The 144,179-nt window shown below is 40.7% G+C and overlaps 2 protein-coding genes across 5 annotated transcripts; one reads left to right on the top strand and one right to left on the bottom strand.

The window, feature by feature from the left end:
- Positions 1 to 36,230: 36,230 nt before the first annotated feature.
- cabp2a (calcium binding protein 2a) lies at positions 36,231 to 99,681 on the top strand. Its single transcript, XM_049572904.1, has 8 exons — positions 36,231 to 36,765; positions 37,095 to 37,277; positions 79,156 to 79,374; positions 91,769 to 91,799; positions 94,934 to 95,068; positions 98,309 to 98,418; positions 99,012 to 99,159; positions 99,420 to 99,681. Exons 1-8 carry the CDS (start codon positions 36,706 to 36,708, stop codon positions 99,443 to 99,445), a joined length of 912 nt encoding a protein of 303 aa, XP_049428861.1. The 5' UTR covers positions 36,231 to 36,705; the 3' UTR covers positions 99,446 to 99,681.
- Positions 99,682 to 100,689: 1,008 nt separating this feature from the next.
- LOC125886534 (up-regulator of cell proliferation-like) lies at positions 100,690 to 127,922 on the bottom strand. Of its 4 annotated transcripts, XM_049572803.1 has the most exons (11): positions 127,847 to 127,922; positions 122,235 to 122,355; positions 121,909 to 122,001; positions 114,343 to 114,426; positions 113,873 to 113,920; positions 109,143 to 109,220; positions 108,929 to 109,019; positions 108,774 to 108,819; positions 106,796 to 107,062; positions 106,445 to 106,711; positions 100,690 to 104,187 (listed from the first exon to the last, which is right to left on the bottom strand). In XM_049572803.1, exons 2-11 carry the CDS (start codon positions 122,261 to 122,263, stop codon positions 101,717 to 101,719), a joined length of 3,474 nt encoding a protein of 1,157 aa, XP_049428760.1. In that variant the 5' UTR covers positions 122,264 to 122,355; positions 127,847 to 127,922; the 3' UTR covers positions 100,690 to 101,716. The 4 variants fall into 4 exon arrangements, with proteins under 4 accessions (XP_049428760.1, XP_049428758.1, XP_049428759.1 ...); XM_049572801.1 differs by having other exon boundaries at positions 108,929 to 109,220; XM_049572802.1 differs by lacking the exon at positions 127,847 to 127,922 and having other exon boundaries at positions 108,929 to 109,220; positions 122,235 to 122,431.
- Between the last annotated feature and the right edge of the window lie 16,257 nt (positions 127,923 to 144,179).

Below are 144,179 nucleotides of genomic sequence, written 5' to 3'. Positions count from 1 at the left end.
GATTAGGCTAGGACACTGTACATATTGTACACACCATACAGATAATGCTAGCCATCAACAGCCTGTTAGTTTTAAATTGTCTTCTCCTAAACCATTTTATCGACCATTGGGAAGTTAGAGTGCCTCCAGTCCTGATTTTTTGCAAGCCAGTCTGAGTTAGATATTAGCTCAGTTAAATATGACATTGCTGCATGATTGTTGAGTGGAGGAGGTGAAATGAAACAAAAACGGAACTTACGGTCTGTTTTTTAGGCTTTGTGATTCTGTTGAGTATACCTGTCTATAATATGTTACAGCTCAGCTGATATTACATTGATAGCGAAGTGAGAGGGAAGTTTGAGGACCTGAATGAGATTTAAAACACAAGACAAGTTATTTTGATAAATGAAACATACCAAGCTAAATGGGGAATTATTATAAATACCAAATGTATGTATATGATCATGCTAAATATATATTCTATCACAGTATTAGATATGTAATCTTGTATATTTGTAACCTGCTGTAGGAGCACTGGGTGGTGGAGGAGCAGTGATGCTGCAGGACTACTGAGTGACAGAGGATGCTACAGATTAGTGTTGAGTGGACCTTGCTGAGACTTAAAACTTAACAAGGTGTGTTTCAAGTAGTTACAGAGATAAGGAATCATACTTAATATGTATTATACTGCATTTTATATTAATTATATAAGTAATTATAATATATGATATACAGTGTTGGGCAAGTTACTTTGAAAATGTAATACATTGCATATTACCAGTTACCATCATTATAATATTATAATATTAACAGGCATTATAAAATAGAAGAGGGTCACGTTGTTTCATAGCGGCTAATTAAAGCACAGAGAGTTTTAATTGCAGTTCTTTAACTTAAAAATCCAGTAGTGACCGATCTTGCACAGTCTAATGAAGGCTCTCCTCTGGAGTGCAGATCTGGCCGATTCACGCATTCATATACAGTGGTTACAACTTTGTATTAAAATCCCCTGCTTATATAAATAACAGTGTGATGATATTAAACAATTAAATAGCCTAGACCTTTTCAAATGAACAGATAACTATGGACACAGGGACAACCAGACACAGGATCAAAGTCTGATAACTTATGAGATAGGGATGAATATTTGAGGGCCTGTCAGATGAAATGAAACACAGTAGGCAAATGCTGAGGTTAGCACAACAAAAGCACATTGGCTTGCCAGTCAGTCACTATGACAAGTGCAAATTAATACACCAGAGCTGATAGAGCCACCTGCTGGTTTCCAGTGTGCTGATCAGTTACAACAGCACCCAGCACTGAAATATAAGTAAACATTTTAAGGAATTATACTGCAGTGATGCTGCGTGCCTCGTGTCAGGAGTGCTGCAGGATGAGGACCATTAATGTTACAGTTCAGGAGTGGCAATAACAATGATGTTACAGGTCCAGGGGTGCATTGTGGTGCAGGGGCGCTCACAGCATGATGCACAAAGATGGTGGGAATTAAATCTGCTCTAAGCTTTGTCTTGCCCTTTTTGGTCTGCATCAAAATGTGCCTGCAGTGACTTCCCACACAAAACTCACTGTTGTCTACCCACAGGCATATCCTATAGTGGTTAAATGCATACAGTATTCGGGAACACTTTATACTTACTGAACATGTATACACTCATTACATATCCATGAGACGACTTCACACAAATGCAATTAAAACTGATACCACTTGTCATACTTGTGCCTTATCTCACAAGGCAATGTCAGACCCAGGCATATATACGTGTGCCTAACCATTTCTCCTCTTTCTTTCTTTTTTTTTTTTTTTCTTTCAGCACAAGAACAACAGGGGGTTGCAATGGAGCCTGAACTCACCCCGCAATGAAACAACCCCCTTACCCTGAGTCTCAACTCTGTGGGTTTTGCAAGCCTTTCCCTGTTCCTTATTTTTAATAAACCAAACACTGAGCTTCCCAATAGTGTGGTCTTTGTTTGTGGAAATGTGCTAATGCAGTATTTGAGAATGATAACTTTACATATTTTTGTTGTTGTGGTCTGTAGTGAGTCTCAGGTTACTCCTGCTGACTTAAGCCAAAAAAAAATTCTCATCTCTGTGTCAATGAAGAAATTGTGCATGTATACCTCTCTCTAAACGACTGGAACATCCCCACACAGCACCATGGTGGAGACTGTACGAGAGGACAACACGGAAGGAAAGGCACAGACAAACTGCTTGACATCCAAGTCACGCTTCTGAGTTTATTAAAAATTAATTTGTTATAGTAAATAAGTACATAGTAAAAAGACAAAGATACATAAAATATATATGTCTATAAACTGCTGCTGCTGCTGCTGCTAGTCTAGTGACCCATTGTGCTGTCACTTGACAGTCACTGGTAGTCACCCGTCGGTCTCCTTCTGTCCCACTGGAAGTAATTAAGATAACATTAGTTATAAATCATTACAATCATTACATTATCAATAAATGTTAGGATGTGATTGCTCTTGGCTACCATACAAGACTAAGGACAGAATTGAAAACATCATTTAAAGCAATAAAAGCAACATGCTGTTTCACCAAGGTAAGGAAAGATGAACATATTTAAACAAGGCAGACAATAATATATGTTATGTACACATTACACATAGTTATACTGTGTAATAATACATTTCTATCATAATTATGCTATGTCATTAATATACTTATACTGGCCCATATATAAATACATATCCTTATCCACATCCTTTATATTTAAACTGTGCACTGTGTACATACTGTGTGATATTCCTGTGTGCAATATTTTGCCACTTCCTGGGGGATATCTATACATTCCTATATTTTTACAGTAAAAATACTGCACATCATGTGTATTAAGCTGCTGTAACGTGAATTTCCAAGGTTGGGATCAATAGAGTCTTACCTAACCGTAGTAAACTAACACTAATCCTCAAATATTAACACATTTTACTTTAAAAAAACAACATAAAGATGTAACTGTTTATGGCGTGCTACACATATATTGTAAATTGCAGTTATTGACAGCTACTTACCAAAAATCGGAGTTCTGTCTCTCAGTATTATGTATTTAAACAGCCCGCCAGTAACTTCTGGGAACTATCGGAGGTCTACATGAGTCATGTGACGCACAAGCATTTTGGACTTCCGTTGTCGCGATATTCTACGGCACTGCATCAGACCAGTCTACCTCGCCTACTGTTTCCCACAATGCAATGCGCCCTTGACTGGGACCAGTCAATTGTTGTAATGGCGGACAAGAGTGATCAAGCCAGGAATACCGCAGAGATGTTATTATTTTATTAAGCGTCATGCCAAATCTTTGATACCTACCTGACTTAACGTACGTAGAGATGCACTAAATCATGTTGTCTGTAATGTAGCTATAATTAAAAACCCAAGCTTGTGTAGCTTAATAAGATAGAACGAAATTCAATATAGACTGATCTGTTCATTTTAATACATTTATATTTACTGAAATTGTGATGTCTGACAGAACACGAGGTGTCTGTCCTCTTTTACTCGATTACACGCCACTCAGCAACAGTTACTATACTAGATTTTTATCAGATAGTGCTGTCGCAAAATTTAAGGAAAAGATTACTCCGTCATTAAATTCAATACCAAGTCCCTCAGTAACAGAAGTTTCCTGTACCAACTTTGATCATTTTGTCGATAGCGCTGTAGGCTCGCTGCGAACAACACTTGACTCTGTAGTTCCTCTTAAAAAGAAGTTAAAAAAGCAAAGAAAGTTTGCTCCTTGGTATAACTCCCAAACCCGTAAGTTAAAACAAATATCACGAAAATTTGAAAGGAATTGGCGATTAACCAAACTGGAAGAATCTCGTTTAATCTGGACAGACAGTCTCAAAACTTATAAGAGGGGCCTCCGCAATGCCAGAGCAAACTATTACTCAGCTTTAATAGAAGACAATAAGAACAACCCCAGGTTTCTTTTCAGCACTGTAGCCAGGCTGACTGAGAGTCAAAACTCTATTGAGCCTTGTATTCCTTTAGCCATTAGCAGTAATGATTTTATGAGCTTTTTTAATGACAAAATTCTAACTATTAGAGGCAAAATTCATGAGGATCAGGATCAGTCAGGATTTAGAGTGCATCATAGCACTGAGACAGCACTAGTTAAAATTACAAATGACCTTCTGATTGCTTCAGACAAAGGACTAGTCTCTGTACTTGTTTTATTAGATCTTAGTGCGGCGTTTGACACAATTGACCATCAAATTCTACTGCAGAGACTGGATCACTTAATTGGCCTAAAAGGTTCTGTACTGAGCTGGTTTAAATCTTATTTATCTGATCATTTTCAGTTTGTTCACGTTCATAATGAATCGTCCTTACGTACCAAAGTTTGTTTTGGAGTTCCGCAAGGTTCTGTGCTCGGACCAATCCTATTTACTCTATATATGCTTCCTTTAGGTAACATCATTAGAAATCACTCTATAAATTTCCATTGTTATGCGGATGATACTCAGTTGTATTTATCGATGAAGCCAGAAGAAAGTAATCAATTAACTAAACTCCATAACTGCCTTAAAGACATAAAAACCTGGATGAGCACCAATTTCCTGATGTTAAATTCAGACAAAACTGAAGTTATTGTTCTTGGCCCCAAACAACTCAGAGACTCTTTATCTGATGACATAGTTTCTCTAGATGGCATTGCTCTGGCCTCTAGCACTACCGTAAGAAACCTCGAAGTAATATTTCATCAAGATTTGTCTTTTAATTCTCATTTAAAACAAACCTCACGGACTGCATTTTTTCATCTGCTTAATATTGCGAAAATTAGGCCTATCCTGACCCGAAAAGATGCAGAAAAATTGGTCCATGCTTTTGTTACCTCTAGGCTGGATTACTGTAACTCTCTATTATCAGGTAGCTCTAGTAAGTCCTTAAAAACTCTCCAGCTAATTCAGAATGCAGCAGCACGTGTACTAACAGGAACTAAGAAATAAGATCATGTTTCTCCTGTTTTAGCTTCTCTGCACTGGCTCCCTGTAAAATCCAGAATTGAATTTAAAATCCTACTGTTAACTTATAAAGCTCTAAATGGTCAAGCTCTGTCATATCTTAGAGAGCTCATAGTGCCTTATTATCCCACCAGAACACTGCGCTCTGAGAACGCAGGGTTACTCGTGGTCCCTAAAGTCTCCAAAAGTAGATCAGGAGCCAGAGCCTTCAGCTATCAGGCTCCTCTCCTGTGGAATCATCTTCCTGTTACGGTCCAGGAGGCAGACACCGTCTCCACATTTAAGACTAGACTTAAGACTTTCCTCTTTGATAAAGCTTATAGTTCGGGCTGGCTCAGGCTTGTCCTGTACCAGCCCCTAGTTAGGCTGACTTAGGCCTAGTCTGCCGGAGGACCCCTCTATAATACACCGGGCCCCTTCTCTCCTTCTCTCTCTCTCTCTCTGTCTCTCTCTCTCTCTGTCTCTCTCTCTCTCTCTCTCTTGTATCCTATTACTGCATCTTGCTAACTCGGCCATTCTGGATGTCACTAACTCGGCTTCTTCTCCGGAGCCTTTGTGCTCCACTGTCTCTCAGATTAACTCATATCGCAGCGGTGCCTGGACAGTGTGACGTGTGTGGTTGTGCTGCTGCCGTGGTCCCGCCAGATGCCTCCTGCTGCTGCTGCCATCATTAGTCATTAGTCATACTTCTTCTGTTATTATACACATATGACTATTGTCACACATGTATACTGCCAGATATTAATACATACTTTCAACATATTGTACCGCAGTAGCCAGAACTATAACTATAATATTATTACTTTCAATAATGTTGTTGTAAGCTACTGTCATTACCTGCATCTCTCTCTCTCTCTCTCTCTCTCTCTCTCTCTCTGTCTCATTGTGTCATGTGGATTACTGTTAATTTGTTATGCTGATCTGTTCTGTACGACATCTATTGCACGTCTGTCCGTCCTGGAAGAGGGATCCCTCCTCAGTTGCTCTTCCTGAGGTTTCTACCGTTTTTTTTCCCCGTTAAAGGGTTTTTTGTTTTGGGGAGTTTTTCCTTATCCGCTGCGAGGGTCATAAGGACAGAGGGATGTCGTATGCTGTAAAGCCCTGTGAGGCAAATTGTGATTTGTGATATTGGGCTTTATAAATAAAATTGAATTGAATTGAATTTAACAGTGTGTTCACACTGGGCGCGAGGCGAATTTTTCGCGCGATAAGATTACATACAAAGTCAATGTAAAGACGCGAATAGATGTGAATTTGTGCCGGCAGCACAAATGACGCGAATGGCGCGATGTGAATGGAGCAAACACACGAAATCGTCTCTTCGTGCAAGTTCAAAATATTGAACTCAAGCGAAATATTTGTTTGATGCTGTGTTGGGGCAGCTTATCAGTGTTGAGATTTTCCTGTCGTCACCGACGTCATGACGTGCTGCTGCTGTTGTAGTAAACAACATTCATTCAGGCGACATGTGACTTGCCGGATGCAGTGAACATTTATTGATTTTCACACGCCAAAAACTGCCACTGTCTCGTTGTAGTAAACAATATCCATTCAGGCGACATGTGACTTGCCGGATACAGTGAATATTTATTGATTTTCACACGCAAAAAACTCAACGGAGACAGATGGATATTTATTTTGGTGCTAATATTCAATGCAGGCTCCACTTCACCAACGGCGACTGGGATGCTCGCCCTCACTGCAGGTGTCTGGGTTATGGAGAACGCAGGTAGCCTTCACACACTTCACTGCCACATCTGGATGGACCTCAATGGTCAACAACTGCCCCGCGTTGTTCTGAAAATGGAGGACAAGCTAATAATAGCTGTTTGTGGCCACCCTGAGCTTTATGACGTTACGTCCCCAAATTACAAGCTTCGGACCAAGAAAGACCTGGCGTGGAGGAAAGTGAGTGAGGAAATTGAAATTGATTCCAACTATCGGCTGTACGTTTCTATCAACAAAGTTAGCACTAGCATTAGCCCCAATTAGCACAACCGATGTAGCTTGCTTTCCAGCCGGCATACTTGTCTGATTTACTAGCGGTGTCAACACACTGTTACTCGCGCGAATGACTCCCATGAATGTCGTGAGTAAAAACAAATATTCCAGCGGTCAAACTCGGGAGAGTAGAGCGAGGCGAATATTTTACTCGCGCCCGGTGTGAACACACTATAAAGGTCTGTCTTATGTTCCCTGAAAAAAAAAGCTGATTGATTTAAAACTAGGACTGAAGTGTTCAAATTTTTAAGGTCTATTAAGTTGAGAGCTTTCTTTGATAAGGGAACTAACCTGCCGTCTCTTTCACAACAGACTTTTGATGTGGAGCCTGAACTTACTGAGGCCACAGGGCCTTACAGACTGAGAGCAAGGAGCATGTTTGTTCCACCTGCCCTTAACCCTTCAGTTGCCACATTTTGCAGGCTTGTGGAACAGGAGGTGTCCTCGCAATTTCAAGAAAAAGACAAAGTAAGATTGTAGCCTACTCTAACATTAGTCTCCAAGAAAAACAAGCTCTTACTGAGTTATCCAAAGGCACTTCTATTGTTATTCGCAAAGCTGACAAAGGAGGAGCTATTGTCCTACAAAGTAAAGAGGCATATAGAGAAGAAATTTTGAGACAACTTGACAATAGACAATTTTATACTCCTCTTACCTATGATCTGACTGCAAAAATTCTTGGAGAAGTGGACTCTTTCTTAAGTAATGCTTTAAATGACTCTCTTATCTCTCAAGATGAATTCAATTTTCTGTTTCAAAGACATCCAGTACACCCTATTTTTTGTACACTCCCTAAGATTCACAAGAGTTGTGTGGAACCTGTGCCTGAACGTCCTATAGTAGCTGGTACACAATCTTTTTTTTTTTTTTTTTTTCCCTATAAGATATTTTTTTTGGCCATTTTGCCTTTAATGGACAGGACAGGTAAGCGTGAAAGGGGGGGAGAGAGGGTGGATGACATGCAGCAAAGGGCCACAGGCTGGATTTGAACCCGGGCTGCTGCGGCAACAGCCTACACAATCTTTGACTGAACCTATATATCAATATATTGAGATTGAAAATTGAAAATATATTGATTGAAAAAGCCTTGCGGCTTATGCTATGTCGGTAAGACTAAGGGAGAGCTTAAGACCCGTATCTCTGAACACAAAAGCAGCATTAGAACCAAAGATGAAAAATCATCTGTAGCAAGACATTTTACTGCAGCAGGTCACGACGTTTGTTCTTTAAGATTTCAGGGAATAGAAGAAGTCAAACCACTAAAAAGAGGGGGAGACAGAGAGAGAGCTCTTTTACAGAGAGAGGCTTTTTGGATCCGTAGATTACAAACAGAATTCCTAAAGGTATGAATGAAGAGTTACTGTTGAGTTGTTTTCTGTGACTATTACAGACTGACTTATGGTATCTTCTATTATATTTGCCTTTGGCGGAGTGGCCACGTCGTATAGGTGTTATTCCGTATTTTCTTATTGTTTGCATTGCATGTCTTGTGGGCACACTACATACTGTGCTCTGCACCCGTTGATTTTTTTGTAACTGACGATGCATACATGGATGACTTGTTAGTGGAAACTATATTAACACAGTGACTTTTTGCACTTTATGTTTTCACTGTGCTCTTATGATCTGATAGTTAACTGAGGAGTGACTACTTCTGTGAAGTCTTTTTTTCTGTATTTCTTTCCCAACTCTTATTTATTGTATAAAGACGCATATCTGTTGTACTTTATTTATTTTACTGTACACTCATGATCTGATTAGTAAGGGACAGTGACCGAATGTCTTTGTACACTCTGTTTGTTTCTATTGTATATTTACAGTTGTCTCTTAAATGAGCGACAGTTACTCTATGTTACTCTCTATGTACTTTATTTACTCTACTTGGCACTCATGATCTGATTGTTAATTGAGGGACAGTTACTCAGTGACTTTATGCAAGTCTTTTCTTGTGCATTTATGATCTGATTGTTAATTGAGAATTTGGTAGTTACTCTGCCCCCTTATGCATATACCTTTGCTGTTTGCTGTGCCTTTCTGTATGCGCACTTGTGATCTGATTGGTAATTGAGATTTTGGGACTTAGTCTGCCCCCTCATGCACACAGTTTTTACTGTTGTTCATGGTACCTTTTTGTATGAGTATATTATGCATATGTATATCTGTTTTCAGTGCATCTACTGCTATTAGCTCTGACATACTTTCGTCAGATTGTTTTTTGTTTATTCTCTGCCTGTGAGTTGGTACTACATTTCATGGTGGAAGTGTTAAGAATTTTTTTTCCACACACCTGCTCTGATTGCTTCGAGGGTACTTAAACGCCACTTCCGCAACCATAGTTACACACTCAAGAAGACTTTCTGTCGAAGTGTCTGTTGTGTACTGGTACTGCCATCCAAGCTGGTTGATTAAACTTAATGAAAGGACATTTGAGAGTGCTGGCGTATGACTAAGATTACAAAGCTTAAACAGGTTTTAACCAGGCTTAAACAACTTGACTCATCTGTTGCTTTTGTCCAAGAGACCCATTTTATTGAAAGAGGATATCGTAAAGGTTCAGAGGAGGTGGCCAGGCCAAGTGCTACATTCATGTTTCTCTTCCCATTCAAGAGGTGTTTTGGTGTTGATCCACAAATCAGTGCCATTCCAAGTGACTAAAACAATTTCAGATGAAGCTGGCAGGTATCTGGTGATACAGGGCGCTCTCTTAAGTGAAAAGATTATTCTGGTAAGTATGTATGTATATATACATATACATATACATATATATATATCTATCTATATATATATATATATATATATATATCTATATATATATATATATATATATATACACACACACACACACACACACACACACACACATCTATCTATCTATCTATCTATCTATCTATCTATCTATCTATCTATATCTATATATCTATATCTATCTATCTATCTATCTATATATATATATATATATATATATATATATATATATATATATATATAATAAAAATGTATTATTTATTTATTTCTCACACTCAAAGTAGGAAGAGAATACAACAATTCATGAAAGATCTGAATCTATGTGATCCCTGGAGGACGCAAAATCCTACTAAAAAGGAATTTTCTTGTTATTCTTCAACATACAAAACCTATTCCGGTTTAGATTATTTTTTGACCTCATTTTCTCTTCTATCCAAGGTAGAGAAATGTGTCTATGACAGTAGTTCTCTCAGATCACTCACCCACATCTTTATTTTACAGAGACACTCAACTACTTAAAATGTCCTCTAGATGGCGCCTTCAGCCTAAATGGCTTCAAGATGATGATTTTTACAGGGGACCACATAGACTCTTATTTTGCAACAAATACAGACCAAACCGACAATCATCAGATGGGAAACCTTTAAAGCATACATGAGAGGGCAAATGATTGGTTATACAAGTTCTAAATTTAACAAATTTAAAAAGAAAATGAATGAATTGGACTCACAAATTAAATAATTTGAAAGAATAGCTAATGTTGATAACTCGCTTCAAACAAAATGAAAATTATTTGCCCTCAAAGCACAATATGAAGAGCTTGCCACCACAAAGGCTGAAAACAGCTTATTGAGGCTTGAACAAAACTTTCACAATCAAGGAGAGAAGCCTACTTGCCTGGCAAATAAAAAAAATAGACTCAGAGAGAGCTATAAATTCAATGAAATATGGAAAGGGACATTTAACTACAGATCCAAGAGAAATTAACTATGCCTTTGTTTCCTTTTATAAATCTCTCTACTGGGCCGAACATCTAGGGAGTGTGATGGACCGGAGTATATTCTTAGATGGGTTAGATATTCCACATATCTCCGAAAACACCAAACGGGAACTTGAACGGAAACTAAGACTAGAAGATATTTCTAGCGCTATTCTTAATATGAAGTGTGGTAAAGCAGCGGGTCCCGACTCTTAACCAATTGACATGTATAAAATATTTAAAGAAAAATTAATAAATCCATTGTTAGATATGTATGTAGAATCTTTTGAAGAGGGGTGCTTGCCCCCGTCATTACGAAGTGCCCTGATCACACTTAAACAAAAGCCTGGTACACCCTCAACTGAATGTGGTTCCTACAGACCCATCTCACTATTAAATTCAGATGCAAAGATTATTGCCAAAGCCTTAGCCATGAGACTAGAGACAGTACTTCCTCATATTATTCATCCAGATCAAAATGGCTTCGTAACCAATAGACAGGGATTCCATAATGTGAGAAGAGTGCTCAATATAATACATGAATGTGAAGGGTCCCCGGACACTGCCATATTATCATTAGATGCGGAGAAAGCCTTCGACAGAGTCGAATGGCCCTATTTAATGGAATTGTTAAAACGTTGTGGATTTGGTGAATATTGTAGATGGATTGAAATTTTATCTGAGGATTCCTCTGCTAGTATGTACTAATGACCTGGTCTCACAACCCTTTGAGTTACCACGAGGCGTTCGCTAAGGCTCGTCAATTTCTCCTTTGCTCTGTGTAATTTCTATGGAACCATTAGCACGGGCTATTAGATCACACCCATTTATCCGGGGTATTATGACAGGGAACCTGGAACATCACTTGGCCATGTTCGCGGGTGATTGCTTATTATTTTTCTCACAACTGGGCTAATCAATACCATCACTCTTAAAATTAATAAGTCAATTTGGTGTTTTTTTCTGGGTTTAAAGTGAGTAAGGATAAATCTTCAATTATGTTCCTAAATGAATAGGACAAAGGAAATCCAACAACACCGCACCCATTTATTAATGCCACAGAGGGAAATGGATATTTGGGCATTAAAATTACACCATCATTGAAAACCCTCATCTCAGCAAATTATGAGCCCGTACTAACTAAAGTGACGGAGGATATCACTAGATGGACATTACTGCCTCTCTCTATAATAGGAAGAATAAATATAATACGAATATAATACGAACATTTTTGTACGTTTTCAATCAATTCCAATGGCTCCTCCACCCAAATTTTTCTCCCAAATTAATAAAGTCCTTTCAAACTTTATCTGGAGCAACAGAAAGCCTAGACTTAGAATCTCCCCTTTATATTTGCCAGAGGAGGATTACAGGTACCAAATTTCCAGTTGTACTACTGGGCAGCCCAACTATGAGCAGCAATGTTCTGGTTTTCCAAAAAGGAGGGACCAGCCTCGCTGCAAATTGAATCGCTTTCCTCTGGGGGTATTTCAATGGATTTCTCTCCTCGGCTCCTATTAAAATATTGAAGAAAAATATAACCAATCCCTTCGTAATTAACATGATGCACATAACTACTTAAGCGACACTCCGGTATTGTCTGGCTTTTCACCAATTTGGGCCAAAGTGCATTTCAAATCAGCCACAAAAGACTTGGGATTTAAGAAGTGGTTTGAAAGAGGTATAACTAAATTAAGTGACTTATTTGTGGATGGCGATCTGTTGTCTTTTGAGGAATTGGGGATGAAATATAACTTATCTCAGACCCACTATTTCAAATATCTGCAACTTAAGAGCTTTATTAGATCAAGTTTAAATAATTCAGTACAACTACCCCCCTTATCCACGTTGGAGAGGTTCTCCATTCAAAACTGTTTAGCCAAAGGCTTGGTTACAAACCTTTTATAACATAATGATAAAACAGCACAAAGACAATTCTGAAAGTAAACGACAGAGATGGATGCAGGATCTTAAAGAAGACATCTCAGAGGAAGAGTGGGGTTTGATATGCTCTAAAGCCCAACACAAACTATTAACAGTAGATTAAAACTAATACAATATACATAACTGGGTAATGGGAACCTATATAACCCCTAGATTAAATAAGTTTGACCCTAATATTTCAGATCTATGTTACAAATGCAACACACACAAAGGGACCTTATACCACTGTCTGTAGGACTGCAAAGAGATTAAAATCTTCTGGAGCTTTGTGGTGCGTTATATATCCCAAATTACCTCATCCTCTATTCCTCTCTGTCCTAAATTATGTATTCTTAGCATATATCCTGAGAACTGTACTTTGTCAAATAAAGAAAAGAAAATGGTGGATCTATGCCTATTTCAAGCCAGATGTTCATTAGCTCTGTGTTGGAAAAATGTTAACTGCCCTTCGATTGGACTTTGGCTAAAAAACCTGGTGTCAAGTTTGGCGCTTGAGAGACTAACATATGTTCTGAAAAAGAAGATCCATGAGTTCTATAATAGTTGGGAGATCTTTTTGGACTTTATTAAAAGAGCTAATATAGAAGAGGCTCTACAAATCTAATTGTGTGATGTAAATGTATTGTATTATGAAGTATTGTTAAGAATGAGATTGAGAGAGAATGAAAATTACTTTACTGATATGTATCATGAATTCTATTTTATTGTGGCTCTAGACACTGCCATGGGTAATTCATTTTTCTTATTTTCTATTTTTTATTTTTATCATTATTTTTTTATTTTTATTTTTTACATTTTTTATGTTCTTGTCTTGTTCTTTTATGTGTGTTTTGGAACAACTGTCTTTTTTTCTTTTTCTTTTTTTCCCCCTCCACTCTTCAATGAGGCTGGGAAGATGTAATTTAAAATCTGAGTCTTGACTGTTAAACATTGTGATGGGCCAGCCTCAATGATTTATTTTTTTCCTTGAATAGCATACATACTGGATGTCAGAGGTAAAATCTGACAGATCTGACAAAAAGTACAAAGAGTGACAAAATATATTTATTAATTTAAAGGCTGTGGAGTTGACTTGTTATGGTTGAGACAAGCTTGAAAGCAATATCATTTAATGAATTTATCAAAAAATAGAAAGGTTACCTGTAGTTAAGCAGCATTCACACCTTTCTGGAAACCAGGAAGTGAGACAGGATTTCTTGTGATATAGCTAACCCCTTTTATACCTGATTAAATGATGTTTTCGAAGAAGTCTAACAGAGCTGACAAAAATATGGGACATATCTTTAAAGGGCGAACATTTTCATAAAAAAACAGTTTTTAGAAAAAGATCATTACAGCAGTACATTTTGTACATTGATATTATCAGCACGTATTGCTAGTTTTAGATTTTGAAGGCTTTTAACATTTTTCTACATATATAAATCCTTTAAAAATAATGTTTTTGGTAGGACATAATTTGTCCCAGTTCTCAAGAATGGGTGGTTTATTATTCCAGATTTTGTTCAAATGAAACATTAGAGAGAATAAGTTTAAGCAAAGGGCAAAAGCTTTTACTGTAAGAGCTCATATGCCTATAACTTTTGCTGCTGTAGACTGTGTGGACTGGGGCTTCATGCTATACACATTTCAGCCAGTAGAGAGCAGTATTGCACCAATGACATAAACAGCCCTGAAATGATGAAGTGGGATTATGCTTTTCAGGTCGTGTTATCCAGGTGCACTTTAAATCTGAACTCCTGAACGTCTAAGCACCTTTCAGAGTGATTGTATTTGATCATATCTGATATCCATTTTGATTGACTGTCTCATCACTGCCATTGCAACTGTTTGGTTCCATCACACTCAATGGGACACACCCACGCGCACACAAACTGAGGTATAATGTGGGCCACAGCAGTGTGGGATTACCACGGAGGTACTTGTAATTTGGAGAGAATATTAGAGAGTGAAGAACCAGAATATAAAGACAGAGCAGGATTAAATCTAACGGAGCAGGCTGACATACAAAGCTCCACTTTCCTCTCAGTCATTCAGTTCTAGCAGATTATCTCTCCCTCTCTTCGGGAATCCCCCCCCTTCTGTTTCATCTGTTCCATATAGCTGTGCAGCGATGTCTCCTCTCTTTGACGTAATGGAGCAAATGAAGACATTAACGGTGAACTCAAAGTGACGAAGAAACAGAAATGGAAAAAAAAAAGAGGAAGCAGGGAAGAAGTGAGGACAGAAAAGTTTCACCACATACAACCTACAGCCTACATACATTTCACTAAATTGTTTTTTCCACTCAGCAAAAAAAAAAAAAAAAAAGAAAGAAAATGCTTTGAGGGGATCTTTCAAGGGACTGCATAAAAGTCATTATTGTGTGTGTAAATCACTAGTTTCATCATGATATCATACAGTGGTGGAAAAAAGTTTTCGGACACCCTTAAAATTTTACACAATCTCAAATATTATCATGAAATATTTGTGGAAAAATCTTTTTTGTGTTTCAAAAGGTGTGGCTGCATTAGACAGATACAAACAAATACAAATTATATTATATTTTTTTTGTTTATTGTTTACAAGAAAAACTAACAAAACTAAATTCTTGACAGTTTCAATATGTCAGTTCTCAACATTGTCGGTATCAAAGTCAACAAATAACAGAGAATGTATTCAAAACTGAACAAAAAATAAATAAACCATCACATCATCAAATTAATATTTAGTAGTCCTGCCACTGGCACGTAGTAGAGCTCTAATCCTGGCTGGCATGTTCCCCACGAGCCTTTCACGCTGTTGAGGGGTAATCTTGTCCCATTCTTCTTGAATTACTGCTTTTAATTCTTCTAAATTCTTTGGTTTATGCTTTGAAACAGACCTTTTGATAATCCACCACAGATTTTCAATGGGGCTCATGTCCGGGGATTGAGCTGGCCACTCTAAGACCTGGATACTGTGCTCCTGCAGCCAAGTTCTACTGGCCTTGGATGTGTGGCAAGGGGCAATGTCTTGTTGAAACATCCAGTTTTTACCTCGACGGAACAGTGCACACGCAGAAGGGAGCATGTGGGTTTTGAGAATGGTACAATACTTGGTAGAGTTCAATGTGCCATCACAGACAGTGAGATGACCAACACCAGCAGCACTCATGCATCCCCAAACCATGATACTGCCTCCACCATGCTTGACAGTAGGTACTGTACATGCTGGAGATAATGCTTCGCCTGGCCTTCTGCGTACCCTCACATTAGTAGGAGGAAGACAAAGCTGGAAACTGGACTCATCTGACCACAAAATCTTCTTCCAATTCCTGGCTGTCCAGTTCTTGTGTGTCTGGGCCCAACGACGCCGGGCTAACCTCTGTCTCTCATTGAACAGGGGCTTCTTGATAGCCTTGTAGGACCTTAAGCCATGATCTAAAAGTTGGCCACGTACAGTGCGGGTGGAACACTGGACACCAGTTTGGTTTGACCACTGCTGCTGAAGTTCCTGTGATGTCATTTGACGGTTTTGCCTGCACATGCGGATCAGGATGCGATCATTTCCTGCTGAAGAAACCCTTGGACGCCCAGATCTTGGTTTGTCTTCCAAGCTGTTGGTTCGTCTGTATTTCTGCAGAGTGTATCCAACTGCTGAAGGACTGCATCTGCACTTCCTGGCTATCTGGCAGCAGCTGTACCCTTCCTGGCTGAGAATCTTTATCTTCAGGCGTGTTTCCTGCGTTAGGTTCCTTGTTTTAGCCATTTTTGTGTCTGAAGAACTTTCAAATGTGCTGGCTTTATGTAGACATGAAGCTTGGCAACAAAAATTGTGTCTTTTAATAAAAAGAACGACCTTCATCACTGGTACCAAAATGACCCAATACTCAAAATTTCTTATGTATTTTTATGGAACCAATCAATTTTAAGTTTTTAATGGCTTTTTTAGGATTTATTTAGTATTTTGGCTGTGACTGTACTAAAAGAAATTGCACTTGAAGACCTAAGAGTGATTCTTAATGCAATATTTCACAAATGCATGGGGCGTCCGAAAACTTTTTTCCACCACTGTATATCCATTCTTTAGACAACGACACGATGCTTGCCGATAATACAAAGTCTGCTACAATATCATCTGTATTCAGTGCAGTTCAGGGGCCTGCAATCGATATGAAACAATATCATCTGTGCATTCAACACAGTTGGTTTAAGAAGAAGCTGCCACCTTTTTTTTTTTGCTTTTGGCCATGAAAGAAAATACCACATAAAACACTGTAACTGGTTAAGTTTAAACTGACTCTACTAACACACATATAACAGCCCATGGGATAAGTTTTCCTTGCCTGGGCCTATGGACCACCTTCAATTGCAATAAGCAGTGTCTTGCGCAAAGTGAGGATTTATGTATTGTTGAAAGAATATCCGACTTCTCAACACCTTGGAATTATTTCACCCATTTTTATTGTGCACTTTATGCTGCTAATCCCTCTACAGGTGCCTTAGTATTATTTTAGTATTTTAGTATTTATTCCCTTTTATGATCTGGATTTTATCTTATTTTTATGTATATATTTTATTGTATAACATATTGAGTGAGTGTTTCTTTGTCAGTACGTGAAGCTCCACTGAAACAAATTCCTATCGACATGTCGACGTGGCAATAAAGTATTGAATCTTGAATCTTGAATAGAGACCCATTGGTCCTAAGATGTAGGCCCCAGATCTTGCTCCAGGGCCACCTTAATCCTGTCAAGAGGTGACCATGTCAGCATTGAGATGTTTCTGTATAATTTAGAAAGTGCACCTCAAGACGCTGAATGGACATATTGTCTGTACTTTGAGGATAGTTTTGGGATTTAGTTTTAGGATTTTTAGTGAGTACATATTATTGATCAATTTCTCAAATTTCAGATAGGCCTAATAAGTTCAATTGGTCCTTCTGACAGTAAAAGCTATAATTTGCCCTCTTACTTAAGTAGGTCTTCAGTGCATCCCAGACCACAAGGACAGAGATTCATTCATTCATTCATCTTCTAACCGCTTCATCCTCTTGAGGGTTGCGGGGGGGCTGGAGCCTATCCCAGCTGACATCGGGCAAGAGGCAGGGTACACCCTGGACAGGTCACACATAGAGACAAACAACCATTCACACCTACGGACAATTTAGAGTTATCAATTAACCTAGTCCCCAATCTGCATGTCTTTGGACTGTGGGAGGAAGCCGGAGAGAACCCACGCTGACACGGGGAGAACATGTAAACTCCGCACAGAAGGGCTCCCACTCCCGGGATCGAACCGGGAACCCTCTTGCTGTGAGGCGAGAGTGCTAACCACCACACCACCGTGCCGCCCAGGACAGAGATATCTGGAGTATTATTAGTTTAAAGAAAAAAGGTAATTTGTTGTTCCTTGTATTTCACAAATTTGTCATCCAGAAGAAGGGATGAACTGAGACGCCAGTGTCTATTGGATTGCAGAGCATTGGGAAGTAGCACTGATATCAGAACAGGAGCATGGATATAATGATGCTGTGATGTGACCGTAAATACATAAGAAAAAAACAAAAACAGTCCCAGAAAGCAACTGAAATGAACATTTGCAAAATGTCCCTAACTTTTACTAATCCATATATTTACTCCCTGTCTAATTAGCCTCAATCTCATACTGGTACCACAAATAGGTGCCACAAATAAAATAAAATAAAACAACTGTCTTTAACTGTGATTTTTGTACTAATATTTGGGTAAATTAAAAAAAAATAGGTCAAGTGGTTAAGGAAAAATAATGAAATAAATAATTAAATAAACAAATTAGTAAATAAGTGAAAAGGCTTAACAGTGAAGAAAACTAGTAATAATACTAACAAAATAAATAAGGTCAAATAAATTAAGAGGGAAAAGAGAAAAAAAGAAGACAAGAAAAAAGAAAAGAGAAAAAACAATTGGCATCAATAAGGAGAAGAAGCATGAGAGAACAGATTATATAATAGTCCCGTTATGTATGCAATATGCATCAGTCATTATAGCTAAAAGTTTTAAGAGCCTCTGTTCAGTTCTGTGCAAGGTAGTTTGACAAACCCCCCCCCCCTCCCCTCACCATGCTGGCTGTGTTTACAACGTAGGACTGTTGGGGCGGGTGTAAATCGAAACAAACCAATCACATCTTGTCTTTTGACAACTGACAAGTGGCTCAACCTCACACACCCCATCCCTCTCCTCGCATCACTGCGCCACTAACAGCGGCTAACAGCTAACAGCAGCGCTAACAGCACTGTTAGCAGTTAGCCAATGTTAGCTGTGATTGCATTACCTTTCTCCTTCAGCAGCTCTTTCCTCCTGGGAAAAGCTACCCTGATGTTGACCGTCGTTTTTTGAATTCGCCGGTCACGTTGCCTTTTTGATACCTTTTGTACTTTCTTAAGTACTGATGCTGCATATGCATGATCCTGCATTATGCTCAAAGAGTGGATGCGCCTCTGCTCCTCTCCTTCGGCTTCTCAGTCACACAGCGCTGGCCTGGCTCTCAACGAAAACGCCAAAGGCAGGGCTATTCCCTGGTAGTGCTATATGTCCCTTGCTGGTGGATCTATTTTCAAGATGGCGAAACATTATGGAACCCCCCAAACGACTCCGTTGAATTTCAGCCAGCATGAATGTTTTTTCAGCTGAATATTGTTGAATCAGGGCAGCTAATGTTGTAGTGAGAAGTTAGTGGAGTGAGATGCCCCGCTGGAAGGGTTTTATCTCCCAACATCATAAGCAGAGGTGAGCAGGCACATTAATAAAAACATAAATCATAGAGTAACATTTGTATTTCAGAAAAACAGCAAACTTAACAAAAATTTTTAAAAACCTCTCTTCTACACCACGCATCATGGGGATTCTGGAGTGCAGACATCACGAGGCAACAATGTAAATGTAAGTAAGCCTCAGTCTGATCTGCTCCAGTTTGCTGTTTAAGTTATTATCAATTAATTTTAAATAAAGGCATAACCTGAAAATGATGATATGGACAGATGTTTTCATTTTGCATCAATGATATTTTATAATTGATCACTGAATCATTATATCAACCCAGATTAATGGATCATTACAGCTCTAGTTTTTATGTTGGTTTTCTTTATGCTGGAGGGTTAGGGTGGTCTGAATAATTCTAGGAGAACAGGGGCCTTTTCTTTTGTTTCCTCACCTCGTATTTACATTCTATTTCAGCCTTCCCTTGCAAGACTGATTGCAAAAAGGGGAACAAATAGAAATGATCATAATAATCAACTGGTAGTTCATAATGGGCCAATATGTCAGTTTTGATAAACACACTGCATCTTTATGGATATATGTGATTGCACATGATCTCTCTGAACAGTCATCCCCCTCTTAAAAACAAAGGACACAAAGTTAAATGTGTCATATAATGTCAGCTCATAATATAATCAAAGTTCAGTATGACAGCTTTGTCCAATTCACTCATTCAGTGGTAGTATAACTGACAATTTAGCTGCTCTTTTTCAAATAATAATAATAATGATAATTTAAAAAAATTATTGTTCCATTTAAACAGTATGGTTTACATATGACTAAATAGTCATAAATTGCTTTTGCTTTGCCTCTTTAAGTTACTAACGATGAAAGGAGTTTAACCACTGTATTTTCACAAGTTGGGGCATGGTGTTGCAGTTGTTTATTTCCTATGTCAAAGAGAAGTTCTCATGAAAATATGAACAACTGTGGGGAGACTCTTGCTTTTTTACAAGACTGAAGTTCCACCTGCCTTCCTACTCCAATCTTTTTTGAACAGTCCCTAGGTCAGTGGTTCCTAACCATTTTCTTTGAGGGATGCATTTTCTATCATTGAGCCCTGACTAAGTGACATATTTTATGGTTATTTCATATTATATTCAATGCATAACAATAACAGTACAGAACAACTGATAAACTGTACAATTACCCCAAATATTGAAGGCAATAACTACAGGAAGTTTGTTTAAAAGGTGCAATTTGCATAAACTGGAGGGGGCAAGGATAAGGCCAACAAATTCATACAAATGACTGAATAGCCTTAATAGTGTCATTTAAAGAATCTCTCTGAAGAGACATGAATGGATGATATAGATTCTGTAATGATAAGAGGTTTAGTGACGCTCAGTTACAAAAGAGGCAGAATAACGTACACAAACAGCAGGAGGATAGTGCCAGAGAGGTTATATAAAGTGCTGTAAAAAACAGTTGGTACAGATGAGAGATAAGGAAAGAATGAGAGTATTAAAGTATTGCTTTAAAAGGCTTTATTGCACTGCTACAGCACTTAGCTGACAGATGCTGACCAGAGAATTAAAGCAAACGCACGACACTAATTTTCTTTTCAACATCAGCCTCTACAGTACACACCCAGATATATATATACATAGGATAGGATAGACTTTATTTGTCCCAGTGGGAAATTTGTCTTGGACTTTACAGAGTCTGCATTGTGAACAGTATAAAAAAGCAACAACACATACATCCAGACATACGAAAATACAGCAGTAGGACAACTGCCTCCATTCAATTGCACATGTCCATTTACATCATCATAAAAAACAAAACAGAACAGAGACACACATATTACAGTAGTACAGTGATGAGCGACACTAAACAATAGAAAGAATACAAGTACTGTACAGCAATAGCGTCTCCCCAGTCCAGCCTAAGTGGACTGGGGAGCGGGGAACATAGAACCCTTTTTGCAGGGTTAAGTGGGGAACATAGAACCCGGGAAACCCTAGATACGCTTCCATCTACCCCATCGGTGAATGTAATCTAAAATGCTGCTACATTCTGCTGAGAAATTTTGTGTGTCAAGCCATAGTTTCCAAGTGTTCATATTTTGTAGATTGTCCTCAGTTGTCATCCTGTGTTGTTGCTTTGCCTCCTTCAGTCTCTGATTTAGCTCTGATTGTGCAGCTCTTAATTGCAGTTGGTCATTGTCCTTAAATGCTATTTTCTTTCTGTTAATACACTCTTTGATCTCTTTCGTGATGGAAGGCTTGCTATTGGGGAATACCTTTATTGTCTTTTTTGGGATCGCAGAGTCAATGAAGAAATGAATGTAGTCAGTAGTCACCTCTGTGGCATATTCCAGATCTTCCTCCTCAGACAATGTGCCCCACTCCATACTGTACGTAAAACATCCTCTGAGTGTTTCAATGCTGTCATCTGGCCAAACATTGACAGATTTAACCAGAGACTTGCTGCTCTTAAGAGCTGTTCTATATGTAGTAGGTATCAGATGTATGATGCTATGATCTGAGTTGGCCAGTGGTGGTTTTGCAATAGCAGTGATTCAGATTCAGATTCAGATTCAGACAACTGGTCCCCCAAAGGCAATTCATTTGCAGCACATCTGAGTCTACATTCATAACCAGCCAACATTCAGCCATTACATGTCGCACTGATAATTAACAAACGAGTGGAGGCTAGTGGTAACAAACAGAGGGTCTCATTCATGAAAAGTGAGTACATTTGTGTGTAGATTTGCACATAAAAGCCTACGCTACTAAAAACCTCTTCCGGATTCAGGAACGCCGCGGGAAACTCAGATTTGATCGTAAACACGTGTATGATCATGAATGCCAATCCATCGTAAAGTGACAGCGCACTCCCGGTAATCAGCAATTAGCATAAATCCCCGCCCATGAATAGGCCGAAGAGGCTGTGATCCGGCTGTCCTTACGGATATTTTTATTATCATCATTCAACATGTAGAAAGAACGTGTAATTTATTAAGTCGATTTACATAGATAATTCACAATCATGAATCTAATCTGGATCTTAAACCTGCTAATTGCCAACTAATTTAACTAAATGTGTTATATTTTTAATATTTTTGTCATGTTTAGATTACGTGTTTCAAAGGCATCTGTGTATTGTGTACATAACAGAGCGCAATACGAATTAAAATTGTAATTTCCAACAGTGACAAGCAATATTTATGTGCTTTACTACATTTACACAAGCACTACGAGTGGTCAGGAGCAGGAGTAGATTTTGTTAGTAGCTACGAAAAGATCGGAGCTACTAAAATATTGATGAATGCGGACATGCACGTAAATTTCCGTCTGCGAACAGTTTATGCAGAAATTTCTTCTGCTCACGTTTCGTGAATGAGACCCAGAGAGTGTAACAATAAATGAGTAAATAAATAAGCAATACATTTCCATAGCACTTATCTAAAGTTCTGCTCTGTTCTTCCTAGTGTGTATGTGTGTGTGTATGTATATATATATATATATATATATATATATATATATATATATATATATATATATTGTGGCATCACAAGGGGAGGGACATGTAGTGTCGGAAGTAATGATGGATGTAAACAGACCGTAACAGATGAGTGGGAAAATTCAGAAGAGAGAAGCGATTTTGATTGAAATTAGCATTTTTTTGTAACATTTAACACCGTTTTGACCTTATAAATGGCTACTACAAGTCAAAAAGATGTTGTGCAGTTGTCGGTTGACGTGGGTCACCTTGTAGGTACTCACAAAGTGCGGTATTTGGAGAAACTAGCCTTAGCAGAGTTACATACCGACCCGTACCTTCTTCCTCCCCATGTATTCATGGATCTAACCAAGTCGTCGAGTCTGCCCAACTTCAATCCACACGATCTGTACCACTATGTGGTAAACGGAGTATCCCCATACACAGGTGCAGATCTAAAAGCGTACAAAAGTCTGGTGCTTACCAGTTTTTTGTTGCTGGTTGGGTTACCGGTACGCGGTGCTACGCTCATGGCAGGGGGAAGTACCTCATAATGGCAAAGGTAAGCTTTCATCAGTCATCATGTTATCTACATTTCATAACAGGTATGTTTGTCCTAGCCTAACATGTATGTTTGTCCTAGCATTGGACCTAACCTTGGACCAAGACGTTCATTGCATGAACATACAACGTACATGGACCAGGCTAGGACACATGTACGTGTTCATAGGCCTTTAAAAACAAACATGTTATGAAATGTAGATAACATGATGACCGGGGGGCGGCACGGTGGTGTGGTGGTTAGCACTCTCGCCTCACAGCAAGAGGGTTGCCGGTTCGATCCCAGGCGTGGGAGCCCTTCTGTGCGGAGTTTGCATGTTCTCCCCGTGTCAGCGTGGGTTCTCTCCGGGCACTCTGGCTTCCTCCCACAGTCCAAAGACATGCAGATTGGGGACTAGGTTAATTGATAACTCTAAATTGTCCATAGGTGTGAATGTGAGTGTGAATGGTTGTTTGTCTCTATGTGTCAGCCCTGCGATAGTCTGGCGACCTGTCCAGGGTGTACCCTGCCTCTCGCCCAATGTAGCTGGGATAGGCTCCAGCCCCCCCGCAACCCTCAAGAGGATGAAGCGGTTAGAAGATGAATGAACGAATGAATGAATGATGACCGGGGGTTCATTGCATCAATGTCTTGAAAACGAACCCCCTTTTTCCGGTTGGGCCTACGGGTCTAAAGAGATTTACGTCTCCATAAACGCTCAAATCAAACATGAAATGTACTCACCTCATAGCCACAGATGTTAGGAAACTTTCCCGGTGTTTGTATATTTGTTATTGTTCAATAAACATGCATTTTATCCCAGATGTCAGAACTGTTCTCCTCAATTCCTATGGGTTTCTACTGCGCTACTAGCGGTTGGGAGGTGTATTGCGCACTGAAACCCATATGAATTGAGGAGAAAATTTCTGACATCTGGGATAAAATGACTGCATTCACATCATCGAGGAGACTTTTAGAGGGTACTTTTCCACTTAGCCTTGGTAATCAGCTTCTGGGGTGTGGGGATTCCAGCTTATATATTATTCTCAGTCTCGGTCTCAGGACTTGGTACCCATGTATATATATGGAATGCATGTATTATGTCATTACAAATTTAACCAAAGAGATGTAAATGGACTCTGCTTGTATAGCACTTTTCTAGTCTTACATCCGCTAAAAGTGCTTTTACACTACAGGTCACAGGATTTCCTCTACATGTAATTGATCGTGGCGCACTGCCATGGCAATTAACTTTATTTTGAAAAACGAACACTGGAGTCATCACCTGCCTGTCTGGCTGTACTGCGGCACGCTCAAGAGTGGAGGGGAGGCAAAGAGACGAAGTAGAGAGAGAGAAAAGGGTGAGAGAAAGGTAACTAAGCAAGGTTAAGTTTGATGCATGTTTTGTTCAAGCCTGTGAAAACAACCCTAATGTTAACGTTAACGTTTCCGCTGTCTCTTCCTCTCACTTTCATCACGCTGTCATCATCTGAGCAAACGGCATTGAACTTTTCTGTGCTCTCATAGCTCGTTAGCTTTGTTTTAACTCGGTGAATCTTAACTTCTCATCACTTTGTGTAATATGGATGGAAAATGGCTTAAATGAGTCCAGCAGGCCCTGCAGGATCATTGCACTTAACAAGCCATCACTTAAAGTTTCTCCTGCATTCCACAGTGCTGTGATAGCAGTCTCTGCATGAATAACACAGTCTGTGACGCTCTCATTAACAGCTTTCTGAAGGGACGTCAGCTCCGTGTATAAACTGTTGAGCTTAGATCAGGCCCAAAAAATCCAGCCTGACCCCACCCAAGCCCGGGCATGACATACGAATGTGGACATTGAAGGCTGACTCTCATCTTTCTTTCCTTGGCAAGCCTTTGTCATGTGCCTCTTAAAGGGATAGTGTACCCAAAAATGAAAATTAAGCCATTATCTACTCACCCATATGCCAATGGAGGCTCAGGTGAAGTTTTAGAGTCCTCACAACACTTCTGGAGATCCAAGGGGAGAGGGGGTAACAACACAACTCCACCTAATGGAGGCTCACAGCGCCGCAGATTCAAACGTCCAAAAACACATAATTGAAACCACAAATGTGACTATTTTTTGCTCAAGGAGTTTTTTTGTTAAAGGTTGCTGATATTTTTTTGAACTGCACTGAAAGTAACTTCGTTGGTGAACTGACCTTTGTTGATGAACTGAACTTTGATGAACTGAATTTGATTTTTTGATTTTGATTCTTTGAACATTTGAAAGAGACTGAGTAAAAGGAAAAACCCGAAGTGGAATTTTGTGTTGGCTTGTTCTTTGTGTGGTGAACTTTGAGAATTGTTTATTTTTGCCGGTGTTTGAAATATACACTGATATTAGGTTTGAAAATTATTTGTGTTGTGGTTTTCACATTCATTCAATGTAAGGGTGTTCATTTTCAGTGTTCATCCTTGTGTATTTTCGTTTTCAAACAAAAAGACAAACTGACTGACTAATCTTAAATGCCAGGAGAGAAACCTGGCTGGCACCCCGAAACAGATTTCAAAAGAAAGGAAATGAAGTCAAACCGTCACAAGACACAACCAACACGCACCTTGTGGAATTTGGGGGTAAAATTTCACCTGAGCCTCCCTTGGCATATGGGTGAGTAGATAATGGCTGAATTTTCATTTTTGGGTGCACTATCCCTTTAAGTGTCGAGGACCCCATCTTCTTGCTGTCATATACCAGCATCGTGCTGCACTTGCTACACTCGACAAAGCCGACACACACGTTGTCACCGTCAACAACTCACATGTGCGCAGCCAGTGGCGCCGTCAAGGGGTGGCCGCGTGACAGAGCCTTAAGCCTGAGTTATACCTTTGCCTGGCTCTGTTCGCAGATTGCGCACGCACCTCAACAGAGCTCAAAGGCACTTATACTTGGCGCATTCTCCGTTGCAGTATTCGCCGCAAAGACAGGGGGGTGGTAGAGAAAAAATACTATAGGAAGTAGTAAACTGCAAACTCTGCCATTAGATTAGGCAATAGTTGTGCATATAGTTGTGCTACAGTTGTGTAGTGAACAAATAGTGTATTTATAAAAACATTCAGTTTTAAGTTGTCATAATTTCGGGGCGGCAGTAGCTCAGTCCATAGGGACTTGTGTTGGGAACTGGAGGGTCGCCTGTTCAAGTCCCTGTCCAGACCAAAATATGGAGCGTGGACGGGTAGCTGGAGAGGTGCCAGTTCACCTCCTGGGCACTGCCGAGGTGCCCCTGAGCAAGGCACCGAACCCCCCAACCGCTCTGAGCGCCTGTCATGGGCAGCCCACTCTGACATCTCTCCACTTAGTGCATGTATAGGTCCTGTTTGTGCATGTGTGTGTTTGGACCTGTGTGTAATTGACAAACAGAGTGAAAAAATGATTTTCCCCTCAAGGGATTAATAAAGTATATAAAATTTAAAAAAATTAAATTAATTTCACATGTCAAATTTCATGTCTCACAGGAGACAGAAGGAGATTAGGCTCCAGTTGTGTATGTAGTTGTACTGCAGTTGTGTAGTGAATAAATATTGTATTTATAAAAACATTCAGTTTGAATTGAAGTAGTCATAATTTCACATTTCAATGGATACTTAGACATGCAGACTGGAGGAGCTGGGGACTGAACTGTCAATCTCCTGATTAGTGGACATCCTGCTCTACCTTTGAGCCACAGCCTGTAATATGTGTGCACACAGCTGTGTATCTACATTACAATGTCCATTTTCAGTTTAAGTTTAGCTCATATGTAGTGTTTGTTCTCTGATATGTTTATTTGGTTTATATCTGTTACTTATAACTTAATAGATTCCAGAATGTGAAACTTTAACAAGCAGGTTAATATTGTACTCTTTTTCTGTAGAAAGTTAAAGTTGAGATAGACACGGCACTACTGACACTATATGAATAATGAGTTTCATTCATCATCTTTGACTCTGTTTAAAGGAGGTAAACACATTAGCAGAAAATAACCCTCTATGTTGTAAACACACTGATACAAGGTCACTGAAGGAAAGCAATAAATCAAATTCTTATTGTAAATGTTAGTATTAGGATATCAGGGTAAGTTAAATAAAGGTAAGACCAGGATTTGTCTTGCCTTCAACTCCATAAAAAATGTTGATACACAGGGTGTTCCTTACTGTCAGATTATAAACATGAATCAGCATGTGAATGTGTTTGCTGCAGCGATTTGTCTATATCATTTCAAAAGAAGTGGGATGTACTCCTATTACACAAACTGATGTAACAGATAGTGGCAAACCTTTTAGCTCTTGTGAATTTCCACACTGATTGATTCAGGAGTCTCCCAGTATTGTTTAAGAGCTAGTCTTATGAAGGGCAAGTGCAGACACAGAGGCAGAGGCTTTGAAAGGGATTAAAGGGTAATATATTTACAGATTGTTAAATAATACAATTTGGGTGGCAAGAGTCTGTGGCATGGAATGGAGCAGGGGAGCTTAGCTGGTCAGGGCTGGGGGAACTGGCAGAAGGAAGCCAGGCAGAGAGGTTCAGCAAAGATGGGGCTGATCCAGAGCAGGGGTGGACTCAGAGGCAGGAGTTGAAGTGGGGCAATGCTGCAGGAAAAGGGATAACAGATATTAGTAAAAGCTTAGCAAGAGAAGAGTTTCAACAAAGAGGCTTGAACAAGACTGATTACAGAGCTGAGTCTACGATCTGGTTGTGTGCTGGAGTTGAAGCCAGTAATTTAAGCAGAGAGGATTGAAGATGGATTGCAGCCCCATTTACACAGAGATTCACCATAAGGCCACTACACAGTCTCTTCTTTATGCCTCCTACGCACTTTTACGTAGAATCAAATGATGGCAGCATCACTCCGCTACAGTGTGTGATTTTAGACATCACAAAATCAAAAGAGGCATGTAACACAACAGTGTTGGCCTCTAGCGTGACATATAACATACACGTTGGCAGTGCTCTATAAACAATAACAATGGTATTTACACTTTCCCCACCAGAGTATTATTTTTAAATTGCTAGCCACTGCAAGCATTTTTGATCATTTTCACTCATCTTTGAAGACCCACAGAATAATTTGTTCTATGAAATGTAATGTGTGTATACATGAAACTAATGAAGAGACCTTCTGTTTTTAAACACACACACACAAAAAAATTATTCTATCATATTCCATTTTGGTCTTATCAGCAATTAAATTTGTGCGTTTTCATACATTTCGGACAAAAAGCTGAGGAAAATGCATTTTTCTAAAAGACTGTCATTTTCAAGTTTAAAATCAATTTCACATTTACATTTTTTGTTTTTTCTAATTTCCTTACATCTTACTTTTACATCCTCATAAAAAAAACCAAAAAAAAACATTTTGGACTAAAAGCTGAGAAAAATGCATTTTTCTAAAAGAATGTCATTTTCAAGTTTAAAATAAATTTCACATTTACATTTTTTGTTTTTTCTAATTTCCTTACATCTTACTTTTACATCCTCATAAAAAAACAAAAACATTTTGGACTAAAAGCTGAGAAAAATACATTTTTGTAAAAGAATGTCATTTTCAAGTATAAAATATTTCAATATATTTTCATTATTTCAATTTACATTTTTTTTCTCATTTCCTTATGTCAGTTTGAATTGTACAAATGAAAATAATAATAATAATAATAATAATAATAATAATAATAATAACAATAATATTCTCTTTGAGGTATAGCGAGTTCAGTGATCTTTCAATGTTCTGTTGTCTCCCTCTCCTCTGTGGTCGTCTTGTCCGTGCGTCACTTTCACCGTCATGGATATCCCATTTCATCCCACCAAACTCGTTTGCTTTTTCGTTCAAATCGCCCCCTATCTTATTACAGTGAAAACACAGATTGCTAGAATATTTAGTTGATGCCGGGGAAGGGTTGTGTCATAAATGACAGAAAACGTCAACGGTGGGGATAGAGTTACACTGAGAAGGATTGCATTTTATAGCTTGGGAAATTCTCCTTTGAATTAAAGGAATCATTTGTTATTCCATCTCACAGAAGTTCTCTCTCTTTAAATCCTGGTTCAGACCAATGATTCCTGACAAGACAAAACTGTTTTAAAACATTGCAGAGAAAAGTTGCAGTGGTGTGAACTGGCCTAGCCAGTATCTCTCTATCTGTAAGGGTTTTGGCTCTGCTTCTCCCTTGTGTTTCCTGTTTCCCTTACCCTAGTGTGTCATGTTTGTTTTCAGAGTGTCTCTGTGTTTGCTAGGTGTGATCTCCTGGGCCCTGTTTCAGAAAGCAGGCTCAACAAACTCTGAGGCCCCGTTTATACGACAACGATTTCAGCTGAAAACGGTAAATTTGATTTGAAAACGGGTTCCAGAGTGCAACTTTTGGAAACGGCAGCATCTCTGTTGCCATGTAAACTTGCAATATGAAGTTCCTCTGAAAACGGAGACTTTTCACACATGTGCATTACGGTTACAGTCACTAGGCATGCCGACCGTCACAACAACAATGCCGAGCTCTGTTTGTGCTGCTCATCCTGTTGATTTGAAGTGAGGTGTAGATCTGTTACTGTAGCAACTCCACCTCGTCGTCCATCCAGACAAAGTTATCTGTGCATGCTTTCGCCATTGTGTCTTCTTTGTTTTGGTTTGTGTGACGACCCTCTCTGCCTTGCCTGCCTTGTTGTGTTCTCCCTTGCAGGTAGCAGTGGGCGTGGCTGCGGGTAATCAGGGAAGTGGCAGCACCTGAGCTCAGTGAGCTTTTAAAAGCTCTGGCTGCTCACTGCTCTTTCTGTTCTCCTTCCTGATGCAGCGTTTGGTTTTGGGTTTGGTTTTATCTTAGTTTCTGCACTCTACAACATCACACACATACATTGTTTCACTCATGCCCTCACCTACACCACTGACGTTACTGATTGCAAACACCATGTTTAGTTAGGTTCTTTTTCTTATGTTTATTCTTTAGCAAATAAAATCCTTTAATTGGCTTTCCTTGTGTATGTGTCTCCCTCTTTGTCATGGCCGTGCGGCTCGGTTCGTGACAAGTGGGGGCTCGTCCGTTCAAATTTGATTGGTTTGAGGCCGTTATTTGGTGCCCTTATTGATCTGGGTATTTGTTTGTTGGTGCATGGGGTTGGCTTAGACGTAGACTATAGTGATAGTGATGTCTATTGTGCCTTGTGCTTGGGAGATGCATTTTGAATAGGAAAGTTGAAGTGTCAAAGAATCGGTGCCTGGAAGTGGGCCTGTAGGCTCCCGACCTTGAACTTCTTGTCTCTTGTTAGTCGTCTTCAAATGTCGATTTGATCTCTTAGGTTCAGCTGGCAAATACTTAAAGAAACACTGGAAACAGGCAAGGTCCGATGCAATCAAGTTTAATGTGTCAACAGGCTTTAACACATACAACTTAGTGAGTCAGACTCCGGAGTGTGACTAAAGAACTGCGTTCAGAACCCTAGCTTATATGCTGGTGGAGATCCAGATGAGTCTCCACCTTTTTTGCTAATCCTTCCTACTCGAACCCAATTCTATTGGTGGAGAACTTCTTTGTGTCCAATTCTGATTGGGCCGTTTTTAATGGTGTGATGTAGCCTGGAATTTCCCAAAATTCCTTCCCTTAGGTTCGGTTCCATTCTCGCTCTATTTTTTAAAAATATGTGCATTCTCGGGACTCTCTATACAGTCCACAATGCGTCTAGTTTCATGCAAGATGTGAATTCCAGGGACTTCTACACGGCCCACAGTGTTTCTAGTTTCATGCAAAATAAAACCTTGGAGTACAATATGTGAGCAAGTGTGTGCTAGTTACAGCACCTGAGTATGTGTTTCATCATTAAACAGGACATGGTGTGTTCTTTCAGTAAATGACCTTGACAACAGATTCAAAGGAGTGAATGATCAAAGGAGTAAATGACCTCGACAGTATCTAATACAGATTCAAAGCTTTTATAATGCCTTGTACATGATTATATGGCTCTTTTTTTGTTTCCCAATCACTTAGATATCTTAACTTTGTTACTTGATTTACTAAGCACAAACTTTTACACTACAAAGTTCATTTTGGGTTTTTTTTTGGTTTGGTTGTTGTTTCGGTTAGAGGAGTTGGTCCTGTGCTCAGTGTGTTGACTAAGAGGGCAGGTGTGGGCTATCAGCAGTGTGGCAGGGTCCTCTAGTGTATTGAGTGTTGTTTTTGTGGAGTTTCCCTTGATAGGTATAGCAATGTGGTCCTTTTGGGCTCGTTGGTTTGTTTTTTTTAGTTTGTTGTTTTTGTGTGGTGTGCGGGTAAAGCAGTTGTCTCGGGGACACATCCGTAGCTGTTGGGTGGGTAACCAGCTTGGCTGGGGACTTTGCCAGGCTACTGGTTTGAGTGTTTTAATATCCCACCGCTAATCTGCATGAAGACTAGGGTTCAGTGAGATTAGGTAAGTTTGGTATAGGCAGTCTAGATAGAGGGGAACTTCACATTAACTTGGGGGGACACTAGTAGTGTCTCTTTGGTGCACTAGTTGGCCTGGGCAGCACTGTTTGTGACTCTGTTGTGCTGTTTTCTTTTGCTGGGCTGAAGACAGTGTTTACTGTAGGATGGCAGGGATAGAAGAATTTCTTACTGCCCCAAATGAGGGTTTTTTGGATCGATGCACTAAGGATCAGCTGACGAAAATTGCAGAGGAGTATGAAGTTGATCTGAGTGATCTTAGTGACAAACGTAAGGACAGTATGAAGGCTATGCTTAAGCTGCAGTTAGTTGAGAAAGGGATGTTGGGTGCAAAGAAAGAAGGACTCGGTCAGGCACTAGCAGCACAGTCACTTTCAGTTCCAGTGGGAAGTTTGACCTTTGAGCAGCAAAAGGAGTTGCTTTTGTTACAGTTGTCTCATGAGAAGGAGAGGCAGAAGGCTGAGACAGAAAGGTGTAGATTGGAGGTGGAAAAGCAGGTCACAATTGAACGGTTGCAGCTTGAGACAGAGCAGGCAAAGATAGCGCTGCAGACTGCTAGGTTGGGTTTAGTCAGAGATGGTAAGCTTTCTGAGGATGTCTTGCACGGCGAGGAAGGTTCATCTTTGCTCCCTAGGGCTCCTGATGTTGTGAGGAATTTGCGGCTTTTGCCGAAGTTCAATGAGAAGGATCCAGATGTTTTTTTCTCTGTTTGAGCGGGTTGCACAGGCAGGGGGTTGGTCAGACTCTGACCAAATTTTGCTGTTGCAGTGTGTGTTGTCTGGGAAGGCACAGGAGGCTTATGCATCTTTAAGTAATGACAATCTTACTTATAAGTCAGTCAAGACTGCTGTACTAAAGGTGTATGAGTTAGTCCCGGAAGCCTATCGCCAGCGTTTTAGGATGTGGGGAAAAAAGGGCTAATCACCATGTTGTAGAGGAAGGCGCTTCAGCGCAGGCACAGGGCATCATGCCGTGGTGTTGCTTTGCAAATTTACACTGCCATCCATTGGCCTGGCGTGCATACTACAGCTTTTCCAGTAGATTTTGCAGCTCCGTGTGAACAGGGATCATTTCAATAACGTTGTCATATAAATGCAGAAGTTTTTTAAAACGCAAAGGACAGACTTTTCCGTTTTTAGAGCGACCGTTGTCGTCTAAACAGGGCCTGAGTCTTCGGTTCCAGGACAGCTGACCAGAATTAGTTCAATCAACTCTGAGTATGTTCACCCTGAGGGAAGCGCATTCACGGTGACTGCCAAAAGCCATCATCAGTAGAGTGCAGATGACATGATTTTTAGTGGCAGAAAGCAGAGTTAAAAGCAGAGCCGCTTATTTCATCCCAACTGAACTGGAGATTTTAATGACTGTGAATGAAGACTTTGAACATGTCTTCAAAAAAAAAAAAAAAAAATCTAATACAGCAGCTGCAACTAAACAGCGTAAGGTGGGATGGAAAATACTGCAGAGCCTGTTAATAGATAATGAAGTGACGTTATGCTATGTGATGTGTCAATGCATGTGTAATATACAGAAAATATATCAACATTTTATATATTAACCTTGTTCATATATTTTAATATATTTTGCTATATCCTCATACAGCTGTAATCTGATGGGGCCCAAACGCACTTGGCAGCAACTCAAAATCAAACTCAAAAATATTGTACAGACTGGGAAAAAATTTGCTTATACTTACACCACGGAATCTTTGAATATATCAAAAGCATTCAGAAATCACTGCATAATGTATCCACGCAGATTATTTCTTAATAACACTGACAACCCTGCAGTTCTGTGGAATTCCTCTTTTATGATCGTTTCTGATATATGTCCAGGGAAAACCACAAAAATGGGCAAAAGTCTTTTCAGAGCCAGATGCACTTTTCTTACAGCCAGACAAACTGTTGCCTCACTGATGTGTTCAGTATCTTTGATGTTAAAAAGAAAACTGCCATTGCCAAAGAATCAAAGGGCAATGCATAGAGTTTGCTCTGGTGATAATGTAAATCATTAAATAAACATTTTTATATTGTTTTTATATTGTTTATATATTTTATACAGTACACTTGCCTGTAAAATGTTGTAACTGTGTGCATCTGTAATGATAATGTGTGTCTGTAACCTTTGCTGCCTTCTTGGCCAGGTCCCTAGTATTTGATCAGTCTGATCTAGTATTTGTCTTACTGAAAAAGATGCACACTGTTTTTTTAACATTAAGGTGCAATTGGGAGTCAGTGAGCCATTTATGTGCATGTAACATTGCTTCACTCAGTTTAGCAGCTGCAAGTGCTTTTGTCTTTGCATGGACATAGATGACTGTGTCATCAGCATACAACTGCACCTCACACCCTGTGCATGCTGATGGCAAGTCGTTTTTGTATAAACTGAATAAACTCGGTCCCAAGACAGATCCCTGGGGCACACCCATATCATTTCTTAGAGGTGGTGATATTTCACCATTCACCCTTACACACTGAACTCTCGCTGATAGATAGGATTTTATCCAGTTTGTTGTGTTGGTGGAAAAATTAAAATGAGTGAGTTTGCGGATGAATATGTGGTGATTTACAGTATCAAATGCCTTTTTGAGATTTAAAACTACGGCTCCAACAACACCACCTTTGGCAAATTTTATTTGATGTTTTCCACAGAGAAGCAATTTGCTCTCTCAGTGGAAGGATTGGCTCGGAAGCCAAATTGTTTGGGATGTAGTGAAAAAGGGGTGCTGTTAAGATGATTGGTCAATTGCTCGGCCACATATTTTTCAGAAAACAAGACATAACTGGTAAAATACTGATTGGTCCATAGTTATTCGTGTCAGTTGTGTCTCCTGATTAATAGATTGGTACAACAATGGCAGACTTACACTCCTTTGGGAATTTTCCCTCTTTAAAAGAGACACTGATTAACGTACTGATTGGGCCAGCAAGGGTGGCAGCGTGTTTCTTTAAAAACGAGATTAGTCCAAATATGTCTTCTGATATGTCGTCCATGACCTTTGTGTTGGTATTCGATACATTGCATCATGCTCTTATTTTGAAAGGTTGGTATCAGGAAGTATTTCGTGCAGAAGTTCTGTATCTTGTGTTGTCGGATGTGCAGAAGCTTGATCAATAATAATGTGTTTCAGAATTAAAGCAGCTTGACGTTACACTCAATATCTGTTGCAGTAAATCCCCAATGCACAACACAACAACTTTATTCACAAAAGGACACACAATGTTTCTCCTTCCTGCTACATGCTCAGGGGGCAATCAGCCTCAACCTTAAATGAAGCAAACCGGCGAGCCAGCAGGTTTGCTTTACAGAGTATGTCGCCATAATTACTGACTCAGGGTTATGCTGAACTGGCTTTGTGAGTTTCCCTCATCTCAGGCTGAACATACTCAGAGTTTTCACTAATCCTGCTTTCTGAAATAAGGCCCTGGTTACCTCCTCCTGACAGTTCTCCTTAATGCCAGCAGTTGCTAAACCTGCACACCTGAGTCTCATCAACAATCAATCCACTGCCAGCTCAGACCTCCACACTCTGCCAGATTTAGTCTCCTCTGGGGTACAGACATCAAGGCCAGCTTCGATTGTTTTTTTTTTTTTGTTTTGTTTTACACTTTGTCTGTTTGTGCTTTCTGGATATCACTTCACACTTTGTTCTGTGTCTCAGGTTCACCATGCCAGCCTTAACCATAAACGGCCATGTCCAGTCTTATTCTCATCTTCTGCCTCCAGATTGCTCTGCCTTCAGCTAATCTGCTTGCACTGCTTCGCCTTTCTTTGCCCACCTCAGTCATTCAGGCCTTCTGCTCCACTTCTTCAATCTACAATTAACTGCCTCTAACTATTCAGTTTCCTGTGTATGCTTTTGGGTCCTAAGTTGAACTGACAAAATGCTATTACTATCCTGATTCATATTTTAAGAAGCTACAAATTATATTCAGCCACAAAATAAGGTTGCAGAACAGTACATTGCAAGTAGTTGCAACTCATCTTGTTGCATTCAGACTATGGAGAAAAAGGCGGGTGCTGATCTGAGATCGACTGATTCCACAGCCATTTAGAGGAGAGGGGCTTTTGTCTACATTGCGGAGTGATCAAACTAACAGCAGCAGCATGTATATATATATATATATATATATACATATACATATAAATCCCCAAATGCATTTGTGAATACTTTTTTGTGCATTTATTCATTTTGAGACTGTTCTAGCTCCATACAAGACTCTGACATGCTGGGTTGTTTGTGTGTTTGTACATGTACAACACAAGCCCATATGGTGAATGTACTATACAATAGGAAGCACGGTAAAGTGCAAAGGATTGAGGACAAGCCTGCATCAGCATTGCAATGGACGAGATCAGAGAGGGGAAATAAATAGGGGATTATTGGAGATGTCACATACATGGACAGAAAATAGTGTCAGGCTCAATAGGACAAAATGTGTGTGCAACTAATGCACAATTTTGTATTTAAAATGAATCAACTTCAATTAAAAAGTTAAAGGTCACCAAAGTTAGTCAAGAGCAGGAAATAAATATTAATAAAGATATGAATGAACAAGGACAGAAGCTAAACATTTTCTTTGAGCCTAAATGTGTGTGCCTGAATGAACCAGCATCTGTGTGTGATAGCAATATTTACAAGAAGAGAGACCGAGGGGAGAGGTGGATAGAAGCCGACAGATGATGACATAAGTGATGGATGCGGATACATGAAGAGGGATGAAAGAGGGAGAGAGAGGGATGAGAGAAGGAGGAGCAACAACAGTGGGAGATATGCCTCAGATTATCAACCAGTGTTGGATGCTGTAGAGACAGATAAAGAGGAGGAGTGGACAAGAGCGTGACAGGAGGAGAGACAGAGAGAAAGAGGACGTCTCTGTGAATGCAAGCTGGGCTGCAAAGATGACTGACGCGAAAAGCGTATCGTCCGTGGAGGTGCCAGAGGGGAAGTTAATAAAGAAGGTCAGTGAATGAATGTACATGCCAAAATATGACTTTGCAGTATCCTAAATCCTGCCTATCGTGCTCTTACAAACTCACCGTGATATACTTTGGGGACTCGGGGTTTGTCTGCTGAGGCCCGGCTGGCACAGATACACTATTTACTTTGTTTACAATATTTTGGTGCATTCAATCTTAAAGTGTACAGTGAGTTGAATATATTTCAATTCACTGATTTATTTATTTATTCATCATCTCTGGTGCCTGGATTACCAACCCTCACTCAGCTCTCTTTCTTGTCTGAAAACTTTCCCATTTCTTGTCCTCTTTGTTCATCCACCATTCTTCAGGGTTCCATCAAGAAGAAAATTGAATCATTAAGGCGATGGAGTTCAGCTAGTATAAAGAGGCCACCAAAGCCTAAAGCCAAGACCTTGAGTCTGTCTTCTCCCGTGGGAGACCCAGATGATGTCTGGCTTCAAGAGGGAGACAGAAGAAAGCTGCGACCCATCGTGGACTCAGTCTTTGGACAGGTAGGACACCCAGCTGGGCATTACATGTGGCCCACGTCTCTTTATGTAAGCACCCTTCTAAAAAAGGCTTGTGTGTGTCTGTGGTGTTGATAAAATGTGTTTTGCTGATACATGTTCACTATAATGAAAATGTCTTATTGAATAATATCTGATAAATTTGCATGAAACAAACTCAGTTAGACAAAACAACTCATCAATACATAAATGACTGAACATCCTGGGTGTCTGAATAGGAGCAAGGGTGACTCACTGCTACAATTAGTTTTAAAAAGCTATAAGCACTTTTAGCCTGTTCTCATTCCCAGCATGTTAAATACAACAGCTTGGTAAGTGGCCATCCTTTTAATGTCTGTATGATGTACCTAGGCTTTCAACTAACTCCAATGTAGACCCATCCACTGTAATAACATAAAGAGCGAGGGTACTCAGGAGACTGTCATTTGTGTCCTGAGTAAAACATTGAGTTTTTATAGAATAGGCCTACATTATGTATGTAGTTAATGGCATATGACAACTTCCATGAGTTATATACATTCATACCTACCGTAAAACTTCAATTAATAGCCTGGGCTAATTGCTTAAATCACTGAACTCAACAGGCTTATATTTGGGACAGACGACAGGCTTTTAATTTCTTTCACACAAAACTGCTGCACTGCAAAGATAAGAAATACTGTCAAATTGTTTAGTAAACCAGTATTACTTGTATAAAAATTAGTCTTCAAACAACATATCAATTATGATATAATTATGAAAAAATAATGCCATTTATTTGATCTAGCTCCAAGAGACAGCACAACAGTGAGCGTTACAACACTCGCTCTATGACACCCAAGGATTATGGCACCCAGCATACCAACACAACACCACTTTATCCTGTGAAACAATATTCATAACTTGGATATATTTTTACGAAAAACCCTTTTGATGGAATATGAAGGAATATGAAAAACTTACAGTGTAATGGAGGAATGGACGCATATTCTGACTATATAACTGCTTCATAGGTTACGTGGGGAGTCACCGTCTTTGTTTTTTATCTTGCTTGTTTAACATGGAGAATGAATTACTGTCTTATTTGGTGCTTATACTGTAGTTTCAGTAAAATGAACTGAACAATTGTATTGCAGAGAATGTAACCAAGCTAACAATATGTAGAATACCCATATTGACAAATGTATGTATATGCAGTCGAAGTACCTAACTAACGTTAGATCAAGTGGGTAGCCAACAACCTAGTTACATCCAAAGAATTTCTATGAAAATGAACTGCTTTGCAACATGAGCAGGTGTCTACTTGAGACAGGCCTTTATTTGTCAAAATGTGTAGCCACACCAAGCTACTTAAAGAGACTAGGCATTTAATTGGGACTTTTCCTTGAAGTTTCATGGTATTTTACCTAGGGCTGTCAGCGTCAACACATTAATTGCAATGCGATTAAGGCCTACACACTGGCTTAAGGCCTGTTGTTGTTTTTTTTTTAAATTGTATTAATCGCGTGCTGGTCTCTTCATGTACACTCACTTGTCAGATGGCTCAGTTGACAAGTCAAAAGTAACATGCACCTTGTGCTGAACAGAATTAAAGTAGGCCTATCACCGCATTACTTTGAGTTTGAGCTTCCACCTATGAGCTGAGCACACAGGTGCAGCAACTCAGGCTGATGTCAGCAGGTACGTACATCGCCACAGCCAACAAAGCACTGTTTTGGAGTAAACAACTCGTTGCAGACCTGTGGGTGAAACTAAGTCGAAGAAGTCAACTACAGTGCTTGTAATATTACCTTTGTTAATTGTTGCTGTTCCTGGCTTCATATGACTAGAGAAAATCTCTGCTATGATGTAAGTAGCGTAGGCTTTGGCTAATAAAGTCAGTATGTTGTATTTGTGGAGAAAACGTGTCTAGCAGAGGAGTATTGTTTTGCTAATGAATCTTGCGAGTTATAATGAAGCCAATTTGTGTACTTGTGTTTGAAATTATCTCTATTAAAGAGGCAACAGATAGCATCTTTTCCTAAATATATCATCATGAAAATAATGTGGGTTGCACAGGGTAGTGGCCACAGTAAAATCAGCGCTTACATAGGTTACTTATTGGCTTTGCAATCTTTGTAATAAGCTCCTGCCATCGGGGGCAAAATTTCACAGAAAAAATCTGCTTTACGGCAGGAAACGTGTCATGTATTGTGAAACTGGTCGGTCAGCCAATCAGGGACTGGAGCTGGTCCTTATGAAGAGTTGGGCATGAGATAATTGAGTCACGAGCACAACGTCAGACGGACAAAGTTTGGAGACAAGTGAAAAACGGCCTAGTGAAAAAAAAGGAGCTCCTCTGTCTGAGGAGGCAAAGAAGAGCAAAAAGGAGAGTGATAAAAGAAGAGGAAAAACAAGAGTAAACCTCAGTCAGGCGTTCAAGAAATGGAGGGAGCTCCATCTAAGGAGTGACTTACTGTTGGCATTTTCTAACATCAGCTGGTCAGCACTGTACATTTTACAAATCAAGCAGCTCTTCATTGTTGTTAAATCGGAGCCAGGACTATATTCTGAGCCGTTTAGCCTGAAACATGTTTGGACCGTTGCTTTATCTTAATAACGATACCTTTGCCTGTCTGAGAAGCCTGAGGATTAATGTTGTTAACAATGACATCACTGGCACTGCCATTTGCATCCTTCTGAATTCCGCCAGCAATCTATCATGCTTACATGCTTTCAATGTCACATCATTTAAACCTGTCTGAACAGTATATGCTAGACAGGTATAAAATACAAGAATACAGTTACTGTGCAGTGTCAAAAATGAATTATTATTTGATTTAATAAAAGTCTTGATTTTAAAGAGCTGAGAGTTACAGTGGTCCTGCAGATTTCTAGGAGATTGTACGCATATTGTACACAGAATCTGTTGGAACATTTTAGTGCATTGAAAATGCAAATCAAGTGTGAAACAGATGGGACAGCCATAGTGTACGGGACATAAATGTCTGATATAAAAGTCCACAAGTTTTCTTTTTTTCCCCAAAAACACAAGTTTGGATGCAAATCAAAAATGGATGATTATAATGGGAGGATTGTTTATGTACTGTGTTTGCAGTGTGTTCAGTGTATCAGTCTTCTGGCCTGTGCATATGCTTTGAAAACTGTTCTGTTCCTCATTTATAACCATTGCATATGTCCAAAAAGGGGCTTGAAATGTATGCGTTTCTAAGCATAAATTGGGATTTATAAAAAAAAAAAAAAAAAAAAAAAAACGTGCATAAATGTCGGAAATCTCTGACTCATGTGTACGCACATTTTGGAGACAGGGGATATTGGCGACACAGATGGTGAGGTGCTGAGTTGAAGCCAGATTGTGGAAATTGGGTGTGAGAGGAGTCATCATACATATAACGATCTCACACATTTTTAAATTCACCTCATATCACACGCTTCTCATAGAGTCACTTCATAAACATTCAAATGCAGAAGTGGTTTTTGTGTTTGAGCCAGTGAGCCAGAGATTTTCAATAAACACCTTTTGATTGTACAGGGCATGTCACAAATCTGATACCCCTCAGTATTTCATTAGCGCTGTCTCATTATCACATTCCCCACCACTGAAGCACAGAGGAGAGGGTCAGGGCCAGACTGTATGCTGCTGATACACATGGTCGGCTGTGGAGAACACCGTGCATAGCTGAATAATGTCAGGCTGTGGCAGGTGACAGGATTCAGAAAAGTCTGGCTTTCCTTTACCCGATAATAAACATGAATATACTGAGTCATTTTAACCTCAACCATGTAAACCAGGCTAACTGATGAAATTAATGTTGTCGGTTGTAGAAATCCAAGATAACATCAAACGGCATTGAAAAATTGCAGTACACTGCATCAACAGTTTTCAGTAATCTCCTCTAATATTGTGCAGATATCACCAAGTACCATTTTAGTTTTCAGATAGTTTTTGTGTGTAAAATGTCCTGCACATATGGATTGTGTAAATTAACAAAGACGTCAGGGTGCAATTCTTTTCGGTTGTGACCCCACTGCCCACCACACAACAGGCTATGTGCATTCTAACCTCAACCTCACCCAGAAGCACCTTGATTTCTGCATCAGGAATGTTTGTCTTCTTGGTTTTCCTCTTGGTCATTGCCATGATTTACCGTGAAGAACCACTGAACAGCAAGCTCATGTCTATGCATCAGCATTAATGAGGTGCTTTGCATTGACCATTTATGACTGAATGTGGACATGTAGAGGACAGGATATGAGGCTGGTCCACATGTGGACAATTCCAAGATTTATAAAAGGAAATTGCATACTGGCAGGTGTACACACAGTTTTAGAAATCTGTGCCAAAGTAAGTATACTTCCTTTGGCCTCAGAGCCATTCAGAGGGACGGATACTTCCTTCAACACAGGCCCTTGCTGCCTAGACTGTCAGTATGGAAGCTCCTATTGGTTCAGATGAGGTGTCAATCAAAAGTTCAGAGTTTAGCTATACTTTTGACATCGAGGACTTGGCATATTTACATGCAAACTAAAGAAATGATGGATAATATGTGGAGAAATATTAACATTTGTAATGATGCATCAGCAGTTTGTGGATATCTTCAGAGGTAATAGTGTATTTGGACTAAATATTTTGCTGGATTTAGGTCGTCTTGTACTTTGGGAGTGTATGAGGACCATTTTTGTTGGCATAGTATTGATCTGTGGAGTGAAATAATGCTTCATAGGCGAGTCATAACAATTTATTTGTTTGTCTGACAGAAGCATTTACTGAGACTGCTTTGGTGGTTGTATCTTGGATTGGTTTGCATCAACTGAACTGCAAGGAACATAGATTTTGAATGATATGTCATATGAGTAAACTTAAACACAGCAAATACAGCAGTTGCTAACATATAATCATAAAATAAAACCTTACAAAGGCCTGTGGGGGGCATCAGATTGTTAAACATAATGATAAATAGTCCTAGGGTCGGAGTAGGCCCATGAAGACCTCTAATTATTGTACAGCATGATAGATAATTACATTAAATAGGACTAAAATGCTTCCCTGATATTATAACCAACAACAGCTCCACTATTGTTAGTGGCTGTAGGATGGCAGCAAATGCCTTTATTGTCTTACTAAGCAGTTTATAATAAAGTATATACATCTGTTTTTCATAATATGAAATTTTAAAAACCTGCAATCAGGACTACTGTATATAAACACCCCACACTCTGATGAAAACATCTTAACACTTTTTATTCACTTTTTTAATCTTTACCTAATATTAAGATGGACTAGTTTAAGAATGATGGGCCATAACGCTGTAAGTCTTCTAAAAATAACAAGACATGGGGGTGGCTTCTGCATTAAGCCAGAATATTATTAACAAAATGCTCGCATGGCTCTGTGGGTTTTCGTGAGCACTAAATGCCACTACATGCATTGCTTTTCTTAGATAAAAACTAAGATTTAAGTTTTACATTCTGTACAGACAGCACTGGTTGGGTGCTCTACACAAAGACCACTCATTCTCATAGCACTGGAGTTACGTCCAGTAGGTAATATTTCCCACTGTTCCTGGCGGTGTTTGGAATTGCATACTAAGATACGGCCTACTCCATTCTCAATCTGTATGCACTGCACACCACCTACCAAATGCAAGATTAAGTATGCCATTACCAACAGACTATTCACGCAGATGTATGCTCAAGCAAGACAATCATGTGACTGCATCTTGCTCTCTGATAACTTAAGATCCAGATGTTCAGTCGGTTTTTATCTGCAGCCGAACTATCCACAGAGTGCTCTTCTTTTCCATAACAAATGGACCCAGTGATTCCTAAGTAGATGTAAATGGCTCATTCTAAGGAAATGAAGAGACAGCAATTCGCATTTGCATGGGATTATACACTAAAGAAAACATACTTATATTATATTCAATTTCTGCCCACTGGACACGCTGGACCTTTTAAGGGAGTAAGTCATTAATAGCTGGGTGATATAGATAAGTGTAGGTGATATGACTGACACTACCAACAGTGAACACGCAAGACATGAAGCTATACACCTGCCTGACGAGCAAAAAAAGAGTGCATCACTGTATGCACCAACATGTTGTTAAAATGAAATGACGAAATGCATTGTTTGTCCATGCATGTCCATGTCCTGTAGTGTGTGCTATTACGAATCACTGTTGAAAAGTAAAGCTGTTTCATGAGTCTGAATGTGGCCTCATTCTCAGTTCCTGTTGAAATGGTCTGTCAAATTTACTGTATTTTTAACAATGACAAAAAACTTTAACTTAAGACTTAGTCAGTCAGTCAGTCAATTAGTTTATCCCTAGGTGTTACAAACCTGGCTCACAGTTTGCAAGAAAAGAGAGTCTACACAACCATTTCAAGGTACAGAGGTAGTTTATTTAACTAAACATACTCCAAAAGAAGAAATAATGCATGTCGAAGTCTTGTGAGTGACTGCAGTGTGTGGATGTGTGTGTGTATGTGTGTATGTAAAACAGAACAAATGGAACAAAGGAAAACCAAACTACACCATGTTGGCCATGTGGCTGTCAGCTGCTCAGTCAAGGGAAAGAGAGAGAGGGCAGGATGACAAACCAGGTCTTTTTATAAGGTGAGACCCCTTCTTCAGATGTGACCAGGAAGATCTGACGGCCCGCCTCTCCAGCCACAAGGAAAAAGATAGCTGTGAAGAAACAGACACATTAGTAGGGCCGTCACACTAGGGAACTCTTTGTGTTTGTGGCAACTGTCAAATACGATACAATACAGAAAAAGACATTACAGTTGAAGACAGGCATTAAACAACAAATTCAATTCAATTCATTTTTAAAGCTGAACATCACAAATCACATTTTGCCTCAGAGGGCTCTACAGCATACCACATCCAGAGAGAGAGAGAGAGACAGAGAGAGATGCACAGCAACGACAATAACAAAATAACTACTAAACTACTATGACAAAATTATAGAAATATGAATAATAATGCTAGCAGTAGGACAGTATATATGTTATAGATATGATTGATTTTGATTGATTTGTATTACAAACATGTCCTCAACCCTCATGGGTGTCACCATTACAACAATGCTGCAGTGATCAATCCAAAGAACATGTTATTTTACTACTCAGTCTCCAGACAAAAGACTCTGCCTTCTGTTCCAGGCCTAGCAAACAAATTGTGCCACAAAAAAGTTCCCCTTTTAAAACATAAGTCAAATTTTTCATAGTCATCCAACTTAAAAGAAACCAACATAAATAGAGGTCATTTTACTGAAAAGCACATCCTTTATGTCTTCATATACAGGACAGTAAAACATAAAATGAACGTCTTTCTCCCTTGTCACACAACAAACAAAGTCTGTCTTCCTCTGGGGTGGCATTTAACCTCCCAGCCTCTAAGGCTAATGGCAATGTACCTGAGCACATCTGTACACATAGGGATCTTTTGTTTAAATTATACTTTACATAAGGTTCCACACTGTAACTATTCTTTATGAGACAGTAAGCTCATAATCTTGGTTTATACCAAATATCAACAGACCACTTTTCTATAAATATAAGAAACATTTTACTCCTAATCTCTTGAATATCACAGAGTAACCTGTCATGAAAAATAAATGACAAGTTGCTCTAGTGAAATAAGGATTTCAACTCATTACCTTAGGGATGACCATGGGAGATGTCCCAAATAAATCTATTTTTAGTGAGTCTGTGGTCAGACATCTTCACAAGTGTATTCCAAAGCTGAAGCATTTGACATTTACATCTGATGTTTGCAGGTTCACATCCTATATCTTCTCTATTGGCCAAAACTGAAGTAAAACCATGGACTCTCACAGAGGATTCAATCACTCTATAATGCACAGTGTTACAACTTGTATGTTCTCGGAAACCCAAAACACCAGAAGCATAGTCAAACACAGGACAAACACAAATATTATAGAGTTGTATATTACTATGCAATCCAAGATTGCAACATTTTGTAACTTTGTTCAATACAGATCCCAGTGCTCGACACGCTGACTGAGCTAGAACATTGACAGCTTCTTTAAATGTCATGTACTTATTCTTCAAGCCAAGATATTTTACTGGTCAGTAGTATGACAGCACAATTGAACCAAATATAAAAACAGCTGAGCCTCTCTCCAATGACCTCCCTAAATGTACTATTTGTGGAGGCCTATTGTCCTGATTTACCACTAGTCTCCATTTCCAGCACCATTCCTTGACGTTGTTTAGCATTCTCTGGTTTACGTAAATGTATGATGGTAAATGTATTCAACAATAACAATCATATGTGTATAATAATACTAGAAGTATGACAAATAATAACAGCAGCAGTAGTAGGCATCAGGCAGGACCATGGCAGCAGTGCAACCATGACTCACAATCCAGGCATAGCTGCGATTCAAGGGAAACTGCGAGACAAAGGAGCACAAAGGCTTCACAGAAGAAGCTGAGTTAGTAACATGCAGTAATACGTCATGAATGTTAACAAATGAAGAGAGAAGAAAAAGGAGAAAAGGGGCTCAGTGTATTATAGGAAGTCCCTAGCAGACTAGGCCTAAAGACTCTGGCTCCCATTCTACTTTTGGAGACTTTAGGAACCAGCAGTAACCCTGCATTCTTGGAGCACAGTGATCTGGTGGAATAATATGGTACAATGAGCTCTCTAAGATATGATGGAGCCTGACCACTTAGAAGTTTGTAAGTAAGGAGAAGGATTTTACAGGGAGCCAGTCCAGAGAAGCTATTACAGGAGAAATATGATCTCTTTTCTTAGGTCACATCAGTACACATGTCACAGCATTCTGGATCTGTTGGTCTTTAGAGACTTGTAGGAGCAACTTGATAATAAGGAGTTGCACTAATACAGCCTATAAGTAACAAATGCCTGGACTAATTACTCTGCATCTTTTTGAGACAGGCTAATTTTTTGCAATATTACACAGGTGAAAGAATACAGTACTTGAAGTTTGTTTTATATGAGAGTTAACGGAAAAACCTTGATCAAATATTATTCAGAGGTTCCTTACAGCCTTACAGTGGTTTTAGAGGCCGGAGAAATGCCATCTAGATAAACCATCTACTACACCACCATCTACTACATGTTATACACTCCTTATGGAAAAATATCTCTTGCAGCCCCACTTGAAAAACCCTTAACTATCCCTTTAAACTCTTTCCATTTCAATCTTTGTTAGAAAACATACGAGTTACAGACTTTACTCTGTTTGTGTCAGCATTTGTAGACAATGCATACAAAGCTACGAGAACAAAAAACAAGAGCAGCTTTAGCAGGCAGATGTCAAAGTGGGTTAGTTGACAGACTATTGCCACGGCACAACTCTTAGCAGCAACAGTTGTGTCCTATACTCATAGATGGAGATAAAGAACATGCTGTGCCAACATTTCTGTGACTTTCTATCCCTTCACCCTATTTTAGTAGAAAATCTCTAATCCATAGGACCTACAGGACCTCAGAGAAACTGCAACTTTTAGGTCACACGAAATTCTGGACAGGTGCAAAAGGCATTATCCTCCTTTTGGGAATGGGTAAGCAGACAAGAATCAGAGCAGGGAATGTGGGACAATCCAGACAGCCATATGTGGTTGCAGTCTGTAAAATGATGTCAGGTTAAACTCAAATCCTCTACTGACTGTACCAGCACTTCTTCTTATATGAACTGTTCTGTAAGGGCTTTTCATCTAAGTTCTGGTCTGATCAGGTTTCAGGGAGTAATATATAGTATATGGCGTAATATTTATGTGGTTTTATAAGCAGAATATTACACAACATTGACATATTAGCAAACAATTACTTAATTACACATCCAGTAGGACTTATTTGGAGTTAAGTTTATGGCCACAGGACAAATGTAAATCCATAATTTGTCTCGTTTCAGTTCTGCTGTGGTGTACAGAAACTCAGACAAGATTAGCTTCAAAATGCTCCACGTTGTTCACCAGCTAGGCACTAACTTTGTCTGTCTGTGCATGGGCATCACCTGGCCTGGACATTCAGGGCTTTAGCCCTAGAAGATTATTCTGTAGCCCTGGTTAATTGTGACAAGTGCATAATGCTGTGCTATTGCACTGTAATAAAGCGCATAGTGTCATGTTATTACACAGATACCCTTTCCTGCCATTTAAAAGTCTGATGGCCTGGGGGATAAAACTGTTTCTCAGTCTGCTTGTTCATGCTTTGTATCCTTTCACCCTTGGGACTGCAGGGGGGTGAAGTGACTGTTGTGGGGGTGGGTGGGGTCCTTGACAATTCTCAGGGCTTTGCTGAGGCAGCGCTGGGTGTACAGTTCCTCCAGACTGGGCAGCTCACATCCGGTGATCTTTTCGGCCGTGCGAACCATCCTCCTCAGTGCTGACCAATTATTAATGGTACAGTTGCCGTACCAGGAGGTGAAGCTGCGCGTCAGGGGGCTCTCAATTGTGCCTCTGTAGAGGTCCCTGATGATCTGGGGCCTCATGATGAATTTTTTCAGGCATCGGACGCCGTAGAGGCGCTGTTGGGTCTTCTTGCTGCGGTGATGTGGCAGTCCCAGGTCAGGTCTTCCTCGATGTTTTGACAGTTTGCCTCAGAGGCCTTTACAACCTATGACATCCCTCTGTCCTTGGACCCTCACAGTGGATAAATGGAGTTGAGTAAAAAGTACAGTATTTTTCTTTGAGATGTAGTGGAGTAGAGGTATAAAGTATAGCATAAAATGGAAACATTTAAGTACAAGTATAAGAGGGGTTGTTATGCTGTGTTCCCACCAAACGCGAATTCACAAATTCGCGCGTCAAGATTACATACAAAGTCAATGCAAAGACGCGATTAGACGCGAAATCGTGCCGGGCGGCGCGATGGACGCGTCTAGCGCAACGCGATGGACGCGATAGAGGCGTCTAGCGCAGCGCGATAGACGCGAAAATCGCGTCCAACGCCTCATCGCTCCAGTTGAAAATATTGAACTTTTGAGGCAAATTCGTGTGACGCTGTGCTGCGAAAGCCAATCAGCGTTGAGATTCTCCCGACGTCCAGTTGTTGACACAGCAATAAACTGCTACTCACCGGAGACAGATGGACAGGCACTCCGCAGCTGAAATGGAGCGCCTGTAGTTGGTGTCTTGCCAGGAGATCCTGGTGCCAACCCTCGCCAACAGGTCCTCAAACTGGGCCCCAGTCAGCCTGAAGTACTGCTGAAAGTGGCTATCATCCAGACGGAGTTCCTGGAAGAGGTGGTGAAACTCGCCGAGCTGGATGCGCTTCTGCAGGATAGTGTAAACTCAAAAACGACGGCGTTTGGCCGTCCAACGCATTTGGGACTTCCAGAGCAGGTACAAAGCAGTGATGGTGGTTATCTCAGCCATGGTCGTCAGGGGCTACCCGGAGCTATATGATACTACGTGTCTACTCTACAGAGACTGCAACAAAAAGGAGCAGGCTTGGGTGAAAGTTGCCGAGGAGACTGGTCTACTTGGTAAATTCTGTAAATATGTGTCTTTAATTAGTTTGCAGAATGGTTGTACTATGAACGTTAGCACTAGCTTAGCTCCAGTTAGCACAGCCGGCTTCCTCACTACTCGCGCAAATGACGCAATAACGCGAATGAACAAAATGTCATGGTGTGTTCCCACCAAACGCGATGAACGCGATTTAATCGCTCGTAACGCGCCGCCTGTAACGCCCGAGTTTCGACGCCTGACATTTTGTTCATTTGCGTTATCGCGTCATTTGCGCCAGTAGCGGGGATTTACACTATCCTGCAGAAGTGCATCCAGCTCAGCAAGTTTCACCACCTCTTCCAGGAACTCTGTCTGGATGATAGCCGCTTTCATTGCGTCGAGCTAGACGCGTCCATCGCGCCGTCTGACGCGATTTCGCGTCTAATCGCGTCTTTGCATTGACTTTGTATGTAATCTTAACGCGCGAATTTGCAAATTCGCGTTTGGTGGGAACACAGCATCAGGCGTCGAAACGCGGGCATTACGGGCGGCGCGTTACTCGCGTTACGAGCGATTAAATCGCATTCATTGCGTTTGGTGGGAACACACCATTAGGGTTAAAGATTTTTGAAAATAAAAAGGATTCTTTGGATCAGGTGGAGAGCAAACAGGACAACTAAGAAGGCAAACAACTTAAAAATCAAGATTAGAATTTAGGTTAAGTTAAAATGTTCTAAAAAGGAAAAGGTTAAAACAGTCCTTTAAAGGACATTGAAACAGACCTTTTTAAAAATAGTATTGAAAGTAACAAATTAATGAAAGGGTCCCTCATTTCAGGGAGCAGATTTAACTGTTGCTGCAGAACACTGGCCTCATGGCAGTGCCTTGCTTACTGCCTCACTCTGCTGCCATCTCCTTAAGGCTCCTGGATTTACTAGTCATTCTACTCCAGCCCTCACCTATGGCCATGAGCTTTGGGTAGTGACCAAAAAGAATGAGATCATTGATTCAAGTGGTTGAAATGAGATCTCTGTGTGAGGTGGCTGGACTTAGCCTCAGGGATAGGGTGAGGAGCTCAGACATCTGGAGGGAGCTTAGAATAGCGCCTCTGCTCCTTCTCATCAGAAGGGGCCAGTGGAGGTGGTTCAGGCGTCTGATCAGGATCAGGATTCCTACTGTCTCTTTCATTGCTTCTGTGTTTGGGTCCAAACCCGTGTATACTGAGACTGTGACAGATGTTTGGGGTACTTTGCTCAGCCTGCTGCCCCCATGACCCGGCAGACAGTGGAAGACAGTAGATGCTGACAATTAGAATTATGTTTCTTTATGTGAGCTGTTGATATCAGAGTCATGTTGTTTCTGCTAAACGTGTGGATCTAGCAGGTGGTTTCAGCCCTTATCTGTGTGTCATAGGCCATGTCAATGTGACAACCCAACCCAACCTCAGCTTGAGCTGAAGATTGGAATCAGTTCATTTCAGTTTGATCACCCTCCCTGCAACTGATCTCTCACATGTCTTGGCAGATAAACTGTATGCATGCATTTGCTAGAGAGATCAGCACACCTTTAAGGTCAGACAGCATTGTTAGACGTGTATAGATGGTGCAGAGTGTTCCTATGAAGATGGAGTGAAGGGATGAGCACTTTATATTTCTGTTAAAGATTTGTAGAGTGGTATTACCCATCTTTACAGCACTGGGATTATGGTACCAACCTTGCAGGAGATGCAAATTGTAACAGTGATACTATGTTTGCAGGCTGTAACTGATGTATCATCACAATATGATGTCTGCAGAGCTGCCCTCATTCATTTAGTTTGTTGGTTGGTCTGCATACTTTAATTTGTAGGTCACCCTGTTGCCTCATATGAACTGATTTAAGGCATTTGTGATAAATTTGTGTTTGTGTGTCAACATGCAAATGTAAGCATCCAAATACACATGGACGCAGCACATCTCAGCCAAAATGTTTGACCTGACCGACAGCAAAGCTGTTAGCAAGGCATGGCATGCAAAAATCCTGACTTTTGGAAAGTGTCCATCATGTTGTTCACTGCCCCGGCACTGGATTTTCTCTTGGCCTATCCTTGTCTTTCATGCATCTGGTGTGCTTGCTGTTGTCGAGGGATAGAGCACAAATTCTCACCCAGCTGCTCTGTTTTGGGTTTTATGACCGAAAGCTTTGTGTTCACACTAAGCTGTTGACTGAGGCAGATAATAATTTTATATTGTAGTTTTTAAATTTGGCCCATGGCATCAATTCTCAATTAAAAGTGTGTTGTATGCCCATCAACTACAATTGAGTCGAGCCCCTGCCCCTCCCTCTCCAGCTTCCCTTGTGGCAGCACCCTGCAGAGCTGCAACACCTCTCCCTGACCTGTCGTCATGGACAGCCTAAGCCTCTGCATTATTTGTAACTGTTGTAAAATCAAACCACTATTAAAACATCTAAATACAGCCAGACTAATTTAGGCAATAACCCACCATTAAGCTTTACAACAAGTTAGCTAGTCTGGTGTAAAATCACACTGTCTCTCTCCAACTCTCTGGCAGATTCGGGTTCACCAACTGCCTGGTGCGAGCAGAGACAGACACTGAATTGCTCTCCCACCTCCACGTGTCTTTTTAAACCACAACTCAATTTGAAATAATGTTTATGTCTCCCTTGTTGCATTTCTGATAATTACTTCAAACAAATATAACATGCAGTTAGGGACTATGTGTGTAAAAAGTGCAGAGGAGGAGTGCAGAGCCGCATGAGTCTTTTCTCTGGGATTCTTTAGGAATATTTAAAGCTTATTCAGAAGATAAGAATCAGAGCATGACTATTTAAAAAGAAAGGAGGAGAAGAGAATGAGGAGGGGAAGAGAACAAATTGAGAAAGAGGAGAGGACACTTAGCTTGATTGCTACAACTAAACACAGGCCTACTTTGTAGTTTGGAGGGTAGATTGAGTGGTTTATTATATTATTTGTTCAGAAAACATTTTTCAATTGTGTGTAAAGACTTCTTAATTGTGATGGTTATTTTAGAGCACTTAAGTGTGCACAGTGTGGCATTGTTTTCTTTGTTGTTGCCTGATATAAATAAATGATAAATGTGAATGTGTAACAGCTGCTGGGTGTATCTAGTATAGATATTTAGACACCCCAAATGTTAGCTAGACAGACATAACACGCAGAAAAAAGTGGAAAGGATGCCCTTTTTTCCTCACTTAAGGACATGCCCTGCAAAATGTCAATAAATTGAAGTATGATGAAATGAACTTGAATCATTCCGTGCAGGTCTGTAAAACATATGATGGGAAACAATGCAGTAAAAAAAAAAAAAACATGTCACGACTGGGGCTTCCATTTGCTAATCTAGTGGGTGTCCAGCTGGATCAGTGGGCTAAGGCACATGCTATTATGTAACCTAGACACTGTGGACTCAAATCCTTTGTTGCAAGTCATCTCATCACTGTCTGCCCTCTCTACTTATTAGACTCTCAGTGGAATTTTTTATTAATTCCCCCATGGAAGGGTCAAACTGCATGGTCAGGCGGAGAATCATGTCTGCCAGAGCACTGATTTCAGTGCTCCTTGAAATCAAGTTTTCACATTCAATATTTCCCCACTCACTTCTCCACCCTGTGATATCTCCCATCTCTTATCTCTCTCGGTCTGCTTAATGCACTGTCCAAAACACACACAGATGTTTCCGTAATTAAAATGAATGGACTGTAATAGTAAGGCATGAGGCTGACATCTAATGGTGGTGCGCAAGTGTTACAGCTGAGCACAAGTCCGTCTAAGCAATAGCCATAAAGCTGAGCTTTGCTGCACTCTTCTGGTGATATACTGACAGTGAAGTATTGGAAGTATAGTATTACTGTTAGTACTGGGTGCTCATTGATAAATGTTTATTCCTGCAAAAGAACCCCATGAATTGCAAAGTATATAGAGATCTGTTTTATGTGATCTCATTTCACAACTACAGTTTATAGAGTGTAACTGCCTAGTTGTTTATGAAAAAAGAAGAAAAGGTTCAGAATAGGAGCAGCAATGAGGAGAGATCTGTGCTGAAGAGGAGGCTACAGTATGTAAAGAAATGAAAAAGAAATATGAAGAGAAAAAAATGATAAACTCAAGAAGCAGATGAGTGGTCTCATATAAAGATATGAGAAAATGTAGAAAGACATTCCTACTCTCCTAAAGCGACCACAGAGGATTAGGGCATCAGGCACTCAGCACTGGCCTCACACATACTGCACTAATCTCTGGCACACATACAGCACCACATGACCAGCAGACTGTGTACTAGAGGGAAGTATGGAGTTACGTGAGATCACATGTAGCAAAGCCTGGTTCTAACTGCAGTTTTCATTTATTTGAGTGTGTAAGTGTATACTGGATATGGTTATATAATCCTGTCTCATAGTGATGACAATGAAGCTGAACAGTAATGAAAAAAAACAAAAACAAAACTGTATTATAGGGCGGAAAAGTCTTGCTTTGAAGATGTACTTCATTAAAAGACAAGTCTTTGGTGAAGAGTTGAGTTTTGCCTTTCTAGTTTGGGGGTTTTATGTTTTCAGACCATTTCAGGATGTAAGTAGCAATGGTGAAGGAAGAATGAAAAAGAAAAGTGGGAAAGAAATGTACAAAGAACAAAATAATCTAGTGCAGTAAAATTTTGCCCAAAATGTATTGTGTTAAAGAGGACGTTTGGTCAGCCTACCTAAGCTCTTTACTAACTTTTCCCTAATTGTTGGGATTTCCTCATCATCTATGACAAACTTCCTATCACTTAACTTCCCTCTACATATCAAGAGGCTTCTAGACTTACTAGGCTTGATCTTCATGCTGGCCCACTTAGGTTCTTATTTACCTTCTCTAGTAGCCTCTTTGTACATGGCATTGTTGTGGTCACCAGTGTCATGTCGTGCATGTAAGCTCTAACTGGTGGAAGATGCACTGCATTCTGCCGTCTCTCCCCACCTATCACCCACTTGGAAGCCCTGATGATTACTTCCATCGCCATAGTAAATGTTAATGGAGAAATTGTACGCCCTGCCATGATGCCTATTTCTAGCCTCTGCCAACCTGTTGTGAAACCTGCCGTACTTAGACACAATCTAATATCCTGAAAATATGCTTTCACTAAGTTAACAACTACCTGTGGCACTTTGAAGTAGTCAAATACACTCCAAATTAGGCTATGTGGTACTGAACCAAATGCATTTGCAAGATCTAAAAATATTACATGCAGGTCCCTTTTTTAAATCTTCACTGCCTGAATCTGGTGCCAGATCATGCTAATATGCTCTAAACACCCTGCAAAACCTGGTAATCCTGCCTTCTGCACCATAGTATCTGTTAAGCTATTCCTTTCCAAGTAGCTAGCTAATCTCTGCGCTACTACAGTAAAGAAAATCTTCTCCTCTATATTCAAGAGAGAAATCATCTGGAATTGGCTAAGGTCCACAGACTCCTTCTCCTTAGAAATGAGGACACCCCCTGCCCTACGATGTGCTCTTGGGATAATGTGTTTCTCCCAAACTATTCTTAGCTGTTTCCACAAAAATTTAAGGATATCAGGTGCACTTTTATAAACCCTGTAGGGGACTCCATTAGGCCCTGGGGCCGAAGAAGCCTTTGCACACCTGACCACCTCCTGAACTTCCTTCCACCTAGGTGGCCTGACTTCCATCTCATGCTCTATCCCTCCTAATGGAGGGATATCGGGTGGAAAATCTGCTATCCTATTCTTCTCTAAATCTGAATATGTATTTCTCAAATATTCTTCAACCTCTAGCCTTGCTGCTTTAAGCTGCCCTCCCTTTTCCTGGCTAAACAATCCTTTAACAAACTTAAAAGGGTCCCTGAAAAAAGCTGTCCTTGCATATTCCTTCTTTCTCCTCTTTTTCCTGAGATGCTCTGCCCTTCTAAGAACTGCAAGCCTGCTTCTCAACTCCTCTTGCAACAAATTAATTCACTCCCTTTCTTCTTCTGTAGCCTTTTCCCACTGCTTTCTTAACTGTCTCCTTTCCTTTACTAACTTCTCTATTTCTCGTTGCCGCCTAGACTTACCTGACTGTACCCTCTCACCCCTCTTTCTCTCATGCACCCCAAACCTCTCTACACCATATGAGTAAATTATATCTCCCATCTTTTCTAACTTTTCTATTGCATTTCCTCTAAGCCTGCTTAAGATTACTGCCAAATACCTATTAACTATCTCCAATTCTTTACTGTCATTTGTCCTAGGCCATCTAACTCTAACCTTTTGCTCAATGGTTTTCTCTCTGACTGGCCTGCTAACCTCAGTGTCACCTGCATCCCCTCTTACTACCTCCTCCTCCTCCTCCTCCTCCTCCTCTTCTTCAGTGGCAGTGATAACCTGCTAACTGTGGTTTTCTACCTGTCGCTGGACTTGAGTGACTTCTTAGGAAGTACTGATCAATGCAGCTATACTGCCCGTTTTTTGCCACACACTTCTTCTTTCCCTGATAAGTTCTGAGGCCTTTTATTGATGTTACTTTCTGCCAGCCGCAAGGACAAACCTGAAGCATCTTGTTCTCGATTGTGCTACTTTTGTCCTCTACAGATGCGCTGACCTTGCCCTGAGTGCTGCTAATTCTAGCCCTGGTGGATAGGTCCATGCCCCCATCCTTCACTGAGTACATATTATAAAAACAGAATCCAGGTTGTTGTTCATGTGCAGGTGTTTGTTAGACAGAGAGAACACATTGCTGCTCTGCAACTAATAACTGTATCTGTATATTTATCATTATGTATGTATATATAACATTATGTGTGTGCAGCAACAAACTCCATCAAATGTTTCTATAGCTGTGGGGCGTCAGCGGCTTAGTGGTAGAGCAGGTGCCCCATGTACAAGGCTGTAGCTCCAGCGGCCCGGGTTTGACTCCAGCCTGTGGCCCTTTGCTACATGTCACCCCCTCTCTCTCCCCCTTTCATGCTTGTCTGTCCTATCAAATAAAGGCTAAAAATGACCCCAAAATATCTTAAAAAAACAGAAGTTTCTATAGCTGTTAATAAAGCCTGGTAATCACAGAGGGCTTGGTAGCCTTGTCACAAAAGCCGTAATCGAAGCTTGTGAGTCTGTAGTTGATTTGGTCAAGTGTGACATGTTTTTGCTCAATCAGAGTATTCAAGATGAGCTTGACCTCATAGGGCCCTACTCCTTCTAAAATGTCATGCATTATGCATTTAAGATATTTTGGGGTCATTTTTAGCCTTTATTTGATAGGACAGACAAGCATGAAAGGGGGAGAGAGAGGGGGTGACATGTAGCAAAGGGCCACAGGCTGGAGTCAAACCCGGGCCGCTGGAGCTACAGCCTTGTACATGGGGCACCTGCTCTACCACTAAGCCGCTGACGCCCCACAGCTATAGAAACATTTGATGGAGTTTGTTGCTGCACACACATAATGTTATATATACATACATAATGATAAATATACAGATACAGTTATTAGTCGCAGAGCAGCAATGTGTTCTCTCTGTCTAACAAACACCTGCACATGAACAACAACCTGGATTCTGTTTTTATAATATGTACTCAGTGAAGGATGGGGGCATGGACCTATCCACCAGGGCTAGAATTAGCAGCACTCAGGGCAAGGCCAGCGCATCTGTAGAGGACAAAAGTAGCACAATCGAGAACAAGATGCTTCAGGTTTGTCCTTGCGGCTGGCAGAAAGTAACATCAATAAAAGGCCTCAGAACTTATCAGGGAAAGAAGAAGTGTGTGGCAAAAAACAGGCAGTATAGCTGCATTGATCAGTACTTCTTAAGAAGTCACTCAAGTCCAGCGACAGGTAGAAAACCACAGTTAGCAGGATATCACTGCCACTGAAGAAGAGGAGGAGGAGGAGGAGGAGGTAGTAAGAGGGGATGCAGGTGACACTGAGGTTAGCAGGCCAGTGCCACACTGTCAGTGACATGATAAAAAGAGCGGTTGTTTAGCTCGCTATCTCTCTTCAACCCTGTGTCTGAAAGGCTTGCAAGTTCCAGATCTGCCTGATGGGTGTGTATATTAAGCAGTTGTGCTGGATCTTCAAATGTCTGCTGCGCCGAGACATGTTTATGCACTCTGCACCACCGGCACATATGGTTAGCAGTGAAACTTTCAGAATAACCGAGGATGGCATTCAAGCCCAAGTTGTCCCCAACTACTTGGACAAGAGAGAACTTAACAAGGTCTTGAAAAGTAGAGGTGTCAACGGGGATGCCTTCTTTCTCTAGAAACAGCAGCTCTGCAACAATGGGGCGCAGGACAACATCAAGACCATATGTTTTTGCATCATCTGATTTGTATACTGCACACAGGAAGTGCGACCGTAAACTGGAGAGCAGATCTGGTGGCAGACTCTTGATCTGAAAGTAAATGAAGCCTAGCTTGTGTGTTCCAGTCTTTGATCCTAGAGGGTTGACTGTTTCACAGTCATCATTGCAAAAAAGAAGTGGAATGAAAGTCTCTTTCAGGAAGAGTTGGTGTGTTTTGCAAAACTCCCCATCAAAGACATCCTGAAGGACTCCACCATCTCTTTGCTGCCAATCCAGCATTGCCTGTAAGATGCCAGGCATTTCAAGGACCTGTCCTAGAAGGTGTGTAAGTGGAACACGTTGAAAAGTGTCAGGAACTGCGACTTGTTTCACAGTGCCAGTGGCAGAGTCCCTTTTCTGGATGTAGGAACCCTCCCAAGGAAAAGTTTCCTCGACTGGTTCAATGAAGCCTCCAAATTTGACAAAATACTGCATCTGTTTATACTCAGTGTCTAGATCTCAGAAGGGCTCAGCACAGTCTTGGAACTCCACCATTAGTTGCTCTACCTCTGGGCTTTGATCATGTCCCAAACGACTGAAAACTGCCATGGTCCTTGATTGCAGTCTATCCACAATGTCAGAGATTAAACTAGGGGTCTGCTCAACAAAAAAATGAATGCCGGACCATGTTTGTGAAGACACAGACCTCAAATGAGCTAAAAAAGTAGCTACCCAATCAGTAATGCCCTCTGGCTCAATCTCATCCCACTCCTCAACTTCCTCTGGTGGCTGGCCTTCAGCAGAACTCAGGCTGGACTGGATCTTGAATGGGTACACCAAGCACCTCCTCCACATTTTCATGCTGCTGTAAGTGTCTTCAGAAAGATTGCGTGTAGTTAAATGTTCTACCGCAGCCAATTTCACAACACTGGAAATAGTTTGCAGCATGATTAACATCATGTACCGCACGTAAATGGATAAAAAGACTTTTCACATCCCCAGGAATTCGAGCTTTACATCTAAAGCAAACGACTTGTGACTCGTCTGAACTCTGAACTAAAAGGGCAAGCAGTCAAGGGTAACGTCTGTCTGTCAGTCCGTCCATCGGAATTTTAATTTAGAACATGGTGACTGTGTATGCAACCGCATTACTTACAAATTCATTATATTTCTTAATGAATTTTAGCCTCTCGCCTATTCTGGGGATTAAGGTGGTGATGGTGTGAAGATCCAGGTACCCAAAGCTTTCTTCATCAATAGCCTCATCTGAAAGACAGAACACAAAATATTACTAAAGTGACCATTCATATAGACCACAATCTCTTTAGAGCTTGTGTGTACCTCTTTATTCACGACTTGCAGCTGATGTCATAATGTAATCCGAACCTGCTATAATAAGGACCAACACATGTTGAAACACCTGTGTTGGTCCTCATCATGGCAGGTATAGGACTAAAAATGCAACTCATGAGTAGATATTAGGGTACCATAACAATGGCAAGGCACAAGGCTCTGTGCATGGCTGGTGTTCAGCTGCACTACTTCCCGAAAGGATGTGGTCTTGAATATTCCTTGTCTAATACTACAGGATGAATTTATTCCTGAATAATGAACCCTCTATGGTACAATGTTGCCATTTGGCAACAAACCCAATTTAAGCCTTCTACACACAGACAATACATCCCCAGTTATGATGCAATGCATTAAAAGAGAGGTAGGGTTCTAAGTAAACCAGTAGCAGTGTTTAAATTTGTAACATGACTTTCTGGAGGCAATTTTGAAGCCCTTTTCTGCAGAGAACTTCAAAGGGCGGAGCCTCGCCATTTGACTCCTCAAAAATCATCTAAAAAAGTGTTTTAATAACATTTTTCAACAGGAAAAAATATATACTCAATAATAGGTGAGTTAAGTTCATTATTCTGTAGTTTATTGCACTGTACTTGATCATTAAATAATAGAAAATGTTCAAATGTGTATGTTGCCATATGGCAACACCGTACCATTATGAATTGCTAGCCTGGCATGTTGATAACATTTTGTATTTAGTTATAGGCCTACATTGTTCAAAAGCATATTGTAAACTTTATGGACTCAGGCTCCACAACCACATAGAATCATTTAGTTATTTTTTCAGGTCCATCAATTTGACAGATACACATTTGACTGTTAGTTGTAGTAAAGTTATAATAATATATAATATTATAATAATAGCAATTGCATTGGTGTACACTGATCTTCTATAGTCTACTATAAGAATGCACTTTGTGAGTCCTTTCCGCATTGCATATGATGATATTTGACACATCTTTCTTCTATTTACAGAATGAATGCAACAATGTTTTATGGTTCCTCACGGAAGAAAGCAAAACTAGCCCTCCCAGTAGATGGTAGTGTAGATGAATTAGGATTCAGTGATGAAGAAAATGAGCAGCTGGCAACCCTAACCCAAAAAATCGAATTAAACATTGAAAAATGTCTTTTTAAATGGTTTTTACTTTCAAATAAGATGCATTCTTAACTGTTCAGGCTACTGGGGATTGTTGAGACTATAACATGAGTTTTTAAATAAACGTTATTACAATTTTAAATAAAATTCTCTTGTTTTCATTACTTTCCACTATCGTACAGTGTTGCCGTATGGCAACGAACCCTAAAAACTACTAAAAAATATTTTTTGAAAATGTCTCTTGATTATGTATACTTGGTCTATTTTAAAACAAAAAAACACTCAAAACATTTTTTTTACCAACTGGGATCATAATGCGTACCATAGAGGCTTAATCACTCTCTAGAGTGAATGTGGAAATATAGTGGCCCTCTCCATCATCTAAGTTGCCCACCCCTGTAGTGAACAGTAAACTACAGTAAACTACTTAACTACTACAGTTGAAATACAGCAAAAGATATTTGAATCACAAGATGGATCACTCAATGTTAAAAACTGAGGCATTGGTACCAAGCGACTAACTAGTGACTAACTAGCCCCATTCATTTACTATGTACAGAGCATATAGCAGGCACATAATGGTGACAGTGGCTATCATAAGACAGTACCCATAAAATTAAGGCATGGAGATAACTTATAAATTAGCTTACCTCTAAACCTTTCCATCAGCCCCAGAAGCTGCCACTCAATCAGTTTTGAGGTCACAAATTCGTCCATGGATTGTTTTTATCAAACTGAAACATCAACACAGAGAGTCCATTAAGAACAAACATACCATAAAATGAAATAAGATTCAGTATTAATTATATATAGTAGTATATTAACGTTACCAAAGTTTAAAATATGCCCCTTGGTCGGCAGTTTAACTGTATGCGACTTACAACACTGTCGTTGAATTCGCCCCCCCAGCTAGCTCAAACTGGCCAGTATCCACCTTATTTTCAAACACGGAAGTAAATAGTGATCAACTTCCGTTTTTTTGTGCGTGTCTTCCGGTCAGCTGCTTTCCCTCATGCTTTCCCTTACCGGAGCTAACAGTGCAAGCTAATTTTTTTCAATTTTCAGTTGTTTATGTTAGTCAATCAGTTAGTTAGTTAGTCTGTGTATTTTGTATAGATAACTGCGCCCACGTTTCCGTTATAACGGAAATTTATTCCCTCTAAACATGAATAAATCGCACGTCAATCATAAACTATGAACCAAAAAAGCACAATCTATCCTGAGTGAGACAAACTGCTTGATCCCCGTCTCCAGTGTACCAGCAGAGACCCTGCAGAACCGAATCAGTGAAAAATACACACCGGGCTAAGCCTCTCTACTTGAGCAGCTGAAGCTGCAGCTCGCACCCTCGACACACAGACGGTGCTTCTGCATGCCAGCCAAACGTGTGCGCAACTGTGAGAAATAAATATGTGAGGTGTACACTGCTTTTCTATCTTTTTTTCCTTTTCTTTCTGTCAGCGACATACACTCCTAACACAGGACGGGTTGTTTTAATTGACTGAGTTGATCATTAAGCCATAGTGATGCGCGGATTGGCTCTGATAGCACCCGAATCAGCATGTACACATCAACCATCCAGCCATTACAACATGGTTTAGCTAACAAAGCAGTCTTGTGTTGCTATGTGTGGTATTTATTCACTTTTGGGAAATCTCGATGACCTGTCCAGGGTGTACCCTGCCTCTCGCCCGATGTCAGCTGGGATAGGCTCCAGCCCCCCCGCGACCCTCAAGAGGATGAAGCGGTTAGAAGATGAATGAATGAATGAATGAATGAAATCACGATGTCTAGAAAGCATCAGTGGCTGCAGCTGACAGGGACAGCTAACACTAGCAGCAAAGCTAACATCAGGACGTCATCCGTTAAAAGCCTCCTGTTGTCGGATACGACATGAAACTACTCCAGTTAGCTCAATCATGTTGTAACTAAGACATCCGCTGGAGAAAATATTTTTTTTCACGGGCCACTTTGTGAGTTTAGTGAGTTATTACAGACACTACTAACAGCTAACGACTAACAGCTAACGGTTAGCCCAGCTAATCTACGATAACCATGTTATTAATTACACACACAGAAATACTAATGTTTGTTCAGTCATTGTGTTTATAGACTCAACAAACATCAGATTAGTCTAAACGGTGATATAGTGATGTGAAAATGTGATATATACATACATATAGCTAAACTCAGCAAGGTAAACAACAAGGCGAATCCCATTTACACAGTGGTAAGAGTGCTGGACCGGAAGTGTCGCACAAAAAAACGGAAGCTGGCTGCGTTCTGTTTTGCCTCCATGTTTCCGTGAAAAATAATTTGGCTAGCTAGCTGAAGCTTGACGAGATAACTAACGTTGTCCTCCTAGCTGTAATACATAATGCATTTCTCTTTTTATTTAGAGTAACAAGAACATAGTTTGGTTGCTACATAGCTAGCCAGCTAACGTGTTAACTTGCTACGTTTGAGGAAATGAAGTTTATGCTACTAACGTTAGCTAACAGTCAGCTTGCTAATGTACCAATCGATTCCTGAAGCTAGTACTAAACAGTGCTTCACGAACTTAAATCTTAACAACTATATGAAAATTTATATAATAATATAAAGTCAACTATATGGTAAAACAATAGTGGGCATCTAACAAACCTTGTTTTGTACTGAATTGAGTCTCATCAGATGAGATGACTGGTCCGAACATAACCAACTGTCGGGGTCGAGTTCGTGGGTGGTGTCCAAAAATGCTTGTGCATCGTGTGACTCATGTAGACAGACAACAGATAGTTCCCACAAGTTATTGGAGGTTGTTTGAATCAAGAGGCAACCTCCAGGGGGGAGTGAAGCCAATGGGGAAGTGCCAAAAACTGCAATTCATTGACTGACCGCTTGAGGCTGGCTCCAAAGCGGAGCAAATCCCTATAGACTATAGAGATAAAATGCCCATCTTTACAGCTAAAATAAACATGTTACCAGCCTGGGACAAAAAACGGTTTTGGTCTCTAAGGCTTATTTCACGAGTCATGACCACTGTACACAAGGTGAATTTAAAAAAAAAAAAAAAAGTTTTATTATTACTATCCCGTTTAAATGTTACTAAGGCTTAAAGGCCACTTTGACTGACAGGCTGTCAGCTAGGTCTCACTCAAGTTGACCTCCTTACCATGTTTTGAGGTGCTGAAGCCAGCTGGCCAGAGTCTGTCAGAGATTGTCTGTTTTTGTGCAAATGTCGGACAAATAATAAGGCTTGCGGTGGACATCGTTGTACCAACTGACTGTCCAAGACACCAGTCCTCCAGTGTACTGGTAAGTGACAATCTATTATCATTTTATTTCAGTGTTAGTGCCAATTAACATGTACCATTTTTAGCTTAAAAGTTGATTGTCACACACCTGAGTGTGTGAAATTTGTTCTTCGCATTTGACCCATCCCCTGAGGGAGCGGTGAGCAGCAGCAGTGTCGCGCTCGGGAATCATGTGGTGATCTAACCCCCCAATTCCAACCCCTGATGCTGAGTGGCAAGCAGGGAGGCAATGGGTACCATTTTTATAGTCTTTGGTATGACCCAGCCAGGGATCGAGCCCACGACCTCCCAGTCTCAGGGCAGACACTCTACCACTCTACCACTAGGCCACTGAGCTGGTTATCACGCTATCTAGCCGCTAACCGGCAAGACCTGAAGTCCAAACGTAATACAGAAGTGTTAGAATTTAAGGTGATAATACTTTTCTCATTTAATATTTTTAATTATTATTATTAGTGTCCCATAGTAAGTGTACATTTCAACAATTCCAAAAGCAGCGACTGTAAACAGAAGCAGAAAAACACATGAATGTACACCATTTGTCCTGAAATTTATTTATAAATATCTCTAGTAGCATATCCCACCCCCCCAAAATTTGACAGTCACAAACCCAAACTTTATTATTTTTATTAATATTATTGCTAAGACAGGTGACTGTGATCAGCTGTAGGCTGTGACATGTAACGTTTGCAGCTTGTCTGCTGCATTCAGTGTTTTTACATAATCTTTGACACTTACTGAACTTAATCGTGTGTTACATAAGTGAATGTGGTATGGCAAAACTATGCATTTGACCATCACATATGAACAGTAAGTGTAAATGCAACAAATAGAACATGAATATAAGGACTGTGATGTTCACCGCCTCTTTTAACCTTAAATAAAGCGCTGACCTGTTGAACATTAAGAAATTTAAGTTGTAATGTTTTCATGTAAAAACTCAAAATACTTGGTTATGGACGTCGCCATCTTGGCAGTACCTGACTCCGCCCAACTCCCGGACAATCAAAAATGGGCAAAGAGGCGGGCCGAAGGAAGCCTGGTTGCCTAAACACGCCCACCTCGCTCTGCGCTGCTAAGTTAGCTAAGGCTAACAAGCTAGGCTAAGAAGCTACGAGGCTAACAAGTTACCCTACTTTGGCTAGCCCTGTGGTGCCAGCTCCTTCACGAAACTTGAGGTAAGTTGAGTTTAGCTGAAACTAACGTTATACAACAAACCTTGAAACAATGATTCAGCTGTTATTGAGAATACACAATCTTAAAAAAGCTTCAACATTTTTAAATATATAACACTATTTATTTATTACACTCATTTTACTTTCATATACACAGTGTGGAGCATTGGTGACAGCTGTGTCCGGCGTGGTGTCCAGAGAGCTGCAGAGACCTTGGGAAGCACCCTCAGCATGCCGGGCGTCCGTGTCTGCTGGTTTGGCTGGGGTGGAGAGGCCTTCTCTCCTTCTTTTCCCACTCCCTGCGAGGAAGAGCAGCACCAGATGTCCTCATCATCCACTGTGACGGCAATGACATGGGGAGGGTCAGCAGTGTCAAGCTGGTCAGCATGATGAAGGAGGACCTGCACCAGCTTCACCTCCAGCATCCTGGCATTAAGATAATATTTTCTTCATTGGCCCAAAGATGCAGGTGGGAGGCTGGTGGCAATCCAGCAAAGATTGATAAGGCCAGGAAATATGTGTTATGTGTTATGGCTACATTTGTTCATAGTTTAAATGGTGCTATAAATTAGCATCAGACACATTCATCTCACACCTAGGAGAAATTATATGTTTTTAAGTAAATTAGTTAATTGTTTTAAAGACCACCTCCAAACACAGTGAACTGCTTACAGTTGGCAGTGTCACTGCTTTTGAATTTGGCCTTTAGGACACATTTTGTTAGGCTTGATCATAGCCCAGGCTGTCATGGCTAATGTTAAGTTTTTTATATTCATCTATAACTTGTTTAAAATTTCAATAAATTCTATTTACATTTGCACTCCTTTTGTCTTTGTTACTGACTGAATGTTGTATTTCACAATCAAATCTGACTGTCAATTGAAAGGACAAACTAATCATACACTACAGATAAAACATTAAGCATTAATGTTTAACATTGTCACTGACAAAAAAAATAAGCAGTCCATTTCTGTGTGGGCCTGATTATTTTAACTTCGTTCTTGAAGATAACTAAGCATCTTACACCCAGCAGCAGAGCCTGAGAAGATTTTGGAGAGTAACCTTTGTTTGCTGCTCTGTTAGAAGTCTAGTTTTAACACAGAAGAATGTGACTGGATAAAAGGGCTCAAAGTGAAAAACAAAGAATTAGCTGGACACAATAGTTTTGAAGCCCCCAAGGAGGTATCACTTGTTTGCTATGTTGCCAACTCTGAGAGGGTCTTCCTCAGGCAAAGGTATTGTGACATTTTTACAGTGAAGCAAACAGCAAGATAATCAGCCAATTGTGTGTTATGTTTTTTTTAGCCTAACTATATAAGTCTCAATACCGAGCAATACCCACAGAACCTTCTCATGTGTCACAACGTCACAAATAAATAATACCTCCTACGGGACTTAAAACTATTCAGTGTGCAGATATTTCCTTGTTTTTCACAAAAGGAGAATAGTTTCTCAGTGAATTTTCTTCTTTGTCTTAAAGAAATGTTCAAACAAAACCAGCTTTTCATTTTTTTACATTCTGCTAAGATAAATGCAAACTTGGGTAAATGTTAAGACATAAATGAAAACATTAAGATACCATTAATAACTATTATATTTTGTTAATGGTTTAAATCATCACTATATTTCCAATCATCACAGGAAACTGATGAATGACAGCTTTAAAAAAAAAAAATGCTTTTACTCTAAAGTAAATTTTGTCTGATCCATTTTATATAGCAAAAGTTATAACCATTACACAAACAAAATTAAGTCAAAGCTTGCATTCATGAAAACATCCATATTAAAAGGTTACAAAAAGTACACATGAAATAAATGAAAAGATTTATAACAGTAATTTATAACAGTCCTATGGATTAGGACACAGTGTCAGAATTTGCAAAATCTTAATTTCTTGTGAAACAGCCTCTTTACTGTGGAGTAAATATCACATTGGCCTAGGCGTTGTAACTTTCCTCAGGTGTCCTACATGAGAGAATGATGACAGATTAAAAACACAGGTAGAAAACATTGACTACAGCCTGACTTGGTTAAAAGCCCACTCACCACCAAAATGATCTTATTGCTGAGTAAGTGGCTGTCATTCATAAAATAGTTTTTTGTTTAAGTTCTGTAGATATTTGACTTTATATTTGAATATGATTTTAAATTTAACAGTGTACTACCAAGACAACTGGAGTATGAATGTACAGTATGCAATTCATCCACTTTAAAATAATTGTTGCTATCAAAAGGAAACTGAACTATTATCAAAGCTTGAAAATGAGACCTCCGGTATCAACGTGATATTACATGTCCTAAATAAATGCTTAATAATATAATAATAAGCTGACAAGCTAACGTTAGGTGACCGCAGACACCAATACACACTGCGGACAAGCTAGGTGGTGACCGCAGACACCAACACCCGCTAATTAGTGCTAACATATAAACATAAATAAAATAATACTAGAATTTCCGACTTTCACTTACCGAAAAACCTGGAGCACAGACTTCTTGGATGGTCTGTTGGTATAATTAATCGAACAGCAAGCCATATTACTCCAATATTTGCCTGAAAAAATATCCAAAAGGCACAAACATGGCTGAGAGGACAGGTTCAATGCCTTGAACATGGACACGAATTGGCTGAGATGACGCCGAGCAGATGGCCGTGTCTGAGCTCAGCTCTGCACAGCGGAGCCAGCGGCTAGTTAGCATGCTAGTTAGCCACCCGTGATGGTGCGACCTGTCACTCAAAGTGACCATGCCCTTAATTATGCACAATTTCAAACCTTAATAACATTTAAACGGAAGAGTTAGAAAAAAATTCACCCCCCACCCACAGTTGTCATGAAAGGGGAAATTAACTATAGAGACCAAAACCATTTTTTGTACCAGGCTGTAAACATGTTTATTTCTGTTCTAAAGCTGGGCATTTTAACATGGGGGTCTATGGGGATTGACTCACTTCTGGAGCCAGCCTCAAGTGGACAGTCAGCGAACTGCAGTTTTTGGCACTTCCGCATTGGCCTCACTCGTCTCCCCCGGAGGTTGGGGCTTGATCTTTACATATCTGTGTAAAGTTTTTCCCTAGCTGATCAAGTGGACAGTTGACATATTTTAGGCTTCCATTACCTTGGTGAAAGAGCATGTTGCTGTATTGTTTTAAATATTTTTTTTAAATTCTGTCCTTTAGGCTTGTGTGGTAGTCAAGAGCAATCACATCCTAATATTCATTGATAATGTAATGATTGTAATGATTTAATAACTTAATTACTTTCAGTGGGATAGAAGGAGACCGACAGGTGACAACCAATGATTGTCAAGTGACAATGGGTCAATAGCAGCAGCAGTTTATAGACATATATATATTTTATGTCTTTGTCTTTTTACTAATGCAATGAATTAACTTCTAATAAACTCAGAAACATGACTAGGATGTCAAGCAGTTTGTCTGTGCCCTTCTTTCCATGTTGTCCTCTCATATAGTCTCCACCATGGTGCTGTGTGGGGATGTTCCAGTCGTTTAGAGAGAAGTACGCATGTGCAATTTCTCTACTGACACAGAGATGAGAAAAAAAAATGTTTGGCTAAAGTCAGCAGGAGTCAGCTTAGACTCACTGTAGACAACAACAACAAAAAATATGTGAGGTTATCATTCTCAAATACTGCATTAGAGAGTTCAGCCTCCATTGCATCCCCCTGTTGTTCTTGTGCTGAAAGAGAGAGGGAGAAAAGACACCGGAGAAAAGGTTAGGCACACCTATATAGGCCTGGGTCTGACATTGCCTTGTGAGATAAGGTGTGGTCTTTGTTCCCCAACTTAGGGAACTTCATCAGTTGTGAATGTTTAACAAAGTATGACAAGTGGCATCAGTTTGAATTGCATTTGTCTGAAGTTGTCTCATGTATTTGGTTGTCTTTTTGACATGTAATGAGTGTGTATATGTCCAGTAAGTATAAAATTTCCCCTAATACTGTATGGGATATGTCTGTGGGTAGACAAAAGTGAGTTGTTGTGTGTGGGGAGTAAACTCAGTCACTGCAGGCACATTTTGGTGCGGACCAGTTTGCCAAGACCAAAAAGGGCAAGACTAGGCTTAGAACAGATTCAGTTCCCACCATCTTTGTGCATTACACTGTGGTCAAAAAGAGAAATGCCCCTGCACCACAATGCACCCCTGGACCTGTAACATCATTGTTATTGCCACTCCTGAACTGTAACATTAATGGTCCTCATCCTGCAGCACTCCTGACACGAGGCACGCAGCATCACTGCAGTATAATTCCTTAAAATGTTTACTTATATTTCAGTGCTGGGTGCTGTTGTAACTGATCAGCACACCGGAAACCAGCAGGTGGCTCTATCAGCTCTGGTGTATTAATTTGCACTTGTCATAGTGACTGACTGGCAAGCCAATGTGCTTTTGTTGTGCTTACCTCAGCATTTGCCTACTGTGTTTCATTTCATCTGACAGGCCCTCAAATATTCATCCCTATCTCATATCTCATATCAGTCTTTGATCCTGTGCGTGCTGGTCCCTGTGTCCACAGCTATGTGTTTATTTGAAAAGGTCTAGGCTTTTTAATTTTTATGTCACACTGTTATTAATATTAGCAGGGGATTTTAATACAAAGTTGTAACCACTGTATATGAATGCGTGAATCGGCCAGATCTGCACTCCAGAGGAGAGCCTTCATTAGACTGTGCAAGATCGGTCACTACTGGATTTGGAAGTTAATGAACTGTAATAAATCCTGAGCTCTCTGTACTGCTGCTATGAAACAACATGACCCTCTTCCATTTTGTAATGCCTATTAATATTGTAATATTGTAATGACGGTAACTAGTGATATGCAGTGTATTATATTTTGAAAGTAACTTGCCCAACAGTATATGTATATCATATATTACATATTCAATGTAATTACCAATATAATTAATATAAAATGCAGTATAATACATATTAAGTATGATTTCTTACCTCTGGAACTATCTGAAACATACCTTGTAAAGCTTTCAATCTCACCAATGTCCACTCAATACTAATCTGTAGCATCCTCTGTCACTCAGTAGTCCTGCAGCATCACTGCTCCTCCACCACCCAGTGCTCCTGCAGCAGGTTACAAATATACAAGATTACATATCTAATACTGTGATAGAATATATTTTTAACATGATTTATTGAATAATACAGTAACATAGTGGTGTTTGGCAGTTAGAATAATTCCCTATTTAGCCTGGCATGTTTAATTTATCAAAATTACTTGGCTGTAACATATTATAGACAGGTATAGTCCACAGAAACACAAAGTCTAAAAAACACACACCCATAAGTTATGTCTTTGTTTCATTTCACCTCCTCCACTCAACAATCACGCAGCAATGTTATATTGAACTGAGCTAATATTTAACTCCCAACTTCCCAGTGTTAGATAAAATGGTTTTAAAGAAGACAATTTAAAATTAATGGGCTGTTCATGGTTAACATTATATGTATGGTATGTACAGTATGTACAGTGTACTTGCCTAATCTGTTATCTTATCTGTTAACATTCCATAAATCTACTAATTTAATGGGGGATAATCCAATAACGCTTGAATGCATATGTTAATTTAGTTGCTGATAATATAAAATTTGAGTCTTTAGATGTCTTCCCCGTTAAAAGTGCATCACAACCGGTCTTTTCTGCTGTAACTAAATTGCACTGCTAGCATGTGCCGCTTACTTCTGGGAACTGTTGAGAAGCTCCGCGAACCGCCATTGCTGTGGGAAAAAAATGGTCCACTGGAGAGAACGGAGGTGAAGTGACTCTATTTAAAGATTCTGGACAGACTGTATGGGACAAAGGCAGAGAAAGACGAGAGGAGAGAGAACAACTAAATTACAACCTGCTGTAGGCCTACATGTTTAACTTAAAATGACATGTTGAAGTTTGTTTTACCAGTTTCTTTGCCATGTAATAAATTTTTGATTTTTGAATTGATGTAGTGTAGTGTAGTGTAATCATTGGTCCGGTCAGATAAAAATAAATCAGCATCTGATCTTCTCTTGTCCTTCATAGTTATTGTACTAAGTAGGCTAATAACGCTAGCTACTGTTAGCCAGCCGGGTGGCTACTAGCTCTGATTTGTGCCGTAATAGCATAATGCCTAGTGTTATACATTAAATTTAGGGATGCACAATATTAGATTTTTTTGCCAGTATCCAATATCCTGACTTATAACTTTTTGGCTGATATATCTACTTTTTTCCCTACCTCACAGAGGAAGAGACCTTTGTGGATAACTCAGCTCCCCATAAAAACCTCCATGCAATAAATGCTAGGGATGCAATATACCAATATATCGATTTGTAACAACTTATTTAGCCAATAACTGATACAGATATATCAGACACAGATACAGAATATATCCACTTTTTCCCCATCTAATTTTAGTGATCATCAAGTCTCTTCTGTAGTGGAACTAATATCATATTATGCATGCATACTCTTATTGTGGTGGCTAATTTCAGCAGCTATTTTAAGCACATATAGATGGTTGATGACTTATTTGAAATTTTGCCACCCAGCAAAAATCTCACTCTGAACTAACATCAAAACTTGAGAGCCCTGCCATTAATTTACATGTAACCACACTAAACTGAAATGGTAGCATAGGCCTACAGGTGAAAAAGTGGTGGAGTGGTTTGTAATAAAATCTGATTTTCATATAGGTGCAATCTCACAGGGGAAAAACGCACTTGGAAGCAGCTTAAAATGAAATATAAAGACATCATTCAAACAGGTAAGGCATATTTGACTTGGCCATGATTGTACCTTTCTTTAGTTTTATTCATATTTGATTTATTAAACAAAGTAGCTTAAATAACCTGTCATTCCGTGGCTATTTCATTATGTACTGTAGGCCACCAATATCATATAAAAAGCTACCGTTCACAAAAAAACGTAGCGCAATGCACATTTGCTCTGATGAGCACGCTCGTCCACGGTGTGTCAGATTTGATATGTGTGGCAGGTAAATGATTGAGTCTAATGAAAAATGGTAGGGTTCAAACTCGGGCATTAACGACTTTGATTTTTTTCAGGTCGACTTATCTGTCAATAAAGTCTAAGTCGAGTCGACAAGTCATTTGATGACGTCATCACATTGACACGGCGGAGGAACAACACAGACACAGCTGTCCAACAATGAGCAACTTGTATTAAAGATCTCTGTAACATCAACAATGTACAGTAAAGTGCAGAATGATTAAAGCCTGACTACAGTTTAGTGCAGCAGTGTAATTACTGTCAGCAAAAAATACAACAATAACATCCTTAGGTTTATATTTAGCCTATAAGCCTATTAACGAAAATCTCTTTCCAACATTCAAAATGTGTTAGAAACAGCAATTAGCTACCTGCAGAAAAAAAAAAAAAAACTTGCAAGAAACAAGAATCAGCAGGCCTTCTCAAAGACATTTTAACCAAAACAAAACAGCCAAGGCAGCCAAGATGCACACCATGCGAGCACAGCACTAATATATGGATAACAAAAGGGCGCATTTTCATTATAAAATAAATGTAACAACAGAAGAATCAAAACACACTGGCTGCTGAAATTATCATTCAATCTTTGCCTTGCTTGACTGGTTCACAAAACATTAGTTAGAGAATCATTTTCTTTGTAAAATAACCGAAAATTCAAGCCTTCAGAATTGCAAACCAACACCACTCAGAAAACAACTGAGTAATAAAAATAAAATAAAATTCAAAACTCACCAGCACCATCATAGCCTCCAAACATAAAGATTAAATCAAGTCATCCTTCTTGCTGTAATGTTCTTATTTCACAGTCAATTTAGTCATATTCCTCTTTCACAGTCTTGGCTTTACGCTCCAGGTTTTCGTGTAGAAAGATGAGAGTATCAACATGTGCTGGATGAAGGCTTGCGCGCTGTCGGGTGATGGTATTCCCGGCCAGAGAGAACACCCTTTCTCTGGGGTTGCTGGTGGCTGGAACAGCCAAGTAGCGATAAGCCAGTGTGGCTAAATGAGGGAACTCATTCTGGTTGCGGGCCCACCACTGCAGTGGATTCTCCATCGTAGGAATTTGAGGTGTTGCGCAATAAGCACGGAGCTCCGCAGCTGGAGTGGAGTGAGCCTCTTTGCGCCCGCTCTCAAAGTGGGGTCCAAAAAGTTGCTCAAAATCACTTTCCAGTCTGGATTTCTTAGTCACCGGCTCAGCTTCACTGTCAGCAGCTTGGACATTATCTTCATCATTTTCACCTGCAGCGAAAATTAATAACTCTCAGTTTCACACAGCCAAATTACGGCCAAATTGTTTAAAATATGATTTCAGTAGCCACTCAAGCTGTAATCTAACGAAATAAGCTCTCGTTGACAAAATAACAATATTTTCTTGGGCAAAATGAATTAATAGCCTAGTCTGGTTTGGCCTTGACCTTACATTAGGCTACCTGTAACAGTAGGTGTAGCAGGCGGCTGGGGTCGGGGTCTGGGGTCTGGTCTCTCATCCTGCAGCAGTTGATGCAGGTGGTCGCAGGCATCGTCTCTCGTGCACTCTGGAAGGAACTGGAGTTGTTTGAAGCGGAGGTCTAGCAGACAGGCAACTTCTGGGATTGACTCTGCGAGGCCATCAGACTCCAGTTTGGAGCGAGTGACCAGCTGTTCTTGCACAGTCATCTTAAGAAGCCGATCGCACCCATGTCTGATTCTTGGACACAGAGGGTGGTGTTGATCACGTTGCAAATCACTGGATAGATGAAAGACAGGCCCAGATGCAACTCGCCACACATCACGGTTGTAGCTTTTGCCAGGGGAGATAACACAGCAATCAGTTGTTCTGTCAGCTCCCAATGTGACGCTCGCATGTCAAGTGACTTTTTTACACTCGGCTTTGTGTCTGTTTCATCTGCCAGGACAGACTGCACGGGGAACCTCTGCTCATGCAGCTGCTCCAGCATCACGAAACTGGAATTCCACCGAACCGCACAGACATTTTGGAGTTTCTTGGGTGCTTTTCCTTCAGAGCACAAGTTGCCACAGATGAGTGACGAAAATGACCAACTACACATCTGGCTGCATCGATGGCCTTGGTGATTTCAGGTCGGATTAAGCCTGCCTTTATTGCCAACTGTAGAGTGTGCCCGGTGCATCCTATGTCTTTTGGGGACTGCTCGCACAGCTCCAAGGCCAGGTTCATGGCTGTGGCGTTATTGTGCACCGTACAAAACACCTGCAGGCCCCACGCTTTAGTTGTTGCAGATAGACGATCAGCAATGTTGACAGCCGTGTGTCGCTCTGTCATGAGAGAGGTAGTCAGCACTCTGGCTTTCAGGTCCCACTCGTTTGTAATGTAATGAGCAGTTATTGTGATGTTAGGCTCCATGGTTGAGGATGTCCACAGGTCAGTTGTTAGCGACACACTCGTGCCTTGCATCTCCTCCTTGATGCTCTCTCGCAGGGCGTCACACTGCCGGTTGATAATAGTCCAGAGTGTCGTGTGGCTCGGGACTGTGTAGTCTGGTTCAAAAAATGTCAGCATTTCTTTGAAGCCTTCACCTTGCACTGCAGCTGAAGGTCTCACGTCTTTAACGATGAAGTTAACAAGCAAATCCGTGATCTGTTGTTTTTTCTTGTCTGTTAGAGGCTTTTTTGTATAGCTGCTCACCGTCCTCTGCACTTAAGTGCTGCTAGCACCACACAAGTTAGCTAGCGGATGCCGCCTCAGATGGCCATGCATGATGCTGGTACTTTTGTTGTACTTTAATATCGATTTGCAGATTGTGCAGGTCACGGTGCTGTTTTTTTCATCTAATGTGAAGTATCTCCACACATGTGATGTGTGTCTGTCACTCTCAGGCGTTTTCTCAGGCCTATCACCTTCTGCGTTCTCTGCAGCCATGTCTCTTGTCTTGTTGTGGTATTGTGTTAATTTCCCCTCTACACGCCAAGTAACGTTACCACCCTTTTTATGAAGTGACTATGACTATTGGTTAAGTCAAGGATAAAGTATCAGCGTAAGTCAATCAGAGGCAGCGACTGCATTCCATACACAAGCACACACAGAGAGAGAGGGAAAAACACACGACTTGTTGGCTCCTCCCGGGGGCTGTCGACTTGTGCCACTGACGTCGACACGTCGACAAATCGACTTTTCTGTTAATGCCCTAGTGATAGCACATCTAAACGGGGTCTGAAGATCCTCTCCCGGCATAAAGCATTTTGAATTAATTCTGCCTTGATATCGATGGGAGTTCCTACATACGAACAACCCATGTCTGTCTGCCAGTTTGCTTCAGGCTCAGCAGTAGGGAGGAGACAGGGTGAACTCAGGGTTTCTTACAGAAAACCTGCCAGTGAGCAGGTTGGGTTCACAGAGTCAGTTGTCATGGTGATTGACTCAGACTTTGACTTACCTCTCTGTCTGGAACTGAACACCCAGAGTTTCCCTCATTTCAGGGTTAACATACTCAGAGTTTTAAATAAAACCGCTTTCCGAAAAAGGCGCATTCTGTATAAACAAAAGTAAGTAGGCAGGATTTTGCTACACTCCCTGATTTTGTTTTTATACTGCCAATGCTGAAAAAAGACTGATTGGGCTTTCCTGCAAATTTGCACAATTCCTATCTAAAAAGGGCTAGAAATGCTGTGCAGTCCCACGCAATGCAGGACATCTAGTCCCCCTAGGTTCGAATCCAAACTCAGCTTTTTCTTAAAAAAAAACAAAAAAAAAAAAAACAGTGTCATACTGCCTGAGCCAGATTCGCACACACATGCAGGGTTTAGACATGTTAAAAATCTTCGACATCCTTTAAATATGATGCATTTTATTAAACTTTTATATGCAAAAAAAAAAGACCGAATGTTCTTTTGTTCTGTTAAACCACCACTGTGTTAATTTTGCATCAATAAAAAAAAAATTATAAGAAAATGTTATATGCAAAAACATACTAACACACAAATACATTAGAGCTCATTTTCAATTAACTTGGTTGTTTGAATTACTGATTGCACCTGCAGCAGTCAGTACATGTACATGCACAGTTAAGTGGATCTATGGTTATAGCTTCACTAGGCCCAGTGGTGTAGTGGGGGGTATACTCAGGTAGACTCAGGTACCCACTTCTTTTTCTATCCAGTTACAGTATACCCACCTATCAACTAAAAAGCCATTGTAACATATAGGAGAGTATGCCCACTTCCTCATCAGTAACCTACCTATCTACCTAGTAGTACACCCACCTCATCAACTATCACTACACCACTGACTAGGCCATTACAATCAGGAGAGACTTATTCTGAGGGAAAAGAATGTTTATTTACATGTGCATGTAAGTATGAGAAATGTGAAAAGCCTTTGCCGATGAGACCGCACATGATGTCATATATTCCAGCAGGGTACATGCATTTCGTCCATCCAAAGATACACAGCTCTGAACATAGATTTCTTCATGTTGTTACCAGCTTCTTCTTCTGTTATACATTTAATGCTATTCAACTTCCGGGTCAAAGCCCAGGGCAGAAACTATGGAGCATGTGCCGAGCTCCAAGGCCTGTTTGAGTCTGATTGACTGTTTACATGCAGGGGTAACTCGACTCCCAATAGCATTATCTGGGTGTGGTAGTCCGGCTTTGAGAAATCCCATTTAGTATGATTTCAGTCGGACTTATATGTTTACATGTATTTTAAAAGTCTGGTTTTAGTGGGACTAATGCAATAAATCCGTTTTCACTAATCATAATCATGTAAACGTACTGAGTGATTGATTGGTTTGCAGTCATGGTTTTGGTGGGTGGAGATTTTGTGGCATCACGACTACTATGACAGCCTTTATTGTTTCAGTGGTGCAGTGGATTCCAGCTCTGCCAGGATGCTCAGTGGAGGAGTGGACATTATAGTCAGATAGTAAAAGTAATGAAGTAAAGTTTTATTTTTATATATTTTTATATACTTTATTGATCACCCTGAGGGGAAATTCAATTTTTTCACTCCGTTGTCATTAACACACAGGTCTGAAAGACACACACATGCACAAAAAGGACCTATACATGCACAAAGTGGACAGATGTCAGAGTGAGAGGGCTGCCTTGGTCAGGCCCCCCTGAGCAGTCGGGGAATTCAGTGCCTTGCTCAAGGGCACCCCGGCAGTGCCCAGGAAGTGAACGCCTCTCCAGCCACCAGTCCACGTTCCGTATTTGGTCCAGACAAGGACTTGAACTGGCGACCTTCACAACCCAGGTCCCTATGGACTGAGCTACTGCCGCCTTGTATTGTCTCCCTCTGAACTGTACTGAGGAGGAACAGTGAAAATAATTTCTATATTTTCCATATTTTCAAGATATTCAGTTATCTCCAGTAGTGGTGTTAGCCAGTGGTGTCATTAGGCCTGGGCATCGGAAGTTTCAGACCCAAATGTTTTATGAATAGCCCCGTAACTAAATATGTAAGCTATAAATATAAATGTAAAAAATATAAATTCAAAAATAAGAATAGGCCAAATAAAAATGCTCCTGATCTAATAATTTGTCATTCCATTTATACTTGTAGTTTAATAAATATACTTTATTACTTTATTGCATACTATATTCCAACTCTAGTTAATAACCTTTAAATGATAGCAATTTTAAAGTATTCTGTTTCTACTCAATACTAATTCCTAACAACTAGTAATATTTTCAACACACAAATCTGGAAAGTAAAACAAAAGTTTTTGAGGATAAATAAGATACCAGAGTGCATTAAAAGGCATCAAAACAGAGCTTGTTCATCAAATTTGCCAGTGGAAGACAAACAGCCTTAATGGACAAAGCTAGCCAAGAGAGCCAGACCTCCCATTCAGCTGTTGGATCAAGGAGGGAGCCAATGTGGCCAGATGTAAGCAAGAAAAAAAAATCAGACAATTCACACTCTGACTGTTATGATCAAAAAGATACCAGTAAGTTAGCAACCAGGGCCATAGCTACCAGTGAGGACATCAGGGTCATGTCCTTGGTTATATTTCTGGAAATTAAAGGTTGTTGGAACAACCTGAGGAGGAGTTTGTATTCTACATTACACACATATCCTACAAGTTGGCTTTTTTATGGTTAATTCTAATATGTTTAAAATGGAATTGTAACTGTTTCAAACAAAAGGTACTAATTTGAATCAGAGAAATGTAATATTCTCAACCAGAATTACAGCAGACCACAGGAAGATATTATGTATAGAAAATATAATTGAGCAGTTGAATGGTTAAATAAAATGTTATCTATTATGAAATATTTTATTTGGTTGGGTTGGGGTCAATACAAAAATGTTGTCTATTTACATGGTCCAGATATTCAAACTAAATGTAACTCCTAAAATAAACGGAATCAAGTAAAAATTAAAAAAGTAAAACTAATAAGTATTTTCCACCAGGGCTGCATCACTGGCACCATGCTATTCCATGGGGATACGATTTATCTATAACATGTAATTAAGCAGTGAAGACCAATAATCAGTGCTGGGCAGTACGGTAATGATATTACTTTTTCCAGTAACGAGTAGTGTAACTAATTACTCCCGGTTTAAAAACAACAACAACAACAACAACAACAACAACAAAAAATCATGTTTACTAGACTCAGCTACACTTACCAGCTATAACCCTGACATCCACACAGAGGAAACACATCTGAATTTCGGGGAGATATGCAACTACCAATTTTATGGGGTGTCACAGAAAAGTAATATTACGAGTAGTGTAATGAATTACTGTTGGCAGGGAGTTATGAGTAAAGTAATATTGCTTTTGAGAAGAGTAATGGGTAATGAACACTATATTATATTTTAGAGTAACAAGCTCAACACTGCTAATAATACATGAAATTTGATTAGTTTTTTTTAATACTAAATACTAATTTTAGTCAAAATGTCTTAAAGTAGATTGGTATGGGGTTCTGCCTGAGAATTTGAAATTATGACTTCAGTATTTTTAAAACCCTGTCTGCATGACATTTTCTTTTTTCCACAACTGTGATTTGTTTTGTGCTGTCCTCTCTTGCAACCGCTTTCCAACATAGAACCTTCATGAGGTTACATATTAATCTCTTTCCAGTTCTATCTGTCCCAGTGTTTCTCTCCGCGTATGTACTTTAAAAGGGGCTGAGTAATTTAAATATTCTTCTTCTATTACTCCTACTTCCAACCTCTACTCCCATGGCCTGTCAACATAACTCTTCCCTTCTAATCTGAAATGCCAGGGATTAAACAGGCAGCCAACTCTTCATCCATAATTCTACCCCCTCCCCCCATCCCGCCTACACCCCCCCCCCCCCCCCCCAGACTAGTCATTTTGAGACCATAAGCACGATGTTTGGGAGGCAGAGAGAGGAAGGTGGGTGGGATGGATTAGATTAAGTTGGTCCAAATTCAAGGGATCATTCATGGTGAGAGGGGGTGACAGATAAATACGGGGGGAAAGTGTATGTTTGTGTGTGTGAGAAAGACAGAGAGAGAGAGAGAGAGAGAAAGAGAGAGAGAGAGAGAGAGAGAGAGAGGCGAGTCATGCAATCAGAGCCGGTGTCTGGCAGCAGTAGGTTGTTTCAACCCAGATATGACCCGGCTCTCCCACCCCACCCTGTCAATCTCCAGCACCCTGCTGCTGTTCCATAATATCACACTACATGTCTCAAAGCTCATCATGACTGCCTCCAGCAACCTATAAGAGTTTAGAATTTAATGCCTACCTTGCCTCTAACATAACCAATGGGATCTTGGATTGTAACACGTGCACTGACAGGAGTCCTCATGCACTTTCAGTAGTAGTGGTGCAGGTGGAAACATTTGCCTTTGCCTCACACGGCGTGAAAGACGCCCCACGGAATGTACTGGATTCAGTGTGGATTTTGGACTTTTATGTGATAAGTGAGCAGAAAGGGAGAAGAGAGGAAGTGTGGGGACAAACGAGGAGGAAAGGGAGGGGGAGGGAGATGGGAAACATAAACAAGGCTTCTAAAAAGAGGAAGAAGGTAAGGATCAATTTCATTCCTTTCAGCTGACAGAAACAGATTTCTTAAAGTGAACTGATATGTAAGATGATATATTGGGATGTCCATATTCGTGAAAGTAAGTCATTCAGATGAATTTTCTTTTTAATAAACTATGTTGATACATCTACATTTGAATTTCAAAATTATGAAAATTGTGAATCGGTCAGTTTCATTGCAGTCAGTGAAATATAAAACTTTATTTGGGTTCTAATTCACTTGGTTCCCCTCCTCTAAGGGGGAGTCAGTTGTAGATCGTCATGGCGCTCCATTGGCTGCCGCCATGCTGGGGGCTCTGGGTGGAGATGAGGTTGACACGGATGACGAGGAGGAAGGAGGGAGTGAGCGGGACTTCGATGAGCCCCTGTGCGCTCTGGTTAAGAACTGCAACATGCTGCACAACTTAGTGGGGCCCGCTTGTATCTTCCTCAGACAGGGATTTGCACAGAGCCAGCTTGTATGTATGACTTTTATACACACACACACACACACACACACACACACACACACACACACACACACACACACACAGTAAAGAATTATCATAGCCCAAGAATCTCTTCATCCATCCATTTTCACAGTGTCATCGCAGCACAAAGGTGAACTTAAGGCTATCCATCTGACTGATATCGTCACAGCCTTGTCATCTCCATCAATGAGAATTTCATCCTTTAAGTGTCAACCCCAATCCATCCTACATACCATCATATCACCACATTTCGCAAGAATTTATGTGGTTGTGCTCGAATGTGCTAAATAGGATTTGTTCTGGTAAAAAAAATACATGAAACAATCCTGTATAATAAACCATGCAGGGTTCAGTGTTGTAAGTGTTAAGACTTTTTTTTAACCAGACATGATTTAATGAAAGGATCTCTTACACATACTGTATGCCCTGTAGCAATCACAAGCTGTAAAAAAAGATTAAGTGGTAATATAACAGATTGTAAATTAATGACAAGGTAACTACCCCCCCAAATTGTCTAGAATCACATTCTAACAGTGCTGGAGATATCATGTGTGCCTCTTATATCAGATGAATGTCTTATTTAGAGATGAGGAATATGGCAGAGATCAATAACAAAGTAATTTCCTGACTGTGCAGCTGGCAGTGCTAATTGAAAAGAGCCATTAAGATGGTAATGTATCACAGGTGCTTTACTAAGCTAAGGGCTTCTGAGGTATTGAAAGACCTTGGGCTGAGTCTAGAGGAGAACTGTAACAAGAGTGACTGAACATAGGGGCTTAATATATTTCATTTATCATAAATTTGAGGGCATTTACATAGACTCTATGTCCTTTTACTGTATTTTGTAGTTGGCCTTGCTGTGTTTTTGGTGGCTAAATGCAATTCCAAATAAATGGAGATTGAATTTAACATCTTACTGTAAATATGAAACTACAGGGAATGATGACATGACTGATACTGCAGTACCCCTCAGCTCTATAAAGCATGTCAGCATCTTACTTACTGACCTTCTCGTTTAGATGTAAATGGACAGCTGAGTCTTACTTAAGGATCTAACTCTCCTGTGCTGCGCCATGCTTGTGGAGTGGTTGTTATGTTTCCTCATTGTCAAGACTCAGCTGTACATTTACATCTAAAGGAGAAGGGACACTTCTTTGAGGACAGTAATGTACACATCTTGGCCAGAGAAGACAGATGGTTTGAAAAAGCGTGAAAGAAGCCATCTAGGTCAAACTGGAATGACCACCGTTAAACAGAGGAGATGGCCATCACTTTTCACCCACCTACAACGCAGTCTTGTGATCCTTCCCCAGACAGTTTAACACCTAGTCACACCTGGACCCATCTACACTAACGACACACATCATGGCCAGGTGGGTCAATGACTCATATGTGACCTTAACAAGTCTGAAACTCAGAGGTCACATGTGACCTCAACAACTCTGTAAAGCTCCATTTCCACCAAACACTTTCGGTATGGTACCTTTGCAACCAAAAGTAACCCTTCAGACATGGTACCTAGACCCTAGGTCCATTTAGTGTTTCCACCACAAACAGTACTTTTAAATGTGGGTGGGGTTGCTGTCACTGACTGATCTGTCCTCATTACTGGTGACACAGATGTAAGTCTGCACCTTGGTTATCATCCACAGTGCTGGTTTGCATGCCAACGTTGTCGGAACAAAATAGATCAGACTGGAGTGAGTCTCTCTTGATGTGATATTTTAAAATACCATGTTTGTGCATTTAGTTCTTCTCAGACAAGCATAGGGGTTTAATGTTGCCGTAGCCCACAGGAATGATGCTCTGCAATGCTTTTTTTCTCTTGAGTGAGGATTAGAATATATACAATTCATGTAATCTGATCAAAAATAATATTTTAACGCTTTACTAAAAGTGTATGTCATCCAAGAGAGACAATAAAAACTAATAGAATGGTCAAAGTTGTCCTATTGAAATTAAGATGTGCTGATCTCATGCATTAAGTAACATTACAAGTAAATGTTACACTTCAAAAGTTGCCAGCAGTTGGACAAGTGGACTATGTTATTTGATGACTGAGAATCTTCACCAACATTATGCCATTACAACACAAAACACAGATGGCGACCCAGCTCGCTAACATTAGATAGCACAGCCTCTCCTCTGTACAGTAACACTTAGCACTAGAGAAATATCAATTGCCGATTTATTTCAGTCTCCTTAGGGGCGGGTGACTAAACGTCCTGCATGTCTTTGGACTGTGGGAGGAAGCCAGAATGCCCAGAGAAAACCCACGCTGACACAGGGAGAACATGCAAACTCTGCACACCGAACCCGGAACCCTCTTGCTGTGAGGCGACAGCGTCTGTCTGTTCCTTCAGTGCAGCGCATGATGGGATATAATGCTTGGTTAGCGACTGCTACTTTTCACCATGCGTTTTGGGATTCTTTGATTCTACTATATAGAGCATAATAACTCCCACTATACATCAGGACAACACTGCAAAATGGCAAAGTCACTATATAGTGGACTATATAGTGAGTTGTGAGTGATTTTGGACCCAGCCTGGGTGTCAGAGCTACATGTATCCATAGCGTTTTGGCAAGTAGTTTAGCTCATTAACTGGCTAATGATTTGGATCAGTCACACATGATATGTATTTCTGCCTATGTAATTGTTGCATGTGAACTGAAAACATTTACAGCTGTGTTCAGTGTGGTCACAATGCATCCTTGATCATCTCCCATAGTGTTTTTTTCTAAACGGTTCACAATCTGTCTGTGGTTAAGCACTACCTGACTGCAATCCAATCACCCAAAACACATTTTAATGCAAGGTGTGGAGGGGGTTATTATTTCAATTTTGCTGCAACTTGACTGTTTTGTATGTTTTTTGTTTGTTTTTTTACCGCTCTGATAAATAAAGGGTAGACAGAAAAAGCTGACAACTAGCTGGAACATTTAGCAACTAAACACCCAGAAACTTCCCTTAGGAGATAGTGGACACCCAAAAAGAAGAGTATTTGTTCAGTATAGCCTATTTATGATGATGAGCCTATTTATGATAATTTATGATCACATACAAAAACTTTTAAAATTCCCATCAGCTGCACTTTGTGTTTGGTGCAAATCAGCGAATGATTGCATGCTAACATGCAAAACTAAGATGATGACTGTAGTAAACTTTAGGGCTATACCTGCTAAACAGCAGGTAAAAAAAAGTTCTAACTTAATCCGATTGGCATGTTAACAACATTGTCCCTATCAGCAATATTAGCATGCTGACATTAGCCTGTCCACAAGTTGCATTGCTTTAGTCTGATCTTCCTGTATTTACTTAAAAGGTATGGGTCGAGGACAGAGACAAAGAGATTCCTCGACAGAATGCACAGATTAGTCTATGAGATGGATATAGTGGGAGAGAGATGGAAGCCATGCATATCATGTGAAACAGCAGAACCATAGCTTCCCGACAAGACCAAGCACTTGTGCTTTGCACTCACATTACTCTTGGATGGATTACCTGCAAATGCAGGCTTGCACAGAAATGCCACACATATCACATGTCCTTGAACCTGTCTCACAGTGCGACGTAAGACCTCTGGGACAGCCCAAAATCACAGTGTATATCGACCATTAGGCTTGCGTGTGTTTCTCCCTGTCTATCCGTGTTTTCTAGTCCGGCTTTCCAGATGCAAATATCTCCATATTGTCCAATATATGGTTGAAACTCCATCAAACTTTGTATAACAAGACCAGCGCATTTCACCTTTGCACACCCAGACAACTGTAGCCTAATTATGCATGCGTGACAGGGCAGTAGTCACCATATACATTGAGGGGGACACGTTTTGCAGCATGATTGAATCACTGAGGTACTTTTGTGGTACCAACATGTTACTTTCACAAACTTTGAAGTGAGCTGCTCATTGTGATGTTGATCAGGAACTGTATTATCCTCTGATTCACCAAAACTTTTTTTACTCCAAGGAGGTTCTTTTTTCTAAATGCTGATCTGACAGAGCAAAGGAAGGAGAGAAGGGGAGAAGGAGTGTGCTTTACAGTGAACAAGGACTGGTGTGATGGTGGGAATGTGAGGTGCTGTCCTGTTCCTGCTGTGCATCACCTCTATACACCATTCAGAGGCAGCTGCAGAGTGGCATTGCTCATGATAAGAAGGGCGACCATGCAGTCGTCTTCTTAAATCATTCCACAACCAGAAACAGTGGATTACCAGAACCATCTAGAAACATGGACAACAATGTAAGAAGACATACAAAATGACTAAATTACATTGCAGAAGTTAAAGGAGCTGATGAAATCACACTTCACTGGAGTTGGTCCTTGTATAATTCCATGTCACAAAATGATTGATTGATTGATTGATTGATTGATTGATTGATTGACTGATTGATTGATTGACATACTAGTAAAATGTGCTCATATATACAGCTGAAAATGTTCCTCTCATATTTACTATGAAACTAAACTCATTCACATACTATACTAAAAACTAAACACACACACACACACACACACACACACACACACACACACACACACACACAGACAGGTCAAATGCTTTATATGCTAAATTTCATATCTAACAGATTTTCACCTCCAACAATTGACAATTAATTTAACTGACAATAACTCCAACCACTAACTAACTAACTCCTATAAGCCTTCCCATACACACACATTAAAAGGGGCTTCCTGTCACTTAAGCTGCTGCTTCCTGTTATTTAGATAACCAATTCTGGGAACATTTGCTTCTCCTCACATACCCAAATTTGTTTAGAGTCATGTTACGTCATTTGGCTGGAGTCCTGTTAGGTCATCTGCACTGCAGTACCTCAATAGCTCTGCTAGTTTCAACCAACAGCTAATTCACTAATTAACAATACAACCTGAAAGTTTTACAATAATGAGGAGCATGCTGGCAGGCGTAAAAGTTGCAGTCGCCCTGACTATCATGCTGACCAGCCTATTCTCGCATCCTAGGTCCTGAGCTGCACCCTCGGGATTGGAAAGCTGACTGGGTGACACTCAAACCAGAATTTCCAGCTCATCAAGACAGGAAGTAGAGTGGAAATGGGCCACACCTCAGTGGGTGGAGCAAGTCAAGTGCAGGGGACCATACACCCTAATAAGACAGTGTTTCTCAAAGTCAAGGATGCTTCCTTGGTAGAATGGGTCCTTCTAAGTCAGGTCCTGCAGAGGCTAGGCAAGACTCCTTCCTAGCATTCAATGGACACACATTGGAACAGGCTAGTGAGTGCCCAGATGTGTTTAATTGAAGGGGCTATGCCTTCAGTTCCAGTAAATCGTGTGCAAAGAACTGTGGGTACTACATGCCTGCAGAGGATACACATATACATCCTTGAAAATTCACTGAAGGAAGGAACCTTAACATTGGAGTAGTCCTTTGGTGGGATTCAATAAAGTAGATTCCTTGAAATTCTGTTGTTTAAGGATACTTCCTTGACTTTGAGAAGCACCAAACATACATAAAAGGGCCAGTGTGTAGTATTTGGCATGGTTTATTGTCAAATCTGAATCTGAATCTGAATATTCTACCCATTAATATGTTTATATAAGTATTTAATCGCTATAAAATAAAATTTGTTTGGTTTTCGTAGCCTTATAATTATACTTATATATATATACAGTGGTGGAAAAAAGTTTTCGGACACCCTTAAAATTTTACACAATCTCAAATATTATTATGAAATATTTGTGGAAAAATCTTTTTTGTGTTTCAAAAGGTGTGGCTGCATTAGACAGATACAAACAAATACAAATTATATTTTTTTTGTTTATTGTTTACAAGAAAAACTAACAAAACTAAATTCTTGACAGTTTCAATATGTCAGTTCTCAACATTGTCGGTATCAAAGTCGACAAATAACAGAGAATGTGTTCAAAACTGAACAAAAAATAAATAAACCATCACATCATCAAATTAATATTTAGTAGTCCTGCCATTGGCACGTAGTAGAGCCCTAATCCTGGCTGGCATGTTCCCCACGAGCCTTTCACACTGCTGAGGGGTAATCTTGTCCCATTCTTCTTGAATTACTGCTTTTAATTCTTCTAAATTCTTTGGTTTATGCTTTGAAACAGACCTTTTGATAATCCACCACAGATTTTCAATGGGGCTCATGTCCGGGATTGAGCTGGCCACTCTAAGACCTGGATACTGTGCTCCTGCAGCCAAGTTCTACTGGCCTTGGATGTGTGGCAAGGGGCATTATCTTGTTGAAACATCCAGTTTTTACCTCGACGGAACAGTGCACACGCAGAAGGGAGCATGTGGGTTTCGAGAATGGTCCAATACTTGGTAGAGTTCAATGTGCCATCACAGACAGTGAGACGACCAACACCAGCAGCACTCATGCATCCCCAAACCATGATACTGCCTCCACCATGCTTGACAGTAGGTACTGTACATGCTGGAGATAATGCTTCGCCTGGCCTTCTCGTACCCTCACATTAGTAGGAGGAAGATGAAGCGGGAAACTGGACTCATCTGACCACAAAATCTTCTTCCAATAACAGTCAATACAGTTCTTGTGTGCCTGGGCCCAACGACCCCGGCCTAACCACTGTCTCTCATTGAACAGGGGCTTCTTTATAGCATAGTAGGACCTTAAGCCATGATCTAAAAGTCGGCCACGTACAGTGCGGGTGGAACACTGGACACCAGTTTGGTTTGACCACTGCTGCTGAAGCTCCTGTGATGTCATTCGGCGGTTTTGCCTGCACATGCGGATCAGGATGCGGCCATTTCTTGCTGAAGAAACCCTTGGACGCCCAGATCTTGGTTTGTCTTCCAAGCTGTTGGTTCGTCTGTATTTCTGCAGAGTGTATCCAACTGCTGAAGGACTGCATCTGCACTTCCTGGCTATCTGGCGGCAGCTGTACCCTTCCTGGCTGAGAATCTTTATCTTCAGGCGTGTTTCCTGCGTTAGGTTCCTTGTTTTAGCCATTTTTGTGTCTGAAGAACTTTCAAATGTGCTGGCTTTATGTAGACACGAAGCTTGGCAACAAAAATTGTGTCTTTTAATAAAAAGAACGACCTTCATCACTGGTACCAAAATGACGTAATACTCAAAATTTCTTATGTATTTTTATGGAACCAATCAATTTTAAGTTTTTAATGGCTTTTTTAGGATTTATTTAGTATTTTGGCTGTGACTGTACTAAAAGAAATTGCACTTGAAGACTTGATATATATGTATATATATATATATATATATATATAGTAAGGGCCTTGCTTTAGAGAGGTCGCCATCTTGCGCTGCCATGTATGTAAGGCAGACCGAGCGGACAATCCAGCCAGCCAGAGAATGCGTTTCGTGTGTATAAATGAACCAACGAAGACAGCGGAAGGAAGGAAGAAGGACGAGGAAACAGCAGAGAGTGTTAGTAGTTCGTCGACAGAGAGTAGTGAAAAGTTTTTTTAGTTATAAAGTTTGCGAATGGACCACACTTACCACGCAACAGGAGAAAATGAACCCGAACCGTCATCTGCGAGGAAAAGAAGACGCAACCTCACTCCTTGTGATGCACTCTCTGCGGCGCTTGTCCTCCTGGTGATATATCTCCCCAGCGATGGTAGCAGTACAACGAATCCCATTCTGTGCAGCAAAATGGGAGCGGAGGATTCAGCCTCTCTTCTTGCCCGCTCAGCATCCAAGTTCCTCATCTGTATGCTCTGGCTCAAACAGGTATGGCTCTGGGTCTGTGTCCGCTTCAAGAAACTCTTCAAAATGGCGTTCAAAGTCGTCCATTGGAGCTACTATAGTCCGGAGATATTGCTAGGCTAAATAAACAGCTGAGCTCTGTTTACAGGCTACGCTGTCAGTCAGTGTGCAGGCTGGAGATTGGTGGAGCAGAGAGGGGAGGGGGTACCCGCTAGGTACTGTAAACAAGTATGTGTGTATCGAGTGTGTGTGTTACGCTAGAAGAGTCAGAGTCTGGGACGGAGTCTTTTACCCCCTGGAGTGTTACTGGAGTTTTTGGAGCGCTCAAATAAACTGGCCTTTTTCCCGAACGCTCCTCTGGTCTCCTGCTCGTGAGGGATTCATTACAATATCGTAACATGGTTTAGATTTCTAAATAAACATTCACCTCATCGCTAGATAGACCTACTCCTGAAAAACTCATGTCTGCGCAAGGCTTTTTGTCCCTATGAGGCCACCGTCATTTACCAGACGGGAGGGGTGAGCGAGTGAGCCCTGCAATCTAAAATTTGACCACTGATGTCACTGTTTTCAACGGTTTTCAACCCATTTTACACACTGGCCCTTAAAGCTAGGAGAAAGCTTAAACACCAAGAGTGGGTGTTGGCAATAGCCATAACAACAGTCCCATTAAGACAAAAACCTGTAGGTTTTTGGTAACGTAGTAAATCGCACAAAATATCAAAATACAATCAAGATAAGGCATTTGCCAGTACCTTTTCTGTACCCTTATTTTGACGAATTCCTAAATGGTCGTCTTGCACTCAAAGCCCATCACATGAACCGCTAGTTCTACTTATGCATAAGAGATAGAACAACAAGAGAGCTGGGGTCAACAAAGATTATAATCAATGAAAAACTGGATCTGCAATTCATGTGCATGTGTTTGTTGAGAAAGAAGCCTCCTGCAGCTCTGGCAGTAATACCTGTGTGCTTTTATTAGTATTAGCCCAGTGCACATAGACACAAACTCTATCAAAAGTCTTTGCAGCTGTCAAAGCCCACTGGCAGCTGATATAGCTGTGATCAGCTGCTAACATCATCACAAACAGATGTCTCTATGCTTTAGCAGTGGTTCTCAACCTTTTTTGGGCCAGTGCTCTCTGTCCATTATCCAAGTCCCTTACTGCCTTTGTCTTCCTTGAGCATTGTGTTGTGTGTTGGATCATTTAAAAAATCACATTATTGAATGCCAAAACAAACAGATTTAATTGGACAGTTGGAATATCTTTACTTTAGAGACCAAAAAAGTTATGAGAATAGAAGTAGTTAAGTGTTAAATAAATGCAATGTATTTAAACTTAAATTAGGTCTCATTATTGATCACGAACAGCAGCCAGTCAGGAATTGTTAATTTGCCAGTGATGCCAAATCCGAAGCATTCTTTTGAATTGTTTCAAGGGGAAACAAGAGCAGCCTACAAAAGAAAAAGTCTGAGGCTACTGGAAGAAAAGCAGAACAATATATAGGCTATCCCACACATATGAAGTTGGGGGTCTGAGGGCCCTCCTCAGAGAAAATTTTGAACGAACTGAACACTTCATTTCCTGCAGTCTGGCAATTTTTTTCTTTTTATTATGCACCAAATTATGGTGGAAATGTCTTTTCTATTTAAAAGAAAACACAAATTTAGGTGGCAGGTGACAGTTCAAAATATAAAAATCCAAGGGAATATAATGCAGTAAGGCTTTCAGACATTCTGAGGTGCATTCAAATATTAATTGCCCTGTACATGAACTTATTCTAATTTAATGTTTTCTCTGCTGATTCAACTCACATATAGGCATGATTTCATTTCCATCCTCCTTTGTGACTTTTATTTGGTGAAGGTGCCTTTTAAAATGTTGAATCTTTTATGGATTATTGTACATTTACTATGCTGATTTGTTCTGTTCACATGGCATCAGATTTATTTAGTATCCCTCTGTCCTCAAGGACAGAGGGATGTTGTATACTGTAAAGTCCTCTGAGGCATATTGTGATTTTTGATATTGGGCTTTATAAATAAAATTGAAACTGAAATTAAATGTGCACGTGCCACATATTCACATCAATAACACATTAATTCATTTTAATGAATTATATTCATAAACACATATAATTTTTAAACCTCTGGACTGTAGGTCGTATGTTTCAGCTTAAGCTGTTTAAGTTAAAGATTTCTGCTCATGTTCAAAACCTTCTGCGCATTCAAAACAAATCCCTCATGTCTGTGTTGAGAATAAAGTCGTAATATTTAGAGGAAAAAAAATCCTATCCTAGAGTCTTTTATGCATCACATTATTATTCTGCACTTAAGCTTCCCTTTCAGACAGTCTGACAGACAGAGAGCCCTGCTTGGGACTCTCTCCTCATGTGTGTACTAATCTTCATCTGAGGTTGAAAACAAAAAGTAGACCTAATGTGTTACTATGGTGCAATAAAAAGAAAAAAAAAGAAAGTGAGGTGGATGCAGCTGCAATCTCTTAGCAGAAGCCTCCTTTTCTTTGTCTATAACATACTATTGCTCTTGGTTTATCTAATGGTCGATGTTCAGTAGTATAGGATATCTTTCCACTTGACACATGCTGAAGAGATAGTTCACATCTTTTTAAGTGGGGTTGTATGAGGTACTTATCCACAGACAGTATATTACAAACAGTAGAAGGCAGTCAGCACTTCAACACTTCCAGTCTGGAGAAGCAGGCTACACTGATGCTCAGAAATGTACTGCTGTGGAGGGGTCAGCAACAAAATTTATTTTAGCCACCTAAAAAAGTCCCACCTAAAGAAATTAATATCATTTTAGATGTGTGCTATATTTTGAATATCACTGCTTTGTCTTAAAGTCAGACAGTAAGGACTTTTTTAGGTGCTAAAATACATTTTTTTGATGACCTCCTTCCCTTTCATACATTGCTTAGCTTCCATGTTGGACTCTAGCCTGCTTCTCCAAACTGGGGCCATGCCAACTGACATCTACTAAACTGTCTATGGATAAGCACTCCATACAACCCCACTTGAAAAAAAAATCCAAACTATCCCTTTAAAAGGATTGAGGGAGGAGCGTGCCCAAAGCACCATAGTGTGCTGTTCCTTACAATGAAAACCTGTGTGCAAGCATTCATATTTTCTATAAATTTGCACCCCATAAATAACATTATGTCCTTAACGTACAGTTACAAAATTAACATAAAGTTACTGTGGTTAGGTTTACGAAAAGAAACATGGTTAGGACTTACGTTAAAATGTTCACACAGATCTGAACACACGACCAAAGGGGAAAGTCTGTTTTTTTTGTGACCCATCCACCACAACCTGCCTCCTTACAAGTGCTCAGGACTGCTTCCTTGTTTACTGTCAGTGCATTGGTCACATGATCCCAGCCTTTCAAATTATGAGATATGTACAAATTTGGGTACACTGCTTTTCATAGGAAAACATGTGAAAAATTTGTGAGCGCAGCCTGATGGAGGACTAAACTCCATTAAAAGGCAGACACACAAAGTCAACATAATGAAATTCTCTAACATACTGAAATGCTTTAAAAAAAAAGTTTATACAAAAGGTTTTTCAAAATACCATGTGAGAACATTTTAACTGTGTATATGAACTGTATTTGAGCTTATAATTTTTCAGTTGTTTGTGTGAGTGTTTCAGCTGTTAAAGCATGTAAAAGTGGAAAGTGTATGTAAAAGCATGGTGGTTTTCAGTAGAGTATGTGAATGAGTTTCGTTGTGCATGTCAGAGAAAAATACATGTATACACATGGTAATTCTGAATAATGCCCCTCATATGTAGGTATTTGTGTGTTTGCTGCATGTGCAGGTGTGTTAATGTTCGTTTATCAAGTCCCAGCCAAACCTTGGAAAAGACACAGATGCAGATGAAAATCAGCGGCAGATACAGAAATGAAAAAACGATAAGCCTTCGTGATTTGTAATACAATTTACAGCTGTAATCTCCCTGCCACTGTTCTCTCTCCTGCATCCTCTAATCCAGGCCTGTATTATTCCTGCTGCTGATGTCACGGCCGAGCACAGCATTTGGTGAACAAACTTATCCTGGCATCACCTTTGGTCCGTGCCACCACATGCTGAAGCCAATTCAAAATAAACTGTAAATTGTGCGTGTGTGGCTGTAGCTAGAGGTGTTACTGTGTTACTATTTAAACTTATTTATAAGAGATGCTTGGTTCTAACTCCCTTTTGCATTTTGCAAGTGTCATTTCATCAGCTTTGTTGCATTTGTGACAAACACAGGTGTGTGCTTATTTCTGTGTGTTTGGAAAGGGAGAAAGAGCCCATGATTTGTCATTGTGCATCTCTGAGTTGTTTTTAATTATGCTTTTTGAATGCATGTTGTGGAGCATATGCACAGCAGACATTCAAAGCCTCACCAGTCCAATGAGATTGGACACCAGCTTGTGTAGCAGATCTACTAAAGAGGTTATTAGGGTCAGTCAGATCAAAACCCAAATAATCCAGTAATAGAATCTCTGCTCAGGCGGTTGAACACAGGAGTAAAGCTGAAGCACTAAAATGTTTCCTCCGTTTTAAGTCATCGTCAATACAGGACAAGATATACAGAATTATATACAAAGTGTGTGTTTAACCTGACAGGCTGTCCATTTCTCTCTCTCTGTGTCCTGTCTTCAATCTGCACCACTGCAGGACAGAGATCTACGACCAGAGGAAATGGAAGGTACAGAGTATCAAAAGCTTATTCCAAATCCTTACTCCATCTCTTACCCCCTCAGCTGTTCCTGTTGTCTTCCTGAACCACCTTCCTTTCAAACCTCAAACCCTCTGTTAAACTGTAAAAATTCTGCTTCACTGAGGAGATAATTTAAGTAGACATTCCCAGCTTAGCCCTTCCATTGACTGCCAGCAGTATGAACTGGCAGAGACTTTTTTTTCACTTGAACTGTGGAAGATCAAAGTGAAGGATTATCATTCAAAGGGAAAGATTATTCCTCACAATTTAAGCACAGTTTAACTCTCCTGCCCCCTGCCCCCTATACTTTTTGGTTTTATGATTGCTGTCAGTCTGATAGACAGCACCTGTTGTAGTGATGACGGAATATAAGGAACTGGAAAGGTGCATGGGAGGGGTAGAGGATGGGTCCAACAAACCCTGGTCTTTCATCTGGGAGCCTGGTGTTAGTTTCCACTTTGAATGTATAGCCAAACTATGATGTTTTTTCTAAACATTACATGCTTCTGTTGACATCCCCGGGTTGGGAGTAGCATCCCGTATGAAATCTTGTTATGTCTTAATGTTGTGGTTTTAGTGTTGTTGTTGTGGTGTCTGTTGTAGTTGTATTGTTGTTGCTGTTGTTGTTGCGATGACTTGATGTTTTGTTGTCTTGCTATTGTTATTGCTGAAGCCATTGTGTCATGAATATGTTCCATTTTGTAATTGTGTTTTTTATATAATAGTGTCTTTTAGCATAGAAATTATTTTCTGTTTCCTGCCTAGAGACTACAGATGAAAATGATCTTACAGCTAACTCCAGTGCAGCTAAGTAGCTGTGCACTGTCCCTGTTAGATAAATAAAATAAAAATAGAATAAGATAAAATAAATTGTCACTTCATTTATTTATTTACTTTTTGTCTATGTGTGTATAGAAAATCAATACAATTCAAAAAAAGAAACAGACAAAACAAAAACAGTGACTAACGCCAATCAGGGTATCGCTTTCAATTTAGTTCAATTCAATTCAATTCAATAGAACTTTATTTATCCCAAAGGAAATTCTTGTGCCAGAGAATGCCTCAATTACAGAAACAAAAATGACAAATTTCATAAACTCAGGTGTGTGACAATCAGTGGGACTTTAACGTTAACTTATATACTGGGCCCCGTTTTGACAACAACATCAGTCTAAATATTCAAAATATACAAGATATAAAGTGTTTAAGGAGCGAAAACCAGTGCCTAATAGAGTAACAATAGGAGTAAAATAAGCACAAGACTTGGGTTTTTTTTAAGATATTTTTTGAGCATTTTTAAGCCATTATTTGGTAGGACAGACAAGCGTGAAAGGGCGAGAGAGAGGGGGAGTGACATGCAGCAAAGGGCCACAGGCTGGAGTCGAACCCAGGTCGCTGCGGCAACAGCCTTGTACATGGGGCGCCTGCTCTACCACTAAGCCACCGGCACTCCGAGGACAAGACTTGTTATATCGTATATGATATTCAGTTCAATTCAATTTTATTTATAAAGCCCAATATCACAAATCACAATTTGCCTCACAGGGCTTTACAGCATACAACATCCCTCTGTCCTTTGGACCCTCACAGCGGATAAGGAAAAACTCCCCAAAAAACCCCTTTAATGGGGAAAAACAAATGGTAGAAACCGATATGACAGTGAAAAGTAGTATTGCACATGATTCTGTTTTTGAATAAATTATATTAATATCATTGACAAGTGATCATGATATTGAAAAGTAATATTGCAAATGATCAAATATTGCACAAGATAATGAAGAGTACTCATATTCATCATGTGGATGACTAATTAGACTAATTAAGACTAATTATTATCAAGATTGTCACATTTATCAACAAAAACTGTATCATCAGATGAAATCGAAGGAAATGACAATCACAAAGTTTGACACAGAGGGCTCTAGTTTCACAGACCAAGCGAGGCAGGGGGGCAGCGCACCTGCGCTTCGCCAACTGGGTGTGGCCAGGCAGATTTCGTAAGTTTGGCACACCGTGCACCTGGCGCAGCTACTCCTCTTTCCCACCTCCGTCCCTCCTACCTGCGCAAGTCGGAAAGAGGGAGGAGAGAAAGCGTAGAGTGGGTTTTACACACATCACACCAATCAAATGAGCCCCTCTCCTTGCCCTTAAATGCGTCGCGTGAAGGTGTAATGAGAGTTTACTCAATTCGCCATGGCAGAAGAGAGCAGCAGCGTCAGACGGCCAAACTTCTCCCAGGAGGAAACTGATGTTTTGGTCCAGGAGGTCCAAGCTCGCAGTGTCCGAATATACAGAACTGCGAGCAGACCTCCACGGGCTGATGATGCAAAGGTAGCCTGGGAGGAGGTCACCACAATTGTAAATCAATGTTGCGTTTCTCTGTATGCGCGCATCGCTCTCTCTCTCGCAGTCTCACTCTGTTTCTTTTCTTTTGACTTTTCTAAGATGACAGATGCTGAATATATACTCCCTATCTGATGCTGTGGCTGTTTGTGGTTGGCTGAGAGGGGTGTGAACTCATTAGTTTGCAGCTGTGTTAATCAAATCAAGTTGGGTTTCCATTATGCTTGCCAAACGTGCCAAACGGTGCCAATCCCCTTTGATCTGACATCAGATGTGACGGGACAGTCGATATAGAGATACATTTATGTGCTGATTGCAGATAGTTGCATTGAATAGTGGTTTTTTGGGGTATTTATTGCATTGTTAATGTGCCTGATATTCTGGAAACCTGCCTGTGAGGTTTTGGTGACGTGTGCACACTGTCCGCTGGTCAGCCAAACTTCGGCTTACACCGGCTGCGCTCCACCTGCGCTGACAGTAGACCTGGTTTCAGCTGGCGAGCTTTTAGCACACCTTCGGTGAAGCCTTTTGGCACGAAACTGTCACTGCCCCAAGCTGGATCTGTCGACACCTCCCCCTGCTGCGCCGCCACACCCATCTCAGCGCACCTCAGTTTGGTACGCCCTGGGTTGCGCTGCTCGAAACTAGCTCTGCACTGGGTTCGCCACCCTGCGCTGCGCCGGGAAACTAGAGCCCATAGAATCTATAGAGTATACACTTGGAAGTGCAACATCTTTATGGTTTTCTCACTCTTTTCCTCACACACGTCTTCCCTGCAGAGTTGCGTGAAGCATTCAGGGAATTTGACAAAGACAAGGATGGCTTTATCAGCTGCAAGGACCTGGGCGAGTGCATGAGGACTATGGGATACATGCCAACAGAGATGGAGCTGATAGAACTCAGCCAGCAGATCTGTAAGTCCTGCACGCACACATCAGCACACATACACACATACACACACTGGCTCACAGGTTTAGGAGTGATTCACGAGCACACGCTGAATGATTATCATTTGAAAAGCTCAATATCTCTCTATTTATGCTCTCGAAAACTTTGACACTACAACTAGAACTGGTACCCAGGTTCATTGTAAATTCTGACTCATCCATCTCACTGTTAAGAGGCAGAGAAATAACTTAATTAAAGCCTGAATTCTTTCTTAATCTGCAACGTGTTAGTCTGGAGGTTTAAACACGTGTCCTCTCACAGAGTTGGTGATTGAAACTAAACTTTCATCATTGTCGTAGAAAGCTGATCTGAGTTCAGCCTGTTCAGCCTTACTTACAGCACAGCCACACTCATAGATAACTGAGCCTCCTACTTGCCTGTCAAACAGCACCAACCCATAAACCTTCTTGAGTCTGGACTGAGTGGAGTCCTGCAGAGATCAGTTGTGAAGTCCAGTGGCCGGTGGCTACCTGCTTTTTTGTCATTGTCTTGTTTTCATCATGGAAAAAAGATTGTTGACCAAAAATCTGCATCATAGTTTTCACCAACGAAATTAACACTGAGACCAGGGCGATGATAACTTCCATGTCAGCATACAGAAAAGCATCATTCCTAGAGCATTCTATACTTATATGTTGAATCAGCACCATACCTACAGTGAAGGCTCTGCATACAGTGTTGCCAACTTAGCGACTTTGTCACTATATTTAGCGGCTTTTCAGACCACTCCAGCGACTCTTTTTCAAAAAAGCGACTAGCGACAAATCTAGCGACTTTTTTCTGATGTTATTGAAGACTTCTGGAGACTCTGTTGTGAGATCACGTATCATTCTTATTCTTCTCAATGGGCAGCGGATACTACCGTGGGCTCCTCTCTCACCCCAAATCACTCACAGACAGCCCAGTCCTCCCTCCCAGCTGCAGTCAGAGCAGGAGACGTTAACCCCTCCACGTCCAGACTGCAAGTGAATCGCGCATGTGTGGAACCGCCGCTGGCTGATCTATCGCTCTGATCCTGACCTGGCTTACAGTCAGGGCGGGATGTAAATGTAAAATTTTCTTTGTCTAATGTAAATCACTGAAAGAAGGTTCATTTGTAGTTCTAAACATATGTGTTTTTTTTACTCAGTTTTTGTCTCTCCCACGACGTTATTCCTCTCTCCTACAGCAGCCATTACAATCACATGCATATGGACAATTATGCAAATTAGGCGATGACGTCATTTAGCAACTTCTAGCGACTTTTAGGACAGCCAATAGTTACTTTTCTTACTGAGGAGTTGGCAACAGTGTCTGCATAGACGCGTACCCTACAACACTATGCCATAGCTAACACTTGACTCACTTGACAACTTCCCACAAATCTAACTACACATAGCTGTGACACAGACCTCCTCTTTAATTTTGTAGGCTGAAACCTATTTCCCTGAGTTGAAATGAAGCTTTTATTTACTTTAATTTCACTGATAAGAAAAAAGAAACTTGTGAAGACAACAAAGCCCCCACAAAATTGCATTTAAAGTCCTGTGTGTGACTTATCCTGAAATACTACTAGGAGGCGTAGAGGACAGTCCGCTAGCCACTAAGCTAAATTGTGCAATGACACATGTTTTAGGCTTATGCTAATAATTTTAGCATGATTTGGGAAAATGTGTCTAGTATTATACAATATTTTTTATCAGCAACCCTAGTAAATTATAATAGAGATGAATTTTGTAATGTTACCTTCAGAGCAGGAAATTTACTTTAAACATGAGCATCAACCAGGCACTGACAGATACATGATCAAATTCACCAGCCACTTTTATCCTTATCGTGTGTCTGAAGTCTTCCTGCCACTAGGGGTGGGCGATATGGCTGAAAAGTATATCACAATATAGTTGGTTCATACTGATCGATAACCATAATTATCAATAATTTTTTATAACCTATTTAAAATAAGGACCAGGAGAAAATAAATAAATTTTAACACATTTATTTTAAACTCAATAGCTTTCTTCTGATTTCAATCACAACCATCAGTCAGTGCACACGAAGGAAAATGTAATGTCAACACAACCATTAGAAAACACTTGTTATTGTATTCTTTACATATTTTGCCCACTTGTTAGCGAAATAGTTAAAGGACCTCCATTAATCACCCAATTTAAATGTGAAGTCTCACTGACTGACCATCACCTGTGTGTATGCAGAGAAGGAGAGGGGTGGAGGGAGCGGAGCTGTGAAAACATCCTGCAGTCCGACATACTATCATGCATTTAAATAACTTATTAGACAGATATAGAGAAAGGCGATGTTTAGAGAGCAAGCCCAAATAAGCAACTCCACTTTAGAAACAAGCCCAAAAAACAGCACCCCGCGACTACCAATATTTGTAAGCGACTTTACCAAAAAACAGGCCAAAAGTCATGGCTTATAAGCGGACCTTGTGTTCACACACGAGGATGGTGCGACCAAACCTGACGTTGTTAGCTGTTTGCGTGACACTGTTGCTAGGTTACCAGGGAGCAAGTGAGTGTGTTCATGCAACCAACCTTGCACAGCCCAACTCCGAGGGTAACTTGTGCGGCTTTCCTTGTGTTTTCTTTCCGAGAGAATACAGTAACATTATCGAACGTTATATCGAATGTTTTATCTGTTGACGGTGCATAAGTGTTTATCGCAAGACGATATGTTATCGTTTTATCGCCCACCACTACCTGCCACACAATTATAAAGCAGCTGAATTTTAACCCCAAATCTGGACGACCTGCTCTACCTCTGAGCAACAGCTGTTCACAGACAAGAATTTTGTCTGTGAACCTTGTGAGTCATAATAATAGCAGAATTTTGTACTTTTGTTTAATGTTGTTGCTATCAAGCCATATTTCATGTATGTTTTAGGGGTGTTTTGAACCAATCATACTTTACAGTTCTTCACAGAAACCCCACGGCCAACTAGTGCTTTGAAAGGTGTAATTACAGTGACACAGACACATCACTGCACAAATGACCACAACAGCGTAGGCCACTTGCATAGGCAACAGCGTAGGTTCTGCATATAGCCGAAGCATAACTATAAATCAGCCTGTACTCCCCAAACCACTATGCATTACAAACACTATCACATATACTGTAACGTTAGTCACTAACTCGTCAATCCAGTTATTGGTTTGCTTGCTTGTTAACAATGTCTTGTCTATGCATACTTATTTCCCCCCCTTCAGGTGGCGGCAGAGTGGACTTTGAAGACTTTGTGGAACTGATGGGTCCCAAGATGCTTGCTGAGACTGCAGACATGATTGGAGTCAAGGAGCTGAGGGACGCCTTCAAAGAGGTGTGCAATACAATTTCTATCAGGAGAGACTCGTTTTTTATAGTAAAAAGAATATTTATTAATGTGCACATAAGAATGAAAAATGTGGAAAGTCTTTGGCGATTAGACCCCGTGGAAATGGTATGGTTTGAGAAGGGATGGAGAAGTGCTGATGATCTTGATTGGTAGAGGAAAGAGCCTCCGTTGAGCTTGTCCTGGACTTTGGATACAATGGCTGGGGTGGAGGAGGGCGTGCCAATTCTGCCTAAAAGGACAGCTGACAGCAGCAGAGGAGAGAGCAGATTTAAAATTTTGCAGTAGCTTCCTGGCTGGCTGAGAGAGATTGTGGCAAAGTTTGATTGGATAACTGGAAGAGTGAACACCCATAATCAGCTGATTAGAGGAAGCAGTGGGAGTGGGCTGGGAGAGACTTGTGAATGAATGAGCACAAAGAAAGTCTTCCTGATTGAACTTACGTTGAGCTTCATTTAACTTATGACGCCATTTTTTTCTCTTGGGTTCCCTAAATAGATCACTCCATTTCCCCCAACTTTCACCACTAATGCATTTGTGTTTAGATACTTTTAATTTTCAACATCCGTTTTGTTTCCCAGTTTGACTCTGATGGGGATGGTCAGATCAGCCTTGGGGAGCTGAGGGAAGCCATGAAGAAGCTCATGGGTGAGCAGCTGAACCACCACGAGATAGATGAGATCCTGCGGGACGTAGACCTCAATGGGGATGGACAGGTAGACTTTGAAGGTCAGTGATTACTACCTTAGGCAAGGAAACTGAGAGGAAATAGATTGGGGAAATAAAGAGGACTCAAGAAACAAGGGAAAGTGTGTGCAGAGATTGACACCAGAAACTTCTTTTAGGTGGTATTAGAGCATGATTTTTGGTTGAGGTAACAGGTGGATGTTCAGGTTGAAGAAAGAAGATGGTGGAAGACATTATGCAGATAAAGGTGACGCTATCCTTTCCCTTAACTAACTATAACAACATATCTTTTCTTTCCACAGAGTTTGTGCGAATGATGTCTCGCTGACTCCTCAGCAAACCTCACTCTACTGCACTAATATGGACCAGACTGCACACTGTTAATGTTCTTGTAATTCTTCTTGATGTACAAAGACTTATAGGTGTCTGTAGTTTTCAGTTTTGAGTTAATTCCATCATCTCTTAAATATGAGAGAATCCCTTCAGTGTGTTACTGTTGTATGGATGTGATATGTATTTAACATGTAATGAAAGATTATAAAGTGATGAATCAGCAAGGAGATTTAGAGGTTTAGAGATAAAGAGGTTTAACCAAAGCTTCTCTTTAGAGGTGAAATGAAATATGAACAAATTTTAATTGATATCCCATAGCATACCATACTGTAGTGTAGATAGTAGTGATGCGTGGGTCAGGGTTTTTTAAAACCCGGACCAACCTGGCCTGCTGTGAGAGCCTACCTGCCTAGCCCAACCCATAAACATATACATTAATCAATGACCCAAACTGCAAACTTACAAACCGAACTTAAACGTTTCTGCTAATGACCTGCTTTATTGTATGTAATTTCCAGGAAATGTCACAATACAAATCATGTGTTTTTTCTTTTGAAAAGTACAAATGACAGAAAGTCAGCAAGTAATTATCCATCGTTTAAGTGGTTATGTCTTAAGCCTGTGATCTCAAACACACAGCTGATAACCTATGTGGTTTCTTTACATGAGAGCATAGCTAATATGTACAGTATGGACAGAGAGATGCTTGCTTATTGGGACACAGTGTTAGGCCAATATATTTGCAGAGGGAAATATTTTTATCAGACATTATAACCAGAGTGATTTACAGTTGCTGGACTTAAATAGATTTTCCTGTTCAAAAGCTGAATAACGGAAAGCCTGAGAGCAATGAAGCTGCTTGTTGTGTGAAGACCGTTCTCGTAAACTGCTTTTTTCCAAAAAGTAATGCACCCAAATTTGTACATATCCCACACACTATGAAAGGCTGCTATCACAGGACCAGTGGACTGAAACAAGGAAACAGGTCCGATCAGTCTTGTAAGGGGGCAGGGGTTGGGGTGGTGGATGGTTCAGAAAAACCTTGACTTTCCCCTGGGACTTTGCCCTGAAGATCTTCTAACCGCTTCATCCTCTTGAGGGTCGCGGGGGGGGCTGGAGCCTATCCCAGCTGACATCGGGCAAGAGGCAGGGTACACCCTGGACAGGTCGCCAGACTATCACAGGGCTGACACATAGAGACAAACAACCATTCACACTCACATTCACACCTATGGACAATTTAGAGTTATCAATTAACCTAGTCCCCAGTCTGCATGTCTCTGGACTGTGGGAGGAAGCCGGAGTGCCCGTAGAGAACCCACACTGACACAGGGAGAACATGCAAACTCCGCACAGAAGGGCTCCCAAACCCAGGATCGAACCGGCAACCCTCTTGCTGTGAGGCAAGAGTGTTAACCACCACACCACTGTGCCGCCCTGCCATCACAGATAATCGCAGTAACTTTACTTGCCTAAACCTAACCTCTGTAACTTTATGTTAGTTACATAACTGTATGTTTAAGACATAACGTCATTTGTGGGGTGCTAATTCATCAGATATCAATCAAACTATTCTGAGGATACGCTGTTGTGTGAGAGACAGCAAGAGAGGGAAGTTGGATTAATGCACATTGTTTCTGTAGGTTACTGACTAAGAATGCTGCTTTGTCACTTAGTGACCCTCCCGCCCAAAACCAGCAATATTTTCTACCAAGCTTCCCCAAAACGCCGGGCTGTGGGTCAACCTGCGCATCACTAGTAGATAACAGAAGTGAAATGAGATTGTATATACACCTTTATTGATAAAACTACAAGATAATTGTTTTTACCATTACATTACAACACTTCTGATATAATTCACCACTGCAGGAAAATCAAATTGTCATTTTTAATAACATTTTTCTGATACACATTTGAGAATAACACAGTGTTATTCAGTGATTTTTGGTGTCTGTTACATGTGTGCACATTATGTCCATACCTGTATCCCTATTCAGGTGGAAATGAATTGACTGTCTAAAAGTACATGTTTATTTTATGCAATCATATATACATGTTCAGTGTTTTATTTGTACAGTGTTCAACAGGTCAGGTCTTTTTATTGTAAATAAAAGAAAGTGATTAACAGTGACAACACACTGTTTTACTGACCAGATAACTTTTCTTTATTTCTTTTTCCAAATTGAACTTAATTTCAGTTGTTGAGGAAAATCTGCTTCCCTTTAATACCAATTTCCTGCATGTAGCTCAGATAAAGGTTCATTTCTCAAACGCCCTTCCAGAAGTTATCTACACTGCTGATAAAATGCGTCAGATCACCTCTTTGCTGGCACTTTTTGAGGTCCCCTATCAGTCTCTTTTTCAAAGCATGCAGAGTTTCACTGTAGTCAACACTGAAAGAGGCCATTGGTGGAGTCCCGTGCCAAACCGGAGGAATGTACCAGGTGCAACTGTCTGGATCAAACTCCATCACATCTGAGATCTTAGTGACCTTGGCCTTCTTCATCCGTGTGTCCTTCCAGATCATTTCATTGAGGTGTTTCACCAACTCTGAACCTCTCTTCTTTTTCTCTACAGCAGGCTTGGCAGACATGTTGGTATGTACAAAATGACACAGTGGCTTCTTGCCCACATTCTTTAACCTTGTGAAAGCATGAAGCACCATCTCTAAGATGTCTTTCTCTTCGGAGTTATCCCTGGAAACAGTGACGATTGTGGTGTCACTTAGTGCCACAGCGAGGCTTGCTACTTCCTTATTACGTTCATGGCTGTGATCATCTTGAACCATCTGATGCGGTTTCAGTCCCTCAGTGTCAATGATCATGATGCAGTCGCACCCCAGTTCCTTCCTGACAGCTTTGTTGACACTGATCAGATGGATGAATGCCCCCCTGGTGCATGTTCCTTTGCTGACAGCAAACCTGAGCCCAAACATGGTGTTGAGCAGAGTCGATTTTCCTGAGTTTTCAGCTCCAATGATTGTGATGACTTTGAGCTTACTGCTGGGATGCAAAATGTGGTGAAGCTCAGTAAGCACTTCAGTGATCCATTTCATCGGGATGTTTGCTGCGTCTCCATCAACAAGCTCAAGAGGGAAACCATTCAGCAGCATTTGAGCACAAAGCCTAGGGAGTTGTTCCACATTTTTTTTCTGATGGCTGTATTCTGGCAAGTGACTCGCACATTCATACAGCTGCCCACACTCTCGAAAAAAGTGCACCAGGCCCAAAGAACAAACAGATATTTGCTTATCAATCTCCGCAACTTTTTCTGTGTCCTGGGGAAATTTCTCACTTAGCTCTTTGTATCGATCCTGCAGAGCTGACAGCTGGTGCCGGGACAGATTGTCCAAATCAATTTCTAGCCATTTCAGAAAATAGTAGCGTTGCACTTCTGAGGTGACCATCCCATGAAGGAAGCTTAACATTGCAGCTGTCATCTCAAATCTTTGCTGTTTCCCTCTGAGCTCTTTTTCTTTTGTTTTCAAAGACTTGCGGTAGACTTCAGTGTTCTGGTTGCCAACTTCTCGCAATCTCCAGTACTCGGTTTCAAGCCTTGATAGCTCCTTCCAGATGTTTCCCTGGAAAGGTAGTTGTTTGTCTTTGAATTCTGGAGTGTTGGCGATGTGTGCTATTATTTTACCAGCATTCTTCCACGCACTCTGGCATTCATCACTGTCCTCATCAACCAGGATCCCACACCAACGAGCTCTGTCAGCCAGATTTGCCACTGACACTTTGTCTGGGCAATTTTCTAGCATCTTAGAGATTAATTCTTGGAGGGCTTTTATCAGCTCTGCATCAGACTTTTTCTTCTGGCTCACATTTGTTGTCTTTAAATTTGGTTTCATCGTCATCATTTTGAGTGTAGAGGTTTTCCCCTGTACACTGCTAATCAAAATGATCTTTGCTTTCACATCTTTCCCTTCCAGAATCTTTAAGTAATCTGCTTCTGATTCATCGCAGAAGATGTAAACAGCTGCAGATGTCTGGCAGAGGAATGAGAATTGCTTGTCAAAGACCCTGATGTCTCCTCTGAGGTTGGCAACAGCAAGCGGCTCAGTGAATTTGTCTGTGTTCCTGTTCCCACACGGGAGGTACCAATTGATTTCTACCAGTCCGTCTGAAATCCTCCTGGAGACATCACCACACACCATGTTTCGATGATAAAATATGTCATGGTACTCCTGAGTGTTGCTGAACAGTTTGTTCAGCATCTGAGACTTAGACGAGATTGTCCTCCCCAATCTGACGAATGACACTAGGGGAATATCTGAGAGCACAATTCGTTCTTCATAGTTGAACTTTCTGAATGCCTGGATGGAGGGTCTGCAGGTCTGAACGATTTCCCGCATGGACCACAACATCATGGTGATTTCTCTTGTTTCATAGTTGGGCAGCAGGAGTGGGACAGCAAACTGGCAGAGTACCATTTTCACAACCATGTACTGCTGAAGTAAGCTGTCTGAACAGAGAAACAACGCGGTTATGAGGTCCAGCGGGTTGATGGCGTCGCTCCTGTCTGTGTTGACATGGCTGGACACACATTTGACACTTCTAGCATTCGCATTCAACATCATAAGTTTCTTCAAAAAGGCCTCAGGAAGTGACTTTGCACTTTCAAGATTTTTGTCTGATGTATCATCTTGATCAATCTGAAGAGCACTGCTAAGTGTGAGCTTGTTGTCATACTGGTCTTCAAGTCCAATCTTTGACAGCACCTCCCTGAGACATGGCTCTGTGAACCAAAACAAAGACACTGATAAATGTACAGGTATTGTATTTTGTGCTTCAAGATTTTCTATTATTCTATTTTTTTTTATTATATTTAGACTATTCGATGTATCACTGAGGTTGCATTTATGAATGATCCATATTTGTATTGTTTTTAATGTTAATCTGAACCAGCTGGTTTCTGTTAAAAAGGACTCACGCCCACAAACCACAGACTGCTGCTGTGCAATCCACTATATTAAAAAGTATTATACTTATTAGTGAGTGCTGTCAGGTGTTTCTGCTTTGCTGTAATTTTTTGGACCGGCACCCAATTACACTTTGAGACTTTTGAGTCAGCACACCAAGTTTGCTGAAGACTTAGGCTATCTCCATACATAACAGTACTAGCCAGCCGGCCGTGACTTCCCCAAGATGGCGGCAACGTTGACTCATTGCTGAAATGGGCTGAAGCCTTCAACAAGGTATCTAATGTATAGAGATTGCTTGAGCATGTGACCAACACGGAAGACTACGATATCTATGGAATACACCACACAAGGAGGAAAAAAATCGGCCAGATATAAAATGCCTCCGGTAAATGAACGTCACTCTGTAGCGCACCGGCTGGAGCGCTTACTGAGAATTCTTTGGAAACACCTGGAAAACATCAGTAGAGAATTGTGTGGCTGTATTTAGACAACTCTGAACCTGCACGGCAACACACTGCACCATTGAAGTAAGCTCTGAAAACTTTTTCTTTCTCATTTGGCTCATGGTAGTTACATGTCACATCATGTTGATGTAGCGATGTGAAATAAAATCCGGAGTTTTTCATGGGTGTTTTATTTTGAAAATTGACCGGATACGTTTAGTCTTTTCTGCGCCTGACTTCCTGTTTCACTTATTTGGTCTGTGCAAATTGACGTGCAGTCGCGCGGCGTCCGTCAGAAATAGACCCGGCGCGTGTTTTTAGCGGAGCCGCGGCTGGTGGGGCAGCTTACATCGACTTGAATGGCCGCTATTAGCTCCGGCACCCGTGCCTCGGCCGGATCGCGCACGCCACGGATCCAGTGGGTTGCCATAAATGGGCCTGTCCCAGAGGCATTCAACTACCAGAGGACTTTTGAAATCTTCTTTTCTGAGCCGCATAACATTAAATGCTCTATTCAGGGTGCCATACTTGCAAATCGTGAGGGAGGGAGGGGGAGGGAGGGAAGCAGTAATATGTGTGTGTTTGTGTGTAACTAATTTGAGTCTTACCTTTTGTTTTCTTGTCATATTGCATTTTTTAAATTGTTTGGTGTATCTGTAACTGTGTTTGTGAGTGAGAGAGTTTTAAAAGAAAATTTTGCCTGCACAATTTAAAATAATAAAATAGCCCTCCAGAGGCAGATCAGTACGTTAGTGATTTTTCTTTTGATTAGGCCTACTGAAATGTTTAACCATTAATCCTTAGTCGTATTTTGAGTGTAACCCTTCACCACAACATACCACTAGTGTTTCTATCAGTACAAATAGAACATTTTTCACACATAAAAAGCACAAAGATGTTGAAATCTAGGCATGTCCTGCCATCATAACTTGGCTCTCAGAATTCACCAGATTGATGCCTTTAAATCAAATAGATACAAAATTTTCTCAGGCCATTGAAACTGGCCTAGAACTGCCACTGCTCATGATGAGGAGAAGTAATGCTCAGCCTGTCAAAACATATATTGCACAATGTTTTCCTGATGAGCTTTGTTACAAACACCTATGGTTATAGAGCCTTGGTTTTTTTTTCCTACAGCTGCACACTTGGAAGGTTTACACAGCCTCGCTACATTTCCAGCATGAATACAATAGTTTCAGCTGACATGCAAAATAAAACAAACAAAAAAAGGAAGCAAAACAGCTGTAGGGGTGTGGGGAGGGCCCAGTAGGTAGGATGGGGCCCTTTCAGGAATTTGTTATAAGGGGACCATTGTCTCATAACTTGTCCATGTTAGGATCCAGGGTTTTTGAAGCTTAACTTCATGGAGGGTCAATTCTATATTATTGGCTTATACCTCTAAGTCTCTCTCTCTACTGGGCTGTTTTCATACTTATCCAAGAAAAGACTTTGTTGCAGTAGAAGTTTCCTTTTACATTCAATCTCATGTGTCTTTCATATAAAATATACAGTATCTGTGTAAAGATTATGAAAAATTACCACTTGTGTTTCTGTTAACATTTCAGTTTGCCTGTGAACACAGTGAAGTATAGTAGACATGTTAAGAATTTTTGATATAAGCTCTCACCTGTGTGTATAGTTATAGAGATCGGCTCACTGCACTGATCATTCAGCACTGTTGAGACAGAGATAACATACTCTGTGTCCAGCTGTAAATCTGACAATATCTTGTAGCAGTCTTTGGTGTGTATGGCTAGCGGCTCTTTCCCTTGACTTTCAACAGTCAAAAGGAATTGCTGGGGGACTCCCTCCATGTTGTCTCCTTTGGTCCATTTCAAGGACACAGCTGTGACCTCTGAATGTTGTTTTGTTAAGTGCCGAGGGGCTGGCACCGCTGCAAGAGGGCAGTCAATGGAAGTAATAAATTAACACAGTCCAGTGAGAGGAAAATAAAACATTTTGGCATCTCTAATATTACCTGTGTAAACAGATGCTGTGACCCATTCACTTAAATTGCTATCCTTGTCTTTGGTGGCCACACTGAAGAAATACTGTTGTCCAAATTGAAGGTTGTTTATTTCAATTTTATGAATGTCCTTGATGACGACAGAACCCTCCATCCTCACGGAGGAGCTCCACTTCACCCTGAAGCTCTTGGGACCCTTCAGTCTCTGTGGGCATCCCCAGCTAAGGATCACAGAGTTTGGCTTCACTGACAGAAACTCTATCTTACCAGGAGGGGGCACTGCTTGCAATCATAAGACAGCACAAAACATTCATTTTAGACTGAGTAACATTAACATGCTCATGTTGTTGAATTGCATCTGTTTCATTTTCAGAAATGATCTGATTTTAAATGAAATCATTAACTACTGAACACAGGTTGGATAGTTCATCATAGTTTTTCTTGATTGCTGAGAAACACCTAATCAAACTGGGATCCACTTGAACTTCATCATCGCCTTCTTAGCATAGTCTTCTCTTGCCAGTGTGTTGACACTTTTCATTGGTCTTACATATTTTTCAAAACCTTTTTTAAAAATTTAACACAGATCGCATAGAGGGACCCAGAACTCTTTTTGGATTAACTGTTAAACAAAAGGAAAAGATCTGCTCACAGGTGATAGACATGACTTGCATAATTATGAATCTGTAATGCACTTGTGTGAAACTTCCATCGATATAAGATGTCACCTCTGTATTGCTGTTTATAAGCATGGATCAAAGCGGAAAAAGGGATGTAAGTAGAGGAGGAAACCATTATTAGGTGTTTACTAGGTCTTACATATCAATGACAGTTGATGAGCACAGAAAAACCTGCACACAAGAATAAAGTGGTTGATGAAAACTTTCTTAAAATTTTTTTTTTTTTCAGTATTTCAACAGGGCATCTCAAAAAGTGTCAACTATGATGGTGCAGACTGCAGCAGGAGTTGTTATCTCTGGTAAAAACGTCTTTGGAGAAAAGAATTTAGTTCATGCTGTGATATGTGTACTTGTCTGTTTGGCACACATACTTAAACTATGCAAAGTATTAACAAATGGCACAAGCACAAATGCATTTGCATTTTACCACAAGTTGTGCTGATTGATGGAAATATTTGCTTTTGAGGCATGTTTTTAGGTTATGGGTATGAGAGCATTTTGCAAACAAAATGGATCATTTTGTCCAGAGACTTTTGATTTAGGCCTGTGTGTCAGCTGTAACTGTAACTGTAACTGTCTCTGGAAATGTGAATAATATCAAGATTAACAGAGAGACACCATACTGTTCTTTCATTTTGTTCTCAACAAATTATACAATCTATATCAGTAAAATGTTTGAATAATTTGTTCATCAAGTTCTGATGTGTGATTTAAGTGTTCTCTGAAAAGAGCAGTGTACACTGTGTTGTACATTGTAGCATAATGCACTTATTTTTTATATTTCTAAACTTAAAATACTAGTTTTATACACTGTAAAGTAGCATAAGGCGATTCTATATTTTTTACACAATTTACATACTCAGCATATTAGATATATTTTATATTTTTAAAATATTTTACATACTGGTGTGAACATTTAAGCATAAAGCACATATTTCTATATTTTTACATACTTTTTTTATACTTCTTATTTCTCATTTCTGCTTGACATCAGAATGACTGTAATGTATCACAATTTCCCCCTGCAGATCAATAAAGTTTACTGATTCTGATCCTGATTCAGCACTGTTTTCACTTCAATTTGCTTAAATTCAGTGAGAGCTAACTCAAACACTCTGTACAAAACTCTTCAGGTTTTTTTCAGGTGCAGTGTGTGCTTTATCAAGTGGATCATTTCTGTGATGCATTCATTGGAGCTCAGTGAGACTGTTTATTTTTACAGCCAGATCACTGTCGCTGAAGTGCCATCTAAACAAATGTAAAATGTTTCAGTGTGCCTGTAACGAGGGACCACTTGTCTGTTTACTCACCTGTCTCAGATTGTGCTTGGTCCCAGTATTCTGCACCATCAGGCATCTGTCATAAAAAGGTTTAAAGTTTACATACCACAAAAAAATAATAACCAAAATGCAGCATGTCACCACTGCAAGATCTTTTTTCCATCAATAACAAGTTTAAAGTTCACCTGATTTAGAGCATGATGTCTCTGTGAGACGATGTCATGGCCTCTGTGATTTTCTTTGGCACAAATGCTGCAGATCTGCATCTGATCAGTCCTGCAGAGGAAATCCAGAGACTTTTGATAGTGCAGGCAGCGTTTCCCCTCAACCTCGTCACACACATCTGTGAGTGTGTGCCTCTGCAGGGCCTTCACTGTATAATGCTGCCGGACATCGTACTTGCAGTAGGAAGTATTGCAGGTCAGGCAGGTCTTCACAGCTGTAGCGTGGCGGCAAATGTCACAGATCACCTCCTCTCTTTTTTTAGAAATAGAGAAATAAAATGAAGCGATTAATCATCAAGCTGAGTTTCTCTTAGCTGAAGACGGCTGACACATTTTTATTGAGATATCTTGATATATTCAGATTCAGATAACTTTATTAATCTCACCAGGGGCAATTTGTTTGAACAGATTGCCTTGCATACATACTATAACATACAGTAACATGTAGACACATGAAGATGAGTAATAAATAAAAACAAAAATATGCCTGGGAGTTCATTGTCTATAAATAGAAAAAGTTACTAGAATGATCATCAATAAAAGACCACTGTAAACCACAATGCGCTCACTCAACTTAGATGTTTTTTGAAACAGCTTGCACACAAAACCTTTAGTGTAGTACAACACAGTAACATTGAACATAGTTTAGAGTACACCAGACACAAAATACATGTCACATGAACCTTGTCTGACAGGAATTTTATGTCAGTTAAACGTAACTCTTTTTGTTGTTGTCATTTAATTTGTTTTGGTTTGTTTTACTCTGTCATGTGAACATAAGAACACTGAGTATACTGTTTACTCTCATTTCTTTTAATTTCATTAAACAATAAAGATTCTGGCCTGTAGTCTCGCAGACCGGGCGAGGCAGGGGGGCGCAGCACACCTGCGTTTCGCCAACTGGGTGTGGCCAGGCGGATTTTGCAAGTTTGGCACACCGTGCGCCTGGTGCAGCTACTCCTCTTTCCCACCTCCGTCCCTCCTACCTGCGCAGGTCGGAAAGAGGGAGGAGAGAAGGCGTGGAGTGGGTTTTACACACATCACACCAATCAAATGAGCCCCTCTCCTCGCCCTTAAATGCGCTGCGTGAAGGCGTAATGAGAGTTTACACCATTCGCCATGGCAGAAGAGAGCAGCAGCGTCAGACGGCCAAACTTCTCCCAGGAGGAAACTGATGTTTTGGTCCGGGAGGTCCAAGCTCACAGTGTCCGAATATACGGAACTGCGAGCAGACCTCCACGGGCTGATGATGCAAAGGTAGCCTGGGAGGAGGTCACCACAATTGTAAATCAATGTTGCCCTTAGATTTAACATTTAACATTTAGATTTATGTATGCAAGCCAGCATGCTTTTCTGGCTGTTCTAACCCACAATCCCCTGGAATAGGTAATAGGTAATTCAAGTAAGTGATGACAAGTCAAATAGTAATAATACTAATATTAATTGTTTTAATGAACGAAATAATCATAATTATAACTAACAACAAAGGGACATAACTATGCAAATAACAATGGCCCCTTTTCCACCGCAGGAACTTTTCTCATTTACCTGGGATTTTGAAAAGCCTCAGCGGAATGCGTACCGAAACCTGGTACTAAATTATCAAAGACCGTAGTATTGATAAACGCCAGTGGTATTGGTTCTTTTGTGCTGGCGCTGAACTCCTCCACATACACAACACACCAACGCGACACGGTAACCAGTGAACAGCCGAGCGGCCGCGATGGAAACGAAGTGAAGATAACTTGAAAATGACTCGAGTTACCTTCCGGACGCCTCCTTTGGGAGGTATTCCAGGACACGCTGGAGGGATTACGAATACGAGTAGGACTCGAGTTGACGGCAGCTGCACTCGTTACTGTAAGTGACAATAAACCTTAGCTGTTAAGAAGCCAATACTTTATCAATACATGTGTTCAGCAGCATGAACATGTAAACATGTAGACAGCGATATTCAATATGCTCCTTCCACAGTCTCTCATCCACCGACACTAACGTTATGTCTTACACAAGGACACAGCACGCTAGTTCAGCTGATAGCCAGTTGTTACTAATAAGCTCAAATGACAGCTGTCTGTATGTAGACTAACTTAGTTTGACACTTACTTGTCAAACTAACAATACTTTTAAACTTAGCTGCTGGCTGAGACAAACAGCCCCAACTCTCTTCACCAGCACTAATGTTACCATGTTACCAGCCAATAAGCTCGCAGAGCTGAAGATAGGGCGCACGCCGAATCATCTGCATCATCACACTAATTTGAATACATACCAGGAATTCTTTTACCCAGATAAAAAAAATCCTGGTAATAAAAGTTCCTGGAAATGTTGGTGGAAAAGAGGCTAATGAGAGAGAAATGTGGTATTAATCAATCAATCTATCTATCTATCAATTTTATTTATAAAGCCCAATATCACAAATCACAGTTTGCCTCAGAGGGCTTTACAGCATACGCCATCCCTCTGTCCTTTGGACCCTCGCAGCAGATAAGGAAAAGCTCCCCCCAAAAAAAACCTTTATGTTGTACTGTGGTGAATATAATATGTTGAAAATCTACAATGTATACAGTTATAACTTCAAAATTAAAACTAAACGCATTGCAAAGTAACAAGAACAGCAGATCTCTCCAGGTTAACCCCCGTCTCTGGCAAGCAGTGTTTTGTTTTATCTCCAAGGTAACTGATATATGAGAGAGAGGGTCAAGGTTCAGGACGTAATATTATGAGACAGTAGAGTGTCCCACTTGTGTGCAACAATACATACTTTTTAGGACAACTGCAGTACAAACTAAAAAGAAAAAGAAAAAGTATGTGACTTGGAACGCACCCTATGTTAACAGCAACTAAAGGATCCAATGTTTTTGGATCTTGACCCACACAAGTGTTTATACCTGAGGTGTTTCAGTGGCATTTTACACATGCTATAAACATATCTCAGCCTCTGCTGCATAGGGGTGGGGAAGGTTTGTCAGGTGTATGCAGCATATCTGACAGATTTTATGATGGTGTTGGTCAGTCTGTCTGCTTTGCGTCACATTTTGCTGCAATAAAAATGAAGATCAGATAAACAGACTGGAAACTTTATTTCATTAGGTTAAATAGATGTTGACAAAGTTTTCCTTTGGAGAAATAATTTGCAGTTTGAATAAAAGGTGATATATTGCAATATATTTTGTCGCAATTCTCAGCACATAACAATACATTTAATATCACAATAATACCCTATCATAACCTCAGTATCGTGACAATATTGTATCGTGAGTCCTCTGGTGATTCCCACTCCTATTGCTGCATGGATTTGATCTCTCCATTCAAATAGATAATGTTTCTCAAAACAGAATAATGTCTGTTTGGTATTATGAAAAGAATTATTAAAGCAGCTGTGCAGAACTTACCATTTATAAAACTGTCTCTAGTTCGTATCACCCCCCCTTGAAGATCCGCATATTTATTTGAACCCAACAGCGACAAAAAGGCCTTTCTCTATATGGCTATCTAGCATAGCCTCGGTCGGGTCGGACACAGCGGAAGTCAGCAAACCAGAATATGGCACCCGGAGGTGGAAGTAAGTCTGTACGCCCGCAGCAGCCCGCAGCCATTAAACCACAGAAGAAGAAGGAGCCGTGTTTAAAGAGAGTGTTCTTCGAGTAAGCTGTACGCAACGGGGATTGCTGAACACATAACAGTTTTACCAGATGTATCTATAAGGACTTGGTTGTACTTTCGATGTCATGGCGGATAAAGAAGGAGCATCATCTTAAAGAAAAAGAACACAAGAACAGAAGAAGGCTAAACGGGACAGTGATAGGGCTCGAGCCCAAACGCATGTAAACCTCGGTCGGGCATTCACCAAGTGGAGAGAGCTGAGAGATCTGAAAGGTTTTAAAACTGATCCCGAGTTGGCCCTTTTCCTAATCGACAGGTACTGTATGTAATTTTTGTTTTCATTTAGAGAATATACCGCGACTTGTTAGATGTTGTTTCACTTCAATATATGATGACATGGAAGTCATAAGCAAGCTAAATGTAACGTTAGCTGATGTGAACCGCTTTTGTCTAGTAACGTTACAACAAACGCCACAAAATTATCTGTGACTGTGACCATGAACACAAATATACCGCAGGCAGTTGTCCTCAGTTTATAAGAAATTCAGAGCTACACCAGAATATTTATGATTTTCCTCTTGCTCTCCAAAACAAATGCATGCGGTAATTGCCGGTTGCAGTCGAGATTTTACGACACCAGGCTGTGGGTGTCATACCGCTTCGACCAAAGGGGGCGCTATAATCAACGAAAACGTAAAGTTCCGCACAGCTGCTTTAAGTGTTTATTCAGTAATTAAGTTTAAACTCCTTTTTGCAGAAGATATATGTTGAAAGAGCTCATTTGTATTGCGCTATATATTTTCTTTGGGCTCCCTGCTGTTTCTCAGCACACCAGGTGGACAGAGAGTATGTGACAGATTTTGTGTGTGAGAACAAATTGTTTATATGGAAACACTGCTGATAATGACAGGCATCTAATCATCTCTCAGCACTTGAAAATGTCGCCAAAGTTGCTTACATGTATTAATAAAATGTGCAGAATATGTAAGTGATTCATCAGCTGCTCTTTCAACAACAGCACATTAGGCAAGGATGTTATGACACAAGTTGCTGCAGTATATAAAGAGTGGTTTTTTGCCTGCTATGGATAAAGTCATCAGGGGCTCTGTGGTCACTTATATGAACTGCATATGCAGCAGATGGAGGACACTGTACTTTTAACCTGAAAAGCATTACACACATAACACAGTATACTGTACATGTGACTGAGTTTTCAGCTAGTTAATATGATACCTGTACAGCATAGTATCAGACATTTACACATTATATAATTATTACACTTATACGCAGGAAACATACCTGGATGGGCCCATAGGAGAAATCAAATGTTGGAGCATGCCATGTTTGCTGAAAGGAAAAGAAAAAAATCACTGATTATTATAATCACCTCTATAAAATCTAAAGCTAGGGTAGCCAGAAATCTGGAAAAGGCAAAAAATAAATAAAGAATGGCAGACTTTAAAAATACACCCTCCTCCTGTAACTTTCCTCTCTCCCCTCTCTGTCCTAAGCCCTTCCCACCACCATGGGCATATGCACACTCTGTATCAACCCAGTCTCGCTCCAGGATTTTTACCCAATGATGGAAATGCCTATCCCAGCTTTAAAATGTTAATGAAAAAGATGCTAGATTTATCAAAAGTATGTTCCATCAGTTCACAATTTCTGTTTATTCAACTTTCCCAGGAACTCACTGAGAACAGTGTATACCACTAAAATAAAAACTGCTGGGATAAAAATAATGTACTGAAGTCAAAAGTCTGCCTTACATTTTGGTGTCAAAATGAAGAGGGATGTCTTTTGAAGACAAGTCAGTCTCATAGGCAGAGTAGTCACCATCTGCTGTCTCCCATCTGAAAGAAAAACAACATCAATTCTCTGTTTGCTAAATCCTTCCATCAAGCAGCAGCTGTCTCATCATGTCAGAGAGAAGAATGCCACGCAAACTACAGAGCATCATGGACAATAACTCCCACCCTCTGCACAACGAGGCACATTTAGCAACAGACTGATACCACTTTGATGCACCACAGAATGCAACAGGAAGTCCTGTCTTCCCGTGGCCATCAGATTATACCTCATCCACCTCAGGTTGAGAGATGGACAGCAAAGAGGTGCTACCAGCTTCCGTTTCCACCCAAACAAACAATTTCTTCATTGAAACATCTCAGATAAAATGAGTATCCACATACTGTTTGGTCATTATCAAAGATGTATGGCATCTTTGACTTGTAATATCTATCATTGCTTAAATGTTTTTTATAATTTAGTCTATCATCTACATGAATGTAAAGTTAAACTCATGACTCTACATTAGTAAATTTCAGAGAACAAAGACACACAGTGTTTCCATTCATTTTTAGCTAAATAATGCCACTAGAAAAGAACTACCAAAGATTATAATTGTACATTACTTGTACTTCATTATTAATTTGTGGTTTTAAATTTTTTTTTAACTTATCCAAAGCAGTTTTGTGAACAAAAAATGAAAACAAATGAATGGAGAAAAAAACAACACATTCTCACTCCGACCTCATCACATATTAACGTTTGGTCATGGAATTTCCAAGTCAAGATATGATGTGCAAGGTACCCTGGGTACATTGGTTGTTGATATTCAGGGACGCCATGTCAACTTCAGCCTCTAACATGCATTGTCTGTTTTCAAAATACAGTTCCGTTTTCACAGGAAATGTACAGTTTGCATAGAGTTTCTTTCAAAATAAACGCACTACGTCGGTACAACACCGCAAATTTATGTTTTTTTCCCTTTAATAACAAATGAACTTAGTTGGGTTAGGAAAAAGAACAGGGCTTGTCTTTACAATCATACAGGGAGCACACACCGGCCTTGCTTGTAAAAGCTGGTGGTTGTTTGACCCATCCACCACCCCTCCTGCCCACCCTACTCGCTCTTTCACTACCTTAACATTTGTTGTTGTTCCGACAAGTTTCCACCTGACACCGCCAGGCGCCATTAAACAATAACAGCGGCCAGCTGTGCATCATGCCGACATGAAAGGTCACCGACCAAAGACTGGTTTTTGATGAGTTCAGAGTGACACAGGTTTGAAAAAAAAGTGAAGATTTGGACTGGACTAATAGGCGGTAATGCAATATTTTGGATGTCAACTGACTTTAAACACCAAGGAAGAAGAAGAACACTGTGCAGCTGCACCAGATGGACTTGTCCCTTCTGGCTCCCTTTCAGTCAAGCTGGGCAGTAAGGATAATGATAACATATGGGGTTTTGAATTGATCTGCAGATGCTCTGGTTCAAAATGAGACCAACATTTTTTTGGGATGTCAGTTGTTTGAGGCACAATTAAGGCTAAAATGTGGCCTGCAAGAGATGGTAAGATTTCTGTCAAAGGACCTTAACAGCTTGCCACCCATTAATCTTACAGTCCCTGATTTCCATCTGGTTTGCGTTAGCTCCTAAACATGTTCAATTCAAAACTTTAAATCTTTGGAGGCCCATATCCAACTTACAAACAAGTAGGTACAGGACCTTTAGATCTACAGGTCAAATGCCAGCGAAACAATCATGTGGTTGTATATTAAACTACATTACCTGTGTTGAATCTAACTATACATTTCTTAATTGGTCACCTGATAAAAATTGTCATGCATGGACACCTTGCACACTGAGCCTGATGGGTTAGTGCTCTATCTGTTGCAAAAAATTGCAATACGAGACCAAATGGAAAGACACTTTTGATCTCTTGCTTCTCTCCACTGGAGGTACTTCCAAGGTTGTCGCCACTCTCTGCCTGCGTCTTGCATTTGGCACCACAGCTAGCTGCGTATATCTAGATAGGCTAACATTACCTTCTGTTTGTCTTCTAATATTTCAAGAAGGACATTGCCTCACTGTATTTCCACCTACTTTTCTTGCTGGCTCCCTGTCCACTTCTGCACTTTTCCTCTTAAAACTTTGATGATGGACTTAAAGGGATAGTGCACCCAAAAATGAAAATTCAGCCATTATCTACTCACCCATATCCCGAGGGAGGCTCAGGTGAAGTTTTAGAGTCCTCACAACACTTGCGGAGATCCAAGGGGAGAGTGGGTAGCAACACAACTCCACCTAATGCAGGCTGGGTGCCAGATTTAAAAGTCCAAAAACACATAATTGAAACCAAAAATATCTCCATATTGCACAAGACCTTGAGACATGGGCACCGCGTTCATGTGTGTTCACATGCTTTCACTAGTCTCGCGCAAGCGCGCACACATGAGCGTGGTGCCCAGAGAGGCAGTTAGAGCTACAGGCTACAATGAGGCTAAAAACAGAGTTCAAATGATGTTTTTCCAAACAGCTTTTTATGTCGGGGCTTCAGGACACTTGGATCACTACGGATGAGCAGTATGGAGATATTTTGTGGTTTCAATTATGTGTTTTTGGACGTTTGAATCTGGGGCGCCCAGCCTGCATTAGGTGGAGTTGTGCTCCTACCTCCTCTCCCCTTGGATCTCCGCAAGTGTTGTGAGGACTCTAAAACTTCACCTGAGCCTCCGTCGGCATATGGGTGAGTAGATAATGGCTGAATTTTCATTTTTGGGTGCACTATTCCTTTAAGTTTCAGACGTGATGTGTAAATATGATTGATACAACGTAAGTTTGTATTTATTTTTAAACATGCAACAATTTCAGACAAAGCATGGACTTGGTATGCAAAGGCCTTTACCCTGGAGCATGATTTATGGTAGGGCACTCAACATAATCGAAACAGACAGCTGTTTAAACCACACAAACATCCCGCTGTATATGTGTAACTTATTAACCGTATTTACATCAACTGATCAGCTCCCAGTCTGTCTGTGAGCAACAGATTTGAGTGGGCTGGGAGATAAAATTAATGAGTCAGTAAATACAAACACTGTTGATTTCTTCATGTGCAGCTGACATGAGAATTTTTTAGGTTCAGTCTACTGTTAGTGAGCCTCGTGGATGCAGTTTGGCAGGTTGCTGTCCTCTCAGCTCCCCAGAAGCTGCTGCTGACAGATGTAGACATCTAGACAGAGATGCTGAATGCAGGTCATATATGTGGATTGAAAACTACTATCTCCATGGTGATGTTAGAAACAAAGGTTACAATATTGTAACCCTAGTTGTATTAGTATAGGCAGAGACCTCTATGGGTAGTAGTAGTAGTACTTTCCAATGAGAACGTGCCTCTTTCAATAAATGAGCGTCAGAGGCCCAAGATAGACAGCTATGCCTAGAGCATCACTTTCATTTTATTTCACAGAGACTCCACCCTACACAGGACTCTATGGGTACAGCATGTGGGGCCCGACAAATGGACATGTCACATTGCAACATGACACCAACCCAGCTGCACTGACCCCTGCATCAAAAGTGTGGAGCATCCTACCATAAATCAGGCTTTACTCCTAATAAAATGCCTAACTTTCTGCTGATAAAACATTCTCATTCCCTGTTTACATAAACCTAAGATGATACTCCTTTACTTCACATGAAATTTTATTGAGTGTGATTACCAATCATCAAAGCACATTGGCAATCACGATGACAATGTTCTTTTTTATCATACAATATTACACCAGAATGTAAATGAATTAGTTATTCATTAGGCTCTTTCTTACTGTTCTTTTCTAAAATGAAGAGGGATGTCCTTTGATGACTTCTTTGACACACAGCCAGCCTCTTAAACACATAATAATAATAATAATTTTATTTATAGAGCACTTTCCATCAAAGTGCTGTACAGTTGCAGAACGTTTAAAAACATGTGAAAACAGGCACAACAATAATAATAATAAAACAACAATTCAAACATGAGTAAAAGAAAAGGCACAAACACCTACTCATACGTGGCAGCATACAGGTGGGTCTTAAGCTTGGCTTTAAAAACCTCAACTGAACATGACTGCCTGATGTCCAAGGGAAGACTGTTCCATAAAGTAGGTGCGCGGAAGGAAAAAGCCCGCTCACCTGCTGTTTTTTTATTCACTTTTGGGACACTCAGATAATCACTCGCCTGGGAGCGCAAAGGTCGTGTGGGTACATAAGTGTTAACAAGTTCTGACATATAAATTGGAGCAAGACCATTTACAATTTTGTAAGTCAACAACAGCACCTTGAAATCGGCTCTGACCCGAACAGGGAGCCAATGAAGAGAGGCCAATACAGGGCTAACGTGTTCATAGCGGGATAGTCCAGTCAGCAAATGGGCTGCTGCGTTTTGGACCAACTGCAGACCACGAAAGCTCTTCTTGGGCAGCCCAGATAAAAGCACATTACAATAATCTAGCCTTGAAGTTACAAAGGCATGAATAAGAGTCTCTGCATCTTTCAAGGAGAGGATTGATCTGATCTTAGCAATTTTTCTGAGGTGAGAAAATGCTACTTTAGTCACCTCCTTTACATGTGAATCAAAAGAAAGGGTCTGATCAAGGAGCACTCCAAGATTTTTTACCTTATTCTTGCAGTTAATAACACATTCATCCAGAGATACAGTAAAATGATCGAACCGATGGCATAATTTTGCTGGTCCAATAGCTATCATTTTGGTCTTAGCTGCATTAAGCAGCAGAAAGTTTGTTGATAGCCAGGTCCTCACAGAGGCTAGACAGGCTGTAAGTTTATCAGAGCAGGACCCATCTTCTGCAGCAATTGGCATATAAATTTGCAAATCATCTGCGTAGCAGTGAAAAACAATTCCAAAAGAACGCATAATCAGGCCTAGTGGTGCCAAGTACAATGAAAACAATAATGGACCAAGGACAGAGCCTTGAGGAACCCCGTACCTAACAGGGCAAGACTCAGAGAACGTATTGTTATAGAGAACACATTGAGATCAATCTGACAGGTAAGATCTTAACCATTTAAGTACCTGGCCTGAGATGCCAAAGTGGTTTTCGAGCCTGTCCAGAAGTATATTGTGATCCACAGTATCAAACGCAGCGCTAAGGTCTAACAATAGCAAGACAGATGTTGTATCTGAATCTAGGGCCAATAATAAATCATTTACCACTTTTGTGAGTGCTGTTTCTGTAGAATGATTAGCACGAAAAGCAGACTGTAAGGGTTTAACCACAGCAGTCTTAAAACATGATGGAAACACTCCAGTGGCTAGCGAGAGATTAAGGATGTCTAAAATATATAAACCTAACGTTGACCAAAGCTCCTTTACTACCCATGCCGGGAGAGAATCAAGAGGGCAGGTCGTGCTTCTTGCAGCCATAACAATCTTAGTTAGTGTGGCCAAAGAGGTAGGTTTAAAAACGGAGAAGACTTGTTTTACAGAGCTACATATATTGACAGCAGAGTCTGGTCCCCCAGCAAGTGAATGGGTTACTCTGGATCTAATGTCCTCCACTCTATTATTAAAATGGTCCATAAAATCCTGTGCTGAGAGGTCAGTGCTGATGACTAGCTGTCGATCTTGTGTCAACTTAGAAACCGTGTCAAATAAAAGCCTTGGATTGTGCTTATTATTTAAAATCAGATTGGAGTAGTAGGCTGCCTTCGCTGCGGACATTCTGGACTGGTAAGTGGTCAGGCTGTCTTGCCATGTTTGATAATGACCCTCCATTTTAGAGCGACGCCACTGGCGTTCCTGTTTTCTGCAGTTTTTCCTGAGACTTAACAAATCCTCATTTAGCCAGGGCATGGGATTTTTTGAGAGCACTTCGAGACTTTGCTGGTGCCACCAGATCCAACAATCCCTGGAGTGCACTATTAAAATTTTCAGTAAGACTGTCCACTGAAAGGGATTTGGTGAAGGCTGAGTCAACTGTTGACGGCAGTCTGAGGTTAAGATCATTCAGGGCCCCAGGTCCTATATAACGAGACAACCTCATATTTGAAGATGTTTGTTGAGTGGAAAATAGATTAGGAATCATAATATCAAAGAGTAACACTGAGTGATCTAAAATTGGCAAGACAGAAATTTCATTAATTGACACAGACAACCCATAGCCTAAAACCACATCTAAAGTGTGACCGTGCTGATGTGTTGGTCCAGAAACAAACTGTATAAGGTCAAAAGACTCAATAACATTTAAAAAGTCTTTAACCAGAGGCTTGTCGTTACAACAGACATGAATATTGAAGTCACCAACAATCAGTATCTTCTCATAATGTAAAATAAATCTGGATAAAAAGTCAGCAAACTCCAAGATAAACTTATCATTGTACTTCGGTGGACGGTAAATCACAGCAATTAGAACAACGGATGGTATATCTATCGTGAAAAGCTGCAATTCAAAACTGGTGAAGTGATCACAATATGAAATCAATTCACATTTAAAACTATTATTGAAAAATGAGGCAATTCCCCCTCCTCTACCAGTCAGCCTAGGAGAGCTGAAAAAGCCAAAATCAGGAGGACAAAGATAAAAGTACAGTTTTTAAAACAACTTTTGTGGAGAAACAAAACAAAGTGCAGATTATTAAAAAAAATTGCCATGTAAAGGAAGATTTATACATTTTGGGAAATATGCTAATCTGTTTTCTTGCTAAGAATTTGAACAGATCATTGATGCACGCTCATGTCTGTATGCTAGTTATTATGCTACTGCCAGGAGGCAGTTTGCTTGACTTAGCATAAAGCAATTAGGCTGGTTGTGTTGATTTTTACACTTACATATTAATGGATTTAACAACTGAGATATAACTTGTTGATACATGAGCTGTACAGGTGCCAGGTGTACATTTTGTTTACTCTGGACAGAGCCACACCAGCCATTTCCCCGTTTCCAGTCTTTGTGCAAAGCTAAGCTAACAGCTTAATATTCACGGAACAGATACGAGAGTAGGCTACCAATCTTCTCATGTAACTGTCAGCAAGAATGCAAATCAGCATATTTACCAAAACTATTTCTATAACCCCTGGCAATTAAAAGTCTTGCCAAAAAATTTGAGTTTAAAGTAACTTTGGAAGACAGTTTACAGATCACAGTATGTTTAGAGAGTTTACCCCCATGTTAAATTTGTGAGGCTGTGGATTTATATTCTTGTACTGTTTGCCAAAAGGGACTTCAAAGGATTGTTCAAAAGAATGTCTTTATAATGACATAAGCACATTTAGTCAAATAATGTGTACTTTTAAACCCTTTAGGTACTACAGTATATACAACTTGACCCCAATCTATTACAAGTAGAAATCTGTCTTTCTTGTGCCACGCCAATCACAGTCCTTTTCATAAACAAATGAGTGCAACAAATGTCTTTGCTCATGACTAATAATTTTTCAAATGCAAGTTGTTCAATTCATTGTAAACTTTCTTATTTCTTAATGAGGTAAATATAGTGTGAAATTACTTTAAATATCATTAAAATCTTGCTGGAAGATCTTCTGTACCTTTTGCCCTCATCCTTCTTGTCCTTTGAGCCAGCAGACACTCGTGACAAGTCTTTGTCAAGGAAAGCAGGCACGAGGCCCTTCACACTCACCCTGAAAAGTAAACAGTTTTATGACACTTACTCTATGCAATGTCCAAATTATCATAGTACATACAGAGTACAGAGTTGAGGTGAAGCTCTCAGGGCATTATGTTAATCATTAGTTATAGCAATTTACCTTAAGATGTTCTTAGTAAAGTCTATACATTTAGTTATATGGATCATGATCACATCATCACTTTACGACTGAGCTGTTTAGATCAAAAAGATGTTATGGAGTCTTACCTTGCATTGTCCCCATCTAAAGAATTCATCACTTGTTTTAACAGTCAGAGTCAGTTACAGCTTAAACATCCATCCACCTTTGGACCATACTGCCACTGAACCATTATAGAAAGGTATCAACCTGCAGATGTATTCACAAGCCAGTTACCATGTATCAAAACCTAAAATTAGATTCAGAGTCAAACACCAACACTCAACACTGAACATTTAAAGGGGAGGTGAAAGTGGAAATCCAAAGGGATATATATATATATATATATATATATATATACAGTACAGGCCAAAAGTTTGGACACACCTTCTCATTCAAAGCGTTTTCTTTATTTTCATGACTATTTACATTGTAGATTCTCACTGAAGGCATCAAAACTATGAATGAACACATGTGGAGTTATGTACTTAACAAAAAAAGGTGAAATAACTGAAAACATGTTTTATATTCTAGTTTCTTCAAAATAGCCACCCTTTGCTCTGATTACTGCTTTGCACACTCTTGGCATTCTCTCCATGAGCTTCAAGAGGTAGTCACCTGAAATGGTTTTCCAACAGTCTTGAAGGAGTTCCCAGAGGTGTTTAGCACTTGTTGGCCCCTTTGCCTTCACTCTGCGGTCCAGCTCACCCCAAACCATCTCCATTGGGTTCAGGTCCGGTGACTGTGGAGGCCAGGTCATCTGCCGCAGCACTCCATCACTCTCCTTCTTGGTCAGATAGCCCTTACACAGCCTGGAGGTGTGTTTGGGGTCATTGTCCTGTTGAAAAATAAATGATCGTCCAACTAAACGCAAACCGGATGGGATGGCATGTCGCTGCAGGATGCTGTGGTAGCCATGCTGGTTCAGTGTGCCTTCAATTTTGAATAAATCCCCAACAGTGTCACCAGCAAAACACCCCCACACCATCACACCTCCTCCTCCATGCTTCACAGTGGGAACCAGGCATGTGGAATCCATGCGTTCACCTTTTCTGCGTCTCACAAAGACACGGTGGTTGGAACCAAAGATCTCAAATTTGGACTCATCAGACCAAAGCACAGATTTCCACTGGTCTAATGTCCATTCCTTGTGTTTCTTGGCCCAAACAAATCTCTTCTGCTTGTTGCCTCTCCTTAGCAGTGGTTTCCTAGCAGCTATTTGACCATGAAGGCCTGATTCGCGCAGTCTCCTCTTAACAGTTGTTCTAGAGATGGGTCTGCTGCTAGAACTCTGTGTGGCATTCATCTGGTCTCTGATCTGAGCTGCTGTTAACTTACCATTTCTGAGGCTGGTGACTCAGATGAACTTATCCTCAGAAGCAGAGGTGACTCTTGGTCTTCCTTTCCTGGGTCGGTCCTCATGTGTGCCAGTTTCATTGTAGCGCTTGATGGTTTTTGCGACTCCACTTGGGGACACATTTAAAGTTTTTGCAATTTTCCGGACTGACTGACCTTCATTTCTTAAAGTAATGATGGCCACTCTTTTTCTTTAGTTAGCTGATTGGTTCTTGCCATAATATGAATTTTAACAGTTGTCCAATAGGGCTGTCGGCTGTGTATTAACCTGACTTCTGCACAACACAACTGATGGTCCCAACCCCATTGATAAAGCAAGAAATTCCACTAATTAACCCTGATAAGGCACACCTGTGAAGTGGAAACCATTTCAGGTGACTACCTCTTGAAGCTCATGGAGAGAATGCCAAGAGTGTGCAAAGCAGTAATCAGAGCAAAGGGTGGCTATTTTGAAGAAACTAGAATATAAAACATGTTTTCAGTTATTTCACCTTTTTTGTTAAGTACATAACTCCACATGTGTTCATTCATAGTTTTGATGCCTTCAGTGAGAATCTACAATGTAAATAGTCATGAAAATAAAGAAAACGCATTGAATGAGAAGGTGTGTCCAAACTTTTGGCCTGTACTGTATATATATATATATATATATATATATATATATATATAGATATATAGATATATATAGATGGAAACCATCCAAGCATACAGTAAAGCCAGGGATGTAAAATTCTTAAGTATTTTTTGGGAGTATCTGTATTTTTACTTGAGTTTTATTATATCTGTCAACTTCCACTTTTACTCCACTACATTTCCTAGATAAAATGTATACGTTTACTCCAATACATTTCTGTGTATTGGAGTAAATGTATTTTACTTCAGTTTTACTCCAGTCTCTATGTACAGTGGTGGAAAAAAGTTTTTTTTACACAATCTCAAATATTATCATGAAAATATTTGTGGAAAAATCTTTTTTGTGTTTCAAAAGGTGTGGCTGCATTAGACAGATACAAACAAATACAAATTATATTTTTTTGTTTATTGTTTACAAGAAAAACTAACAAAACTAAATTCTTGACAGTTTCAATATGTCAGTTCTCAACATTGTCGGTATCAAAGTCAACAAATAACAGAGAATGTGTTGAAAACTGAACAAAAAATAAATAAACCATCACATCATCAAATTAATATTTAGTAGTCCTGCCATTGGCACGTAGTAAAGCTCTAATCCTGGCTGGCATGTTCCCCACGAGCCTTTCACACTGCTGAGGGGTAATCTTGTCCCATTCTTCTTAAATTACTGCTTTTAATTCTTCTAAATTCTTTGGTTTATGCTTTGAAACAGACCTTTTGATAATCCACCACAGATTTTCAATGGGGCTCATGTCCGGGGATTGAGCTGGCCACTCTAAGACCTGGATACTGTGCTCCTGCAGCCAAGTTCTACTGGCCTTGGATGTGTGGCAAGGGGCATTATCTTGTTGAAACATCCAGTTTTTACCTCGATGGAACAGTGCACGCGCAGAAGGGAGCATGTGGGTTTCGAGAATGGTACAATACTTGGTAGAGTTCAATGTGCCATCACAGACAGTGAGACGACCAACACCAGCAGCACTCATGCATCCCCAAACCATGATACTGCCTCCACCATGCTTGACAGTAGGTACTGTACATGCTGGAGATAATGCTTCACCTGGCCTTCTGTGTACCCTCACATTAGTAGGAGGAAGATAAAGCTGGAAACTGGACTCATCTGACCACAAAATCTTCTTCCAGTTCCTGGCTGTCCAGTTCTTGTGTGCCTGGGCCCAACGACGCCGGGCTAACCTCTGTCTCTCATTGATCAGGGGCTTCTTGATAGCCTTGTAGGACCTTAAGCCATGATCTAAAAGTCGGCCACGTACAGTGCGGGTGGAACACTGGACACCAGTTTGGTTTGACCACTGCTGCTGAAGCTCCTGTGATGTCATTTGGCGGTTTTGCCTGCACATGTGGATCAGGATGCGGTCATTTCCTGCTGAAGAAACCCTTGGACGCCCAGACCTTGGTTTGTCTTCCAAGCTGTTGGTTCGTCTGTATTTCTGCAGAGTGTATCAAACTGCTGAAGGACTGCATCTGCACTTCCTGGCTATCTGGTGGCAGCTGTACCCTTCCTGGCTGAGAATCTTTATCTTCAGGTGTTTCCTGCGTTAGGTTCCTTGTTTTAGCCATTTTTGTGTCTGAAGAACTTTCAAATGTGCTGGCTTTATGTGGACACGAAGCTTGGCAACAAAAATTGTGTCTTTTAATAAAAAGAATGACCTTCATCACTGGTACCAAAATGACCCAATACTCAAAATTTCTTATGTATTTTTATGGAACCAATCAATTTTAAGTTTTAAGGATTTATTTAGTATTTTGGCTGTGACTATACTAAAAGAAATTGCACTTGAAGACCTAAGAGTGATTCTTAATGCAATATTTCACAAATGCATGCGGTGTCCGAAAACTTTTTTCCACCACTGTATCTCTGTGTCTTAAGCATTTTTGTTATTCCGTTACTACAAAATTAAATCGAAAGGTTTAGTGAATCACTGGTCCTAGCTTGTAGATCGCAGAGTAACCACATAAGGGCAAGTGCAAGCAAGTGCTCTCAAAGCCAAAGTTAAGTTTGGATTTCCAGTCAAGCCCAGGCCGCATGTCAGATGAGATGACTACATTCCACTCAACGATGAGACTAACTTTGTGATGGAAGCAGAAAATGGTGTCTCACAGCAAAGAGGGTGAGTATTGATGCAAGGAGATAAAAATTTGTGCTGTGACTGCTCCACTGCAGTGTGTCAGACCTGGATAGACAAAAGTTTTCTTTACATACTTAAAGTTGTGTAAAGAGCTTCAAGTATACCACCCCCTGATGCTGAGTGCCAAGTGCCAAGCAGGGAGGCAATGGGTCCCTTTTTTAGTCTTTGGTATGACCCCGTCGGGGATCAAACCCCAACCTCCCAGTCTCAGGGTGGACACTCTACCACTAGGCCACTGAGCTGGTGTGTGTGATAGACTTCCTTCTAGAAATTATGGACACATGGACAAATAAACACATTAAATTACTGTCATATAAATACACAAATACATAGAGGTAAGGGGAGAGGTATAAGACAGGAGATGGGGTGGTGTAAGATCTTAGGACAGAGAGAGTGGTTAAAAATCTACAAAATTATAAACAAATGGCTCTCCTGTTGTCATAAGGGGGAAAAAAAAGTTTCCTAGAAATGAAGCTCAGCGTAAGTTCAATCAGGAAAACCTTCTCTGTGTTCACCCTCACACATTTCTCTCCTTCCCACTCTCACTACTCCCTCTAATAAACTGACTATGGGTGTTCCCATTTTAGTTATCCAATCACACTTTGCCACGATCTCTCAGCCAATCAGGATGCCACTGCAAATTTTTAAATCTGCTCTCTCTGTTCTGCTGCTGTCAGCCATCATTTAGGCAGAATCTTCGCACCCTCCATTCACCTCCAGCCATTGTATTCAGAGTCCAGGACAAGCTCTCAAAGACTCATTCCTCCTCTCATCCAGGAGGAGGGGGTTCCCTATTCGACTATGGATTCATCACCCTCCTTAAATCATACAGGGTCTAATCGCCAAAGACTTTCCACATTCTTATTCATACGTTCACATGTTAATAAATATTCTTTTACCATAAAAACGAGTCTCTCCTGATTGAAATGTTTTCATACACAGTAAGCTCCTAAATGAATTCTGTCTTTGCTGGTTGGTTTTTCACTCTCAATCACTTATTCAGTACAGTAGTTTTACCCTCCAAGAGCCTGGAAAAAACCTTAGAAAAACATGTAAAATCTTTATTTTCTGTGATATTATCGACTTTGAATTTGCACTAGATAAGGCTAAAGCTAATAAGTCCCAGTTATAGCCATCTGCAGCATCTTTGTCCAATTTTTTGTCAACATTACAGTAAGGTAGAGATGGGGAAAAAACTTATATTTCAGTGTGTTGAAACATCTACAGCATTATACAATGACAGCACTTACGTAAAGTGATTCTGACTATTGGTAATGCCTTAAATAAGCATTTTGGGTGAATTAAGGTTAATAATGTGGTAATATTAGCTATAATGCACTGTATATGAAGATGAAAAAATATGTTGCCTGACATGAGATAACTATTCAAATGTGTTTAGGAGAGACTCAGATAGCTAGCTTGCTAGCTAGACAGACAGACAGACAGATAGATAGATAGATAGATAGATAGATAGATAGATAGACAGATCGATAGATAGACAGATCGATAAAAATTAAATATACAGTATATATAGCCTACTGTGTGTGAAATTAAAAATAGCCTACCTGTTAAGAGTCTCCTGGTGAATCTGTTCTCTGAGAACTCAGACAGAGCTGAACGTGTTGAGTTACAGGGCGGAGAGTAAACTGGAAGGAAAAAGAAAAGGAGGGATTGCATAATATCACTTAAAATCTCACTGGCAAATTCTGTGACCTCTTCCTCCTAAGTTTAATATGTCACTAATTAACACACCAGCAGAAGGCTACATTTACACGTTCCTGTATGGAACCCCACAGTGTTCATATTAAAAACATTTTATGAAGACACTGTGAAATTATCATGTGAATATATTGTATAACATATGAACCAACAATTTATGAAATAATTGAATAGATTATTAAAACTAACCTCAACTGAAATTTCTTTTTAATCTATTTTCATATTGATTGAATTTTATTGGAAATCATTTTTGTCTAAAATTCCCTTTTTCACATGTCTGATTTTGTTTGATTTTGCCCCAAGACATTTTTTTTATCAGGTTTTATCTCATAATGCCACATTTTAGAGCACACTTTATTTGTTTATTTATTTATTGTTTATATTATGTGTTGTCACTGCCCTCTCACACTTCTTTTTTTCCTGTTAAAGGGGTTTTTTTGGGGGAGTTTTGCCTTATCTGCTGTCAGGGTCCAAAGGACAGAGGGATGTTGTGTGCTGTAAAGCCCTCTGAGGCAAATTGTGATTTGTGATATTGGGCTTTATAAATAAAACTGAAGAACTGAAGTAGCAAAGCTACTCATGCAACCTACCTAAGTCAGTTTGTGAGTTTGGATTATTACTCAGCATCTAAGTGAAAAGTGAGTTCTAGTAGTGTAAGCTTGCTCCTGTTGGTTTGATCATCACAGAGATGTGTGTCTTGGAACAGGTGACTCTGAATCAGCCAGCTAGCCGCTGTTAACATACCTCTGTGGCATTGTGAAATAAAAACGTAGCATGAAATAAAATGTCTTCAATTAAATAAAAATGAAAATAAGAATGATTAAATAACATTTAATAATAATAATAACAATTTTACACTGTTTATTCAAGTTTTTCATAGGCAAATCATTAATATATTAAAGACTCTAGATACTTGGGGTTCTGTTCAAAATACAATTTGTGTATGTGTGTGTGTGTGTGTGTGTGTGTGTGTGTGTGTGTGTGTGTGTGTGTGTGCGCGCGCGCATGTGTGTGTGTGCACATGTGTTTACAAGATCATGTTCCACAGATGATAGAGTGACAAAGGCCATAGAACTGTACAAAGTCTCTCATTTATGATGGGTTATAAAAATGTTCTTGTTGCATGCTTCTGAATGATATCACATGATGGGCAGCAAGGTGGTGCAGAGGTTAGCACTGTCAGCTCACAGCAACAAGGTTTCTCTTGCGTGTTTGCATGTTCGCCTCATGTCAGTGTGAAATTTTTCCAGGTTTTCCAGCTTCCACCCAGAGTCCAAAGACAAAATCCCCCAACATAATAGATATATGCATTCAGTTCAGTTCAATATCATTACTTACACGTCTGTACATATACATTATTGCACGTCTGTCCGTCCTGGAAGAGGGATCCCTCCTCAGTTGCTCTTCCTGAAGTTTCTACCATTGTTTTCCCCCGTTAAAGGGTTTTTTGGGGGAGTATTTCCTTATCCGCTGTGAGGGTCCAAAGGACAGAGGGATGTTGTATGCTGTAAAGCCCTGTGAGGCAAATTGTGATTTGTGATATTGGGCTTAATAAATAAAACTGAATGGAATAAAACTGAAATTGAATTGAAATTAGAATTGATTCATAAAGCCCAATATCACAAATCACAGTTTGACCTTACACTTACTGAGTGTTGTTAAAAGAAAAGGTAATGCCACACAGTGGTAAACATGTCCTTGCAGGCATCAAATTCAGAATAAGTGATGAGGTAATTAAGTTTATTATGAGCTCAGTTTTCTTCCAAATGAAGATATTTGTTACTGTTATTTAGCACATTGTATCACATTCTAGTGGTTTCATTCATTCATTCATCTTCTAACCGCTTCATCCTCTTGAGGGTCGCGGGGGGGCTGGAGCCTATCCCAGCTACATCGGGCGAGAGGCGGGGTACACCCTGGACAGGTCGCCAGACTATCGCAGGGCTGACACATAGAGACAGACAACCATTCACGCTCACATTCACACCTAGGGACAATTTAGAGTCACCAATTAACCTAGTCCCCAATCTGCATGTCTTTGGACTGTGGGAGGAAGCCGGAGTGCCCGGAGAGAACCCACGCTGACACGGGGAGAACATGCAAACTCCGCACAGAAGGGCTCCCACGCCCGGGATCGAACCGGCAACCCTCTTGCTGTGAGGCGAGAGTGCTAACCACCACACCACCGTGCCGCCCCTAGTGGTTTCAGCGTGTCTACATCTCACCGGTAATTCTATTGTTTGTATCTTCCAGGAACTTAAAAATCCACCAGCAGGGATGGGGACAGACAGGGGGAGGCCACGGTTTGGCCATGGCCATTGGCCAGGGTTTTCCCTCAAGTATGAGGCCATCAGGAGGTGACCCTCTACTGAGCCTGAGTCCTGATGGACTAATGTATGGGGGAAAACCATGAGCCTGTAGCTGACATGGCCTCTAATGGTAATGGCTCATCACTCCTGGGGCTGGAGCTGTTACTTGTGGCCAAGCATGAAAGGAAGAGGATTCTGCACAGCCTGGAACACCACCACAGAGGCGGATAACAAGCCATCCATCTCTGCCTGTCCCCCACCCCCAGCTAGCAGCCTGTACCTCCAGAGGGGCACTGTTGGAATTTTTAAAATAGGAGGCCAAGAGGGAAGACAAATGATTTCAGGCCATGCAAGCAAACTCCAATGGCAATTCCAGATGGCAATATTTCACACACGTCATGGAGCAGTGACAGGACACCAGCAGTTGCTCAGCCAGGTTGTTCTTTCTGAGGGTCCTCAGGATATGGAGATGCTGCTGTGCCCTTTTCACAAGCGCGGTGGTATTTGCATTCAATGACAGGTCATCAACCATGTATACGCCCAGGAACTTGAATTGCGAGACCCTCTTCACGCAGTCTCCGTTGATGTGGATGGGATGTGGATCAGATTTATTCCTTCTGTAGTCGATGATCAACTCCTTGATTTTGAGGGTGTTCAGGACCAGGTTGTTCTCTGTGCACACCACTGACAGCCTCTGGAACTCATCTCTGTATGCACTTTCATCCCCCCAGAGATGAGCTCCACCACGTCATCCGCAAACTTGATGATGGCTTTGCTCCGGTGTGTGGGGGGTGCAGTCATGGGTAGAGTATAGAGTAGCAGTAGTAGTATAGAGTAGGGGGCTCAGCACATATCCCTGAGGAGTATCAGTGCTGAGGCTGAGGGCTCAGCAGAGATGGAGATACTCCTACTCTCTGAGCAAGATCAAACAAGAAATCTCTGATCCAGTAATACATGGTATGTAAAAGAATATACATTATTGAAACAAAAAGACACATTGCTTATCCTGAAGTATGGTGGCCCGTGTCCCAGGCCTTTATGTAAATATACAAATGCCAATAATCATGTTCTTACAACTCCACAGCATGCACACACGAGAGCGGTGAGCAGCCATGCCATTCAAGCCTTCAACATGCCAAAGGCCCACTCTGTTATAGAACAGGCCTTGGCTGATTGAAGCAGCTCTGCACCTTCCCTTGCAGTGGTTCTCTGTATAGAGTGATGATGGCTAACAGGTCTTTCAATGCATGGGTAGCCACCATCACCCAAAATTTTAACCCTGCAGAGAATGGAAAACCACTGACTAATGTATTTATGACTGGACTGGATGATGTGTTTAGTATTTACACTTGGCCGGCAGTGCAAATACTAAACACATTAAAAAGAGGCAGATAGGCCTACAAAACAAAACAAAAAACTGGAGCACTGAATGTTAGCCTGTCAGTGTGGTGAATTAACAAATGATTAAATAACAATGTAATACTAACAAATGTGTCTAAACAGAGTCTGCAGTTGTTGAGTCTTGCAGTACTTGGCCTTATTTTTATTTCCTCTTAATATGTTTATTGTATGTTTATGTATGCACCAGAAACCAAAGCAAATTTAGTGTTAGTGAAAACTCTAACTTAGCAATAAATCTCATTCTGATTGTTCTGATTCTGCTGGTCTTCTGTTGGTCTCTAAACTAAAATTCTGGCCATATCTGACACATGTCACCTTCAAAGTATATTAGAAGTACACAAGGCAGGCTTTTTTTTAATCTATTTATTTTATTTTTATTGTTTACCTTTCCGAGGAGTGGTGTCAGTGCACGTGGAGCTGCTCCTACACAGCAGTGTGGCCAAACTGAGAACTCACCACCTACCTGTTTGAGTGGGTAGAGATTCTCGATAGAGAGACAGATTAATACACACATAGACGGATAGACAGAGAGAGAGAGAGAGAGAGAGAGAGAGAGAGAGAGAGAGAGAGAGAGAGAGAGAGAGAGAGAAGCCTGAAGACTACATCTTCCACACCCAGCTGTGGCTGACCATCAGAGTCTATGAGTCCACATTCAAGTACAAAATCTGGAAAAGTTATCTCCTTTTGAGAAGAAAAGTTGATGTTGGGGTTTTTTTGTTTTGTTTTTCATGCAGTGAAATGAGTGGTCAGACCTTTGTTAGTAGGTAAGTAGGTAGTGTTGTGGATTTATTTGCTGCCCTCAAACCAAAAATTTGTCTTCAGTAAAACTTGCTTCCAATAAAATCAAAGAAAGTTCAAAGCACTCTGAAGAAAAACCAGGAGGCTGATCAGAAGTCCAGTGCAAGAAGTTTATTCTTTGTTCAGAGATGACATCCAAATAAACCCATGTGAGTTGGTGGTCCGGACCAAGAACTGAACCCAAAGGGCTCGGGCACTGACCTTTATACCTAGTCTCTCTCTCTCTCTTGTTCACTTTCTTAAGTTTTTTAACCAATCATATGTGTAGAATTACCCTTATTTTTTCCTAAGTCATATAAGTCACAACATCACTTTTACGTCACTTGAACCCTGACAGACCCCTAAAACCAGTTAAAACTGGTTGGAGGGCCTTCCTTCTCAAAAGTGTCAACCTCAGCACTTTACGTCTTCCATATCTGATCTCCCCCTTTGATGCATCCCAATCATCCAAGTTTGAGTTGGTGTGTGTGTTGCAGGTGCATTGAATGGCCTGGGTGTGTGTATGTCCCTTGTTTTTACTATAGGGGCTTCATTCTACTATTAGAATGACAATTATATTTTAAATTCACACAGTGATAACATATTGATGATGCAGTAGTAATGTATTGATAACACAGTGGTAATATATTGATAATATATTGATAATACAACTCAACACACAGTGATTATACTTAGATTTTGGTGCTCTTGACTATATTAGCTCAATTTGATAAGATATGATGGTAGCACTTTATAATACAGCCCGTGTTTTACGACGTAACTCCCCGTGTCTTACGGCGTAACTTCCCGTGTCTTACGGCGTAACTCCCCGTGTCTTACGGCGTAACTCCTCTAAGACCTGCCGGGGTCTTACAGTGGAACTGCTACTGTCTTATGCTGTCACTCCCAGTGTCTTATAATGGAACTTCATGCGTCTTACCTTGCACTTACTGGGACTTCCTGGGTGACTCTCTGACATCTACCATGACATTTTGGGGGAGCCTATATGGTTTAGTTTCACTTATGACTTACAGTGTAACTCGCTATGTCTTACAGTAAAACGTCTTACAGTCCAACTCCTTTTGTCTTACCATGAAGGCCTACTAATTAAAACTTATAACTATAAAATCAGATATGATTTACAGTTTTAAAATACACGAAAATCATACTGCAATATGTAACCTGTTTAATCACACAATGACAACTTCAGAGTTATAAAATATCTTTATTCTTTACCACGCAGACACCTGGTACTTACATGCTAAGTGCCCAAGACTTCCCCTGTAAGTACCAGGGACCGGGCTGTATTGTAAAGTGCACACTGTTCACCCTTCCTTACCATGCAGGTACCTGGTACTTACACTCTAAGCACCCGAGACTTCTGCTGTACCTACCAGTGACTTTCCCTGTAATTACCAGAGACCTACACTGTACTTATCAGGAGCGGGCTGTATTATAAATTGCACACTGTTCGCCCTTCCTTACCATGCAGGTACCTGGTACTTACACTCTAAGCACCCGAGACTTCTGCTGTACCTACCAGGGACTTTCCCTGTAATTACCAGAGACCTACACTGTACTTATCAGGGAGCGGGCTGTATTATAAATTGCACACTGTTCACCCTTCCTTACCATGCAGGTACCTGGTACCAGGCAAAGTGCATACTGGTAAATAAACAGTCTCGGGTGCTTAGAGTGTAAGTACCAGGTACCTGCATGGTAAGGAAGGGCGAACAGTGTGCACTTTACAATACAGCCCGGTCCTGATAAGTACAGTGTAGGTCTCTGGTAATTACAGGGAAAGTCCCTGGTAGGTACAGCAGAAGTCTCGGGTGCTTAGAGTGTAAGTACTAGGTACCTGCATGGTAAGGAAGGGTGAACAGTGTGCACTTTACAATACAGCCCGGTCCCTGGTACTTACAGGGGAAGTCTTGGGCACTTAGCATGTAAGTACCAGGTGTCTGCGTGGTAAAGAATAAAGATATTTTATAACTCTGAAGTTGTCATTGTGTGATTAAACAAGTTACATATTGCAGTATGATTTTCGTGTATTTTAAAACTGTAAATCATATCTGATTTTATAGTTATAAGTTTTAATAAGTAGGCCTACATGGTAAGACAAAAGGAGTTGGACTGTAAGACGTTTTACTGTAAGACATAGCGAGTTACACTGTAAGTCATAAGTGAAACTAAACCATATAGGCTCCCCCAAAATGTCATGGTAGATGTCAGAGAGTCACCCGGGAAGTCCCAGTAAGTGCAAGGTAAGACGCATGAAGTTCCATTATAAGACACTGGGAGTGACAGCATAAGACAGTAGCAGTTCCACTGTAAGACCCCAGCAGGTCTACTGTAAGACAAGCGAAACTACACAACAGGTTCCTCTAAAATGCCATGTAGATGTGAGAGAGTTACCATGAAAGTCCCAATAAGTATATGGTAAGACACGGGGAGTTATGCCGTAAGACACGGGAAGTTATGCCGTAAGACACGGGAAGTTATGCCATAAGACACGGGGAGTTACGTCGTAAGACACGGGGAGTTACGCCGTCAGACACGGGAAGTTACGCCGTAAGACACGGGGAGTTACGTCGTAAAACACGGGCTGTATTATAAAGTGCTACCGATATGATATACATGTACACACATACACATGCATATATACATACACACATATATATATGTATATATATATATATATATATATATATATATATATATATATATATGCATTCATACGCACATCATGATCAGATAGCTGTTTAAAACAAAACCTCAACAGTAGTGGGTTATTTTCCACGGCCAAATTATGGTTCATCCCATTCCCTTCAAAATGTACTGTTATCAATGGTCTTTGCCGCTAATGATTGCATTAATACTTGTTATTCACTATCGTCAGACCATTTCAGTAATCACAACAGCCAGGCTAGTCAAACCAATTTTGCATATCAGTCACAATACAGAAGAAGTCAATTTACTGTAAAATCAAAGAATATTATGATAGGATTTTAGCATGTGCAGGATGATGACACACAAACCAGCACAATGAGTAGCCAAGTTTGTTATTATAGTACAAAAATGAAAATCTTGTAAAGGGGCATCTTACATCACTACCGAGGCAAGAATTATTCTATTAATTAATCTGTCCATTATATTTTGAGGCAGGATGTCCCTGGGGGTTTTCGTCCTCTTTCTAAGGGGGGCCTCTTGTTTATCCTTGGGGCATGTGTCTACATAGTGTTTTTGGTCAGCAGAAAAGCAGTGGCAACGCAGTGGGGAGAGCTTCATCCCAGCACTTTTTTTAATGATGTGCTGTGCATGGGTTTTGTTTCTATGACCACCATGGGCTCTAGTTTCCCGGCGCAGCACAGGGTGGCAAACCCCATGCAGAGCTAGTTTTGAGCAGTACAACCCGAGGCGCGCTCAGTTTGGTAGTTTGGCAGACCGAGGTGTGCTGAGATGGGTGTGGCGGCGCAGCAGGGGGAGGTGTCGACAGATCCAGCTTGGCACAGTGACAGTTTCATGTCAAAAGGCTTCGCTGAAGGTGCGCTAAAAGCTCGCCAGCTGAAACCAGCTCTACTGTCAGCGCAGGCGGAGCGCAGCCGGTGTAAGCCGAAGTTTGGCTGACCGGCGGACAGTGCGCACACGTCACCAAAACCTCACAGGCAGGTTTCCAGAATGTCAGGCATATTAACAATGCAATAAATACCCACAAAACCACTATTCAATACAACTATCTGCAATCAGCACATAAATGCATCTCTATATCGACTGTCTCGTCAAATCTGATGTCAGATCAAAGGGGATTGGCACCGTTTGGCACGTTTGGCACGCGTAATGGAAACCCAACCTGATTTGATTAACACAGCTGCAAACTAATGAGTTCACATCCCTCTCAGCCAACCACAGCCACAGCATCAGATAGGGAGTATATATTCAGCATCTGTCATCTTAGAAAAGTCAAAAGAAAAGAAACAGTGAGGCTGCGAGAGAGAAAGAGAGAGCGTGCACGCACGAGAGAAACGCAACATTGATTTACAATTGTGGTGACCTCCTCCCAGGCTACCTTTGCATCATCAGCCCGTGGAGGTCTGCTCGCAGTTCCGTATATTCGGACACTGCGAGCTTGGACCTCCCGGACCATAACATCAGTTTCCTCCTGGGAGAAGTTTGGCCGTTTGACGCTGCCGCTCTCTTCTGCCATGGCGAATTGAGTAAACTCTCATTACACCTTCGCGCGGCGCATTTAAGGGCGAGGAGAGGGGCTCATTTGATTGGTGTGACGTGTGTAAAACCCACTCCACGCCTTCTCTCCTCCCTCTTTCCGACTTGCACAGGTAGGAGGGACGGAGGTGGGAAAGAGGAGTAGCTGCGCCAGGCGCACGGTGTGCCAAACTTACAAAGTCTTCCTGGCCACACCCAGTTGGTGAAGTGCAGGTGCGCTGCGCCCCCGCTGCGCCCGGTCTGCGAAACTAGAGCCCCATATCTTGACATAGACATTAGCCATGTAGCTTTTGCAACGCTATGTTAACAGAAGATTGACTACAGAGTTAACAACAAACTTTTAACATGGACAGTGATAAAAGCACAACCCTCACCAGCAACATTCAGTTTCTGCTGGCTGATCTGCTCCAACAAATGTTCTGTCTTTGTTGTGACAACTATGTCAACAAAAACAGTCTGTGAAATTAGTATAACAAGTTGTGCCAGCTGGCACTGATCGGCCAACATCTTGAACTATACTGTGATGTAACACACCGTGTTTGTGTTGTACACTACTGCACTGATGCACTGATGTTGAGATGTGACCAATATTGCCTTTGCATGTCCAAAGGACCCATAAGAATTTGTTGTGAAAGATACTCTGAACAAATAAGTCAATTTCCAATATAAATTTACACAGTAGAAATGAACAATGGCAAAATGTACAATGTACTGTGAAATGACTGTTTTCTAAGGTTCTTACAGCATTTCTACAAATTTGTGTCATTAAACTAAACATGTAGGTTACAGATGAAGTAATTCCCCCTATAACAATGGCACCTGCTGCTTGCCTCTGAGACCCAGAGTAGTTGCCAGAAATTGAGTCACAGAGCAGACATGGATCAAGCATTAACAAGCTAGAAACATGTGTAGGATGCAAAGGCCCAGACAACAAAACCTACATCAAAGAAAAAGTTGCAACGAAGGGTGACTGTGTCGCCTCACGTCACCTATGTCTTCACCAAAAAGTTGCTCTTGAATACATTGTGAAGACTGCAGCCACAGCCATAATTCAAAAAGGGAAATCAGAAGAACAACAGGATGGATTTCAGATGCTAGTTAGCTTGCTAGCACATGAACACAATCCAATGTTGAAAGACGGAGGGATATTTAGCTTGTGCTAGCAAACAATAACACAAACAATTAAACAATTACAAAATGATTCTGCAAAAGAGCTCAAAGGAAAAATGATCTTACCTTATATAACAAGTTTGTTTTTATCTCACTCCCTCTCAGGGGCGAAAATCCCATTTCATAGTTGGGGGGGGGACAATAAACAGTAAAATTTTAGAGAATAATTCCAGGGGGAGACAAGGAAAAAAAGTTGTAGCCTGTCTTTTATACAACATCTTTTACCGCAATTTGATGCTTTAATCTTCTCTCTATCTCTCCAACAGGCAGGCATAGGACCTTTCTTAGCACTGGCTGAGTCCACCTGCACATGTCCAGATTTAAAACAAAATGACTGAAATCAAATTAACATGTACACAATGACAACAGTCAGGTGCGCTGTGCTGTCCAAGGTGCTGAGTGTGTCTGGAGCAGAGCAGGTCTCTGTCTCCCCTGTGCGCAGTAGTGTGAATATTTATGCTATTAAGTAAGCGGAGAAAACATGTCTCTCATTGTTTAATAGCAGCAAAACAATAAGGCTTCATTCATCAAAGTCCGAAACTCGATCTCTCTCCTTCTCTCCCTCTTTTTCATCTGGCTTAGGTGTGTGGAATGGATCCGTCGTCTCTGGCTGGCTTTAGGAGCAAACCGTTTTGTTTGTTTTTTTCGTTTTTTTACCGGCAGTGAGATAAACATTTCCTGCAATTAAACTGGTGAACTGGTTTATAAACAGTGTGCTGTGAGATCTGCCGCTGCGCACCTCAAAACCGTGCATAATAATCACGCGTAATGACCGCTCCTCGTCAGTTAAACTGCACGTCTGTCGTGTGTCTCACTGACAGGTGGAGAGCCTACAGATATTAACTACGAGCCGCTCCGTCACTGACTGCTCTTGTCCTGTCCTCTCCCTCTTCTTTCTCTCCTGTCTTCTCTGACTATCACTAAACTCTGGCTTTTGAACAATGCAGGAGAAATGTTGCAGACAGTTTATATTATCAGCCTGGGCCTGGGGCTTGTTGTAACAGTAAATGGGATGTGTTGTAACTTATGTAAGTTAAACTGTATCTGTGTGAGTGAACATCTTACCCCACTTGATGTGGACAGCCGGGTCCAGCCACACGCTGCAACTGCTGCCAAGTACTAACGGCTGCTAGCCCCGCCTGTTGGAAAGAGTGTGGGATATACCACTACTAGGAATGGGAGGGGGGGACTAAATCTTTTAAGATTTAAATAGCACATTATTACGCTTTTATAATGAGCACCGCTTACATTGTGCTTTTAATAAATACTACTGCATTGTTCAAAAATTATTAATTGTGTCTCAAATTATTCTAGGGGGGTACAGCTTTATTGAAGGGGGAGTCATGTCCCCCCGTCCCCCCCAGGATTTCCGCCCCTGCTCCCTCTGATTTTAGTTCTCTGTTTACTTTCCTCACTTCCATTCCTCTTTTCGTGAGCTGAGCTGAACTACTAGTCAAAGTGATTTTATTTACCCAATCACTTTGACGCCAATTCGACATGCTGAATAGGCTAAAAAAAAGCAGAGGAGGGCCAGCAATATGGGATACACTGCAAAAACTGGAGCGACGACAGTCACTCACCGACATTTAGACGACTGTCAGCTAGGTTTTTCAGAGCCCTATGAAAGAGTGAAGGAAGTATAGCTAAGAAGGAATTAGACTGAAAAACAGATGCATTAAAGATTGATATCTGAAAAAGATAAATGAATGAACTGTATAAAACACTTTCCTGCTATGAATAAACTGTTGGTAAAAATGAATTAAATAAGATATATGCTGTTCCTATTGTAGTTTAAATGATTTCATTTATTGGATCTCGTAACTGAAAAGGTCCAGATGTCACAGTTTGCATTCCTGATCACCAGCTCTTTTCTCTTTTCAGCCCTTAGTCAATAGTTTTCCACTCATCCCACCTTTCTACCACTCCTACCTGCCAACCAATCAACTGCATACTTTTCTTCTTGCTCCTGCCTGTCCACCACGCCCACCTCATCAAGGCAGCTCAGTTCACCTGTTCCTCATTACTCCCAGCCAGTACATACACACCAGCGTCTCAGTCACTGGTTGCCAGATTGTTCTTCACCACTCATGCAAGACTCTCCAGCACTTTATTCTGGACTGATTTCTTGTTGCCAACCCTGCCTGCCTCCGACCTGCCTGTCTCATCTGACTCCCAGTAAATGCCTCCCTGACATCGAGACCTGCCTCTGCATCCTTGGTTCCTCTTTGCCTGTGGCTGCTTGGCATTTTCATCTGACAGCGCTACAGTGTGAGTTTTCCAGTCTGCTTATCTGTGGTTTCCTGCAGTCCAGAGATTTTCACTTTACTGTGAGTACTTACCTGCTGGCTTCTCGACCTTCTGCTTGGCCTCGACATGCCTTCTACCTACTCCATTCTGGTTCATCTGTATGGACTGTGTATTTACCTGGTCCTGGATTTTCTGCCTTTTTCACTACGTCACTTGCCCACTCCTCGATGGTTGTAGAAAAGGTGCCAAAGTTAGTTATTACTAAGTGCCTTTGCCTCTCAGAGTCAAACCCTAATGTCCCCGTCGCAAGAAGTGGAAACAGGTAAAGCTGGGTAATAGGGCAATGGCGAAACTCATAGGCCAATCACCAGTGAAGTGGATTAAAAACAATTACAGAAACATTGAAAAGTAAGAAACCCCATAACCTAAGAAATAAAGGCTCTTCAAGCATGCAAGCTAAAGAGACAATGAAGACGCATGCTGAAAACCACATGGAGAGGGTGCGTCGGAATCTTCTATCTCCAAGGCAACCTACCAACATCACCACCTGGAACATCAGGACCATGTTCACAGCAGGGAAGACGTCAGTCATCGCAGATGAGATAAGGAGATACAAGATCTCTATCCTCGGCCTGTGCAAGACTAGATGGCACCAGACAGGAGAAGTCAAACTGGTCAGTGGCGAGTCCATACTCTACACTGGACACACAGATGAAAATGCACCACACAAGGAGGGAGTGGCATTCATGCTCTCCAAAGAAGCACAGAGAGCCCTCACCAGTTGGGAGCCCATCAACTCCAGGATCATCACTGCAAGATTTCAAACCACCCATAAAAGAATCAACCTCCGAGTCATACAGTGCTATGCACCCACCAATAATACTACTGATGAACTAAAAGACAAATTCTCCAACCAACTACAACACCTACTCCAGGCCAGGAAAGAAAAAGACATCCTCCTCCTCCTCATGGGAGACATGAATTCCAAGGTTGGAAACAACAATAGTGGATACGAACTGGTGATGGGAAAGCAAGGAATTGGCAGCATGAATGAAAATAGGGAGAGATTTGCAGACATCTGTGCTGACAACAATCTGGTCATAGGAGGAACCATATTCCCCCACAAACCCATTCACAAAGCCACCTGACCATACTACTGAAAACCAAATCGACCACATATGCATAAACAGGAAGTTTAGGCGCTCTCTCCTAGATGTTCGAGTGAAGAGGGGGTCAGACGCTGGGTCAGACCATCACCTACTGGCTGCAAATCTCCAACTTAAGCTCAAGCGTTGCAATAACCCTTCTGACAGAAGAACAAAGTTCAACATCCAGCTTTACCAGGACTTAAGAACAACTGAACTGTACCAAACCACCCTACAGAACAGGTTCCACGCCCTGCAAGAAGAAGAAGCAGAAAAACCAGTGGAAGAGTACTGGATCAGCCTGAAAACCATATGGAAGGAGGTATGTCTAGAAGTGGTGGGGGAAAAGAAAATGAACCACAAACCTTGGCTATCTACCGAAACACTGTGGTCTTAGATCTTGGGACTTTAAATCTCTGTCTAGATGGCAGGAGCTGGAACTCACTGGCTAGGGGATGGGAGTCATTAGAAATGGAGCTGGCCAGCTGCTGCAACTGCCTGGTATACAGCGACTGTAGGCACAGCTGTGACTCCCCGTAGGAAGTGGAGCTGGATTGGACACACACTTAGAAGAAACAACACAGCAATAACCAAACAGGCACTGACTTGGAACCCACAAGATAAGCGAGGCAGAGGAAGAACCAAAAACACCTGGAGAAGGAGCACAGAGCACGAATTCAAGAAGAAGGGACTGACATGGAAACAGCTGGAGAGTGCCTTTGCCATATTAAGTTTCAATGCTTAATGTTTTCTGCATATTTAGTGTTGATAAGCCTATAAGGGAGCCGCCCCACCTGCTGTTGGTATATCGTAACTGATGTCACACAGTTGGAAAGTAGTAGTAGTGTGGGCTGGTCGAGGGATGGATTATGACTGAGCAGTGCAATAACTTCATGACAAGTGGACTGTGCGTGAATGCATAAAGGTGCATTACCGGCACCTACTATGTCAGTCCACTTTCTTTCAAGTAGTGGAATAGACTCCCTAACCCAATTGTAAATATACTTTCCAAATTCAATTCTTCCCCTCCAATCTTACTGATTTCTCTCTTTAATATTTCTCGCTCTCGAGAATACTTATTGCAGTGCAAAATGACATGTTCCACTGATTCTTCTATATGACATAGGTTCCATAATCCTGAGGGATGTTTGTTTATTAAATGCAGTGTTTTATTTAGTCTGGTGTGTCCTACCCTCAGCCTTGTTAAGATGTTCTCCTCTTTGGTGCTTCTTTTAGCTGACCTCACTGTGCCCACTTCTCGCTGTACTCCATAGAGGTGTCATCCTGTATTTGTTGTATCCCAACTGTGCTGCCACTCTTTAATGATGTTTCTTTTGATTATTCCTTTTGCTTCAGATTTACTGAGTGAAATTTTCATGATTTCCTCCTGCTTCAGTGCCTGTTTTGCTAATGCATCCACCATTTCATTGCCCTTAATCCATCTGTGTGCTGGTACCCACATAGATGTTATCAAAATATTCATATTTTTAAATCTGTACAGAGTTTCATATATCTCATTAACTATATCCTGTCTACTGTGTGATGTAAATGATTGTAATGACATTAATGCAGCACATGAATCTGTACAAAGAATAACCTTTTTCATTTGCAAATCCTCTATCCACTGTAATGCTGTTGCAATTGCTATCATCTCGACTGTATAAACTGACAAATGATCTGATGTTCTTCTTTTCACAGAAACATTTAAGGTTGGTATACTCAAAGCAAAGCTTTGGATCCATCTGTGTATACTGGGATGAATGTTTGATATAATGCTTGCAACCTACCTTCAACCAAAACTGCAACATTTCCAATATCTTTATATACTTGCACTTTTTCTGAATAGTGTGGAAAAGCCAAGTGTGGAAAAACGGGACAGCTCCCTCCTGTATATGATATCTATGGGTCGGACTGCTTAAAGTGGCGCACCCACCGGATCATGTCTTAAATGGCCGCTATTAGCTCCGGCACCCGTGCCTCGGCCGGATCGCGCACGCCACGGATCCAGTGGGTTGCCATAAATGGGCCTGTCCCAGAGGCATTCAACTACCAGAGGACTTTTTAAATCTTCTTTTCGAAACCGCATAAAATTAAATGCTCTGATTCAGGATGCCATACTTGCAAATTGTGAGGGAGGGAGGGGGAGGGAGGGAAGCAGTAATATGTGTGTGTTTGTGTGTAACTAATTTGAGTCTTACCTTTTGTTTTCTTTTCGTATTGCATATTTTGTATTGTTTTGTGTATCTGTAACTGTGTTTGTGAGTGAGAGAGTCTTCAAATAATATGATAATAAAATTTTGGTGGTGATCGGTTGAAGCGTGAAGCGTGAAGTGGATAAAATAATAAAATGGCAGGAAATCCGAGCTGCTTGGCAGAGGTCTGCACACTCTGAGTGCTTTTCTAGTTATAATTACAGTGGGGTTTGTTTGTTTTTTCAAATAAACTGCTGTGCGCACAGAGTGAAACATCTGATTAAATCTATCCACAAGGAACTAAGGAGGAAGATAATGGAAGGAACACCTACAGCACCGAGACAGAAATGAGAACACTCTTCAGGTAATGTGAGGGCGGTCTGAAGAGGAATGAGCAGGATTTCTGGCCATGAGGCTGCCAGGCCAAATGCTGGAGGAGATTCAGCAACAGCGTGACAGACCCATCTTCTTTGTAACATTATACTATTTTATTGTGTACAAGCCCAGTATTATTTGTCAGAAACAGACTCCATGAGGGTGGCATGCAGGCCCAATGTCCTAAAGCAGGACCTGTGTTCACAGCCCAGCACCGTGCAACTCAATCTGCATTTGCCTGAAAACACTAGAATTGGCAGGTCCGTATTTGGCAATTGTCAGACCTTATGCTGTTGCAGTGGACCCTGGGTTCCTCCTGGTGCAGGACAATCCCCAGCC

Source organism: Epinephelus fuscoguttatus, linkage group LG3 (assembly GCF_011397635.1).
Source record: "Epinephelus fuscoguttatus linkage group LG3, E.fuscoguttatus.final_Chr_v1".
NCBI classification, from domain to species: Eukaryota; Metazoa; Chordata; class Actinopteri; order Perciformes; family Serranidae; genus Epinephelus; species Epinephelus fuscoguttatus.
The sequence above is the reverse complement of the archived record's forward strand: the minus strand, read 5'-3'. Positions and strand labels throughout refer to the sequence as shown.

What these genes read in the sequence shown, in the direction of transcription:
- cabp2a (XM_049572904.1), top strand. Translation starts at nt 36,706, where the DNA reads ATGACTGACGCGAAAAGCGTATCGTCCGTGGAGGTGCCAGAGGGGAAG. An exon ending in AGGGGAAGTTAATAAAGAAG is followed by an intron (nt 36,766 to 37,094) that starts GTCAGTGAATGA and finishes ACCATTCTTCAG; the next exon opens with GGTTCCATCAAGAAGAAAAT. An exon ending in TGGACAGGTAGACTTTGAAG is followed by an intron (nt 99,160 to 99,419) that starts GTCAGTGATTAC and finishes TTCTTTCCACAG; the next exon opens with AGTTTGTGCGAATGATGTCT.
- LOC125886534 (XM_049572801.1), bottom strand. Translation starts at nt 122,263, where the DNA reads ATGAATTCTTTAGATGGGGACAATGCAAG. An exon ending in TTAGATGGGGACAATGCAAG is followed by an intron (nt 122,002 to 122,234) that starts GTAAGACTCCAT and finishes TTTACTTTTCAG; the next exon opens with GGTGAGTGTGAAGGGCCTCG. An exon ending in CTCTATAACTATACACACAG is followed by an intron (nt 104,188 to 106,444) that starts GTGAGAGCTTAT and finishes TTTGGTTCACAG; the next exon opens with AGCCATGTCTCAGGGAGGTG.